General features: G+C 30.3%; 2 protein-coding genes and 1 long non-coding RNA gene across 5 annotated transcripts; 2 read left to right on the forward strand and 1 right to left on the reverse strand.

Annotated features, from left to right (window-relative positions):
* The first annotated feature begins 4,140 nt into the window (after window positions 1-4,140).
* LOC129971179 (CD109 antigen-like) lies at window positions 4,141-84,837 on the forward strand. 3 transcript variants are annotated; one of them, XM_056084716.1, is made up of 37 exons: window positions 4,141-4,290; window positions 19,831-19,886; window positions 46,967-47,042; window positions 64,332-64,394; window positions 66,138-66,331; window positions 66,440-66,465; window positions 67,373-67,523; window positions 67,876-67,949; window positions 68,810-68,861; window positions 68,953-69,026; window positions 69,457-69,496; window positions 69,599-69,683; window positions 69,768-69,873; window positions 70,196-70,417; window positions 70,976-71,329; window positions 71,436-71,630; window positions 72,354-72,503; window positions 72,895-73,014; window positions 73,700-73,754; window positions 73,933-74,086; window positions 74,474-74,591; window positions 74,735-74,848; window positions 75,452-75,550; window positions 75,666-75,794; window positions 75,924-76,068; window positions 76,684-76,860; window positions 77,260-77,341; window positions 77,545-77,701; window positions 78,982-79,044; window positions 79,134-79,308; window positions 79,670-79,860; window positions 80,850-81,002; window positions 81,086-81,148; window positions 81,257-81,369; window positions 82,413-82,575; window positions 83,046-83,148; window positions 83,509-84,837. In XM_056084716.1, exons 4-37 carry the CDS (start codon window positions 64,339-64,341, stop codon window positions 83,706-83,708), a joined length of 4,353 nt encoding a protein of 1,450 aa, XP_055940691.1. In that variant the 5' UTR covers window positions 4,141-4,290; window positions 19,831-19,886; window positions 46,967-47,042; window positions 64,332-64,338; the 3' UTR covers window positions 83,709-84,837. The 3 variants fall into 3 exon arrangements, with proteins under 3 accessions (XP_055940691.1, XP_055940692.1, XP_055940693.1); XM_056084717.1 differs by lacking the exon at window positions 4,141-4,290 and adding an exon at window positions 15,747-15,764; XM_056084718.1 differs by lacking the exons at window positions 4,141-4,290; window positions 19,831-19,886; window positions 46,967-47,042 and adding an exon at window positions 51,939-52,224.
* LOC129971724 (uncharacterized) lies at window positions 9,566-10,648 on the forward strand. The gene is made up of 2 exons (XM_056085701.1): window positions 9,566-10,201; window positions 10,415-10,648. Exons 1-2 carry the CDS (start codon window positions 9,566-9,568, stop codon window positions 10,646-10,648), a joined length of 870 nt encoding a protein of 289 aa, XP_055941676.1.
* LOC129971180 (uncharacterized) lies at window positions 84,834-102,614 on the reverse strand. The gene is made up of 3 exons (XR_008784773.1): window positions 102,490-102,614; window positions 95,850-95,997; window positions 84,834-85,191 (listed from the first exon to the last, which is right to left on the reverse strand). It is a non-coding gene; the product is annotated as an uncharacterized LOC129971180 (long non-coding RNA).
* Between the last annotated feature and the right edge of the window lie 5,293 nt (window positions 102,615-107,907).

Raw genomic sequence — 107,907 nt, forward strand, 5'->3', positions numbered from 1 at the left:
TTGTGAAGATACAGGGTGTTCATTAATTATTGTCGGGGTTTCCATGCCTCATAACTTTCGAATAAAAAATATTATGCAAAAACCGATTACGTATTCGTAAATTACAACTCAAAGAATTTTATTAATGATATTAAAGTGTAAAGCTTGCACAATTTGCACTTTGTAGACATTCAATTGAAGGCGATTATGTATTCGTAAATTACAACTCAAAGAATTATGAATACGTAAATTACAACTCAAAGAATTATGAATACGTAAATTACAACTCAAAGAATCGCCTTCAGCTGAATACCTACAAAGTGCAAATGGTGCAAGCTTTACACTTTAATATTATTAATAAAATTCTTTGAGTTGTAATTTATGAATACGTAATCGGTTTTTGCGTAATATTTTTTATTCGAAAGTTATGAGGTACGGAAACCCCGACAATAATTAATGAACACCCTGTATTTGAGATAGTATGTGGACGGATAATAAGGCAAATATAATTTTAAAAAATACGTTTTTCGAACACAAATAGGTCTAAAATGGGGAAAAATGGCCAATATATTGAGTTTAAATTTTTCGACAACTACAATATTTTCTCTTTATATATTTCATATACGAGGAAATAAAAAAGGATGAATAATTTTTTGGTTGTAATTTGAAGACTAGCTACTTTGTAAATAGCCCCCAATATTGTTTTTACGCCTTCCCTTCATGAAATTTGGTTACAAAAATTAGCATATACATACTAATGTCCCTTCCCCCTGTGGTATTTATATCTACTGTCCGGCGCGTTTAACCATCCTTTTAATCAATCACCTTCCCTCAGCGTAAAATCTACACACTATATTGAGTAAATTTTAATAACTCTTCCACTTTGAGGGAAAACGTGACCTTCCTCTTCTGATCCCCATAGAACTCACCAGGGGACAGAAAAGCCACTGGTGGATTCAACGTGCACTCGGCCACGTACACAATGGTCAGCGGGGAGTCTAGCCCATCACAAATCCGTGATCGCCAAGGATCTATTTTGAAAGAATTTTCAAGAGTTTATTTGCCAGAGACTTTTAAACGCAAAATTTGTAGACACATAAATCACTTTCTTCTGGTCTTGACATAGTAAATCCATGTGCCGTCCCTCTGGCTGTCTGGCCATCGATTTATTCCGAGTTTATCACCGTTTTTCATCCGATTTTCTTCACTTTAATACAATGTTATTGAAAAACTAAAGAGAAACGTCTCCTTGAATTTTTCTCGTAATACTACCTAATAAACGTCTGATTACCCCCCCCTAGCATAATTTTGGACCTTGTACTTTGAACTTAACCACGACTACACAGACTTTTATATTCAGAATAGTATATAAAAGCATTTTGCACTTCTTAATATTGTGAAAAAACAGAGTATATATATTTCGGATACCTTTTTTCGACCGAAATGAAATCAAAATTTGACCCAAAACTACAATTTTAAAAAACAAGATTATATAACGAATTTCATTTATCTAAATCAGTACATTTTTGAGTTGCCCCAATCACAGGCATGCAAAGTACAGACCGACAGACAATGAACAGACTTTTGACAGATTTAGCTCAACATTCGATAAAGTTTCTTCGCTTTAGATACTAAAGCTGCATTTCAAATTTCATATAACTCAAATCACTGCATTTTTAACCAGCAATCAAAAGTACCGATCAACAGACGGCCAGTTCTTTGATAAATTTAGTTCAAAATTTGATAATGTTCCACATATTAGATGTTAAAACTGTGCTACAAATTTAACCATCTAATTCTTTACATTTTATAATTATCGTATTCACCTGTGATCGGACAGACAAACAGACAATATTCAGGGAAATGGATTTCTTTCAAAATTTTATAGGGTTAGATCAAAGGTTACATACCAAATTCCATTTATCTAGCTCGAAGCATTCTTGAGTAATCGTGTTCATAGACAGACATAATTACAGAAATATGGTTTTCGAACACAAAGAGGTTCGAAACCTGGCGATTCGGCAAAATCTGGGAGTTCGAATTTTTTGACGATTTATTATATGCGAAAGTAAAAACGGAATTAAATACTCGAACTGTATTTCATTCCGATAACTAGTTTATAATCACTTAAATTTTGAAGGTTTTTTTTTTCACCTTTTTCAAATAAAATTTGAAGTTCATCATTAGCTGTTTTGCTACTAATTTATCAAGATATTGCTTTGAATCATGGCTATTTAAAATGTGAATTAAATACCCAAGTGACATAATTAAAACTTGCACCGTATCTTCTATTTTCAGAATCTATTAATTCTATTTTAAGCAAAATTATTTATGATAATGTATTTATATTTAAATGTTTCATTAAAATTTGCTGAAAAGTTGTTTGAAATTGAATTATTAAGAATTTGCTTTAATTTTTTACTCGCTTCCTAATTTGAAAATGAAGTTGAGATTGAAAAAAAGTTTTTAAAGCCTTGGCTAAAAAAAAATAAATAAAATAAAGGCTTTTTCAAACTAAGCTGAAATACAATCAGTTAAAAATGTTCAAAAGAGAATGATATTGAAGATAATAACTCAGTAATAATTTGAAAATTAATAATTGATTAATGAATTACATTTTCAAACTAATATTCATAAAATTGTTTAAAAACTCTCGAGTTTAACTATTGTTTTAAACTTTTCCTTATATTAATATCGATCGATGACATTTAATCTTGTAAGCTTTATTTTCCGTTGACAAACATTTTTTTTCTTGCAAACGATTTTATTAAATTTAAAACGAAGAAAATAATCAAAATATTTATTTCTAACAAAAATAACGAGGCAGAATTAAATACATTGTTAGGACATAGATTTTCAATTGCTGAATATTTTCGAAACTGAGCTAGAACAAATAATATTCAGAGATCATTATAAAATAATTTAGAAATAATATTAAAAGAACAATAAATATATTGCAAAGTATGAATAATTTGTAAATATAATTTAGCTCAAGCGAATTTTTATGTTAAGTTTATTAAACCGTTTCATTAGATAAAATAAACAAACTGTTGTTCCAAGATTTTAATAAATAGATAGAACAAATTTAAAACTAATTTATTATGTTCTGTGTTTCTTATCACCATCATTAAGGTTTTCACGAAAATGAAAAAATGCATTACATTATGGTTTTTATAGATACAATATTTTAATTCATTTAAATCCATAATTGAATTTAATAACTATATATAAAGAAACTAAATTTTGTCAAATGGGATAGGATAGGGGCTTCCAATCCAAATTCATACCATTTTTTATCACACACTAATTTTATTCCAAAATAATCATTAATATCCTATTATTTTCTAGTCTTGTTTATGATTTTATTGATGTTTTTGTTATCTGAAATAAAAAGCAAGAATCTCATGCAATAAAATCAAAATCTGCGAAGATTCGTTATATAAGCTTCACGTATTTGACCTTTTGAAATCCAAATCATAATTAGATGCATAATTATATGTTTAGGAGCTCAAACCCGTTCTTCAAATTCAGTACATTTGGAACATCTCTGGAAACATCTCAAGAGTACAAGACTCCTAAAAATGCAAGACAATTTTATCTGATTTTACAAAAAGAATATATACCACAGACCAAATGATGTGAAAAGGAATGACAGATAATAACTTCGCGAGATTTGTAAGATTTATAGGCGTTAGCATTTTATGATTAGTAAGTTTGTATATTTTTTCTTTATGAATATTAAATTCAGATTGTTAAAATGAACAGAAAAAAAAATCATGGTTATTTCTTTAGATTATAACTGCATTTTAGATCAAAAAAATATTTTTACTGTTCATATTTTTTTTGGACTATTAATATCAAATCTGATAATTTTTTTCTTTTCTTTCAATTCAACTTCATTTTATTCGAAAACATTTTTTTTTTTTTGAAATTCTATTCAAGACAATCAGAATGGAACATCTATTTCAAAAGCATGCGAAGATCCGCTTTGATTTCATTCGATCAAGAAATAACCACCCTTGGTTAAAAGGTGGAATATCCGATATAGGTCACTAATATTACACTTTCCGAGCAGTGCAGTAACCCTTACAGGGTCCCCTACGTCAGAGAGCTTCCTCATTCCGCCGCATAGCAGAGAGGTGGCGCTGCAAGTTGCAGATCCATTTCACGTGGGGGACAAGATTTTGCAGAACGATTTCATTCAGTGCACTGGTGTTTATCTGTCAAGATTCGAACGTGTCTTTTAGAACTATTGGAATTAAAATCGTGCGAGTTTTTTCTTCCTTAGTGTGGCATTTATCAGAAACCTAAGTAAGTGCTTGTTATATGAAGTTTTGATTTTGAGGAATATTTAAATTCAAATTTTTCACTGCCATAAGGTTTTAAGAATTTTAAATTATTTGCTACATTTTTAACAGGTATGTTCGGTTCTACTTTTGTGAGATTCTTCTTACCAACGTTAGTTACTGTTTCTCTCAATTACTGATATTGACTTTAGTTGATTAATTAATTATATTCTTATGCTTGAAGAATTTTTTTAAACGTTTTAATAATTATTATTATTTAAAACTTTATGAAATGTGAAATTCTTAAAACATTTATTTTTGGTTTGAATTCATTTTTTTTTTAATTTGAAGTTTTACTTTTGTTATTATGCAATATCTAATGGAGATTATTTTTTTTTGCTGTGTTTGATAATTCTGCATTTTAATGTTTTAAAATTAAAATGTAAATAAATTCTTAAATATTAGCCTAAAGTTGCTATAATAATGGAAAATTATTTCCATAAATATTCCGGCTATAATATTTGTAGAATTATGACTATCTTTTTAAGCTTGTATTGAATTCTAATTATTTACAATGATGTATAGTATCTTAAGAGATGGTTTAGGATTTGAGGGTAGTTTTATTTTTTACGCCTAATGGGTCTTATTTTCTGAATTTTTTAATATATTTGCCGTATTTTAGTTTAAAATGATTTATTATTTTATTCTTTAAAACATATTAATTTATAATATGGGCAACAGTTAAACAATTCTATCTCCGTTCTTCAATTTCTACTTACGTGATTTTAGAATTTTTCATGGATGATAGATGAGAAAATTGCCATATCGTTTATAATGGAGAAGATATGGAATATTTTCGTTTCATAATATTTTCGCTCATTTACTGTAGATGCCTTCCGTACTAGAAGGCATCCAAATTAAATGCCTTCATGGTTAGTACTTGTTGATTCATTGAAGGACGTTAGATTAAGAATACTATTCATAATGATTCATATTTAATTCTAAATTATCCTATAAAAAGAGAAGTAAAATGTTTCATTGTTCTTAATTTTAATTCCGGAATTTAAATGATATAGGGCGAATGATGAGAACGAAAATCCGGTGAGTTGTCAGTTACATTAGGCAATATTTTTAAAAACATATTATTCTAGAAATTGTGCTATGTAATGTAAATGCTAAATATGTAATGTGCGTATATGCCATGTTAATAAAAAATTCTCAACTATGTACCTTTAAAACTTTAAAGTGAATTGCAAAAACATACTCGGATTTATATTTGTAAATACAATAAATTAAACATTATACTTAGTTTCTGCTAGTTCCTTATAAATAATTAAAAGGAGAAACGTATAAGCAACGAGCGAGTGAATATTCTGTTAAGTACAGATTTTCTTAAGCGTTAACGAAATAATCCTTTGTCTTGTCAGAAGTTATTACGGATTATATTAGAATATTTGCAATTATTTGTGGTACATAATTTTAAAAAAACATAGCTTTTAGCAGTTATATTTAAAATAAAATTATTCACCACAAATAAATTAACTCTTATTTTTCACGGAAATCAGTTTGTTCATGTTCGAATTGTTCAATTTTTTGTATAGAAAACAAAACTCCATATAATATTGTAACATTTTTAAATAATGAAATGGCGTTTTTTTAGAATCTTGTATAAATGACTAATACTATATTAAATGCAACTTGTTACTCACAATTTATTTGAATAATTATCTCATCATCAGTGTGCATTTAACATTTATACTTGTAACATGGCATATTTAGTAACTATATATCGCGAAACTATTGCTTCATTAGAACCTCTTGACCCATCGTAGTTTATGGGCTACATACGCTCAAATTTACTCATCTTTATAACAAAGTGTGAATAACAGTCATCACAGAAAATGACTAACACTTTCTTTCCTCCTTTAAAAGTTACACATCTGGTGGGTAAATAAGCAGTCGTAAACTTCTCACTCACAAGCCTCGCCTACATACGGTTTTCACCTGTACCAAACTGAGTTTCCAATTCTGTCCGCATCGTTTATGTCCAGACCGAAGGCCTTTGTGAATCATGACACAGCGGGTGTAGAACCGGTATGTCTTGTTGCCTTCTATAGCTTTATAGGCGAATCCTATCTGGACATGACAAATCACTCGGTGACAAACTACTCCGTCCCCCATACTCCATCCGGAATAGGATTCTCTGATGGCACCTCCCATCAACTTCTTTTGAGGGGAGATCTTGACTTTTAATGGCATGTGATGGATGGTTGCTGACACGGGGCGGTTAATTTATTACGAAAAAAGAGGGGTTCTTTTTCTTTGGAAGTGCTGTTGTGTGTGTGGGGTTGTAGTTTCTGTTGTCAGTGAACATAATTGGCGGTTTTATGCTATGTTTTGGGTGGTTTTTAGATGTTGGGTTCAGGTACATAAGTGATGTTTTTGTTAGTACATTTCTTTACTTGTAGAATGCTTTGATGGATGACGAAAAATATAGAAATGATAGCGATGGAAAAGTTAAAACGAGTAGTTATTTTAGCGAAGAGCTGTACATGTTGTAGCGGAAGAAGGGCAAAGTTGGCTATTTAACTTATTTTTAGTATTGGATGTAAACATATATACTTTCTTGCAATTTTTAAAAAATCTAATAAAATATTTCATTTAATAAATGCCCAACTTCATGATAGCGAAATTTAAAATTCTGTACAATTGAAAGGAGGTATTAAGAATATTTAAGTAATTTGCCAGACTTGTTTTTAAGTTTAATACAATTCGTCTGTTGGAAATTGTTTTATAATTACAGTATTAGATACAGCATAATACAGTTTTATAATTACAGCATAGAAGTATTTAAACATGGAGTTGCATTAATTGTATGAAGCATAAATGACTTTAGATACCTTGAATTTATAAGATAATCACATATCTATATGATAAAGTAGTAGCAGTAGTTCAAATTTTATACTTTTGCATTCTAATTTTTAAATCTAATCTCTAATCTAAATCTTATTTTATAAATCGCGTCTCTAATTGGAACTTTTTGATAAAGGGAACCGAGAAATCTTAACTGGGAGATAGATCCCAATTCCGAGCTCAAAAACAATAGTTTGTACAATTTTCTTAAATATTTTAGAAGTAAAATTAAAAAAGATGCAAAACATTATCTTTCTATACGAATATATTGAATTAGATTTGTTCCCTATCGCTACTTAATCCTACTGTTTATTATTTTTTTTCATGCATATTTAGAACCATGAAAAATGTTCTTCCTTTTAAAACGGCTTTTTTTTTTTTTTTTTTTACGTACGTTAGTTGAAAAGTTAAATTTATGGCATATTAGAACTACCGCTTTTGTGCTAAGTTGGATTGCTACTTTTAATATCTAATTTTGTGAACTTATTCTTTAAATCTATTTTGAAATCGTTTCTGCTTTTACAAAAATGAAAGAATTGTCAATAATGGTACATAACTAGGTCCGTCTGGATTGGAATGAAATGATTGATCGCCTCTCTTTTCTACTCTATTGATTTTCGAGTCCGACGGGTGACATTGATAGTGTTAGGATGTCTGAGAAGTTTCAGACAACTTCTTATTTTCGCTTCCTCAAGATCGATTCGCATTTCTTTTGTTGCGTCTGGACGACAGCTGACCCGCATCCGTCTTCTAATGTCAATACATGCAGTGAGTCATGTCCATCTGATGACATCGGCAAAAGTTAGACGAATTTTTGTGGAAGCTTTTTGTTTTGTAATTTCCATATATAGCTGAGAAGCATTAGGTTTTGTCACTTGCATCTGCTTAGTTAATAAAGTTCTTTTCCCCCTTTACCAGTGGATTCTTAGAGGTCGGAAAATTAACATTACAAAATAAATAAAAAAATAAAAATGAAAATTTTAGTTAATCATTGTTTAACTTTTGATACTTAAAATCAGAATCTTTTAGACATAATTCTTGCTTGGTAATATCGGAAGCTCCAATCAAAAAGATTACGTTGTCATGATTTCTAGCTAATGTTTTGGCAACGAAATTCTAGAGGAATAAAGTATAATCTCTTGACTTCTATAGCTAGGATAGGGCTAGAACCAGCGAAGAGGTAAAATATTGAATTTATATTTCACTTTCGTCAGCCGAGTATGATAAAGGGACGATGAAAAATATGCATCTACCGTTATTTACCGCTGATGGGTAGATAATGTTTGGTTTAGAAGCTTTTGTTCTCTGAAAATTGGTTTTATAGTAACTATCAATTTGACTGATTTCTTTATTCATTTTAAACTATTCCCGTTGTTCTATTTTAAATTACAAATATATTTTGTCTTTCACAGTTGCATTAGATTTTGAAATTTTAATTTTCCCCCTTTTATTGAAATTTATTTCCAGAATTTATTAATTTAATCGAAAATAATTTTAATTAATGTAAATCTGGGATGTTAATATTTCAAAACTGGAGAATAACAGACGGCGCTTATTCTAATTTGAAAGTTTAAATCAGATAGGTGTTCTTGCATTTTAGCTATGTTTGTTCTAGCTGCTTTTATATATCCGAATTAAAATTATATTATATACTTTCTGATTATTCAATTCGTTTGAAAAATACCCCTCAGGGGCTCACCTACTATAGGTGAGTACGGGTGTCCCAATCCCGAGGTTCCCAGGGATCTTTACTCCCTTTATGTTTACTCTACACTGCGCCTTCTGCTGTCTCCTTTATTCTTCTTTCCCTCGAGGGTAGGCGAGGGAGCTCTCCATGAGAAGCTGTCGCCGCCCTGTTTGCTTCCTGCTTCTCATGGGCAGCAAATACCCCCACGTGTTTGCCGTGCGTGGCGACCCATTAGACGGGCGGTGCACTGTGGTCCCCGGTGTATCAATCGGCCGGTAGCTAGCAACCTGAGTTACTAGTCTGCTAGGGATCAAGCGAAGGGGTTACTCCTTGGGCTTGGCGTTAAGGGTGGTCACTGTCCCCGGGGGTAACTCCGAGCGTATAGGTTCCGGCTAGCGCTAGGGTAAGCGCCGAGGCTGGGAATGGCCAGAGCCGGTGGCTGCCTTCCCTTGTTGGACTCCATGGTGGGTGGTGCCGTCGGGGCCCGAAGCCCCATCAATATCGTATGGGCAAAAAAAACCGTTCTCCCTTCAGTGGGCGTCAAATGTTACCAAATCAAATCCAAACCATTTCACATTTTGACACATTTTTCATCATAAAAAGAGTTTCTGAATCTAAAGATACTTTTCACTCTGTATCACCATTTCTTGTGCAAAAAGCCATAGTAGCAACCGTCGGTGATGTTGCAGGTATACGCAAAATGCGTTCTGGTGACTTGCTCATAGAAGTTAATTCTAAGAAGCAAGCCCAGCAAGTAACCAAACTAAAAGCCTTAGCTACAATACCTGTTACTGTTTCCCCTCACTCTTCCTTAAATTACTCGAAAGGCGTCATAACCTGTGGAGAGCTGTACAATGTTTCTCTTGAAGAAATATCTAAAGGATTTCAGCAGCAAGGAGTAACTCATGTACGCCGCATAACCATTCGGCGGGATGGGCAACTCATTAATACGAAACACCTCATCCTCACATTTCATTCACCTAAACTGCCTGAATTTGTATATGCCGGCTACCTGAAATTACCTGTTCGAGCCTATATTCCTAATCCCTTGAGATGTTTCCAATGCCAACGTTTCGGTCACTCCAAAGCTAATTGCCGCGGGACAGTAACTTGTGCCCGATGTGCTGAAAAAGGTCATGAAAGCCAGGAGTGCACTGCGCCAGAAAAGTGCGTCAATTGTGGTGAAGATCATGCTTCCTATTCGAGACTTTGCAAACGTTGGACACTCGAGAAACAAATAACCACTCTCAAATTCAAAGAAAGTATAACTTATCCTGAAGCTAGACGTAAAATTCTAGCTCAAACACCTACGCCTGGTTTAACTTATGCTTCTGTGGTACAGAAACAGTTTTGTGTAAATTGTTCTTGTCCAAATTGTGTTAAATCTGTTACCCACACAAAAACACTTGAAAAGTCAAGTGATTCAGAAACAGAGCATTCCACAAACAATGAAATTGAATTATTGAAACCTGATAAACCTAAAATAAACAAATCAAAATCTGGAAAGCATTTAAAATTACAACTTTCAAAACGTGGTCTTTCTCCACAGGAAATTAGAACAAAACTCAGAAAATCAACCTTGCGCAATTCGGTTGCTTTGGGACTTGCAAATCAAGGTGCAGTCCACAAAGACCTAACATCCATTTTTGGTGGCACATCCAAAAGTGCTGACCTAATCGCACTTCATCCATCTGAAGAAGAGGATGAACTTAAAATGAGTTGCGATATTTCGCAACTTCCCAACACTGTTTCCAATCCTTCACTTGAAGCAAAAGTTTCGTAATGGGTACCTTCGTTTCATGGAATTGTCGTGGCCTTCGGTCCAAATTAAATGACATCAAGACCATCCTTAACAACTTTCATCCTATCTGTTTTGGTGTTCAGGAGACATTCTTGACACCTAGTATCCCCATCAAAATACGCGGTTATAACTGTACTCGTAAAGATGCAGAAACAGCATCTCATCCTTCTGGTGGAGTTTGTATTTTCACGTCGAATTTATATCCGAGCACACCTCTCCTATTACATACTTCTCTGCAGGCTGTGGCTGTTCAAGTTCATACTCGAATTTTGGTCACAGTCTGCTGCATTTACTTACCGCCTCATGATGTCATTCGTCAACAAGATCTTGATAAACTTGTGGACCAACTGCCTGCACCATTTATTATTTTTGGCGATTTTAACGGCCATAGTACGTTGTGGGGTTCGGAGAATACAAATTCTCGTGGGCAACAGATAGAACAGTTTATTTCTAATAATTGTCTCTGTTTGCTCAATAATGAAGAGAAGACGTACTTCCATGAACCCACACGTAGCTTCCATAGCCTTGATCTAGCCATGTGTTCTCCTGAACTTTTGCCGGTGTTGAACTTTGCAGTTAGCAAAGATTTACATAATAGTGATCATTTCCCTATTATTGTCTCCCATGCTGATAGCGGCGGTGCGACTCTCCGTCCTCCGCGTTTTCTATTCCAGCGGGCAGACTGGGATACTTTCACGCAATTGGCAGATATAACTGAGACCATGATCAGTACTTATGATATCACGGAAGCAATGCAACTTGTTATTGACGCCATATTAAACGCCGCAAATGCCACCATTCCAAAGACCTCCCCACGTCTCAGAAAATTTCGCAGGCCGTGGTGGAATGAGGCTTGTCGCGACAGCCACAAGCAGCAAAAAAAATTATGGAACATCTTTCGGAGGTACCCGACAACTGAAAATCTCATTGCTTTTAAAAGAGCCAAAGCGCTAGCTCGTCGCGTTCGTCGTCAGAGTCAGAGGGACTCCTGGATTAAATTTGTATCGTCCATTACATCATCGACCTCCAGCAAACAGTTGTGGAAAAAAGTAAAGGCTGCGAATGGTATTTATTGTGAATCTTCCATTCCTGTTTTAAATACAGGAAGTGGGATACATTCGGCTCCATTAGAAGTAGCCAATATCCTGGGCCAAGCATTTGCACAAGTTTCCGCAATAGAATCTTATAGTCCGGAGTTTCTGGCGATTAAGAATCCCGCGGAACAGTTGCCTCTGCTTTTTAATGACCATCGCAAGTATTCATATAACTGTAAATTTAAAATGTTTGAACTCGAAAAGGCCTTATCTAAATCTCATGACACCAGTCCAGGGCCAGATGGGATTACATACAATATGCTCCGTCATTTGAGTAACACTTCCCTTTCCAACCTGTTGTTGTTATTTAACAGAATCTGGATCGAGCAGAAGTACCCTTCTCAATGGCGCGAAGCTATTGTTATCCCAATCCTAAAACCTGGCAAAGAACCATCCAATACTCTGAACTACCGACCAATAGCTTTGACGAGCTGTCTCTGTAAAACCTTAGAACGTATGGTCAATTCTCGTCTGATTTTTGAATTAGAAAAACAAGGATGTATCTCTCAGTTACAGAGTGGTTTCCGTAGAGGACGGTCAACTGTTGACAACCTCGTCCTTCTGGAAACGCAAATCCGCAATGCATTTGTGAAGAGAAATCACCTTGTATCTATTTTTTTCGATATAGAGAAAGCGTACGACCGTACGTGGCGTCACGGCATACTCTCAACGCTTTTTAACTATGGCTTTAGAGGAAATTTACCGATATTTTTAAAAAACTTTTTATCTTGTCGAACGTTTAAAGTTCGCATGGGTAACGTCTATTCAAATGATTTTATTCAAACTGAAGGTGTCCCGCAGGGTAGCATTCTTAGTGTTACTCTTTTTATTGTCCATTTTAGCCAAATAATTAATGTTTTACCTCCATCTATTCAAGGCACATTATACGTGGATGATCTCCAGATCTCTTGCCAAGGGAGCAATATGCACCTGATAGAGCGACAACTGCAGGTTGCTGTAAACAAACTTGTAAATTGGTGCAATGAAAATGGACATACGATTTCTCCAGAGAAAAGTAGATGCGTCCATTTTTGTAGGAAACGGGGTATTCATTTAGATCCCAAAGTTCAGATTCGTAATGCTACCATCCCTGTGGTAAATGAAATAAAGTTTTTGGGGATAATATTTGACCGTAAGCTCACTTTCCTTCCGCATGTCCTACATTTGCGGAAGAGGTGTGATAGGTCATTAAATATTCTCAAGGTACTGTCCAGAACCACTTGGGGAGCAGATCGAACTTCTTTGCTCAGAATTTATCAGGCAGTGACTTTATCCCGTATAGATTACGGAAGTATGGTGTATGGCTCTGCTCGTCCTACGGTTTTACGTAGACTTGATACCATACATCATTCTGCTTTGAGAATTAGCTTAGGAGCATTTCGCACCTCGCCTGTGAATAGTCTGTATGTTCTCTGCCATCATCTACCACTAAGTTTACGGCGTGAAAAATTATCTGCCCAATATTATCTTCGAGCACTGTCTGTTCCGAAGCATCCGGTGTGTTCTTTGATATTTCCAGTTAGTCTTCGGAGACTTTATAATGCTCGTCGCTCTCACGCACTTCCATTCTGCGAGAGAGTTAAACTGCTCCTTCGTGATTATGGACTTCATGATAAGGTAATCCAGACTTCCGATCCATTTTCCTTTCCTCCCTGGAATATTCCTCAGTTTTCATTTTTAAATCCCTTCTCTGGTTTTGAGAAGCAGAGTACTGCCCCTATTGTCTACCAGAATCTGTTTCATTCTCATCGCTGTCAGTATTCAGATTATTTAAAAATATTTACGGATGGTTCGAAATCAGAAGGCCATGTTGGTTGCGGTATTGTTTTTGATACCGACATATTTAGTTACCGTCTAGATTCATCTCTATCTGTTTTATCTGCTGAATTATTAGCCATCTTTTATGCTCTTCAGAGGATTTCCCTTTCCTCTGATCGTAAATTTTGTATCTATACTGACAGCATGAGTTCATTGACAATGTTTTCCAACTGTAATAATCAGATTCACCCGGTTGCCCTGGAAATTCTTGATCTTCTAAGAACTTTAAAAAACAGGGAATTTAAGATATTATTTTGCTGGATTCCGAGTCATGTCGGAATCACTGGTAATGAGCAGGCGGATAACGCAGCAAAGAGTGCATCTTTGCTTGCACAGCGAGACATCCCGTTCTGTGATGCTAAAAATATTTTTCAACGTCGTCTGTACTCACTCTGGCAGGAATCATGGAATAATCATATCAATAACAAACTTTATGTCATAAAACCTATCATTTCATCCTGGCCTTGTTTACCAGTGCGAGAGCTAGACGTCAAATTGTCTAGACTCCGCATTGGTCATACTCGTTATACACATAAACACCTTTTATTCGGCGATCGAGCTCCTTTCTGCTCTAGATGCCAAGTGATTTTAACCGTTCTTCATCTTTTAATAGAGTGTCCTAATTTTAATCATCATCGTTTACGGTTTTTCTGTACTTCAACAGTGGACATGCAAATGCTCGTGGGGGAACGTCCCCACAAAAACCTTTTTAAATTTTTAAAAGAAATTGGCTTTTACAATTTTATTTGACATTTTAATTTGTTACCAATTTTTACAATGTTTGTAGATATGACCTTGCAATTTTTTAATCAGTTTTTAATTCTACAGAACCTTGCATAAAAACCACCTTATATATTTTAACCATACGACTGGCGCAGTATAGTCAAATTTGGCTCTTGCGCCACTAAATCCCACTATCCATCCATCCATCGTTTGAAAAATAGTGCTCAATATTTAATGAAATTCTTTCTTATTTCATTATTTAATATTAATTTTTGTTATTCTATGCTTTAATGTGAAAGTTCCCCGAAGATTCTGTATAATTGTGTAATCCTATCCTCTGTTAAATATTTTCATTATCCCCCCCCAAATATGATTAACTGAAATTACGCAAATTTTCGATAATTATAGAATTGAATCAATATGATCTTAATTACTTTCTTTAATTTTTTTTTAAATAAATGATCTGATGGGTGCTAGTTTCCTTTTTTTTTTTAACCCTAAATTCATGCTTTGGTGAGCGGAATCCACAATTTAAGAAGTTCTGATGTTCAGAATCAAGCAGCAAATTTTCTTCAAACAATTCTAAATCATATTTCATAAATCTTTTAATGATAGTTCTTGTACTTCAAATACAATTGACTGCATAACTGTTAAACCATTCTTAAATCTGAAGGACAAGTTTGTTTATTCAAAAGTATTTAATCAGTTATAATAACTATTTTTCCTATCTTCCATCATGAGAGATTTTTAATTTATATAGACACTTGAGAAATAAAATTGATGTTATCTGTATCCGAACAATGTGTCATTCAATCTCACACAAGCGAGTAATTAGAATTTCCCAACAGAAGAATACGTTTCTCCACCAGAGAAAACTGACCTTGCATTTCCAACTGTTATTTGAGCCGGCATTGTCTCTTGAAATTAGAGATGGAATGTGACGTTACGATAACGAAGTGTCAAAACATTCCAAACGTTCCCTCTTGTTGGAGAAAGAGCAATTTCTCCCTTTCCACATCTCAAGGGCAATTGGGAATACCCTTTTTCAGGAAATCAGCATTCTGTTTTAGCATGTGCGAACGAATTTCATTGATGATAATCATGTGACTTTAGGGGAAATATGTAGTTTCCTTCTTTTGATGATCCATTAGCCGATTTTGTAGTTTCCTGTGTGTCAAGCTGTGCTTATTTCCATGTGCGTCTGATTAGTTTCCACTTCCGATAGTTGGTGTTGGAATGTACCGGTCGTTAATTTAGGAAACAGCTATCGATGCAGCTGCGGAAGGCTTTACCTTGATTGATTGGCGCCATTAAGCGTGAATTATTTTGACAGTCCACTTAACCGTATTTCCGACTTGAGACTAATTTACTGGTAATAATTTACTTTGATTTTATCAGTGGCTCACTATATCGATTTATTGATCTGTTCGGTATCGATTAGTTCCCAATTATAATTATTTAAGGTATGTATCCACGTTTGGCATGAATTTTTCGAAAAATTCTATAAAATGTTTATGAATTTTTGTGTAAAATAGATTGAAAAAGAAATCCGTATGAAACAAAAATACCATGTGAAAAGCCAAAGGTGGTGTAAAAAAATTAAATGCTTTTCTTTCTTCCCCTAAAAAAGTATAAAATCCAAAACCTTCTAGCTTAGGATTTGTTTAAAATTTTGGAGAAATAAACTAAATAATTAAATATATTATTTAGCTTCTGAACTAAGAAGTTGACTGCATTTCTACCTTATATTTCTCTAAATATATATATATATATATATATATATATATATATATATATATATATATATATATATATATATATATATATATATACAGGGTGTTTATAAAGTCCCGGACCCATTTTGATGTTTAATAACTCATAAAATAATAAAGATATAAACACACTTATGACATTTATTGATGGAATAACTCATATATTTTCCTTTTCAAGTTTGAATATTTTTACTTTTGTAAATATCGTCTGCGCGTGTGGTTAATTTCAGATAATTTCATTTTCCAGTCTAAATATCTGTACTTTTCTAAATATTGTCTGCTTATTAATTGCATTTTTCTCTTTTGTTTTTATCAACTATTGCAATGTTATGTTTACTTTTGATGTGTTTGTTCTATGTAGTACTTTTGTATGTGATGTTTTATTCGAGCGGATATTAAGGAGAATGCATACACCACAAGAGAAAGCACAGATTTTATGGTGGTTCATAGAAATGAAATCGATAGTGCAAGCACAGAGAAATTTCAGAAGAATTTACCAAAAAGATCCTCCATCCAAAAACAGCATCTTGCGGTGGAAAAAGAATTTTCTAGAAATTGGAAGTATCGAAGATAAGAAACGTTCCAGACGTCCTTGCACAAGTGATTTTGATGTTGAGCGTGTCAGAGAGACATTTTTACACAATCCTAGAATATCTGTGAGATCAGCGGCAACAGAATTGGATATGCCAATTTCGACGGTGTACAAGGTTATTAAGAAAAAATTAAGACTGCATGCATACAAAGTTCAAATTGTTCAAGTTTTGGAACCGAACGATAGACCTAGGAGGATGGCCTTTGCAACAGATATGCTAAGGAGGATAGAAGATGCTGCTGATTTTCTGAAGAACATAATGTTCTCCGATGAAGCATCCTTTCATGTTTCTGGCATTGTTAAGCGCCATAATGTGCGCAAATGGCTCTGTGGATGCCGACATGCTTGTCGCTACCTGGCGTGAAATTGACTATCGACTTGATATTCTCCGTGCGACGAAGGGGGCACACGTGGAAGCTCATTGACAAGGGTCATGAAACTTTTTGAGTCTATTTAACCATTTATGTTATTAATTTAAATCTATCTTTATTATTTTATGAGTTATTAAACATCAAAATGGGTCCGGGACTTTATAAACACCCTGTATTTTTTTTTTCCTTGATAAGAATTGAAACAAAAAATCTTTTTAATTCAACAGTTAAGGAACTGCAGAAACAATATATAGGAAGGAATTATGCCATATTTGAAAGTTATATAAATTTGATTTTTAGGGTGTTTTGAGATTTAACAAAATTTTGAATTTTTGGAAATGGCAATTAACGATATAAAATAACATTAACGTCTAAGCTGTGCAAATATGTAAGTGAATGCTTCTTTATAAAAAATAACACAAACTAAATATAAATTAAAAAAACTGTTTAGAAGTTAAGAATATTAATTAAAAAATAATTCGATCTAATTAATTTTTTATCGCAGTCATATGTCTTACAATTAAATAACTTTAAATTTTAAAGTAATTATTCAGTGCTTCATTTATTGGTGTTTAAAAAAATGTTCCTTTATATATTTTTTTAAATGCATTTCTACCTTATTTATAACTATTTATCTGAATGTTACAATTTATATTGCAATAGCTTTCCACGTATTTGAAAGTTTATTCATTAAATCATCTTTGACCATTATTTTCATATTTTTCCTTTTCTTTCTGTGGTTAATTATTTTTGCTGTGAAAATTTTAAGATTTTTTTTTTTTTATTTAGTTCTTAACGTTATTGCTCTTGCAATGCAATTAAAATTGCCAGAAAAATGATTCTGATATAGGCAATAAATGGATAAATTTTAAAAGTTGGATTTTTTTTATTCTTTATTGATGACAGTTAAAATTTGTTGAACGGAAACATTGATTAATTTTTTTTGTATCGATATTAAGTGCTGTGTTTCACAAAAATAGTCTGTCCTTAAATATATTGATGCATTTTTTTGACTTCTTTATTTATGTAATCTTTTGTATAGAAGATGTTGAGACATGTGATATTATTAGTTTGAAATTTGCTGATTTAATTTTAAATTCATTGATTGTTTTTTAACCATTATAATTTTTTTTAAAATCCATAAGTTCTGGATTGAATTTCGAAATTATCACCTACCATTTTCGTATGTGATTGTCTCGTGAATAGAAAGATATTGCAAATAGTGTTTGCATTAACCTGGCAGTACTGCACTGTTATTTGAACGATTTTTTTTAACCGAATGTTTTTGTGTAAAGACGAAAATTGTTCTAAAAAAAATTTCTATTGTGTTCTAGAAAACAAAACAGCAATCATAAATGATAGAATTTGAACTGCTAAAAGACTACTAATTGAAACTGTATATTTTCTGAACCACTCGTGCATGAAATTTCTATTGACTGATCAAATTTCGAATGTGGAAAAAAGAATGAGCCTTATTGTTTTGACAGTTATTTCTTTCGCTGGCTTCTGGTAATTTTCAGTTTTCTTAAGAAATACATTGACCTGATTTACATGCAGACTGACACAAACACTGGTTGATTGTTCACCGCTCTACTTAAAGACCGTATTAGAATTATTCTCTTCTTTATTGGAAGAAAAAAATGGTATATGAATACTTTAACGGTTCTTTTGTGAACCGACTGCATAATTTGTTAGTAAAAACAGGAAAGATGTTTTCACCTGTTCGTTTAAGCCGTTGAAGGTGACCTTGATTGAATCGTGCTACTGTATAACCGTCGCGTGCAATTTTTTTTTTTCTTGGGAAGTTTTCGGGCGTGAAAATTTTGAATTTTTTCCCCATACTTGGTTTTCCGGTACCTAGGCGTCAACACAGCTTGTAAAATGAATTCGTGTTGAAAGTAATAGGCCATTCCTTCCCCCCCCCCCTCTCGACTTTATTCTTTTTTATTCATGGATATCGTCGTATTTCCTGCGTCGTATTAATTCGCAGGAATTACTATGTAAAGCTTTTGTTAGGGATTTTTAGGGACATCGATATACGTGAAATTAAAGAGAAGATGGATAATTTTATAAACATATCCCATAAAACATGTAGCTCATTCTTCGAATCAGATATTCGTAAATTGTCACCGATTTTTAATAGGTGACAATTTTTATTGATGCTTAAACCAAAAGATGATTTGATTAACATAGGATCCGAATAGTATGTTTATACTTATAAAATCAAACGCGAATCAAATTGAACCTTCAGCATAAACTATAATCGTAATGTTAAAGTCTTAATAGCTGGCTTGTTTATACGAATCGTGTACCGATAAAAACTGACAATTTCAAATTGTTTGGAGTTTTTTTAATATAGTATATAATTTAAAATGTCTACCATATATGCTATTACGCCATTTTTGGGATTTCCTTCGAAGAAACCGATAAGCGGAAAAACAGTTCTTAATTCAGCAGACGATTTTGTTGATTTAATTGTTTCTGAATAATTTAAGCAGTCGGTTTTGAGTGTAAAGCTGACGATTCTTAATGCAAAATAGTCTTCCAAATGTTTTAATTGTTCTTTTTGGAATTTGTGAGTTTGTAATGGACAGAATTTGTTTCCTTAAGAGGATTAATTCTAAATTAGTTTTCTCTTACGAATAAAAATTTAAGTACAAATAAATAAAAAAAACTTTTGCTTCTGTTTCCTTTATTTTTACTTTTTTATTTTATTTGCTTTATTAGAATTTTGTTTGTTGTATTTCACTTAAAAGAAAAACTTCAATTCTTATTGACTTTCATTTTATTTCAGATATCTATAAACACGCAGTGCGTCCCAAAGAAGCTACTCAGATCTTCGCATCACTGGTAAAAGATTTCTTCTACATTCTCTTGCATGTTCTCAATGCTCGTGTTAATTTCAATTCACGTGCGCTTTTGTGTACTCTCTTCTGAACGTTCAATATTTATTTTTCTTGAGCTTGCTGCAATTCCTGCTTTCTAAGCCGCTTCTAGATGCTAAAGAACTTGATTTGAATATTTATTATCCGTGTGTGTAAATGTTGAACTCGCGTGTTACGCATACCCTATGAAATATGCTTCGTTGTTTGATTTGTCAGGTCGTAAAGTATATAAAAGACTGTAAATTGATTGCTGGGATCTCGCTTTCGATGCGATGTTTGGAGGTTTTGCGCGATTACACCTGGGCTTGCGTGTTCGCGTAGGTTAGTTACTTTCTGTTTGTTATATGAAGAAGGCTGCATATGAATGGCTTAATTTCAAAATCATAGCTTATGTTTTGTATATACTAGCATTTGTATATTTGACATGTAACAAGTTTAAGCATAGTTATATTTCAGTGGGATTTTTTTCTTTTTTGTAATTTATGGAAAAAGTTATTTCTTTGTTAAATTTAATAGTCGGCTCTTACTCTTTATGGTTCGTGAAGTGCGTTGTACCAGCTTGATTCCAGAGTCCTCTGGAGAGAAGGACCCGACGACACAATGTGCAAGACTATTTGAAACATTAGATGATATGCAGAGTTACGTTTTTTTTTATGCCTCTGAGATCGTGAAGCAAATTAATTTGTGGGTATCTACTTAGATGCTGTTTATATTCAGCATCAGATGTTTAATGTAAATTAAACTTGTCAGTTTTCGATTTTTCGACCACATAGACCAAAACTGCGTCAATTTTGTTTTCTGGATCAATATTATCTTGATTTTTGATTCTTAAACCTACTTTGTCCTGATTTTTAATTATAAATAGTTAATATTGGGAAACTAAGATGTTTAATTAAATATAATTTTGAATTATGGATTTGAAAATCTACGTCTACCTCTGGAACATCACGTGTCCCCAATGGGACAATGGCAAATGGATGTCCCGATGAGACCCACAGGGGTCACGTGGTGTTCATGAGGTAGGCGTGGTCTTCTATTGCGCACAATAGTTGGCCTCGTGTGAACACTGCTTTAGATATATCCATCCCCTTAAAAAACATCAGACGATATCTACATCCCCTTGCCCCCATTTCACAATGCCATTGCCTGTAATTATTTGGAAAGTTCACTTCCACTTCATGTAGGTTTGTGCCAAAAGCATTGTAATTGGTGATTTGATTTGAATCGGTTGGATCAAGTTTTCCTCCCCCTTTCCCACCCTGAATATCCAGAGGGTTCCGGAAGAATCAGGTGCAGAAAATCTGATCTAATGGAGAAACAACGTGTTTAGTTTTTACTTTCTCCTGCATATAAAATACATGCATTGGGGCATGAAATAGATGCATGTTTTTCCCCCTTTAACATTGTGGATGGATTAAACGCACTTTAAAATCTGATTTACATTTCTGAGGTTCAGTGATTCAAAGGCGTTTTTTTTTTTTTTTTTTGTGGTGATTATTATAGAAAAGCAAGTATTGGCATTTATTATCCCTCTTATTACAACATAACTTTTTAAATAGTCGGTATTCAGATTGTAGGAAATGTTTTAAGTAATTTCGATTGAACGTAGTTATTTTTAATTTCCTCGCCTATATTGTGTCTTGTATCGAATTGCTGGATTTTGGCTATTAAGTTCCAAGGGCTGGAACATCTATAGCCTTCTTGCTTCTCGGTCGCTACACCACTAAATGCACAAAAGATAAATCATTACTTTAAAATATCTTACGTGCTCTGTATATTCTTTTATGGGCTGAAATATTGTCCCATTTGGAATGATCATCTAATTATGATTGAAATAAATTCATAGGTCAAGCCGTGAACCAGAAATTTTTAATGACTTAGAAATGACATAAAGCAGCAGGCAGCTGCCATGGTAAATGTGACAGACCAGAAATGTATATTAAATTCTTGCTATGTAATCCTCTTTGTCCTTTATTTTCTCAGAACGTAGAAAACAACTGCAAAATTTTACGCATGGCAAAAGAAGATTAAAGTAATACATAGAATGTTTTAATAGAGATCGAATATTATGTGGCCATCTCTTTTTGGCTTTCTGATGTGCAAAACTTATTCAGAAGTATGGTAATTTGTCAAATTACGCCTCGAGATCATGACTATGCTCTGCGTCTGATATTTCCCTGACAACAAGGGGTGGGCATGGGTTGAAGAATCGATTTCAAGACCAAACTCGGGTCTTCTGAATGCTAAACCAACACCTTTTTTTTTTTTTTTTGCTATGTCTTCACTGTAGTGGGAAAGTGGACTATATAAATAGAAACTAGATGTGAATCAGAGATGATAAACAGAATAGCTAATCAGTTAATGTCGCGTTTAGGGCATCTTTAAGTAAGCCCCTCTATGAAATTTCGAACATCTCATTGACTATATAATTTGTCATCGATTTCCATTTCGATGTGTACCGATATAATGATAAACATATTTACGTGGCGTATTTTATGTCATCAGGGGCGGATTTTCAACTAGGCAGCTGCCTAGAACCGCTAAGCTGTGAGGGAATTGCAAGCAGGTTGATTAAAAACTTTATTTTCCTTATTACTAAATCAATAAATCTATATAAGACACAATAGTATGAATGATAATAATAAGGCTACTTAATATAATTATTAACATAGCAATTGTAGTTACATAATTCAAATAGGTTTATTTTTTATATAACATATCAGCTATATTTAAGTATAATTGTATATTTTTCATTTATTTTATTTAACGATTAGAATATTTGTAAAACTGAATATCTGCTTCAATAATATTGTGTAGCAACTTGGTTACCAAGCAGTCTGGAGACGTAATAAAAGCAAAAATATATTCACAGAGTTAACGAAGAAGAAATATTAACCTCAAATCAATAACATATTTAAAATGTACTGAAATATGTAACTCAGTATACCATTCTATTTAAGAGTGGCTTCATAATATGCTGTCGTGGCTGGTTCGTGAGTGTTTTTAATAAATAGGCAAATAGAAAACTTAACAAATTTATTGCAGATTCGTTCGAGTTACTCTGCTCAGTAACTCCTTCTCCTCCAAGAGCAAACACTCGAATGACATCACTCTTTTTAATTACACTCGCGCTAGTTGCCTAGCGCCATCTATGAACGTTTATTTCCTAACGCTTCAAAATCCAATCACTACATATGCATTTCCTAATATCACAAAATATCTTAAATCCACCATTGTATATAATATCAGTGTTTACCATGAGACTTCGTGCAGCTATGTTATAACTCGATCGCCCCATCTATAAACTGTTTTCCAATTAAATTTAATTTTGATATTTTCATCAATAACTGAAATCAGATTTCTTTAATTCCCAGAATTACGCATCTGCATCTCATCTTCGGTTTTCTTATTCGGCTTTGCGTTTTTTAAACTTCACTCCTCAACCTCACCCACAGCTTTATTTGTCGACACTTGCCATCATTACAGAATGAAATATTCATTCACACGTGCACCCTCCGATGCGCTCGATCTCTGTGCCATGGGAAGCCGACTATTTTTATTACCACTGGGATGGGAAATGATTTTGAAATCCGAAACACCTCTTCGCGGAACTAGCAATGCGTCACGGGACACTGGCTCACCAAGTTAAACATAACATCATAATGCTCATCGAAGTCCCCCCCCCCTTTTGATTGCAGCTGTAACGGGATTCGCCGAAAAATTACCTGCTCGAAAGCCATCTTACGCCGGCAAATGAAAATAAGATTGAAAAATTGGTGAGAATCAGTCCGATGTTGGCGTTGCAGAATTCAGTGTTTTTTTTCTTTTCTTCAATTTGTAGTCAGAAAAATATTTCAAAATATTATTTCATAATATTTTCTGCCGCTTTATAATGTTTTAATATAAAAAGCGGCTCCAATGACATAGCAAAGAGTTGGTATATAGATACCCATTTGCGCTAGTCTTCAGGTGCTCCGCGGAAAGTTCTTATTTGTTACATTTTAATTCTCTTGTTTCTTACGAACCTATTAAGTTCTGGACCTCAAAACTCTAAAGTCATAATTCCTTTTTCAAATATCGATTGAATTTCCTTTCCTCTCCCCCCCCCCTCCAAAAAAGTACATCTCGAATCTTCAAGGGTTGGTTTTTAAAACTTGGCTATCAAGGAGGTTTGCGCTAGAGATTGGATTCAAATATTTTCTGAATTTTAAAACTTTTAGAGTAAAGCATTTCTTTTGAATCTTCAATATTGGGAGGTATTGTTTCCAAATGGAAAAAAAATATCTAAGTCCAGGGCATGGTTTTCAAATTAACAAAACTCGCGCTTCTGATACGAAAAAGAGTGAAAATTCAGCAGAAACATTCGGGCGGTTGCCGTAATTTACTTGAAAGTGTTTGTTTTACGTTTAGGCGTTTCAGTGTTGAAGGAATTATGACTAAATATAACAACGAGAGGGGGGCGAAAAATATTCCATCTCAAGTTTTATCATTAATTATAGAGGGCTATAAAAACTCGAGTCCTTGGCGCCGTTTACCTTTGCTATACGTCTAATGTTCCGCTGTATATATATATAATATGGCGCTTTTGTTTTTAGTTTCTTTCTGTAATGAATTGTGTGTACTTATTTTTTGGTTGATTGTTTGAAATTTGATGCATTTCTACACGTATATCAAGATCGTATACCAAATTTCACTCATGTACTCGTGTATCTTTTGCTGACTTTGAAATAACACACACACACACCTTACACTTTAGTAGATTATTCCAAAGCTTGATTAATATCTACATTTATTATTAAATCTTCGCATCGAATTCCGTTTGTTTAGCTTGTATTCTTAAGCGAAAATCTTCTGTTCCATACATTTTCAAATATTTTATAGTCTACAATTTTCGATATAAAAATATTAAATACATTCATATACTAAATTTTATTGCCTAGTTTATTGCAGTTTTAAATCGTCATCTTAGCAAGCTGATGGAGTCTCCCTTTATTTGGTTGCTTACTAAATTTACTCCTTGTTCCATTTTCGAGTGGACAATTTTGCATATAGACGAATGAATAGACAGCTGAAATTCCAAACGATTTTTCGACGATTTTGCATATAGACGAATGAATAGACAGCTGAAATTCCAAACGATTTTATGAAGTAGAGGTTTATGAATGAAATTTTTTTATAATAGTGATATTCGAAAATTGAATCGATTTTGTTCCAAAGGGAAGACAATTTATTGAGTTGAAACAAAAAACATACATTCTTTAGTTTTGCTCCTTTCCTAGATAATTCAGCTAATTAATTGTCAGGAATAACTTTAAATTGACCTTGAGAATTCCACCCAACTTTTTCATTCTTGGACACATACTTAAGGAAGTCTGTCTGACCGTGGCTGGAAAACCATTATAATTACGAATTTAATGGGCGGAAATTCTGAAACGTGTATTTAAGATAGACGCTACTTTGAAAATTTCTTGACGTTGTGTAACTATTCACTCAAAGCATGACGTGCATGTGTTAAAATGACAGTAGTGAGCTTGTAAAATAATCAGGTACATCTTATCAGAATGAGGCATATAAAAATTTGTAAATCCTATCGTACAGTTATTTAATGTTCTAGCCTGGCAAAATGAATGAATGAATGGATAATGGAAACAAATGGATTGTGTGGATTTATTTGGTTTTAAATTTGATGAACAGCAGATATTTCACACAGTAATTTAAAAAAACTGAATGAGTTATTTGGCGGTATTAATCAATTCCCATCGTATGTTTGGAATGTCTAATCACCAGATTAGATGAAATTTTTATATTTCAATTATAAAAATTTCATGTGTTAACATCGTTAGTTATAATATTTCAAATGTAATATTTATTATTTTTTTCCATATATTTGACTATAAATTACTGGTATACAAATGTGGCACTCATTCTGTCATTCTTCAAATACTATATACTGTTCGTTTCAGTATTCTGAGACGATCACTTTTCGACGATTCTATTTCGCTAAGGGGTGAGACACGGAAGGATGCACGCATTTCCGGAATTTATTTTATTGTTCACTGTAACATCTCTTCCTGTCATCTTTTCTCTCACCCCTTTTTTGTGGAATTAAACCCATCCTAACACATGCGCAAAAGCGCGGAGGGTTTTAGAATACGTTGGTAAACAATATTCAATTTCAAAAGTAAGCGATATAAATTTGAAATATTTCAATTTCCATTTTCAGCTTGACTTTGAGTGATATATGTGCACTGCCGCTATCATTTGATTTCTATTTATATGGTTCCTTTTCTGTTACTAAAATAGCAATAGAGAAAGAATAATTAGGAAGTTGGAATCATAGGTTTGAGTCATTGCAACGAATGCGTTAAAATTAAACTAGCCATTCACTATTTTTCTTTGAAGCAGCAAAAATTTTCTATTTTTGTGTTCTGCCAAACATTTTTTTATAGCTCAAAGAAACACTCAGCAGAACAGTCAGAATTTGTGCATTTGTTTTTAAACTCTTTTCTCGGTTTGCATATATTCAATCCTACTCTTTCTTCATTTATTTATTATTTTTTTTTGAATAAACTGAACAGTACAATAAATTAACGATAAACGTATAAATTGATCTTTTATTAATTACCAAGTGTTTGAGATAATTTGAGGAATTTTTGATTTATAAATCATTTAATAAAAATATCAATAGATAAATGTATTTTTTTAGGTTATACAATTTTAAATATGTTGTGAAACGCAGTTATGCTCGGGTTGAGCTTGTTCGTAAAATGTATTTCCAACTAATTCTTAAGTTGTCCTCTTTGCTCAATTTTACAAATAGAACGATTATTTAAGAATGCTCCTCTGTGTTTAAGAACAAAATTAGGCTTAAAAAATTATCGCCTTTGGATCTACGTTTTAAGAAAGCATTTCCCCCCTTAATCGTCACTAAGTCAAAACCAACGAAATGCCCATTTTCAAGGTCTCTAGGTCTTGCACCCCCAGGCGGGAGCCTCACCTCTTATCTTCCAATGGAATTGCCTTCCCCCTTGAATTATAGTGAGCGGCAGGCGTGTGGTGTCTTTTTGCTTACCAACTTCCTTATAATAAGTAGAGTACCGCTGAAGTCTGACGTCTTGGAGAGGATAGCCCTCGAGGACACACTACAAAATGAAGGTCACGAAAGGAGTGGGAGCGGGAACAAAGTGCCTTGATGGAACGATGAGTCCGCCCCAAAGAAAAGTAGGTCGGTTCTTTTTTTGACGGACCCCCCCCCCCTTTCAACTTAAAGAACCAGTAATTTTTTTGTACACTTTCCGAGCTTCACTGCACAAGTGGACTCTTGTGGAATATTTTTCAATAAAAACTGAATGGCTAATAGTCATGCTGAACGATGAAAATAAAGCCCAGTTTTATTGGTTTAGATTGGGTTTCTTTTGTGTAGTATTGCTTTAGTAACCGCCAGCGGAAACACAATATTTCGGGTTTTGATATCATTATATCCATTGCAATAGTCCTAAGTAAAATTCTAACGTGTTTAAAAATTATTTAAACAGAATGCAATTTTCATCATAACCAGTTAACTGTTTCGACTTCTTCGGAAAATGCGTATCTAAATTGTATCGCAAAAATATAGTGATGACGAGTATACACTTCAGATACAGAGTGTGTGTAATATGAAATTGTGTTGCAATGAAATGACTTTATTTTTTATTTCTATAATCTCATTTACTTAAACTAGCTTACATTTTTTTTGCATATGAGCGAAAAGAAACATAAAATTAATTTATTATTTTAATTTGCTGTTAGAGAATGGTATTGAGCTAAGCATGACACATCACATAATAATCTTTTATTTGTTCCTTTAATTCCAACTTGACCTCAAAATATTTTAAACATCTTGAAATTTACGAATAGGTTGGAGTTTTTACTAAAATTCTGATTCAAACTGCTAATTGTCACAGCTTATTACTCCTGACAAATAAACTCGTCATAACGCAAAATGTTGCACTTTTTCCATGACGAGTAAACTTGCCAAAAACAATTAACTGGTTAAATCGAAAGTAAATTCATAATTTTTAGTAAACCCGTCAAACGCATTGAAACGTGCATTAAATCAACCACCTTTTTTCTTAGTTTTTCCCTTTCTCTTATAAGAATTCAAAGACAGTATTATAACCGTCAAAAAATTCAAATTCGAGTTTTTAAAGTATCTGTTTGACCTTGAGTGCAAAAGACATTCTTTGAATTGTCTCTGTATAACTCAAAAATGCTTTGAGTTTTATTGAGTTGGAATTTTGTATACGAGTTGGAATTTTACTATGTATATACTTCTTATAAAAGATTAGAATAATAAACATTTTGTTAAATATTGGTCATAATTTTAGAATATTAACATTTTGTTAAATATTGGTCATTACATCGACTTTGCTATTACTACACTTATTAACACCTAGCATTTGCTTAAATCATAGCTATAGATGTGGAAGCCACGGAGCATAAATAACTAAACATATAATTTTACATTTACTGAAAATTAGAAAAATGTAAAATTAGTCATTAGTGTGTTAAGTCAAAAATGGGTTGATTTTTAAAAAATATTTAAACTATTGAAATTTTTATGCGTGCACTGAAATAATAAGTTAACCTAAAATAAGTCACTAATATGTTAAGTTAAAACTGTATTGAAACGTGAAATTAAATTGACGCTTTATTAAAAAAATGTTCTTCACAATATATATTGTCTAGTGTTACGAAATTACGAAATCCGCTTTTGGTTAAATGACGCGATGATGTGAAAATTGCAATAAATTTTCAAATTGTATTTAGTGACCTAAAAGTTGCCGATATTTCCACCCTAGAAATTAATGATTTAGCTGATACGAAAGCCAACTGAATTACTTTGTCTTTCTTGGTACTTTGTTGGAATATACTATATATGAATTATTTTCGATTTTTTTCAGTTCAGCGCACACGTCTGTTTTTTATTGAAGCTATTGGCGACTCGGGAATTCTGACCATCGCCAAATACCTAACCATTATTACTTTTTTACTTGAATGCCTCTTCCTTGGTCATTATCTGAAGCACTCGTGTGCACTGAATTGCCTGTTTATTCTAGATTCCTTGGCTTTATAGGAAAGTGATTTGCCTTCAGAAATTTTTTTTCTTTGCAAAATTATTTTTTTAATGCCTTGAGCGCTTCAAATTCCTATAAACACTCTTCCTTCCTTTATACAATGTGAAAGGACTTTAAGGTATTAGCAATTTTACGCTTGGTTGGAAGAAATTACAGCAGCTTAGCATAAAAAATAGAAGTCACCGTGTCAGATGGCTTAGTAGAAAGTGCAATATTTTTGCCGGTCTGCTTAAGGAAGAATTGACATTTGGGCATTCTGTGGTGTGTTCCAGTTTTTATCTTCTTAGTAGTTTACTGCCTTCTTTTATTGAAAGAATATTTCGAATTTTTTTTACAAATAATGTAATAAAACTCGTTTTCCCCTTTAAAATGTTATCATATGTTATTCATTTTAGTTTTTCCAGTTTATTTATTAAAATAGTAGTTTTCTGCCCTAAGAAATAAAATAAGTTCTGTTAACCGTACAGTGCATCGTGTTGCTATTTGACTACTCTTTAATATTTCCATTTTTAAGCTTCCCATGGCTATACGAAAGGGGCAATAAGTGGCCTGGTGGAAGGCTTCGAACCGGAGGGTTTCATGTTCGAGACCCGATTCCACCGAAGAACCGTCGTGTAAGCGTGTCTGGTTTACGTTAAATCCTTAGGGGCCAAACGTCCTCTCGCTGGTATGGTATGGAAGTTTGGAGAAAGGATGCCAGCTCAGATGTCGTCCTCGTCATCTGACTGCGGTTCCAAATGACGAGGTCCGTTCCAAAATAATCCTAGTGTTGCTTTAAAACGGGACGTTGATATAACTAAACTAAACAAGCAAACAAAGGGCAACTGCGACTGTTTAGAAATCTTTTTTTAAATGTTTTTTGATGAACATTTGTAGAAAGACTGGCATCAGCGGTACTAAAATTAGATTTAAACTGGAAACTTGGAAAAATGCAAAGATGGACGTTGAGTTATTTAGTTCTACCATTAAAAAAATATATTGTGGTGGCGGGAAATTTTCTTGTGATCTTCGGGACGACATCATTTTTATTTCATCAGAAATTCTTTTACATTGGGCGCCAATGTGGTGGTATGTAGATTATTATGATCCATGCAAGGAGCAACAGGACGAATGATTTTAGGAACATTTCTTTTAATAATCACATTCACACACTAAACAAGCACAGGCACAAAGACAAGACATTCACGCGCGCGGCTTCACAGTTCAGCATCACATCTCATTCTAATTACAATCGCAATGCACTATGGGATGGCCTAATAAGGCATCGCCATTTAGTATCCAAAAGAGAAGATAAGAGTAATGCAACTGCTACAATATATATTTTTTGTTTTGTAAAAAATATATTAGTAAAAAAGGACATATTTTTATTGCAAAATTATGTGTTGTGTGTCATTGGGACATTGTCTAATTCATAATAAGCCATTTGGCTCATTTTAATTTTTAAACATTTCACGAAAAAAATTAATTTTTTAAAATTTTCCTCAATTATATGCAGTTATTTAAAACATTTTAAAAAAATGTCGTGCATTCTAGGTTTAAAAAAAAGTTGGTTACATTTTGTCAGCAATTTTATTTTGTCAATGAATTCTCTTTATTTATAATATCTTACATTTCAAATAAAGCTGTATATTACATTTTTTTTTTTTTTAGCTGTATATCTTTCTGTGGATTAATTTTGTTTAGAATTTGAAAGATCAAATTTTAATGCGATAACCACTTACTAAATTTCATTAACTTAGCTCGCTGAGCAATTTTAAGTTACCGTATATAAACATGAATAATCATTGCATCCTTTTGATTTAGTTCCTAAATTTATTACAATTGTATAAATATAATTTTACCACTTTTGCCCCATCTCTTGCCGTTTGAGTATTTTATTCTCTTACATAGTGACAAAAAGTTAAGGGATCTAAATGGGTTTTTCCCATATCGTGGAAAATCATCGTGTAAGGGGGTGTCTGTTGCACGTTAAATCCGTCATGCCAAATGTCCTCCCACTCGTGTGGTGTGGAGAGGGGGGGGGTGCCAGCTCAGTTGTCGTCCTCGTCATCTGACTGCGGTTCAAAATCACGAGGTCCATCACAACAATAGCCCTAGTGTTGCTTTACAACGGGACGTTAATATTACTAAACCAAACTAAACCCATATCGGGGAAATTTAAAGTTCACACTGAGAATCTAGTGGGAGAATTTTTTAATGATATTTTCTTATATCATAGGCATCAGTTGGTCATGTTTGTCGTTCACTGCAGCTTATCCCATAAAAGGGCAAACCTGAATATACTATTCATTCACGGATTCGAAAAATCTCTGCGCTTTTGCGCATGCGTTAGGGTGCGTTTATTTTCTGGAAATAGGGGCGAAAGGAAAGATAAAAGGAGGATATGTTTACATTTAACGTTAGGGTGAACTGTGATTATCCACGGACTTGGGGGGGGGGGGCTAAAACCTTCAGATAATGTGTAATATTGTCGGAAAAAGTAGTATTTCATGATGAAACCCTTTAGACTAATTTTTATTTACTTTTATTTAGGGCCATAAATATTAAATTATGATAAGTAAATGTAAGACATCTGTTCTTAAAATTTGGTAATTCGCTTTTTATAAAATAATTTGTTAAACATTTTGCTAGCAGTAGGAACTCCCGGTCACATTTAATTATATTATATAAAATATTTTTCTTGTCGCTTCTCGAAGCTTTTTTTTTTTTCCCCTTTTGCCACTTGAACTAGCCATATAAGCAATCAGTACACAATTTTGAGTTAAAATAAAATAATACGGTCAGAAACGACACGACACTCGTATACATGTGGGGAAAAAATTGAACGAAAAGATATTCAATGGAGTAAAAATCTAAGTCGAAGAATTACGGAAGTGGGTTCATGCTTTCGTATCTCACACCTTAACGAAGTAGAATCATTGAAAAGGGGTAGTCTTGGGATACTGAAACTAAACAGCACATGTATCTGCACGCAAGAGAATTGGCAATCCTAAGATGCTACAAGTCAGACTTCTATTGACTTTTCAGATCTAGTCTGCAGTGCAATGTATGATAGGGCATCATTATCTAGAGCGCATAAATTAATTGTTGAGCATGCCACACCTACGCTTTTGAATATCACGACACAACCTTTTGAAAGTATTTCATAATATGCATCAATCCGTAGGAGTTTGATCTCGGCCATTTCAAGGAGAAAGCGCGTATATGCTGATGAGGTCAGGCGACTGTCACGGCCTATTTAAGATGGCCCGGCGGGTCGAGTTCAACAAGGTTTACAATGAATCCGCGATTCTGATTTTTGGCGTCGCGAACTTGCTTCAAGTCTACACACGCACGCGGTTTTATAACCAGCTATAAAAGTCTCTTGTGTAAATTTGAGACTATTGAGTTTTGGTTATTAAAATATTAATGTAATGAAATATAAACAAAAAATATTCCGAACAAGGCTTTCCTTTACGCTAATTAATTTCATCTTTATTTCTGTGTGTAAGTTTTTGCTGTGTAAGTATGCAAAGAGAAAGAATCGAGATTGCCAAAAATTCTGAACTTGAAATTTTGACGAATTTGATAAGTATATTTCGCCAATGAACATAACTCACAAAGGCTTTGAGCTATGTGGATGAAATGTGTAATGTAATCTTTGTACCACATCTAATGGTTTGTACTTTTACAAGCATATATAAAGGAGATAATACGAAACGCAATACTTAGATATTGGCTTGCGATTTTGTGGCTATAATTTTATTTCTATTTTGGTTTCGGTCGGAAAAAAATATATCCAAAATGTGCATTCGGTTTTCTGGTACTTTTGCAATATCACATACCAGCAATAAATCGCCAAAGTGAAAGAAAAAAAGCCAATGCTCACACGTTGATAGGCTTTTTCTAAATTGTTCGCTAATGACATATGGTTAATAATACAAATATTTTAAATAATTCGAAAAAATTTAGGGTAACCACTATAGGTGGTTGGTAATTATATCTTTAACTATTCTTGATAGAATATTAGAAATGTACATTTCCTATGTTTTTATTCGTTTACGTGTTTGTGCAACACTCCAGAAATCGAGAGGAGTAATGGGGTAGGGAGTCTTAGTATCGCCATTTTCATCTGTTAATTTGAGAAGTTCAGATGTTGTAAAACGTTTAAATGTTTCTTTAATGACCATGTGTTCAAAATACCATTGACTTTATCATTCGTTCTTGTCCCCTTTTCCCATCATTGTATAAAGATTGTCATTTGAACTGTTTTTGATAATCGAGTAATTCTAATTCTCAGTATTTGAAGTTACGCAAATGAAATGTAAAGTTTTTGTCTTCTAATAACATTAGATACTGGTGTATTAGAATAACACAATTATAAATACAAATAAGTAAAACTAAATGAATAGTGAAAATGGTGGATCTTGTTTCGCCAACAAAGTATAGTTTTCAACGGACGTTTAGTGATTTTTTTTTATATGGCACGATTCCACAAAAGTAGCTACATAGGTTTAAAAAGATAGTCACGAGATCCATTGTTGCTGAAAGATGGTTGAGTGAAGCAACCAGAGGGCATGGTAGGAGTATAAAAGAAAAACCCTGAGGCCGATTGTGTTGGACATCATAAATGCTAGTAAGTGCGTTTACTTTTTAATGCCAAAAATGTGAGGAATAGGAAAAATACCATTCTTGTTATCACTACGCCATTGTGAATTATAGAAGATTGGAACTTTGTTAAATATGTCTAATTTACCCGTTTATCTTTGAAATAATGTATATAACCATGAAAAAATAAAACGGGCTCTGTAATGAACGCATTAAAAGCCCTAATTGCGTTCCCACCTCATGCGGCTAGCCCTTATTCACAGATACGACTGGTCATCAGAGTGGAATTAGTAAAGCCCCGTTGCCTTTACGAATATGATCGTAAATCTGCCATCTGACCCATTGTAGGACCACCCTCGCCTATGGATGTCTGCTGCGATTTTCCGCAAACTAGCGGTCAAATGAACAGACATCAAATAGCACCGGATAACCGCAAATAAAGTGAATCAGGGCAAAATGCACCGGACTGAAGACGCTCACGGATTATGGGAACGGAGTTTTTAGACTCGCATCATCTTTGTACCCATCAAGGAAATGAGAACCGACCACCGTACCGGTAGCTTCTCCATGTATCCTAGATTCACCCCCACGGTAGGATAAATTATGCATTTAAGTTAGTATACTGGCTTAATGCATTTCAGCCTTCTTTCCTCGTGTTTCGGTTAGTGGCGTAGACAGAGTAATAAGCGAACGGGGCATGACATTTTTTCGCTGTTTCATGATATTATATTTCAAAAAAAATATCATTATTTTGTCTAAATAATGTGGATGTTTTTTGTCTAAATAATGTGGATGTTTTTTGTCTAAATAATGTGGATGTTTTTTGTCTAAATAATGTGGATGTTTTTTGTCTAAATAATGTGGATGTTTTTTTTTTGTCTAAATAATGTGGATGTTTTTTTTTTTGTCTAAATAATGTGGATGTTTTTTTTTTGTCTAAATAATGTGGATGTTTTTTTTCGTCTAAATAATGTGGATGTTTTTTTTCGTCTAAATAATGTGGATGTTTTTTTTCGTCTAAATAATGTGGATGTTTTTTTTCGTCTAAATAATGTGGATGTTTTTTTTCGTCTAAATAATGTGGATGTTTTTTTTCGTCTAAATAATGTGGATGTTTTTTTTCGTCTAAATAATGTGGATGTTTTTTTTCGTCTAAATAATGTGGATGTTTTTTTTCGTCTAAATAATGTGGATGTTTTTTTTCGTCTAAATAATGTGGATGTTTTTTTTCGTCTAAATAATGTGGATGTTTTTTTTCGTCTAAATTGGATTTTATTTTTATCTAAATAATGTGGTCGGAATATTGCGGATTTTTTGTTGGAATAATTGTGAATTTTCTTAAAGCTATCAATGTCGGTGAGATCTCGGATTCCGTTGCAATACGAGATCTGATTTCCTTTGAAGCGCAGGTCAGATTGATTGGTTAATGCGAAACTGGCTTTAGGGATGTCATTCCAGGGAAGATGAGTCAAAGAGAACAGCAGCTTCCTGTTCTGTATCAGAATACGGAACCGGATATTAAGTGGTCGGCCCCCACGCTCCCACCAAGGTGGGCCCGCGAAGGCACTCGTCTTTCGTGACCCATTTTCGCCGCTTTCCCCCCATTCGGGGGCATGAGTCAGCCTCCTCTGTTTCACGTCTTCATTTTTTCCTGTCTGCGAAAATAAACAAACACTCAGCACACTTATGGATACAAAATAGGCAGGCTGGGCTTAAAAATAGATGAGTTGTGAATGAAGCTAAGTGGGTGTTGGGGCGGCCAGGTCGTCCGCTGGTTGAAAAATGACGAGATTTAGCTTTCATTAAGGCGCTTGCTGTTTCGTAGTGAATTTCACTTATTGCCTTTGTCTTTTGCTGTTTCGTAGTGAATTTCACTTATTGCCTTTGTCTTTTGCTGTTTCGTAGTGAATTTCACTTATTGCCTTTGTCTTTTGCTGTTTCGTAGTGAATTTCACTTATTGCCTTTGTCTTTTGCTGTTTCGTAGTGAATTTCACTTATTGCCCTTGCTTTTTGCTGTTTCGTAGTGAATTTCACTTATTGCCCTTGCTTTTTGCTGTTCGTAGTGAATTTGCTGTTATTGACTGTGAGATACACAATAATTCACATGGTAAAGATAACTAATTCTGTTTTAAAATCTTTTTTAAACGTAGAGTGGATTTAACTGAATTATAACCAAAACTTTCGAATAAAATTCTGTGAGAAGGGACAAGTATTCATTCCTATCCAATCATTAAATATTGGAGTTAACTGATAAATAAACATGAAATATCCATTCTTTTTTTTATTTTGTACTTGGTACAAAATATATTGAGAAATTATGCCAAATTTGAATATATATACATAACATTTTCATGTATGAAATGCTTTGTAATTTGATTTTACAAAAATTAGAACTTATAAAACAAATAATATTAAAATGTAAATAATTCAAGTACAGAAGTCCGTATAGCTAGCTCCCCAAAGAATGAAGACATGAACAACATTAAATGTTTTCATTAAAAAAAAAAAAAAAAATACAGAGTTTAACGATATTTTTAGATCCGCCAAAGATTGACTTTTAGCGTAGTCTCCTGTTGTAACATACTTTTTGAATATTTAAGTTAATCTCTATTTTCGATAAAATTATATATAAAAAAAATCGTCATTACGCTTACGTATAGTTCCTTTCTAGGCAGTAACATCACGACAGTAACTTCAGCTACTGACGTCAGATACATATTAATATTTATATATTCATAAATGGTGACACAACAGTGATCAAAGTAATTGCTGTTAGCCCTGAAATTGCGAACTGTGTTGTACGTGCGAGGTATATAAAAACAATGAGAAACATATATGCTGATGACGCAACTTAGAAAGTTAAAGCTAAAAAAACACCCTGCATATTTCCGCGCTATGAACTTTTTGCTCTTGAACGTTGCCTGTATTTAGGGTTAAAAATATGAGCGAAAGAGAGGTTTGATATAAAAGTGATACGGGGTGGAGGGCAGGGACTTTTTAATATATAAATATTAAAAGGAGGGTGGCAGTGAAAAAAGAGCATTTTGGGAACTCCAACCTACCTCTTTTTTTCTTCTTCTTTGTCTTGTTTGGTTTTCCTGCTACATTAGGCCAGGTAATTGAGCCAGCTATGTTAACTCTATTTATAATTTCAGTTTTGAAGGTGGATTATCCCGTATATCGTAGAGGTCCAAACTATTTTGTAATAAAATTACGCATTTCCCGATGTAGTTTGCGGCTAGGAAATAGTTATATAAGAATTGATAAAAAGCAATTCTGACGTTAAAGTTGAAAATGAATAAACAAGTAAAATGAATAAAATAAAATAAGTGAAATTAATGAATAAAATAAAAATGAATGAGTGAAATAAATTGATGAAAAAAATAAAAGTGAAGGAGTGAAATAAATTGATGAAAAAAATAAAAGTGAATGAGTGAAATAAATTGATGAATAAAATAAAAATATCTGAGTGAAATAAATTGATGAATAAAATAAAAATATCTGAGTGAAATAAATTGATGAATAAAATAAAAATATCTGAGTGAAATAAATTGATGAAAAAAATAAAAACATCTCAGTGAAATAAATTGATGAATAAAATAAAAATATCTGAGTGAATAAAAATAAATGAAATGAAACAAAATGAATGAAATGAAAGAACAAGAAAACGGATGTAAAATTATGAACCTCCAGTGTTCTAAAAGAAGTCAAATTATGAAGCTAAGTTATGACTACCCATTTTAATAGCTATTTTCTAAATGCTACGAAATCTTAAACTAAACTTTATAAGAGCAAAAAACATCTTTTTTGTAATTTTGAAAATGGACATTAATTTACTTCCAATAATTCTTAGTTTGAGAATGTTATTCGAAACTTTTTGAATAGCAAAGAGGATGTTATTCAAAAAGTTATTTCGAAATTATTCTATGTAATGTAGATTTCAGTGTTTCAAACACTATTGGAAATTCCGCCCAACGCTGTTTGTAAATTAGAAAAAATATTTGAAAAGCAATATTAAAAGAAAAGACGTACCCCCCCCCCGTTTTCTAAAAGATTTGGAATTGCTTACATTATCAAAGTAATACATTTACTAATAGATTTTTTTTAAAAAAATACGTCTGGGTATTTTAAGGTGAAGTTTAATTGCAAAATAATATAGAACTTCAAATGTTTGTACAAAATAAGCGTTTTGCAATTGGACATACTTTATTTGAGAAATCGCTCTTAAATTCAAGTGAACTTATCTATTACACTCCTGCTGTATTGTTGCCTGCTTATTTGATTTTAGTAGTGAATCGTTGAAAATTCTCTTTCTTTAACCGTTTTCTTCTCACCCTGCTCGTGCGGAAACGGGCCTGTTTGCTCGAGTAACTGGGTCCAAAGATTTAACACAGGTGAGCAAATCTCTTAGTTCAAGGAATGGACCGGAAGTGTTCTGCATGGTGTGCTCAGGTGTGTGGGTTACTTTTCAGTTTTGTTTCGCAAAGTCAACTGAATAAAAATCCGTGGCTTTTCTTGGATTCATAATTCCTCTACGACTTCTCGAGAAAACCATGACAAAAACGAAATTAGTTCGGCGTAACGCAGATGTTTTTTTATCGTAAAATTGGCTTTAAATCCGTTTCAGGCTACGAAAATAAAGGAATATCATGGCAGTAGAATTTTCATATCAAAATCTTCCTGAATTATTCATAGTTCCGGTATTCTTAAAACTGAACAGAATTAATCAATTGAAGGTAGACATTCTTCACGCGGGAAATATTGTTGTAGTTCAGTCAAATTGTAAATAAGTATTCTTGTTGGATTTTTATTATTCTTTTTTTAAAAAAATAGGATATTTTTGAGGTGTTCTTGTTTGTCCAAATTTATATATTCTGATCAGATTATTTCGTGAATGTAGCACTTTGTGTTTGAAGCAATTTGATTCGTATTTGAAACTTTTTATCTGTGTTTTAGATTCGAATTTATCTTAATCTTTTAAGAAAGTTTAAATTGTAATCATTTTTAAGCCTGTCGAATTTCTTCCAAAAATATTATTCCGTGCCATATATAAAGTAACCAATCTAAAGTAAGAAAAAGTTTGAAATCGAAACAAAACAGTTTCGAAATCGCAACTAAAATTTATTACCTATTTAAACTAAAACCAAAAAAGAACTTCATAGTATTTAGAGAGTGCAATTGCAGCTACTTCTAAAACACAGATGAATTGATACAAAAGTATTAGAATCAAGTTAATAGGAAAAACAAAAAATCAAATAAAATTAAACTAAAAAAACTATAAAAAAAGAATCCGGCCTGAAGACTTTTTCAAGGGTCACCCTCAGGCAGGGATTCAAAGAAAGGGATTTTTTCTGTGAGGAAATACAGACATTTGTCTAATAATGATTCCTCGTGACCCGAAAATCCCCTGAAATTATGCTCAAGAGATATACCATTTTAACAGAAAGGAAATACAAAACAACAAATTAGAAGAAAATAACCACTACAAAGTAGAAATACAATAACAAAAATAACAATAAAAACAAAAAATAGCACTAAAATTAAAAACGAAAAGGCCAGAACATACCGTCAACAGTCAAGGAAACTTTAAACTATCGATTGTAGACAATCGGTTTTCTAATTGTTGTTGATTGCGGAATATAAATCATGTGAGAACATATTTTTCTGTCGGATTGATACCACGTGACTTTAAAAAACATACTGTTCTCACATAACTTGAAATTTGCAATAGAAGATTTCATTTTTTTTTTTTTTAAGCCAGACACTGACTCTTTATTACAGTTTCCTTGAGTAATATATTATTCATAAGTTGTTGCATAGCATGTGTGCAATTCTTGTATGGATAAGTAATTCATAGTGTTCCTTCACAACGGAGTCCCAGTATTGGCTTTATTTTGATTGTAATTTTCGAATAATTCAATATTTGTTTTCTTTAATAATAATAATATAAACAAAAGGAAACCTTGACAGAAAAAATCATTTAATTGTAAATGCTCATTATCAATCTTCATTGATTGAATTTTTATTAATGTATTTTCTGTATATACTTCGTATATGATGAAGTATTAATTTTAGTGCACTTAATTACTTTAAGATATAATTTTGAAAATATGTGACTTTGCATAATACCATATTTTTTATATGAAGTAATTGATAGAAATAAAATGTTGATTGGATGTCATTAAAATTCGAAAATTGTGTGAAATCAACATTTCAAATATCTTCTTATAATTCTGTAGTTAATTATGCCATGCAAGTTATTTCTGTAAATGAGTGTTTCGAAAAATAATCATAACTCTGGAAATTTTCGATTTTAAAAATGATACTCCTCAAATCTTTAAAAATCTTCGTCACTGCAGGGTTTGGCGCTCTTCGTCATGAAGCGCTTTCTACTGATCATTAGCACCAACCGTTTATAGTTTCATTGAATGCAGATTTGAAAAGATTTGGTAATAACTAACATTCCTTTCCGTTCGTCTCTGAAAGAAAATGATTGCTTCGCTTCAAACAACATTCCATCGAATTCTTTCTCTAAGAATTTCCCCATTTCTAATTAAAGCCTAAACAATTTACGAACTTAATGACTTTCTTTTTTGTATACTAACAGTTAAACTATTCCGTTCTGGATGAAGGTGTTTAATTCAAGTTTATTACGTTGAGTTGCGGGGAATTAAAAAAAAAAAGTATTGCAGAACATCTGGATTTTTGTCATAGAGATGAATTATTTTGCATTTGTTTTCAGACATTCTTCAACGGTTTTCGTTTGCTAGAAAAATTTTTATAAAGAAATTTTTCTTTATTTTCAAAATATATATTCGTAATAAAATTCAAATTAGAATTTATTTCAGATTGTAAAATTGAAAACGACTTTGTTTTGGCGTATTGTGAGAAATATCGTCTGCTTTGAATTACTTTAGTCGGCGTTAAAAAATTTCATTTCTTCTTTCTTAAAAATTATTCATTTAAAAATAGATTAAAGATGATGTTTAAATAAAGTTTAAAGAAATATCGTGGGAAAAATTGAGTTTACTTACTATTAATAATTTTTAAAGATATTTTTTAGATTTTAAAATATATTTTGGATTGCTTTCCGAATATTAAAATTAAAGGAATAAAAGAATTTTGTTCTTCGTTGGAAAAAAAAACAAAAAAAAAAAAAAAAAATAATAATAAACTGAGCTATATTCTAACTTCTAAAAAAACAAAGTATTTTTTTTCTAAAAAAACAAAGTATTTTTTTTTTGTGTTTTCACCGAAAGAAATGACGTGTCGCTCGCTTTCCGCTTAAGTTCTTCGACTTTTGATTTTTACTGTTCTTAAGAAAATTCATAAAACGATCATAACGAACTCTTAAAATAGCTCAGCTGCAACTCTGGAGTTCTAAGTTTAGTTCCCTTCTTTAAACACTCTTCCTAGGTCAACATCGTGAATGATTCTAGCTGTGAGAAGCGAAAATATTTTATATATTTAAAGAGAATTCATTGACCTGGAGAGATAAAGGACAGTGTTTTTCTCTGTTGGATCCGTGTATGCTATTAGAGATTTGCATGTGGTTCTTGGACAATAAAGAATTGAAATTGTTTTTAATGGTGGAGCAGGAAGATGGAAGTTACAGTAGGTAATTTTTTTAACGTGTTCCAATTCTTTTCTTCAATATTCCGCAATATGAACTTGTAACTCGATATGAAATCATTTTTATGGTAGAAAAAATCGTGATTTTAATTCTTCGTGTCTTTGTTCATTGATGTTTTGTTTGGCTTCTGATTTCCGTAGGAATGGTTCTTTTAAATTCAAAACACTGGAGTTTGTTAATAATAACCATAGTGGCGTGGCAAAGAAGTAATTACAATTTCTGGACAGTGGTTTGGTAAGATCTCAGCTTTGGAACTGGTAGTTTCTAGGCTCGAAACCCTATTCTACCTAAGGTCTGTCGTGTTTAGGCCTTGTACATGGCATCATGGATACGAAATAACCGTAAAGTTACTTCAAATGGAACATTAATATTAAACTCCGAAAACCGTTTTTAATGTTGAAAGCGTAGTTATATTTTTATTTTATACTGTTTCTGTTAGATTTTGAAAGTTTTTCTTTGAATGCAGTACCCATCCGGAAAAGTAGTTTTAATGAAACTGCTTTATCTGATGCTTTCAAGAAGGATTTCCGTAATAACTTAATGTCTTTACATACCTGCCTTGCCCTCTCCCATCTCTAGCAATCGGCTTCTTTAAATTATAAATAGAATCGCTCCAAGTCTAAGTAGCTTTGTTATGCATATGTCTAATGAGCGCTGTTAAGCAATAGAAATTAGAATTAGAGGAAAATGTCTTATAATTAACAACTGGAATGAAGTTTTGTTGACATAACCTTTCATTTTCTTTAAATATGTATGTATTTTATTCTTTGTTAAAACTTACTCAAACGCATTTTTTTGAGAAATTATGCACAGGTTTATTAAAGAATATAGAAGGCGAAACGAAATAACATTTAACATAATACAAATATATTGCTTAACACTATCATCTTACAATTAGAAATAAATTAACTTGTGTAATTTGTTAAATACATGAAATAAATAGCTAAATAGATTTTATGAAGAAATGTAGATAAGTAAATATTTTATTTAACATAAAATCATCATACAATAAATTTATTTTCTTGGAAACTCTGATTACATCAATAAAACATAATAAACTGAAGCAATTTTAAATAAAATTTCTTTGAAATCGAATTTCTCAAGCTTTATTTTTAATAAATTGATTGGTAAATAATTCTTTGTCTAATTTTCGTTAATTATCGCTTTTCATAGAAAATGTAGTGTAGAATTTGATAAGCGTGGAGCACGCGTGTGTTTAGTTTATCTTCTGGTTTAATCTCGTTGTTCACCATTTGAATCTGTGATTCACACATATAGAGATAATAAAGTAAGCATTTTCTTAGTGATCAGAATCAGACATGATTAATGGTAACGGATGTGTTGAGTATGTCATCGTCACCGTAGATATAATTTTCCGATTTGGGATTTTTTGAAAAAGGAGAGCCTGGTGCCATTTTAATTCGGCACCATCTTGTGTCTTGGGACTTGGCATGCGTTGTCTAGCCAGATTCTTAGTACAGATATCAAATGCCCCATTGACAATCGAATCACGTTGCTTCGCTACCATCTCCAATTGTTGCATTATTTATTTATTTATTATTTTTTTTTGAATAAAAATCAGATCTTTACGCATCGCCTCCAGCAGTCCATTTATGCCTTTCCATGCCTTTTGGCGTGTCCGAAGCGATTTTCGCTGGCAATCTCCAAACGACAGGAAGCGCCAATCTTTTGGGCTGCACCTGTGGCAGCAAGCAAGAAGAACCCAGGAATATTTCGCCCACGGGCAATGTTTTGCAACAAATGTAAACTCCCTTTTCTTCTGTGCAGACCTTGAAGACAGAAAGTGCCTCTTTCTTTGCAAACACAGCACCGCACGTGGGACGCCTTCTGCCTCCCTTTTCTTCACCATCTCCCCCCTCCCCGTTTTCCTTTTTGGAGTAGTTCTTCCTCGTTGGAGCCTGTGTATTAGGCCATGCCGGCAAAGTCGAGGACAATGAAGTCGTTTGAATTAATAAAAAACCCAAAAAATACCTCAAATGCCTTTTTATCTGTTTTCTTTCTCCCAGTGTCGCCTTTTAGTTAGCATGCAGCCACTTCGTTACTGTGCTGATATGCTTTTGTTGTACTGGCTCGCAGGTACGTTCGAGTTCATGAGGTACTTTCAAAGGCTTGATGGTCATTCATACAGCTGTCGCCACTTGTTTTTGATGTTTAGAATTGCTTTTGTAGCTTTTGAAAAAAAAAGTTTCACATCATAGCGTGCTTTGTATTACATCAAACAAGTTTGATTGTCTCGTGGTTTGCATCTTTCTTTAAAAAAATATTTTTTATGGAGTTGAGTTACGTTGTATATGCACATAAAATTCTCATTCTTTTTAGGTGTGTGTGGGTTAGTTGTAGTTTTTGCTTTAGGTTTCTTAGATCTGAATGGTGGAAAGACAGATTGAATCTTCTAATTTATAAACTTTTATGTAACATTTATTTCATGTTCACAATTATGGAATTTTATTGTGTTTTTAACCGCCTCGTTTTAACTATATTTTTGATGTTTTCTGTAATTGTATGTTCTCGGTGACAATATAATATTTTAGATACTTTCTAAATTTGATTACCCGTCAATCTAATTAAATTTTAGTTCTAAACACATGACGCCATTGGTTGAGAAATTTATTTCTGTGGCCCATATTTATAATAATGAATTATAAATTAAATAAAAACTAGAAAAATAATTTAAATAAAAAATGTACTTGTTATTATATCTTACTATTAGTAATATTTTAAAATTCTGTTACTAAAAATCATTTCAAATTTTAATATCTTAAGAATTAATTCAATGCTATTTTTTGAATTGAGAAGTTTGATAATATCGGTTAAATAGAATTTAATGGATTCATGAAAGGATGGGATATTTATCGGAAGATAATTTTTATTTTTTGGAATTCAAATGATTCTTTTTAGGTACTAACATAGCATATAGCATAGTTACTATCCAAATTTTTAAATCTAGAATTTCTCAGTTAATGCATAAATATTTGTCAGCATGTATAAAGAGCGAAATGAAGTTATTCATAAAATATGATAAACTTTAAACTAGTTTTAAAATTGTGTAAAATATGATGAAGCATCTTATATTCAAGCCAAAAATCTGTTTAAACAATGATGAAAGTCATTGCTATCGAGCATCAAATGATCCAATTTTTAATATTCTGTTGCCAAAAAATTTATCTTGTTCGAATATCAATGAAACTTAACTTTTGAGGCGACATCGTCAACTTGTTTTAAGTGGTTAACCTTCGTGAAACTTAAAACTGGAGTATTAGTTAATTTATTCGGTCTTTCTTTTTATATAACAACCTTTTTTCTTAGTGCGTTGGCTGAGTAATTTCTCCTTTATTTCTGTTTTAAAACATTTACTGGGGAGGAAAAACGTAAATAAGCAAACAAAATTTTAATATAATTGTACTAGTTTTAAATTTTTTTAATTGTGGTAAATGTTTGTCCGTTGTGCACGGGTTATTTTATTAAATAGATTTTTGTTGAATTGTAGACTTCCTTACTTTTATGGTTATAAGAATTTAGAATATATAAAATTTTAATCTGATTTCGAATAATTTTATCGTGGAATGAATGACTTTTTTTTGAAATTGAGGGGGGGGGGTGAAATTAAGTGTTTTCATTACCTAGTCCAGTTCATTTCAGTCCTAGTCCTAGTTCATTTCAGTCCTAGTTCGTACTTTTTTTAATAAATTAGTATGATAGAAATGAAATCAGTAAAGATTAAAACATATTTTGGATTTTTACATTGCTTTAGTTAATACAAAAACCAGTTAAAAGAAGCGACCGCAAGCAGGTCGATTAAAAAAAACTATTTTCCTAGTTATCAAATAAAAGATAGTAAAAAATGCAAATCTTATGACGGATGAAAATATCAGGATAAATGTTAAAAAAAAATTATGAATGATAAAATATTAGGATAAATGTTAAGATAGTTAAGAGAGTAAATTAAGAGGGTAAAAAAAAAAAAATACACATTTTATGAATGGTGAAATATTAGGATATTAAGTTGTTATTAAATATAATTGGCGATGTTTTTGTTTCATTACGTTCGCTTAATTATTAGAATATCTATGAAATCGAAAGTCTGCTTCGGTAATATTGTATAGAAATTTATTGCAGTGTCGATTGGAGGCATAATAGTTTTAAATACATATTTTTGTAATGTTAAAAAATATTAACTTAACCGTTACTCAATAAATCGTTAACATATTAAAAATGTACTAATGTGTGAAGTTAAATTGATAAGCATATTAAGAGGGTTCTCATAATATACACAGCCTAGGACAGCAAAATATTTAAATTCATCTTCCACTTTATATGATTTTAAACTGGTATGAATGCTTTGAATGTTAAATCATATCGAAATCATTTTCCACTCACTAAAAATTAAATTCAGAGATTCTCATTTTATGATTTTTTTTTTCTGTTACACTTTTGGAGCATTTTCATTTATTTAAATTGCGCATTTTTTAAGCGAACGTGATGGCTTTTTAGCTCCCAATGGCCTTGAATTCTGTTTCAATTCTAATTTTTATCCTAAGTATTCGCATAAGTGTTTTATTAACAAATACAACAATTACATTCTACATAAACTTAAATTTGTTGTATAATTACGCATTTATATATAATCCTCAAAAAGTCAAATTTCCTAAGTGTCTTGTCATAAGATAAAGTTTAAATTTTCATAACAGAAGTGTGAAGAACAAAAATGCTCCTACCCTTCCAAGCGAATTCCAACTTCGTCCAAACAAGACATTTCTTTAATAGAATGGGAGGGATAGAATACAGAAACGCAAAATAAACCTCCTCCCCCCACTAAATGAAATGGTGCTTCAAAACCGGTTCCGTATTGCATTGCTGATTTCCCTGTTTAATGCTGATCATGTCTTCTGACTTCAATTTATTTTAATCTTTGTTATTTTTGTAGATCGATTCGGTAAATATTTGTTTCCTCTGTTTTCTGAATCTGCTATTGTTTACATTTGAATTGTGTGTTCATCTTGATATATTGCTTTTCAATGATCATACAATTTATAGCGATGGATGTGGGAAAAAAATGCTGATTGCATGATTTTCGATCACGAAATACTGTTTGGGAAGAAAAAAAGATTTTAAAGTATCTGGGATATTTACATATACGTATATATAGTCCTTCCGTTTTATTTACTGAAAGTTCAACCACAACAGTAAATTTTGAAACTTTTTGTTGAAAATGATATATTCTGATAATGTTATGGAATGGAACGTTTGTGTGAAATAAATATAACTGGTCCTTTTCCTTCTCAATTTGATGTTTTAGTTGTTCGTAACATTTTTACTTCTTAAAATTTTATGTTTGACTGCCCTGAATTTAAGTGTAATAATACTATTGTTTTGTCTTTATTGCTGAAATTGTGCATTTGTTTGCTATATTCTTAGGATTGCTAACGTATACAAATGTAATTATTTTAAATTTTATGTAATGTTTCTATCTATTGAAATTGTATTTTAATTTTTTTTTCTAGAAACTAGGCCTAATTCATCTTTTTCAATTTCATTATTTAACGTTTATATAATAATATAAAATAAACGTAAATAAAATAGTGACAACATAATTTGCATAACATATTACATATTGAGACACAAGAGATTTTATTTCTCATTACTTTCCTTATTTTATTCTTCGTCTTATTTGTTTTTATTTATTTCAGGTAAAAATCAAGTTCTCAGTTTCATAATTAAGTTCTGGCCCATTAGATTTTCAACCTGCTGAAGGCCGTTGTATTGGTAAGATATTTTTTTTTAAATTCATAAAGGATTTGCTACTGAAAAGGAAATTTCAACAATAAATATATGTAAAATTGCGATTAATATTTATTTTTTGAAATTAAAAAGCATCTAATAATATTACGAAATTTTATTAATACTCTTTAGTTTCACCACTTTTTTTAAATTTAAAATTTAGCCCAAATATTAAATATATGTTCCATATTGAGCCTGTTTTTTAACAAGTGATGTTACATGGCCGCATGCGAATGATGTATTATAATTTCATGTAGTCACAAATGAAAGGGTTAATTAACCAAAGAATTAATGATATTGAATGGCTTGATAAAAAAAAATATGTAAAGGAAATTCCAAATTTTTACGAAATTTGAAGAATAAATTTTTTTTTTTTAAAATCCTGATCATAATATAGCCAATAGATTATTCTTTTCCGAACATTTTTAGATAGTTTTAAAATATTTCGTAATTTTAATAAAATTGTATATGTATTGCCTATTCTCAAATAAGAAAACATTTTGCGCATGCACTAGTAGGCTTTGATTTCAACAAAATAGAAGGGCTATTTACTTTTAATTAGTTCGCAAAACAGTTATTCACAAACTAACCAGTTATAATAAATGCATACTTTTCGAATTAAAATAAAGTAGTACAGTGCTCAAAAAGAACGTATCATCCATCCCTCTAGCAAATCTTGACACTTTTGTTTATAACTGTAGCATTAATCGTACATTTGTAGTAAAACTAAAAGATGAAATTTAAAAATCGACGAAGACAATAACATGGAAGCATGGCTTTTCATCAATTGATTCTGAAATAAATTCGATGTTCGCCAGAACAATTTTTTGTTCTTTCTGGAAGAGTATTTTCAGTTTTCCTGATGGTAATTCAATTCTAACGTCAATCAAATGGAAACCGTGAGAAGTTTCCAGATTTTGCAAATAGTTTATTGATTTTCACTTCAATTCGGCGAGCTGTCGCAAATCCTCGGAATAAAATTTTCGATTTAGAGAATGGTTCAGCGCCCACCTGTGTTTTTATGTAGGGCAGTATGTTGTATACTGGAAAATGGAATTTCCTAGTTTTATTCTGTTGAACCTATTCTTAATCGATTTTTCCCCATCATGAATTGAGTAATTCATGTTTTTCCAATTGTTTCCGCCAATGCCATTTGTATGATTTCAAACAAATGTGTCGTATTGAATCGATGATTGTTCTTTATTTTGAAAACGATTGTTGAAGAGTTTTGATACAACTTTGAAACTGGTCACAAGTATTTGGAAAAACTGTCTAGGATTATAGAAATCTGTTCCAATTTGTATTGTTATAATGGATCAGAGAGGAAAAAGTTCTGTAACTTGCACATTTTTTTCTTAAATTCTAAATTTTTAAAAATGTTATGTTACAGATCTCTTGTCTTATAACGATTTTGAAATTACTCGAAAATGGATTTTTCATATTTGATACAAACCTTTAAAAATATTTTGAATTAATTTAGAAATCTATTTATTCTCATTATTATTCAGTGTTTTTTTTTAAACTGCTTCTAGTTTTAAAATTTAATCATATGTTTTCTTCTTGCCTTTTTAATTAAAAAATTTTTTTTATATTTAAAGAGTTGAGATCTGAAAAAATATTCAGGATGTATTATTTCAGTTCATTAAAATCTTAGAAAAAAATTGTTTTATATCTGTCCCAGTAAAAGAGGATGTTTTACGGAATATTATGTTTTTTTCTTCAATTGAGTTAGTAATCAGACTAATTAGAATATAAATTCGTACTGAATTTATAATTATTATATTAGTCATGGTATTTTTAAAAATATCTGTTCCGGTAGGTGTCTTTTTTTTTTTTTTTTTTTTTTTTTTTTGAGATGCATTGTACTCCCGAACGTTCTGTGTCATAGCTGTCTGCATATGAAGTTATTTTTTCTTTTAACTTTCCAAGTTTGCATCAAAAATGAATTTTATGACATAAGATCTCCTCAAGTTAAGATAGTTAATTAATCAATTAATCAATCTTCAAAAAGTTTGGAATTTTGTTGCTAAAATTTTATTTGATAAATATATGATGAAATGAAAATTAAAGAACTTATCCGAGGCAAGAACAGAGCATCACAAATCAAATTTTGAAAAGGAAGTCGCAGAATTTCTCTTATTTTAAATGCTTACATTTCTAAATTAAATGTGTTCTTGTATTGATGTTCGTTCGTACAAAATTATAATCAACAAGAAGTATCAAAGATTTATACTTTAATTTTGATTTCCAAGGCACGAGAACCCTAAAAAAATGTATCCTAGATACGAACAGCGTAGCATAAATCAAATTTGAAAAATGGAATCGTAGAATTCCACTTATTTTAAACTCTTACATTTCCTAATTTAAACAACTATGTTCTTGTATTGAGTTCGTATAAAAATAAGAGTTATAAACAATTTGTTTTAATTTTGAAGCTTAATTTTTATGTTAAATAATAAGATATCAAAAACGTAATAAAATTCGTAAGAACTTAAAACTATGTTTCGCCATTTGCAAATTAATGATTTTCCCTTTTTATGTCGAATCTACTAATGATCCAAGCTTCCCGAATTTTTAACTATAAACTTAAATATGTTCCAAACCGAACGCCCATCACGCAACAAATGCCTGCCATCTGTGACAGTAATTGTTCTTAATCCATTTCTTCCCATGACAACTAAGGGAAGCACGCGAGATGGGAACTCATTTAATCTTGGCATTATGTTAACATAGTAACCGAGTTCGTAACATCTCCATTAACCTTGACTTTTCAAATGAATCCTTTCCTTTGTTTCCGATAACCATCGATGGAAGGATCACGAAATGCGATGCGCGAGGCATGTTTGTCTTGGCAAAGGGTTTAATTTTTAAGAACTTCCCACCAAGATTTTTTCACAGCTCTGTACCTGTCGCTGTCTAATTGTTTGGAAAAGCGTCAGTTGCAAAATACTCGTTCCAAGACCGAGCTGGCATGAGAGAGAATGAATGCGGAATTCTAATCTGGATATCTTTTTGTTTGATTGACTACTTTTGTTCTATCATAGGTTGTGTGACTTGGATCGTAACAGGTTGTGTATATCTACAATTCAATGTGTAGATGTTTTTGTCGATGCATTGTTGATAATAGATTTTCCCGGTTTGGGTTTTGTCCGAACTTCCGCTTTCGTACATGAATGAACCAGCTTAAAATAGAAAACGTATTGTTGATGTAATTCTTGTAATTTTCATATTCAGATATCGAATTTGGAATAACTTTTAAAGGAAAGTTAGTGGGGGAAAATATTCTATTATAATTTTGCTTTAAATAAACCTTTTCATTTGTTAGTGTGCATTTTGGTTGGGTCGAGAAATGATATTTAACCCTTTGACTACAGTTATTTGATTTTCATTTTTATTTTTATTTTTTTCATTTTTTTAAATTCATTTCTTATTATTCAGAATATATACTACGTGATATTGAGATAACTTAAGCTAATTAGAATTACAAAAAAAAAAAAAAAAACATAAATTTAAATGCGGAACATTCTGATACGTCAAATGTACCCAACGGGTTAAAGACAAAATTGAAATTAATCATTTTTATATATATATATATATAACCGTTTTATATTTAGTTTTGCGAACTAAATGCTAATTTGGTACATAATAAATTGACGAATGTGAGCTTAAACTATTAAATGTTTTGAGTGTTTAACAGCGGATAAATATTCTCTTCGTATTGTTTTTCTGTTTTTAATTTACGGCTGTAGAAAATTTATTATGAATGTAAATATAAATTTCATGTGTAACAAGTCAGATGTTTATTACTGGAATCCAAATGATGTAAATTATGTAAATACCTTTGTTTTATCAAAGCTCATGTATTTATACATTTAAGCAGTAGCGGATTTTTATTTTGCGTCTATAGGCAATGCACATTAATTTTTGTTTCATATTTTAATACACTTTCTTAATCAAAATATTAATAGTTTATTTCAGATTAGTATCATTTTTTAAAATGTTAATAACTTTGGGAAAATATATATGTATTTGTTTGACTCTTAACCATGACATTCATTTTGTACACTATATTTACAAAAATGCTTTATCTTTTAAAGTACTACCATAACTGAAGATAATGAAACAGATAGGAATCTAAGTTATTATTCTTGGAAAAGTATTATTATCCTAATATGTTTCATAATTTTTTTTACAAATTTATTACATCTGTATTTTGACTTGTTTCGAAATCGATTCCTTTAGCCCCCCCCCCCCCCCCGGCAGCTGCGTAGTCGGAAAATATTGCTGCACTTAATATCCTTTGTAAATAATGATTCATAAAATTAAATCCGTTTGTATGTTTATCTTGCGTTTTAATATCATATGTTGTATTGTAATAATGAAAGAAAAAAAAGTCAGTTTTTGTTTTATTCATTTTTAAAAGGAAATTTTTTTTGTAAGTATTAAATTTTTGGCTGTTATCGTCTTTTATCTTTCGGCATTTTGTTTATCTTGTAGCATGCCAGAAATATTCTATAAAAGCACAGAGAATTGTCATCAATTCTTTAAATTATTTTATTATGTAAAAGTTTTGGAATTCCTTCATTCCTTCAAAAAAAAAAAAGTAAGTCATTCGGAACATTCTGATAACAATTCCCGATATCTTCATTTCAACACGACTCGAGGATAATAAGCAGCTGGACTTGCTACTTCTTGGCAATAGCTCAAAATTCGAGGAAAGAATTCTAGTTGCTCTTGAATATTTCAATGATGAGTTCAGCTTGTTGCCATGTTTTTAATACCATTTAAAGGGAAACGTTGATTATTGGATGACTAACAGATGACTGGCTAGTAATACTCGTCGAACATCATGTCCATAAACGCTGTAAATTTTTATTTTCATTCATAAGGATTTAAAAATTGTTTTGTTATCGAATGAGTGAATGACTACTCGTTGCTTACTGAAGTGTGTCGCGCGCATTTCTTGGACCGTGAAATCGAACTGCTGATATGATAAAAGGGCGGAATTTCCAGTATGCGATTTTGAGGATATTGGATGTTGATCTTGTGAGACAACTGGCGTGGGCGTTGACTTGAGTGACTCAGTTAGTCGTCTTCAGTTTGTCACTATCAGAGTTTGACTTAAGTGTTGTTGGAGGCGTTATTGGAGTAACAAGGAAGTTAAAAGGTAGGCAAATTTTAATTTAATCCAAGTTGACTCGAGGCTGCGATTTATTGCGAGTATTTATATTTGCAAATCTATCGAAGAAATCGATAAAATTTGTTTTGGAATTATAAATTATTTTTGACACGTGGTGTTAAGAAAGCTTGCAATGTATTGATGTTAATTTACTGAACTCTAGTAAGTGTTTTTCTTAATATTTGTGAATAATTTTCCGAGAAGTGCTGGCACATTCTGATTTTTTTTTTTTTTAATTTCAAAATCTGGAAATCTTTTTTCTTTAATGATTTGCTCATAATTGTTTCTTTTAAATTATTTCTATTAGTAATTTTAGAATTTTTAAATAATTTTACTCCAATATTTCTGAGCTGTTTAAATCATATGAATAGGGGGAAAAAAAAAACTTGAACCAAGATAATGCTTTGTTATTAATAAACTTAACTTGAACCAAGATAATGCTTTGTTATTAATAAACTTAACTTGAACCAAGATAATGCTTTGTTATTAATAAACTTAACTTGAACCAAGATAATGCTTTGTTATTAATGTAAACTTGTGTATTACTTAATTTGTATCGTATGTAACAAATGTGCATTGTGCTTCATTAATAATCAATTTTCTTTCTTGTAATTAATCTATTTTATTATAACAATTTATTACAATATGTATTTCAGGATATTAAATCGGATTTACTTTTTTATACGTATAATTAGTCTAGCATTGTTGGTAGATGTGCTTTGCAACATTTTGTTTTGAATAATTTTTATTGCAAATTTTCTTGAATAACAGAATTGAAGACAGATAAAACTTTTAGCTATATAGGGCAAAAAACTTATTTTAAAAAAGCATTTTGCAAGTACTAGTTCTTGCATTTCTACATAGATTCATATTACAAGCGGCTTTTTTTTTTCCGGGTAAATTTAATCTTTCATATATATTATCCTTGTTCTTTTGTGACTCAGAAATCGTCATATGATTAAATAGTTTTGTAGTAGACATCCTAGAAGTATCCAGCATATTTTATTCGAAAATTCCAAATTTATCGATGACATGGATGGCGCCAGCTTCTGCTATCACGACGATTCAATCATGACGTTTGATGACAAAATAAGAGGCATTTAGCGAATCAGCATGAATGGTGGTCATTTGATTTGTGCCATTAGTTGTCACCTACGAATAACTTGACGCCGATTTTATTTTGTGAACAAATTTGTGATACATTTGTATGCGACAGTGTTAATAATTGTAACAGCGAAAGTGTTAATTTTTTGACAAACTTCAAATTTTGAAAACGTAAGTATTTTTTTATGGAGTGTTGTTTAGAATTATGTCCAGCCAAGGCAGTTAAATTACCAATTTTTCGACACAATTATTTTTCTTATTGTATTTTTTTAATGTGTGCATTCGTTTATTTTGAATGCGATTTCAACGCTTCTTTTTTCTTTTTTATCTTCCGATTTGTTTCGAATCAGAATTGTTCTGTTCTGAACGTTCTCCAACTCAGAATTAATGTCGTTTTTAATTTTTATTCTAACAATTGTGCTAGACACATTTACTAAATAATTAAGTTTGAATTTTTCATTTTCATTTAAAATATTAATATGAATTAATATGTATATATTTAAATAATTTTTTAAGACATAAAATATTTGTTAAACAATTCGATCTTCCATATACTTTTTATATTTGACCTTTCATTTAAATTTATTGAATCAACCAGAATTCTTACTGCAATTGAAAGAAAAATAGGCTCATTGTGATCTGTTTATTGGAAATTTATATCCAACCGGCGTGACTAATAAAATTCGAATGAAATCGCTGGAATATGCAGCCGGCCCACTGACCCAAACGCCAACCTTTACAAACCTGCACGCCAGATTGATCCTCACGGTGGTCGTACCATTAAAACCGGATTATCTCCGGATTGTCCTTTTCCTTAAACGTCTCCATGCATCCTTTCTACGGTCACGGCCAAGTGGATTTTCAATCTTACTTTTGTTGATGCCTTCGTCTTGAATTATGGATTGTGTGTCAGTGCCCTATATAATTGAGCTTGGTAAAAATGTCTTCCATTGTCTGTCTCGCTACGATTCGGCTGGAAATGCCCCGTGCTGATTGCCTCTGTACCTGATTGTTTGTGGTCTGCTGAAGATAATAGTATTTGTTTGGATTTCCAGGGAAATGGCAATTACGCATGCAGGCACCAGCTGCTCCTAGGATTATTCTTCGCTTGTCTGGATTTTGGAATTGACACGTCAAGAATTTTACTGTCATTATCCTATTATCGTCGATTAATGATAGTTTTTAAATGGCTGTAGATTATCTTAATGACTCTTTTTTCAACTATTAGGATCTTGAGTCGAGGTAATGTTTTATGTATATTCTGTGTTGTTTATTCCATGTTCTCCTGGAAGGGCGTGGAATCAAATTCCATCAAATTCAATTTGATTGTTCGTTTTGAATACCTAACTTTAGAACTTATCAGTTTTTTTTCTTCTTATTAGTTTTGATTAGTTTACACAAGTGTAAAATTTTAAATTTATGCAAGCTTTTTGCCCTTGGTAATCTCTTTTAAATTCTCAATTATACATTTTCTGAACGAATTTCTAATGTTTCAAAATTGCTCGATTGTTTACGAAGCGTTGAAGACGAAATCATTATTCTTTAAGTAATGTATGCTTAAATTTCTATCTTATATTCTCCATAAATATGCTTTAAAGTTTTTGAAATTCCAAAAGTTGTTTAATTTTTGTTACGAAAGTAAATGCTTTTACTGGATTGATATTACAAGACTCAGAACTACCATAGCTTGTTCCTTTTTTCTGAAGCTACTTAGATGGGCTGCATTTTATTCAGATGCAAATTCCGGAAAATTCAGATGATTAAATTTCACTCATTGCATGTCATGTCCCTAAAATTTCTATAAAAGGAAAGAAAAAAAAACCCGCATGTAATATAAATTTCAAATGTCTATATTATTATGAAATTCATAAGCTCTGTTAACTGTGGAAGATTTTAAAAAGCAGGATTTCAAGATCATGTTCATTTAAAATTCAAATTCCTTTTCGCAGTTTGAACATAACACATGTCGTGAAATTTACTACTCATTCAAAATACAGAATTTACCATTTTGAAGCTGAGTCATGCTTTGATGAGCATCAAATTGAATCTTTACAATCATTATCAAATTCGTTTCGGGAAATCCGCTGTGATTTACTCCACTTGGAAAGTTTCTTACTCGAGTGTTGAAGTTTTTTCAGTTCTTGATTTCAGTTGTAGACATAAAGGTTCAATACCTTTTTAAACTGTGTTTTAGTGATATTTTGCTGGAAAATTAATTTGTTCGTGATGGCAAATTTTAAAAGTTCTGCAAATTTCAGGATAATTTTTTAAAAAGTATTTTATATCGAAAAATGGATTAATCTGCATGTCTAAATGAGTGACATCATAAATACAGTTAATTCAGAAGAAATCAAATAAAAATATTGGCTAAGCGAAATTCAATTTTAACTTGAAAGGAAAACCTTTTAAGGATTATTCATGAAAAACAGTTGTAATATAAAATAACTGTCATGAGGTCATTGCTTGTTGTTTTTGAGTTAGATAATTATTCGAATGAGTGTAAATTTTTAGATTTTAATTTTGTTTGAAAAATTGATTTTAGTTTGATTTTAACAATGGAAATCCACCTAAAATGCATCTCGAATATGAATGATTTGGCAACTCTTATAATAAGAATGTTTTTTGAGGGGAAAGGATGTTATAATGTATTTTTATTGAAATACATACCATTTTTTTTTAAATGTGTTCTTTCAAATATTTAGTAATGGGAATTTTTTTGTCGATTTAACAGAACGAAATCCAAGAACTCCAAATATTGGAGAAATATTTCTGATTTGTATTTATCAGTGTGCCGTGGATTATGAATTCAAATGTTTTCATCTCTAGACAGTGCTAATGTTGGGAGAAAATGGCATTGTTACTTACTAAGCTTGGACATGTATAAAATCCTCTTAATTAACTTAATATTCTGTATTTTAGTTTTATGAAAAGATAGATTAAAGAGAAGATATAAATGCATGTAGAGAATTAATATTTTCCATTAAGTTTGTATATTGACAGATATTTTCATATTTATATCGTTTTAATATTACTTTCAAATTAATGTAAGTTTTAACAAATATGAAATTCTTAATAAGATTTAAATTATTCATTCGAAACCGGACCAAGGTAAATAGTCCGCTATTATAATTTGATGGTGAATCTTTCCTGTTTTTGGCTCGCATAGATTGCCGAGATTTCAAATGGGTCAATTTTATTTTATTATCTTGTGGACTGTCGAGATCAACAAATATCATTATTTACTTCATTTTTAAAAAAAAATTCTGCATTCTGCTCATTGTATTCAACGATAACATTTATCCTTTGGAATGACAAACAGGAAACTATTTTAATTAAGTGCATGGAACCAGATCTAGGAATTGCCGGATATAAGGTCGGATAAATACAGGAAGCGGCTTGTTGCGAGTGACAAATATTTTGCATTTTATGAATGAGGAATGTTTTTCCTTTCTGCTTCACTAGCTAAAACTGGCATGTGATTAAAATGGGATAAACTGTAGTATTCTTCAATGGGATCTTTCATTGGTCATTGACGATGATTGAAGATTCAAAAATGGAAGCCTGCAATTGACCATTTTTATCTAACAAATTTGCTTTCAATTATGGTCGTGTGTTGTTTGGAAGATAGGCAGAAGGTGGATATTTATTACTGAGTTTTCGAAAGTTTGCAAATGTGAAAGAAAATGGATTTTGCAGTGTGCTGAAACGATTATTTCAGTCGAAATATTTCCATATTATCTCAACAATTCATTTTTAGTGGTTTATATATTGCACCAATTGTATTAATTAAAAATTATGCTTTTTATTCTCAGCGTATAAAATTTATTACTTTGCAATTTAATATGGACTGACTTTCACTTCGAAAAATTTGAATTTTTATCCTCCAATTGAATTTTTCCTTTCATTGTATAAATTTTACGATTATTTATTTTAAGTATTTGGTTTTCAGCTGCTGTTTGATTTTAATGTTTTTTATAATCGTTTGCCTAACGATTTCTGAATTCATGTTGTGAAACCTCAAATTTATTTTTCTTAAACGAATGACAACAATCCTTTAAAGGTTGGTAACATTTTTAGTTTTAAATATTATGCAATTTCTGAAAGTTTTTATGGAAAGGATTTTTTTTCAACAAAGCCCGCAAAATTATGGTAGATTAAATATTACCACTGTTGTAGAACAAAAGGAGGATGCGACTTGCTTTAGTAGATAGTTTTAAAACTCTTCTTCGCAGTTGTCTGTTTTCTCCACGTACATAATTAAGCACTAAAAACGGGAACCCTATTGTTATGTAGAAATGCTATTTGAATATCTTTTGTTTATTACAACGCCAAGAGGCGGAGTTTTCCCTACTGTACTAGAACGCTGTATCTTGTGGATGCACTTTAGCCGTAACCAGTGAACTCAAGCTATGAAGCAAAACTTGTTTTTCTTTAAAAGGGGCCTCCTTCCGTTTACCAGCCGACCGTACCTTTTTATTTCTTCTAGAAATTATTTTAATTGACGCTTCTAGAACTATTGTTTCGCTTATTTCTCCCATTGTCTCTGTTCGAAGAACTCGATTTGTTCGTAGTATAACAATGAAGTCAAGTTCTTGTCCCATTGAAAGAGCAGTGCCCACTGCTGGGAATAATCATTTTAAAAATGATTATTAAGTAGTTAGCATTATACTTAAAAATTAGGTTAATAAAATAAGTTTTAACAATATAACTGTAAATATTCGAAACTAGTTATTAAAATGTTTTTATTTATCTTCCTTGTCATTGATTTCGCTTCAATTTGCATTGTTTTAGTTTAATTATTTGTATAAACACATACTCATTTCTTGTTTTACTTCTCTTGAGGTAGATTTGATAAATTTCGTTCCGTCGGTTCGTAGAATGGGCAGATTATTTGATATTCCATAATTTAACCACGAATGAAATTGGTGAACACAGTCCGATTCGAAGTCCCTGTTCTTCCCCTCATTAATTTAAAATGGAATATTAATATAACTAAATAAATACCTCGTCTGATTAAAATTTGAGTATGAAGAATCGAAATTAATATTTGACAAAAAAATACTGACGATAAAATTGAGATATTCAATGTCCCCCCATTTTAATGCTTTAGGAACAAAGATTATTCTTGTTCGTTCATCATTTTTATCAAACAGAACTCTTATTTGAAATAGAAAATTTAAAATAACTCTCTTGTATTATGAAAAAAAAATATTTTTATCGTGCATTTCTTTGTAGTAAAAACCATTTAAAATATCGATTAGTTTGTAAATTACCGAGTATACCGCTGTAGCTTTTTAAAGATTATTTACCATACTCTTTTCTTCGAGTTCTTTGATCTCACAGCAGAGAATAGAAATTACCTGAAAGGCAGAATGTTATCATGGTGAAGACAAATTGAAAAAATTATGTGATGGGTAATAAAATAAATCTTTAGACAAGCGCTCTGTCATTAATGATTTTTACCAGAAACGGCCCAGAATTTTTCTTATAGAGCATAGTTATCATTTTATTGTCTTGTAATTCTGATACTCCGCTTTTCCACGTTTATCAAAATACACAATCCACTGATTTTGTGCACGGATTTATGTCTTAATCTATGGTCTGTTTTAATGTTGTTGAGCTTTTAGTGAATGTTTATCACCGTTTGTTTTATTCTTTGTTTTTTTTTTAATGTTATTAAGAGTGGTATCTAAGGTATTTTTAGCTTGAATCGTAATTTAAATTGAATTGGTCATGATTCGTTGTGTACAAGCATCTAATGTCATTAAATTATCTACCGTAACGTAAAATATCGCTTGTAAATTGTGAAGAATTCTCTGGAAAAATTCCACGTTTGCTGATATATTTCAGCTTTCTCAATCTTCTATTGTAAATGGTTTAAAATATAATTTAAACGAACTTGTACAACCATATCGAGTTTAGAAATTAGACCTTTGTTTGCTGATTATTAATCTGTTAATCAGAAACCTCTGAAAATAAGTTAATACAAATGAGTTATTTCAGTGGTTAGATGTCGCAAAGCATGTACAATTGCGTTTATTTAACTTTTGGTTGTCTTACGCTATGATATGATCCTTTGAAGAAGCGTCGTAAATTTCAAAATTTAATCGGCGTGGCACATTTAACGTGTCGCGTAAATGTCAGTCGATTTATTTTCGATTTTTATACTTGATATATGAAGTAGAATATATACACAGATGATAAAGCGGACATCTTTCTTCCATTGTTTTACCATTCTTTCTTAATTTGCTAGTGTTCGAAATTTATTTAAAAGTGAAGAATGTGTAAAATACGGTTGATAAATGCATTCAATCTGTCAATTTGCATAGTATATCAAATAATGTATGTGTACTAATTTGAATCGTAAGGACACTTTCACCATGCTTTTATTTCTAAAATAAAAAGATAAGATTTTTCTCTTCTAAACTTTCTTGCTTGTTCTATCCAAATTTCTTTAGGTTTAAAAAATATACTTCGTATGTGTGATAAGTTTAAAGAATTCTGTTCTGTGTTTGTTCTAAATGATATGTTTTTTTAATTTCTTAAGATAACTATCAAACATATAAATGTAAATTTACTGAAAGGTTTAATATTTTGTTCTGTTTGAGGTTTTGTCTTAAAAAAAATTTTATATTGTTTTTGTGGCAATAGATGCTAGTTAAAATTTGATCTCTAAATTAATATAACATCAGTATAAAGCAGTCACGAATATTGCTTTATTAGCGATAAGTTATTCTTTCCATCTTTTTAAAATTATCTAAAGAAAAATGTTCAATTATTAGTCTTTTATTTAATGTATGAATATACCTACTGTTAATCTGACCTTTTTGGGATAATGATGCATTGGTACGAAAATAAAATTTTAATTCTTTCATTCTTTGTTAGTGAAACAGGCTTTTGAATAGTACATTTTTATGTAAACACATTTTTAAGATTCTTTTACCATAGTAATTTCAAAAACACAACGCCGTGTTTTGGCATTCCTTGTTCCGAATCATTTCTTTTCAATTCTGTTCTTTCTTTCTGACATCAAACCATTTTTCTGGTTTTGTTTTGTTCAGAAACGTACACCTTTTGTACGAACGTGCCCTTGCTTGAAGTTGGCGCATCGTTAATTTTTGGTGAACATTCCTCTTGCGATTGTCATTTTCTTGAAACAGTGGACAAGACAGTGTCTTTTTGTGTGACCGACTTCTGTTGTCGGTAGAATTTATTGTGGATTGTTTTTCACAACCCGCCATTTTGAATCACGAATTCTGCTATTCGAATGTTTTTGTCCTTAAAATTCCTTCTTTTTTCTCTCTCGTTACATCTGTCATTTTTTTTTTTTTCTTCTTTTTTTACGTTTAAGATTGTAATGCTTTTTCTTTACCTTAGATTTTACTTGTAGGTTTTGTCATGTTTTAAACTACGTTTAGTATTTCAAATCACCCAACATGGCGTTTGTGAAAGTTCATGGATTAGCATCTTTATCTTGTTCCATCTGGTTGAATAGAATTGCAAGGATTTTCTATTCGTCTTGTAATGTGCAAGTTTTAAAAAAATGTCACTAGTAAATACATAGTTTATTGTGAAATCGTGGACGTTTCTCAATTTTAGTTTTTAAAATAATGCTTTATTATGTTATATTTTTGTGGTTGCTTCTGACATTAAAACTTACATAGTTGAAGTTAAGGCTCCATTTTTCTTGCATTTATGTATTATCTTGTCTTAGTTTTTGATTGTTTTGTATAGGTATGACATTTAATTTCTGGAATACCTTATTCGTGGTAACTTGTGTGTGGTATTTGTGGAACATTATATATTATGGTACTTTAGATAGTTCATGGTATTTGAATAACATGACCGGATATTTTTAACAAAAGGATTTTTGAGGCATATATATTCTGCAATTATTAAATTCAAAGATTATTCTAATAAGAAAAAATGCAACTTCCCTTTAAATAATTATGTGTTAATCACAACTAAATACAAGTTTCGAAGGAAATATCTATATATTTCTTAATTTTCAATCTTGATGTTGAATAAAACTAATATAAAGTTGGCAGTATCCCGATTTCGTAGTTCAGAAGCTGCGAATTTTAATGGGGATTTAACGACGATTTCAATGATATTGAAGAGTAAAGTGCCCCCCCCCCCTTTTTGTGTATATCAGTGAATATATTGTATTAAAGTTTTATTAATTTTAATGTTTTTAAAAAATTTCCAAAAATTAGGCTTTCTGTTATCAATGCCAATGAATCAGCGATGCAAAAATTAACAAAAGCACTAACAATGTATTTATACTTCTTTTATTCCCTATTTCTTAACATTTTTAAACTTAAAAAAATATTTTCTATTTTATTATAAGCAAGTCTCCTGGTTTGATATACGAAAATCTGGTCTTTTTATGTACGAAAGAATGATTAGCTCCTTTGTTGGGTTGACGTAAAATTTTGCCTGCGATACATGTTGGCTTAAGAATGAACTAAAATTTAAAAAACAGCTTGAATATGCACCCATTGCCCCTGACTTGCTGCGCTGGTAGTGGACTTGGTTGTTGTACCAGTATTAAATTAATGCCTTGGCTATAAAGTGAAATGACCAGCCACATTCGCGCATTTTTGATAATTAATATGGATTTAAATTACATAAATAGCAGCTATTTAAAAAGTCAAATATAAGTTGTACCTGCTGAAATACCCTACGTATCCTTTGTGCTCCAGGTATTCATCAAATATAATAGAATGAATGCTTTTTTATGAATTGTATCTTACTACAAGCACTACTTTAAATAAAATTCGAACACACATTCGGATTGGTTAGCAATGCATAAAAATTGGCGAAATTGGCCCTAAATGAGGTTCTACCAAAAATTTATTGTGCAATTTATTACGAAATAGTAAGACATTGGGGTAAAACTATTGATGACGTCTTAGGCTTTCATGAGATTTTTCGAATTCGGAACACCGGTTATGGCTGCGGATCTCCGAGGCTGGTTTCTTTTATTCGGCCTTAGAAATGGATGATAGTGAAAGGCAAAGTTCATAACGTTTTCTAGAGATCATGCACTTTCATATAAAATACAAATTAATTATATTGACCCACTGATTAGGGCTGAGATGCTGGTAATTTTAAATATATATTAGAAATGTTAGTAACTTGAGTTGCGTTTGTTTTGCAACTGAAATTACTACATTCAATTTGAGTTACAAAAACGTACATGCTTAGGTGGTTCAGTATAATACTTGGCAACTCCGAAATATTTTTTATGGTATTTTTTTTAAAAACATAAATGACATTTGTACATAGGAATCTCTTGGAACTCGGTATCAAATCACTCTTGTAAACTGGTTGGAAAACGTGTGAAGATTTGTAGAAGAAATATTTACACGATTGATCTCCCTAAAGGTACATTCTTCACTGAACAACTTATACCCCATTCTATTTGCCACCGATCAGCCAACGATGGGAAGAATGTGATGTCCACGAGCCTTGTGGCCAAAAGTTCACGCATGCTTCTGCCAACATTGCTGGAGATTTTTTCACCGACAAAGAAAAACGTGATTAACCGGCCTTCGAGGAGACATTCACACGTGACACGCTGCGGGGGAAAAATTAATTTCTTTTTTTTAGTTGGTGGCCTTAAGGGCCACGTGTTTGTGTTTTCACTACGTCCTGAAGTTTGCGCTCGTGAGGATGGGTACTGAAAACATTAAGCAATAAGCGTAGGTCGTTGACATAAGTTAATTTTGCCTTTTTGCTGTATCGTTATTACACATGCAATCTTAATAATGGTTATGTCGAAATCGGTGATTAAATCCTCATTGTTTGTGTCATTAATCGAAATTATGACACTGCCTTTACTTTTGGTTTTCGTTCTTTAATCTGCTGTGATTTTTCTTTTTATGAAGCACAGTTACAATGCGAAGGGTTTGGATGCCAGAATGTGGGTTCTGTTGGAATGAGGATTCTGATTTATGCAGACGATGCGAATAAGAGAATAATACAATTGCAAATGCAAAGAAAACCCTTCAATTTGTTTAAGTACTAATTAAGCTGCTAAGTAACATTTATTTTGTATTGTTATGTTTTCCATTGCGTCCTGCCGTGAAGTTAAGAATTTCAAAGTTCAAGAACTCCCATAGCCCACAGCATATCAGCAAGTAATTGCAATCGGTTATCTTTTTGGCATTTAAATTTCAATGAAACTTTTATGTTTTATAATACAAAATTGTTAAATTCTTTTTATTTGTTTTATAAAAGTGAAATAGTATTAAAATTTTCGATCCTAGTATGTATTAATAAGTTTTTTAGTTTTAAAAATATAGGAAAAATTAAGGATTTTTTTTTTTTGGTTGTTTCTTGACGGAATTTTAACCTTTTCTGTTATTTAAATATGTGTATGAAATTAAGAATTTAAAATTCAGCTTGGTTATTGTATTTAATATGCAATTTCGGTTATCGATTTCAATCTGCCAGTAAGATTTTGGAACTTCTTTTAAGAAGTTATTAAATGTGATAATTATTTCAATATTTGATTTTTAAAAAAATATTCGTTTGTGAATTTTGGGTGTTTGTTTCATCTTTTTTGATATTACTAATGTTAAATTTGGCATCTTTCATCTATTTCATTATAGACCTTCCCCCCCCCCCCCCAATTTTATTTCTACCTTTTGAAACGTCTGGCTTCCCGTATGCACGAAATTTGTTTTTTCACTTCATTTCAGTCGATAAATATAGGGAAAGTAGGTGGGCGGATGTTAAACACTGTTAACATTAGATATGTTACTCATGTGGTGTGAAAATTTCAATAATGGGGTGCTGAATTTTAGTGGTGCTTTTTTAATAATTGACAGGATCTCCAAATAGCTTATTGATATTTTCAAATACATTATTGATGAAGAAAGCTAATGAATGTATATAATTATTTTGCTTCGAATATTTTTAAGCATTTATGGAAAAAATATGCACAATTCTTTATTTATTAATACCCATTTTTTATTTTATAGGTGAAAGATGTTATTGGAAATATGGGCATTTTGTGCCCTAATTTCGGTTGCCATTGGGCAGAGGTATGTATGAATATATATAAAATTTTCTTTCATAATTGTTTTTTTTAAATGCTTTGGTTTTCTTTGTTTATTAAATTTTCTGCCGAATTAATGATTACATCATTGAATTTTAATTTGCTGTAAAATCTCTTCTAACGTTTTCCTAATCTACTGTTATCGAAATAACTTCTGGAAATTTAATTGAATTTCATTATGTTGAATATAAGAAAGTAGCTGGGGGGGAGAGAGGGGTGAAAAGATAAATGCTCTATTAATATAAAGGCACATAAAATAATATTTGATATATCGATTATGTCAGAGTGGAAATGAAATTTCTTTGTTTAAGCAATGGACTTTCATCAATAATATATGGACAATATTATTCTCCTTTAAGCAATGGACTTTCATTGCTTAAAGTAGAATTCAGTGAACACAGGAGTTTATAGTTATAAAATCAGACTTAAATCTGCTGCAATTTGCTTCTTATAGGATTGTTATATTGGAACTTTACTGACACCGTTTATTAAATAAATATTCTTAGTTTTTTTTTTTTTTTTTTTTTTTTCCCAAGGTGTTTGCAAGAAGCTTCTGCCTCAATTATCTAATGCAACCGAAGTCATATATATATATATATAATATAGAATTTAGAAACATCCTTTTTGCTATGTCTACAAACATCACCATGAGTAAATTAGCTATAAATTTTGAAAATGTATGAAAAATTTACGGTCAGAATTTTGGAAAACTTTTTGGTTGCTCATATTGTATTTCATGGACATGATTAAAAGCAAATTTTAAGAGTCCCTGACCTCCAAGCCTGAATCACTTGGCAGAGAACTAGCATATTGTTACGAAATTTCCGGGGTTTGTTTGGATAGTGGGAGTTATATGGTGTGGAGAACGCTCAATCAGCAGGTGGCAGTAGAAAATAAAACAACGACGATTATTTACACGAAGACACACAGGGCAGCACAAAGACGACAACTATATACAGCACAGGAGACAATTATCTTCAGCCGAGACGTGCAGCATACAAGTCTCTACTGCAGACAGTAGTGTACAGCTTAGTTCAGCACTAGCTTCACTCCGCTTACTCTGGAAGGCCAGTTCTTTATCGTCGATCCCGACTACTCTTCGACTCCACTGGTCCACGACGACGCGGCAGCTGCAGGCTACTCCTTTTATAGGTCTCAGGAGGCGGGGCTAGAAGCCTCTAAACCAATCAGGAACGTTCAAGGCGTATCTCAGTTCCTACTGGACGGACCGGGCAAAATTCTCGATGTTTCGGGTATAATCTATTTTGGCGCCAAACTCACCAAATTCGTTGCCAAATCGCCAAATGGTCGCCAAGTTTGTCGCCAAACTCTGGGATCTCCTATGCAACCTACTATTCTGGGAAGCCGCATCAAGGATTCGTAACAATATGCAACTTTCTCTTTCCCACATACTTCTCTAAAAATCCGTCTCTGCCTACATTAAATCCGTCGGGGCCAAATGCCCTCCCGTTTGTGTGGAAGTTTGAAATGAGGAGGTGCCAGCTCAGGTGTCGTCTGTTCAAAATTATGAGGTGCGTCCCAAAAATAGCCTTAATGGGACGTTAATATAACTAAACTAAGCACACATGATATCCCGCGTTCTTCCCCACACCCGTAGGTGGATATAATTAAATTTGAAGAAACATCATTTCTATGTATTTAGTTCACATTTATCGTATGTTACTTTATATTTTTGTGCCCACGGTTTTATTTATTTTTAATTACGCAGCACTACAGTTTCACCCGATTCATCTGCCGTATATACTGTGATAGCACCAGCCAAACTAAGACCTAATATTCCTTTTCATGTGAGTGCATCTGCTCACAATCTACAAGACCCTCTGGATATGAAAATCGGTATTGAAGGTCCAGCAGATAATGGACAATACAATAGCATCGGGAAACAAATTACCTTAAATTCTGGTAATTATTTTTTTTTCAAATTTTTTTTAAACTTTTTAAAAATATTTTATTAAGTTTTTTAAATTACTTTATTATTTACAAAGCTAATTTCTGTTTTATTACTTGCAGGTGAAACTCAAATATTGAATTTTGAGGTATGTATCATAAGTTTCTTTTGGATTTCATTTTACTTAATCTGTTTGATTAGAGTAATATTGCAAAGAAATTATGGTGATAAAACATGTAAACATTTTACGGTCCAATGCAACTCATATTTTGAGGTTCCTTTTTAATAATTTTAATCTAAAAAATAAAAAACTGAATTTCAAATTTTTATATCATTTTATTTAATTAATATTTTACTTTTTCTTATGTAATGTAAAGAAAATATAGTTATCATCAAAAAAAGTTGAATTCGAAATCTTGGTGAATCTCCAAGTTTTAAACCTTCCTAATTATTCTGTACTTGTGTATTAATCGCAAGCCATTAACGAAATTGTGGCTTGACAGCATGCGTTTGGCGAGCGTGCTCAATAGGCTAACATGTTGTCTTCGTCGTTTTTTTTTTACTATTAATCGCTGGCAAGTAGCACCTTAATAGTTGGTACTTGTCAGTTGTAACAGCGATCAAAAAACGCCAAGAAAAAAAATCTCGCCAATCTGGCGAATATTTTTATAATTTTAGCATATATTGAGTATTTAAATATTTTTATAATTTGACGAAATTTTTTCATTGCTCTTTTTGGTTGCCGTTAAAACTGAAATGTACGAAATAGTATAATAAATTTCAAAAGTAAGGGGAAATATTATGGCATAGATTTACTGTTTATTTTATAGTGACACTCATTTGCAGTATTAATAAATATCTAGCATTTCTAATAGCAGTTAAGATTATATAATTTAAATAAAATCTAATTTTCAAATTGTTGCACAATTCTTTTAGCCTTACATGCAAGCTTTTACACTTATGTAAATTTATCTAAAATCTTTTATTTTATTGAAAATTTCTTTGTATTTTAAATTGTTAGTGTTAATACTGAGTGTTATTTTAAATTATTTTAGATTGGCGAATGGAGTTCTGGAAATTATAGCCTCATTGTGTCGGGCGAAGGTGGCATGACATTTGAAAATCAAACAATTTTAACTTATGAGCATAAAAGCTATTCTGTGTTTATACAGACAGACAAGGCAATTTACAAGCCTGGGGACCTAGGTAATTTTAAATTTATTTTTTAAAATTAAGAACAATGGTATTTATTCATTAAAGAAATTTCCTGATTTTTGAGATTGATGCAAAAGTCTAATTTTTCAATCATAATTATTATTATTATTATTATTATTATTATTATTTTTTTTTTTTTTTTTTGCTTGTTTAAGCTTAGAATTTTTTTATGAGTAATTCAGATTGTTAGTATTTTTTCTTTTGATGTATGTGTTATTATTCAAATGTATGATTTAGTTATTTGAGAGGAAAACTAATCTTTACTTGCAAAATAAAGATTTTCATATTTTGTTGCTAACATATATATATCATTTTTATCTTAACATTCTTGTGTGCTTTACAGTTCAATTCAGAGTACTTGTGGTCAATCCTCATCTTTTACCATCTGTTACTGGAGCAATTAATATGTATATTACTGTAAGTACACTATATATTCTTTTTATTGTAAACTTGCTTGAAAATAAATCTTGAATTATCTGGAATTGCGTTTATGTAATAAATTGTCTTTCTCTGTGAGAAAGATAATAAATATATATCTATTATCAACTAATGATTTTTATTTCTGGTAATGCCATGTTCATAGTATTGTTTTCAATCATGATACCACATACTTCACATTCTGAATTATTTAAAATCCATACAATTGTGCTACAATTGATTTCATATGGAATTTAAAATATATGCATCTGACTTTGTTGTATCAAATGTAAATCTATGAATTTCCAGATGGATACTTATAATTGTAAAATGAATGTTTAAATTCAAAAACTGAAATGTAATATTCAGAAATTTTTCTCGTGAAAGGGTAAAAATATGAACCTTTTAAATAGAAAATTCAGTCTTTTTTTACTTAATTTTTGAAGTAGAAATGCTAGATTCAGACATATCATTCCAATTACTGATTGATTGCAAATCTCAGAATAAGAAGATAAATTTTTTACATTTACATCAACATTTAAATCATTTTGAATATCTCCTTATTTTTTGTAAAAACTGCTCTTAATCTGCCTTTAAAATATTTTTTAAATTTAGTTTTAATGATTATTCATCATTCTTAACTTCAAACAATTTCTCATTTTTTAAAAAATAGATTTAAATTTCTGTAGAACAGATTAAACTGTAACTAACAACAAATTTTAAATAATTGGTAAACTTCTTTATATTCTAAATATTATGTTGTATAAAATGTGACATTATGTTGACATAAAAAACACTTTATAAGAGGAAAATTTTATGTTGAGAATTGTAAGCAATACTTATGTAAATTATCTTTCTAGGATTCAAGTGGGAATCGAATCAAACAATGGGGCAAAGTTTTCACTCAAAAAGGTATGTTAATTGAAATAATGAAAGGGGGAAAAAAACATTCAAGTTATTAGATTTTGCTAAGATTTGAGATTTCTATATTTTTTCTTATTAGGTATTGCTTCTGCTGACTTGCTCTTGTCTGACCAACCAGTCCTTGGAGATTGGACAATTAATGTAGATATTTTGGTAAGTGTTTGCTTTTATATAATTTTCAATACTACTAGTAAATATTATTTTTCATATTTTTATATTAAAATATTACGAGTTTATTATTTTTATACATTTATAACTTGATTTGTGTCATGTTTTGTTAAAAACGATATTTTGTAATTGATTTTGTGCTTACTTTCTTTTGTACTAAATTTTTGGAGATTTTTCATTTATGTTCTTGATGAAAATTTATTTCTTTAGTTTTTTTTAAAAAATTATTAGCTAATTGATTTATTGAATTTTGATTGCATGTGAAAAATGGTTCTTGGTAGTGAATTCGAGAAGTCATTTCAAGACTCCATAATATTAATATTTATAATGAAAGTTTAAAAAGTAGAAAATAACATAAATCTATTTTTTAAAAGTTTTTGCTAGTGTACTCAAGTATACTTTTCTTTTTTTTTAGGGCCAAATGTTCAAAAAGACCTTTACTGTTGCTGAATATGGTATGATTTGTTGTTGATTATTCTGTTTTAATTATTTTTAACATTTAAAATGATTTATGCAAGAGAAGTAACTAATTAACTGAAAATATTTTTTGTTCATAGTTCTCCCAAATTTTGAAGTGCAACTATCATTACCACCATATGTCACTTATAGCAAACCAGATTTTGTTGCAACTGTTACAGCAAAGTAAGTTTCGTTTCTATATTATTTTAAGCAAAGACAAATTATTTTTTAAATGTATTATTACATTTCCTTTTGTTTATATTTTAGATACACTTATGGTAAACCAGTTAAAGGCCATGTGAAGTTGATGGTTAAACCATCCTTAAGATTTGGTTACTTGTCAAATGAAAAGCCATCTGTTACTGAAGCTGAGGTATATCTTTCAGTTACATATATATATATATTCTGTTACAAAATAGAGGAAAAAAAATCATTTAGCTTTTTAAAGATTTATTGTATAAATATGTATAAACTTTTATTATATAAATTTTTACATTTTCTAAAATTTCATTATAAATAAAATTTTATATTTTTCCAGCATTCAGATTAATATTTTAAATTCCTTTATTAAAAGCGCATATTTTCAATGCTATAATCTTTACCTTTTCTTACTAAAGGTTTGAAACTATCAAATTCATCTGATGTTATTCAAATGTTGGTTTTAAATTTCACATTTTCATAAATTTTTTTGACAGATTGATGGGTCCATTGACATACCAATGAATTTAGTTCGCGATTTGAATCTTAAGGAAGAAACATTAACTTTGGAAATCGATGTAGTTGCCGAGGTCGAAGAATATCTAACCAAAAGAAAATACAATACTTCTAGTGTGATTAAAATGTATGACAGAGATATTAAAGTTGAGCTGGTGAAATCATCTGAATCTTATAAACCTGGATTGAAGTATACTGCTCATGTGAGTATATATCATAAAATTCTGTGGTATTGTTTTCTAATACAATAAAATGAATAAAGTGAAAGATTTATTAATGACAATTTTTGTTCTAATAGATTTTTTCTTCTAGTAGATCTTCTTTGTTCTAGTAGATCTTCTATAATTGTTATAGTTTTATTAAAATTTAAATCTCTTATTCAGACTCAGATAAAGTCAGTTTTGAAAGATTCTTTTTAATAAATTTATAGAAATTTTGTTCTTAAAATAATTTTAAAATATATTCTGCTGTAATATTTTAAGGGCTCGTTATCTGGACATGTCCCACCATAATTTTTTTGTTTTGCTTTAAAAATTTATGTAGATGACATACTTTCTTTTACTAAACTTTATTGTTATTCTCTTTATTTTCTTTTCCAATATTCTAAGATTTTTTGTCATATGGTATTTTAACTTTTTACATTTCTATTTACCTTCATAAATTTGATTGTAAATTTTTATATTTCCTATATTTCTTACTTAGATATATCTATATTACTTATTCAGATTTCTTTCAATATTTAAAAACATATTTAATTTTAGCTGAAAGTCTGTTATCAAGATGGCACACCTGTTGTTGTAACTAATGGAGATCAAATTGTCTTGAAATATGGCTACACTTATGATGATCGTGAATGGGAGTCGCGTCGAATTGCTGTTCCAAGCAATGGCTTAGTGAATGTGGACTTTTATCCCCCAGTAAATGCAAATGCTTCCGCCTTGAGTATGAGTGCTGAATTCCGAGGCTTTGAGTACCATTTAGAAAATATTGAAACAGCTATGTCCCCCAGCAATAGTTTTGTCCAAGTTTTGTTAAGAACCGAGAATCCAACAGTTGATAAAGAAATAGAGCTTGAAATCAATGCTACTGAACCTCTTTCTCATCTAGTCTATGAGGTAAGTTTACATTTTGGAATAACATTTTAATTATGAATGCTTGATGTTGAAATTATTTTGAAAATATTTTTAAAAAATAAATCAAATTTGAACTTTCATATTTTAGGTTTTGGGACGTGGCGATATTGTGCTTGCTAATGCTATAGCAGTTCCCAATGTTAAAACATACAGATTTTCAATTCCTGTCACCTACAAAATGGCTCCCAAAGCTAGAGTTATAGTATTTTATGTTAGACCAGAAAACAATGAGATTGTGGCTGATTCAGTAAATTTTGATGTTGCTGGAGTATTTAGGACTCCAGTAAGTATCATTTTTTAAAACTCCATGTGGAAGCAACTCTTAGCATTATAATTAATCTTACATTAATATAAACATATGTATTTGTAGATATGGATACATCAAGAAGTAATCTATTTAATTAAACATTATGCTATTTTTTAATCTACATACAAGATTCAATAATTTAACTGAATGCCCACGTTTTTATAGAAATAACAATTTTTATCATTAACTGTACATTTAGAAAGTTTAAAATCCAGTTATAAGTATTTGATATTAAGTATTTTTTTACTTGTATTCTATTAAGCATTTTCTTTTTTACCCTTATAACTATTAACCATTTTTAACACTATTATAATATTCAGAATTTTTTTACTTGCATTATCAATTAGTATATTTTTACAAACTGCTATATATTTTTGGTCATTGGAATAGCTAATTTTATGTAGGTGTACTTTTAATTTATATTAATCTTTCTTGCCAATGTCTTTGTGTATCACTTATTTGCCAACCTTTTAATCTTATTGATTTTTAAGATTTCAGTTTTTAATTTGGTAACAATTTTTAATGACTAAATTTTTTTTTTTTTTTTTTTTTTTTTTTTTGCAATTGCATCATATAATAAGCAATTTCAATTGATGCTTAATATTCGAATTTTTGTGAACATAGTCTGTATTTCATTTTTATTTACTTTACAATTATTATTTTTTAATTTTGAAACTTACAATGAAACTTATTTTATAGGTAAGTGTTACCACCAATGTAAAAGAAACGAAGCCAGGTGCCCCTGTTAATGTAACTGTATTCACCAGACCAAATGCCTTAGTTGGCCTTCTTGGAATTGATCAAAGTGTATTGTTATTGAAGACTGGAAATGACATAACTAAAAATGATGTATGTAGTAATTTGTACATTGATTGTCATTTCTTTATTTTGCTTAGCAATCAAATTTCAGTTTTATTTTTTTTTTAAATTAAATATTTATTGCTTATGTAATATGTTCCTATTTTGAAGTGTTTTGTGTTAAATTTTTTTAATGAAATTTGACAAAAAAAAAAAAAAAAAGTGATACATTGGGGTATTTTTTTAATAATTAGCAACTAAATATGAAATGTTAAAGCCAATTTAAATAAACTTAATGCAGACTTTTCTTTCTGTTGGATTATATAAAAGGATTCACAATACTTTGAAACTCATCAATTTAAATGTAAGAGTCAACATAGTCTATGTGAAAAGAATGCAGTGTGTATTTAATGTAAATATATAATTTTAAACTACTTTGTAGGTGACTACTGAACTTGAAACTTATGATGGAGGCAAAAAGAAGATGCGATACCATCCATTTTATCGCAAGAAGCGTTCTCTCTGGTGGCCTGGATCAGCTACTGCATATGAAGTCTTTGATGTAAGAATTTTTCTTATGTGTAAAATCTTATTTGTTCTCTTATCTCTCTTTATTATTCTCTTATTTATTTCTTATGTGTAAATGTGTATGTGTAAACTATGTATTTAATTTTTTAAAAAAAATTTATAATTGTTTTGTAACAATCAAATTTTATTTGAATTATTAGACATGTGTATAAGCGGATTTTCTCAAGTTTTTGAGTATTTTTATAGTGAATCATTCATGTAAATCAAATCCCACAACGGCTTGAAAATGAATAAAATACAAAAAGTAATTATTATATAATAAAAATTTTAAAAACATTATAAACTAGAAATGACCAATGTTTTTAACTTCAGTTTATCATCTTTAATGTAAATGAAATAACCCAGTGTCCTATTATGTCTAGCTTGAATTAAAAATACTTATTGTTAATGCATAACACTTAATTGCCAAGGTATGTTGGATAAATCACTATTCAAAAATTTTATATGTAAAAAGTAATATTTTGGAATGACTAAATATGGAATTACTTTTTTTTTAAATGCAAATATAATAAGGAAACTACAAAGTAAATTAAACTATAATTCATCTTGTACAATTGGTTCTCTGGATCTATGGTGGATTTTTAAATGAAGCCAATACATTGCTATGAAATTATGAAATGACCAACTTTTTTTTTATATTTATCATTGTTTTATTTTAGGATGCTGGTGTTGTTGTGCTGACTAATGGATTTGTTTATAGATACATTCAACTAAGTAAGTATTCTAATTTTTCTTTCGTTTAGTTTGATTTCATGTAGAAAAATATTCATTGATAATATTTCATTTTACACCTGTCAGGAGATGCAATTCTGAGGTGTTAGTATCTTTTTCTTGCATTCTATTCTTTGTCTTGGTTGTAGTTGAGATATTAATTATATTGAATTTATTCCAGTCAGCTATAGGTCTCATGATCCTTGGGAAACTTTTGATGATGAATTAAATGCTGTTGACACAATGATGTACAATCATGGAAATGGTAAAGGATCTAAACCTCTTGTTCGTAAACACTTCCCTGAAACATGGATCTGGGATCTGGCACCAGCAGGGTAATTATTTTTGTTATATTTCATTTAAAAATTAAGCATATTAGAATATATTTATTCTTTAAATCATCAAGCCATGTGCATGTGGTTATCGTAAGAGTAAATTTTTTTGATAATTGTTTAGTGCTTTTGTCTTTCATTTTGCAGTATTGGATTCCAAATAATCTTTGGATATTTGTCTTGAATAAATGAGTATAAAAGTCGATCTTATTTATATTTTTAGTGCAACTTGTGCATCTCCTTTGAAATTGTATATAGATTTCATTCATTTGATAGAAGTGTAAGAGCAAAGATAATAAACTGAAATTTGGTAGCATTTATATAAATTTGTATTCATTGTGGGAATGTTCCTTGTCTTATTTTTTAAAACATAAAATTCACTTATTTCAGAAATGATGGCAAGCTGGCTTTATCAAAAACTGTACCAGATACTATCACATCTTGGATCATCAGTGCATTTGCAATGGATCCAGTAAATGGTTTGGGAATAGCTTCAGAGACATCAAAGGTGAGAAGATGCTGAAGAAGAGATAAATAATTAATAGATGAGAACAATATTTATTGTTGGTTTTTCTAACTTCAAACTAATGTTAACTCTTGATAGTTACTACCAATTAGTTATCAATTCTAAATATATTTCTGTTCTTTTAGGTCACAGTGTTTAGGCCATTCTTTGTGAAGCTGAATCTTCCATATGCTATAATTAGAGGAGAATCCTTATATCTAGAAGTTATTGTATTTAATTATCTCAAGAAACCATTAAAGGTAATTTTTGTTATTTCTTTAATGTTATACATTAAAATACTAAATTTAATATTAAAAATGTTTTCTCTATTTAGTCAAATGATATGAATATAACTTTGCTATTAAATATTTCAGACATGACACATTTTTGTGGAAATGTGGCTTTCAGTGGTTTCATAATCAAATTTGTCATTCTTAAGAAATTAGTTTTATATAATACAATATTTTTAATATCTCAAATACTTTTTGAACAAATTTATTTATTTTAATATTCTGTTACTTCCTGATTTTTATTTTGGCAAAATTTATTATTTTATAAAGTTTTTTTTTTTTATTATTATTCCAAGCTTGTGTTATGTCTGATGTTTATTAATTTGAAATGTGTATACACTCTTTTTGTGTGTAATATGTTTAAAAAAAATGCTTATTTTCTGTTAGAAAAATTTTATTCTTAAAATATTCATTTTGTTAAAACATTGCAGTTATTGCCATCATTTAGCTTGCAGGAGTAGCATTTTAAGATCTTAATAAATGAATTCTTTTTATTTTTCTATAAATTTTGAAGTGTTTTTGAAGTTTTGAGGATTGTAAGAAATTTTATTTAATGATTACTTTTTATTGCAGGCTGATGTTACCTTAGAAAACAAGAATAGAGATTTTGAATTTACTGTTGCTGGAGACAAGAAAGCTGTTTCACAAGATCAGATGACAAAGTCTGTCGAGGTTAGTTTTGAATTGTTCAGTATCTTTTCTAAAGTGATAGAAGTTTTCTTTAATTAAGAACTAAATTTAGTAATGTTAAGAACATGCAAAATAGTACATTAATGTTCTATTCTAGGTACCAGCTGAAGATGGCATTTCTGTTCTTTTCTTGATTACTCCAAAGACATTAGGTTATATAGATTTGAAAGTTTCTGCTGTGGCTGATATAGCTGGTGATGCAGTCGTCAAAAAACTTTTGGTTAAGGTATGCGATTTAATAAGTATGACAATGCACTAAATATATTTATGAAATTAAAATAAGTATTTGGAACTATTTACAATTGCTGAATGTTGCTTTAATTATATTCACTATGCAATCATTCTTTTCTTGTAGCCTGAAGGAACTCCAAAATACTTCAACAAAGCTCTTTTAGTTGACTTAAGAGATTCAAACTCAAAAGTTATGGATAAAACTGTGCAAATAAGTGTTCCTAATGATGCAGTTCCAGGTTCTACAACTGTGACCTTATCTGCTATTGGTAAGTATATAAATTCTTCTAAGAGTTTAAATGTATATCTTATGTTTTGAACATATATAGAATATGGAACTCTTTTAGTATTTATTTAAATTAAGTGAATAGATTGACTCCTATAAATGAAAAGGAATAAAGAATTCCATGAAAATTTGTCTACAGATATCCATGTGTTTGGGAAAGAAATTAGTATGTAAATTCTATATATTAAATGAGCATTTATAAATTTTTAATTGTATATTTACAAGTTTTAGTCACTGTAATTTTTATAGTCATGAAAAATATGTTCCAGGTTTTTTTATGCTAGTGACATTTTACTGAACCATATAACACATATATTTACTGTAAACTTTATTCTGAAATTTACTTTATTATATTTATTATTCTTTTATAATAATGAATATACATTTTATATGGAATAATACCTATTTTAGTATTACTACTTTTCCTTGCTGTCAAGATTTTGAGTTAGAAATTGCTTACTGTTTCTGTAGATAATAAAAACATTTTTTAAACATTTTAAGCTAAACCAAATTGAAAAGTCCATATTATATTCTTTAAAATTCCTAAATAATGTATGCATTTCACTTTCAAACGATTCTAAACATATCTCTCTTAAAGGTGATTTGTTGGGACCTACCGTGAATAATTTGGACAAACTACTTAGGATGCCCCAAGGATGTGGAGAACAAAATATGTTGAACTTTGTGCCAAATATTGTCATCACCAAGTACTTAAAACGGGTGAACAGGCTGACGCCTACAATACAAAAGAAAGCAATGAATTTCATGGAAAGTGGTATGTTTAAATTGTGCATTTCATAGAATTCAGTGAATTACAATTTAATGTACAAAATCTGACATTTTTTAACAAGAATCAATCTGATAATTATCGAATATTCTTTTTTTTTCAAATTATTTCTAACTATTGAAACAGGCAAACTTATTATTCTTATGTTTAGAATAAAATTTCAGTATATTTTAGGTTAAAGAATAAAATCAATAGCAATATAGATTTATTTATTGCTGTAATATTTCTTCTGAAGTTAAACACCTAATTGATATACTTGACTTTTGATATGAAATATATATATATATATATATATATATATATATATATATATATATACACTATTTCTAGGATACAACAAATTTTATTAGTACCTCTTACTTAAAATTCTGATTTTATTTCTGTTAGGTTATCAGAGAGAATTAACTTATCGAAGAAATGATGGATCATTCAGTGCTTTTGGAAATAATGACAAAAATGGAAGTACATGGTTAGTTTCATGTGAAATATTTCTTACTATTTTTCTTATATATTAATAAAATGGAATAATTCTCATTTAAAACGTTTTTGTTAATATTTACAATATAACTTCTGTCAAATGGATTTACAGTTACAATCCTTAAAAATTCAAGCTTGCATAATGCATTAAAAAATATTTTTATTGTATAATTTGACATTCATTTTATTTCGCAGGTTAACTGCTTTTGTCGTGCGTTCTTTCCATCAAGCCAAAGAATTCATGGAAATAGATGAAAATGTAATGAATGGAGCTTTGGAATGGTTGGCAAGACAACAGAAAGCTGATGGTTCTTTTGGTGAACCTGGAGAAATTCATCATAAGGCTATGCAAGTAAGTATATACAACTTATACAATCAGTATTATACTCATAATTTGATATTAACATAACTGATTTTTTTCCCTTTTCTTTTTAATCAATTCATAATTTAAAAAAAATGTTCTCTTTGTTTAAAGAATTTTCTAACAAGTTTTGTCGCTAAAAACTTGAAGATAAATTTTTCAGATCAAATTATCAACTCTTTGTGAAGTTAAATTCAACCAAATTTAATTTAATCTCCATCATTTCTCCTATTCCATGTTTTCTATAAACTGAAACAGAATAATATTACTATAAATTTATAATAATATTACTATAAATTTAAAAGTATTATGTGAAGGAAAGCCTGTGAACAAATGGCTTTTTCCTTTTTCCACTATACATTCTAGATAATGTATACATTTTTGGTTTGTTACAATGGCAAATAGCAATTAATAAATTTCTGTTGAGAAAAATACAGTACAGTAGACTCCCGGTTATCCGCGCCTGCCGCACAAAGTTTTTTTTTTTTTTTTTGGACTGATTTTTTCAAAAAGGTGCAATTTTACAGTTATGCTTTTGTAATTACATAATGCATTACAGTATTAAAACAGTACATATGTATTCATTTTTCTGTGTATCCTTGACGCCTCTCATAAATACAAAGCATTTTTCTGTTTTCACTAACAAAATGCATTTTAGGTCAGTTTTGAGTGATATACTAAAATATTAAGCGTTAATTAAACATTTCCTGCTGTTTATTTTACGTTTCATTGTACATAAAACGATTTTTCAAAGTTGGAACGACTATTTTCTTTTTTGCTATACCCGTTTTTAGCTTTTTTCGGATTATCCGCGATTTTTGTTATCCGCGGCGGACATGCCACCCAATTCCGCGGATAATCGGGAGTGTACTGTATTTGTGTAATAACTGCATGACATTGTTAAATTGTAGGATTAACCAAGTCATTTAGAAACAATCAATAGACTAACATGACTTCTTTGGATATTTTTTTTGGGGTGGGGGAGTGAGAAGATTAATCACTATATTGTTATTAATGCTCAAGTATCTAAAATACCTTTTTTAAACATTTTTTCCTAAATCACTTTGTGATATTTTAATTGATGCCAAATAATTAAAATATTAATTAAATTTTGATAATGTCCCCATTTTTAATAAACTGCAGGTATTGGGATACTGTTTAGTGCAAAAATATATTTTAACTAATGTATGTGCAATTATATTAATTTGTGTATTGATGTGATCTTATAATTTTATTGTGAGTGTATTAATTATGATTTTAAAATATTTTAGGGTGGATCTGGTGCTAAAAATGCTTTGACAGCCTATGTTCTTTTGGCTTTCTTAGAAAATCAGGTATGTAAATAAGCTAGCTACTTGGCAATATCAAGAATAAGATTATTTTTATTTCAATAGCATTCAATAAATTTCTATATGTTTAACAGGCACAGAAAACATTTGGCCAAGAAATGGACAAGGCAGCTAAATTCTTGTCTCGAGAATTAAAGAATTCCCAAGATCCATACTTTGTTTCAATTGTAACTTATGCATTCCACTTAGCTGAGCACAGCGAGAAAGATGTGGCTTTACAGAAACTTCTTAGTCTGTCAACTAGAGGTGGTAAGTGGAGTGATTTATAGTATAGTTATTTTAATCTTATAGCTATGCTTAAAACCCAAAAGGTGTAATTTTCAGGCCTCGGGTACTTATTTAATGGACAGGAAAATTGCTATATTGTTAAAGGGTTTATATCTTGATATATATATTTTTTTAAAGCAAGATTTCTTCTTTTCTAAAATCAAAATGTATGTGAAATATTAACAGATGTCGTACTACATTCAATTTTTGTTTGCATAAAAATTGTATTACTGAAAATTAATGTATCACAAACTGAGAACCCCCAATTTAAAATATTTTATCATACTCTTGATTATAGATATTACTTGATTTATTTTTTAAATGGTTTCTCTTTTTCTTTCAGTTGATACTATTAATTGGCAGAAACCTGAAGAAAAATCTGGATCCTATTATATGCCACAATCCCAGGATGTTGAAATGACAGCTTATGCCCTTCTCACATACACTGTTAGAGGTGATGTTGCTGGATCTTTACCTATTCTAAGGTGGCTCATTTCTCAACAGAATGAAAACGGTGGATATTCATCTACTCAAGTAATTAGACAGATCCCATTCCTCTTTTAAAACAATTTTTTAGCTTTTTGTATAATGTTGATGTTTTGTCTTTTTTAAAAAAATATTGGTACATATTAGATCAAAGTAAATTTACATTTATTAAGCTGTGGAATCTTGTTCATATTATCAGTTTTATTTAAATACTAGCTGGTACACAGCGCATTGCTGCCACAGATGAAATAGTTTTGTAAATATTTAAAATTTAGAAATAGCTATCTTGTTTAATCGGAAAAGAATGACTTTTTTTGTCAACAATGTATACATTTATTAAAATTGAATGTTATATAAAGGAGAAGTATAAGTCATATTTATTATTATTATTATTCAAGTATACTTTAGGACAGACATTATTTTTTGTTTTTCCATGTTCTGCAAAAACAAATTTCTCGACTGTTCGACTCGAGTATCCAGCAGACAACTGGCCATGTGAAAAACTGATTTTCTAAGTTCAAAGCAATGGCAAAATTTTTTCGCAATAAGTTGAATAGTACGGCAGTGCATAAAATATAAGCAACAGATTCATTTTAACATATTAGATTGTGTAATTTATCTGATTTTAAATGGTAATTTTAATTTTTGAATGCATTTGAAATATTAACCTTTAGAAAGAGAAATTTATTTAAATAGTTGTTAAAAGGTATATAGGTCTTGATGTTTTTAACTCGAATGTTAACTTGGAATATTTATGATACAACTTATCAAAACATTTTGAGTAAAATTAAGTAACAAATTGTTTAACTTTTTAAGCTTCATTACAGAAAATAATTATAATATTAAAAAATTATTTGTGTTTAATCTTCTAATATGATTCTACATTTTCTTGAAATGGTCATCAGTCAGCCTTTAAATATAGATGCTTATTTACTTTGTTTTAAAAAAATGCTTTTTCATTTATGGGAAAAAATTAAATTCCCTGAATAAATTACCCTTAATTACATGTTCAGTAATTACTGTCTTGTATTCCATAGGATACTGTTGTTGGAATTCAAGCTTTAGCTGCTTTAGGAATGAGACTGGCTTCAACCTCCATCTCCATTAACATCACTTACAGCTTCAACGACATGATGAGGAAGACTTTATCCATCAATTCAGATAATGCCATGGTTCTACAAAAAGTTATTGTAAGATCCCCATTTATCTCTTAATTTATTTTAATAATGTAATGTATTAAATAATTTGTAACCAATTATAATAATTATTTTAGCTCCCATCTGATACAAAATCTGTTAGCTTTCAAGCTGAAGGATTTGGTGTTGCAATTGTCCAGGTAAATGACTTCATATATCTTTTAATACAACACCAATTTTTTCACTATTATGCATCATGGTACTTCTCTCTCTATAATTTTTTAAAAATAAAAATGTTTCTTATGTAGGTAACATGGTCTTATAATCTTGAGTCATCAGAAAAGGCTCCTGCCTTTTCCCTGAAACCAGTTTTAGGCAAAGCTTCCACAGATGATTACATGGAACTTGATATTTGTACTCGGTACGTATTTAGAAATATTTTCATTCTAGAAATCTATTTAGAATCAAAACATGATGTGTGAATGAAATAGTTTGATTTTAAGGGTATTGTACAAGTAATGTGGGCAATAAACCCTGACATAAGTTCATTTTTGGATATAAATTATATATGTTTTAACTTGCTCTCAAAACAATTTTTAATGGTATTAATAGATCATGAATAATAAATTTTCAGGAAGATGGTTTTATCTTTAAGATTGCACCATCTTTCTGAGAGCTTATTGTTCATAATTTATTCAAACGTTTTAGCAAATACAAATCGCTGTATTTGTGTTAAAACTTTTTAAAAAAATTTCCACAATTTTTACTTTCTTGTAAACATGTTTAATAAATTGTACATAAGACAATTTTAATTTAAGAATTATACATAATTATGCATTAAAAGAATAGCAGAAAGTAAATTATACATTACATTATCTAATTTTGTTAGAATAAAGTTGATTATTTGAATTAGAGAGCAATTTAATATGGTAATTTTTGATCAATTCTATTTAAAAGAATCATAATTTAAAATAAAAATCAAATTCTATTGAAGATGGAAATGTCTTTTTGCTTAAAAAAATTGTCACAGCTTAAATTAGTCACTAGGTGTTGCTTACAAGCTGTTATATAAGCCAATTGGCCTAGTCCCTTTTTCATTGATATATTATTAACCTTAGATTATTACTTGAATTATAGATGATGGTAGAATGAAACTTCTTGAACATTCCTTGGCTTTGAATGAATTTGGAATGAGACCAAATGAATAATTTTAAGTTTATTAGAGTCATGGGCCATTAACTTAAAAATGCCCTTAATGCAAATAAAAAAAAAAAAAAATCTAATCCAAAATAAATAGTAAGTCTACATTCAGTGAGCATTTTTGATGAGCATCCGAGTTGCATTGGTTTACAAATTTGGTTGCTTGTTCTTGTGATTATAAGATTTTAACAAAGTAAATTTTCAAATGTTGCAAATTCTTGATGTATTTTGCATTAGTAATAAATATAATTGTTTTAATTTCAGTTACAAAGAAGATGGCTCCAGTAACATGGCTGTAATGGAAGTTGGTTTGCCATCTGGTTTTCAAGCCGATACAGAAACCCTCCCAATGATCAAGAAGTTGCAGAAGATCAAGCGAGTTGAAACACAAGACGGTGATACTAATGTTGTCATCTACTTTGACAGAGTAAGAATCTTTGTTTTGTTAATGAATTTTTGTATCTTTGTCATTATAATAATGATGATTACAGATTTAAATACATATTTTGAAGCGTTAATAATTCATACAATTTTTCTAATATCTTGCAAATTAGTCTTTACATACTTGTCTATTCTTTCTCCTTCCCCCCTATTTATAGCACTGTGTTAAATTGGATTTTATCAATATATATTGATAAATTACAATACTTATATTCTGCTTTATTCAGTTTTTGGTAGCTTATTATTATTGAAATTGGCATATTTTTTCACGTTTCATTATTAATAATTAAGTGCATTAAATTAACTGAAATTGGAATTTTTTAATGAAAGTAAATTTTTCCTTTAGTTATTAAAAAAATATTATTTTTAAGTATACACCATTTTTTTTAATTCTGTATTTCACATGTAAGTATACATGTGTTATTATTTCTTTTAACACTCAAACTTTTTTTATAGATTGGAGGTGAAGAACTATGTGTTAATGTCCCTGCATACAGGAATCACAAAGTTGCTAATCAGAAACCAGTGCCAGTGAAAGTTTATGATTATTATGATTTGTGTAAGTATTTTAATTTTATATATTTGTAAAAAAATAAATAATAATTAAAAAAACGGAAAGGGCACCTTGTTTAGATGCTTCAATTAATCAAGTGAAATAAATCTTAGTTGCATTTGTTTTAGATCATAGCAATTTTTCTAAACTATTCTGTAAGGAACCTTTATTTATACAATATAAAAGTTTGGATCATTTTAATTTTTTTAATAAAATTTTTTTTTTCATGTTGTAATCATTAAGATGGCTAATATTTGCCATTTAATGAGCAAAGTGAAGTTGTAATGATCAAGACAATTTTTTATATGAATATCAATTATATTAAATATGTAAAATCAATTAAAAAAAATTCTTTTATATTTATAGCCAAGAGTGCGAGAATGTTCTATGAACCTAAAGCCATCAGTCTTTGTAATGTCTGTGAAGGTCAGGATTGTGGCAGCGGCTGCAATGAGCTTCCTGATGGTGTGAATTCTTCCCCATCCCTTATGTTCAACATGTGTGCAATGTTAATATCGCTCAGCGCTATATATTTCATGAGAGTGGCCCATTTAGTAGCTTATTAAAAACCTCTAGTGATGGAAAAACTCTGCCACCCTGCTATCATTACATCATGGCAAGTTTGGTATTTTTAAGTGGGTCGATATCAATAGATTTGATGAAGTGATATTTTGTACAGTTAAGTAACGACAATGCCTACCGAAGAACTTGCATGATGCATCTTGAATTTTAAGTTTTATTCATTTCAGTGTTAATTGCTGAAGATGAGACTAGTAGTGAAATATCACTGAACTTTATTTCATGACCATAATGTGTACCATACTGTCCATGAATATTTTTCTTTTGTAAATTATTTTACATAGAAGCTTTGATAACATTCCATAATTTTTTTTTTCTGTGTGGAATCTTAAAACTATCTTCATGTGTTTGTGTCCAACTTAATGCTATCTTTTCATGTATAATTTTTAAATAGATTTTATGTTAAGTTCTTTTTTCCAAGTTGGTGCTTGTAAGTTTGTACTAATCATCCGAGATAAAATGAAAAAGTTAAGCATCTTAAATAGAATTTTTAAAAGAAGAGATGGCATTTAAAGATTTGATATTTAATTAATTAATATGAGCCTCTTTCTTTTGGCTTTTGGGATCCTTTGGGTTTCTCTAGTCATTTCCAGGATTCCAATGCCAGATTGTACTTTTAAGATGCTTAATTTTTTAATGTAATTCTGTGTTTTTATTTTTCAAACTGAGAATTCAGGAATCAAGGTTTTAAACATGGATTAAATTTAATTCTAAAATCAAAAACGCTGAATATTAAACATATCTTGTTGAATCACTTATTAGAATATAAAATGTTAAGGCAGCTGTGTCAAATTATGCACCGATTTTTAAATGCAGTTAAGTGTGCTGGCATATCATGAGCAGAAGTTAAGGATGAAATTTATTATGTTTCATCTACTGTGATAAAATATTTTAAAAAAATGTTCTTATTTTTCATACATTAAAAACATCAGTAATCTAAATACAATTATCATTTTTTAAAAAACAAGTGTTTATTTAAAAATGACCTTAGCCATCATTTTATATATATTGGATATTAAATTCATGTTCTTGATTCATTAATGTATTTTTGTTTTAGGAAGTTAATGATATGATTGTAGATTATAAATTTTTTTCAATAAAATATTTTAAAATTCATTTGAATTATTTTTTATTAATAAATCTTTGCTCTTACATAAAATATATAAAACATGAAAAGGCCAACAAGTTTGAAAAGTTACATCGGATATGCAATAATTGAAGTTTCAGTTTAATTGCCATACATTTTATAAGGCCAAAGTTCAATTTTGAATCTGATAATTTGTTCAGATAATTTAAGATTCTTCAAATATACATTTATTGTATATTCTTAATTCAATTTACTGAATCTTCATATTTTCTGCATTACTTGTACAATGCTAGGTGTTGTAGCTTTCTTTGTTTATGATGGTTAGGTTGATTGTGCCCAGTTAAACACTTCTTTCATTATCATTTTTCTTGCAATATGTAAACCTAATAAAAAAGAACATTCAGTTAGTAAATTTCTGAAATTAGAAGTTTATATATATTCACACCTTACTGATATTTTAAGTATTAAATTTGTGCAACAAATTTTTGGAATTAAAATACAAATTCTTGTTAGTTATTCTTGTTTTGCAATTTTAACACAATTTTATAATAATGGCTGTCTTTTTAACTGCAACCTCTTGTCAACAAATCCTCATTTTACAATAGAATATTGTATGAAATCAGATTTTTACAGTTAAGTAATTTGTCAATATGCAACTACAGCTTTCTTTGAGAATAAATTTAGTAAACAATTCAAGCAGGTCAGTTTTAATTTAAACAAAAACGAATTACACTACACATAAAAAATGACAGCAATTAAAAAATATTGGTGATCTTTTTTCATTACTGAAAAACAATTTTGGCTTTTTAAAAAAATGGGAAACTAACAACTTGCAAGTTTAGAAATCTATTTATTAAATCATTCATTTACTTTAACTAATCCAAAACATTTGATTTGCATCCCTTTTTTTTAAATCACTTTTGTGAAGTATTAGCTTAAAAAAAACTAATCATAAAAGTAATAAGAAATTAACTATTTTGTTCTTTACTATTCAATTCTGTGCAATCTTAATAGATAATTATTGTGTGGACTTTTTCTTCTATATTTCAACCATTCCTTGTAACATACCCCATTACGATTTACTATATATGAAGCCTTTCCTAGTGCAATACAGAGTTTAAAATACTCTTCCAATTAGGAAATATAATTTTTTTTTTTTTCAATAGTTGTTAGAGCCAGCAGATACATTCCTGGAAAAAATAAATTCTATAATTGATCCTTTTAATAAAATACTATTTTTAATACATTAAAATATGACAGTTCCAAAATTTTTATATATCAATGTCAACTTCAAGTAATGAGCAATGATTCGTAGATGTTGAAGACAAATATTAAAATCTACAACAGTAGGTAACACACTGACATACATTCTCTTATTTTTGTACTACAATATTTTCTGAAATTTAATTTTGTTCAAAAGTAAAAAATAGTTTTCAGCATTACACACTTAATGATTTTTTATTTATTTTTTTTTGATTATTACACTGATTTGCAACCATATATTAAATTTTTGCCCTGGAATTATAATTTTCATTTTTTTTTCCACTATTGAAACCTGAAGAAGGATTCGATTAAATTTGTATAATTTACAATATAAAAAAAAATGAGGATACTCAATTAATAAACCAATAAATCCCAGTTATGACCAACCTTCCTTAATGATCCTAAATAATTATAAACTAAAATTTTTTCTTTAAAATAATGCTATCGTATCTTCAGTTGCAAATTGTCAATTAAGACAGGAAATGAATGGGTTGCATTTATGATGAGACTTCTCAAATAGATTCAGGGTGTTTATCGTTTCATCTATTGCAATTTCCTTGACATTTTTCAGATGTTTCTCATATTCAGAATGATGCTTTATTTTATTCTCTTTAATTATTACACAATATATCTTAATTTTATTTGAAAAATTGTTCTACTCTTTTAACTAAAATCAATGTAAAATAAAATTTAATTCTCAGAAAAAAAACTTTCACTTGCTGAACTTTCAATAAGTTTCAATCATGTGAAACCCTTCCCCTTTTTTTGCAAATATATTAACCAACATCAGAACATATATGCTTATCCAGATTGATTTTTAGCCCACCAGTCATACCTTAAAACTGTTTGTTAAATTTGCTCATAAAAATGCAGTACAAAAATATATGCACATTGGTGGAGTGCTTAAAAAATTTCCTTTCACTTGGTAAAACGGTATGACCGAAAATCAACACACCAATCGGAACTGAAAAATAATTTTACAAACAGAGAAAAAAAAATCACAAATAAAAAGTGAAACCTTAGCATCAATATGAGAATTTTTTCAATGAAATGAAAATTGCAAGCATGCTGGCTCAATGCTTAATCTGTAAAATAGAGAAAAGTGTGAAAAATTTGTCTTTATCAATTTTTTTTCTTTATTGCACAAAAAGAAAAATGTTTTAGAAGTATAAGTTTCAAAAAAGATAGTATGAATGAATTTTCGTAAATTTTTGTGGCGGTTTCATATACAACAAGCCATTAAAAAAGAAATGAAAAAATAATAAGCATGTATGCTTGTAATGTATGAAACAAATTTTTCGTGTTTAATATTATTTTAAAATTATAGAGCATATTGTTGAATGTAGTGAATTTTAAACACAAAATTAAAAAAAAATATTAGCAATAATATCCATTTCGTATCGTTCATAACATCCATTCTTACAAAGAATTTAGTAATCCCTGTTCATAATGTTTAAAAATAAACAAAAAATTTTTTTACGAAACTAACAGCAATAGCGTCCGACAATTCATAACTGAACAAAAAGATTTCCGAGGAAAAGTAAAAAAATAATTAATGTAAAATACTTATTTAATTAAAAATAAATTGTTATGGAATTATAATAATGGTTTAATATTTTACAATCAGTTTTGAATATTAACCTAAAATTCATACTTTCGCTGTCGTAACACGTGGTATGATCGATAGGACGTTCGAAAGAAGAATAGGATGGGGGGAGGGAGAGGAGAGAATAGTTTAGGGGGATTGTGATGAGCGAAGGATGTTTGGTGCGTGACTTAACACGCATTGCCAAATTTACTTTAAATGAGAGTATTAAAACATTTTTACTTAATGAAAACTGCCAGCCATGTAAATAACAAAAATAAATTTTAATTGCAAATTAAATTAACAAATATAGAACACTAGCCGCCTTTGGCGACCAGCCGGTTCGCCAATCTTAATGCTCGTTAAAATTTTAATAGTTAAATATTTTAAGTAATTCCTACTTCAATAGCTTCTTCATTAAAATACTTCAAAATTTCAATTCACTCAAAATATTATAAAGACCTTCAGTCATAACGTAATCTGTATCTCTCTAATTTTCTGTTAGCTCCCGTAGAATTTATGCTTTACATTAAATTAAAGTGTAAATGATTAATCTGCAATTAATATAATAATATTTTTTACTGAAACAAAGCATTTTTTTTAATAATATGATTACTGATAATAGAGTCACTGAGCTTTAAACTTTATGGGCACTAAAGAATATCTTTCTTAATTTATGTACAGTAGACTCCCGATTATCCGTGGGCGGGTTATCCGCGGTGCAGATTATCCGCGCCTGCCGCACAAAGTTTTTTTTTTTTTTTTTTTTTTTTTGAGTGATTTTTTCAAAAAGGTGCAGTTTTACAGTTATGCTTTTGTAATTACATAATACATTACAGTATTAAAACAGTACATATGTATTAATTTTTCTGTGTATCCTTGACGCCTTCCGTAAATACAAAGCACTTTTCTGTTTTCATTAACAAAATGCCTTTTAGGTTAGTTTTGAGTGATATACTAAAATATTAAGCGTTAGTTAAACATTTTCTGCTGTTTATTTTACGTTTTATTGTACATAAAACGATTTTTCAAAGTTGGAATGACTGTTTTCTTTTTTGCTATACCCGTTTTTAGCTTTTTTCGGATTATCCGCGAATTTTGTTATCCGCGGCGGCCGCGCCACTTAATTCCGCGGATAATCGGGAGTGTACTGTATTATCTCAAGAATTTGTCAACAAAATTTTCTCAGATTCATCATGAACAGATCGATTCATTAACAATGTTTCATTTTAAATGCATCAAACACTAAGAAAATAAAATGAATCGTTTAAAATAATCGGCCGAAAACAGGTTTAAAAAAACTACTTAAAAAACGATGTACTTAAAACTATAAGCATATACAAAATATATATAACTAACATAAATACAATTTACTTACAAAAGCATGCAACTAACCTAAAAATAATTTAAATCATTGAAAACAGGTTAAAAAAAACTGCTTAAAAAACGATGTACTTAAAACTATAAGCATATACAAAATATATATAACTAACATAAATACAATTTACTTACAAAAGCATGCAACTAACCGCAAAATAATTTAAATCGTCCGTTGATAATGGTTGTCATGGTAACAATCGGAACAGAATGCGCATGCGTGAATTTTCTTCGCCAATTACGGTAACGCAAATGCGCGAATTTTTCTACGCCAGTTGGGGTAACGCTATGCAGATTATACATTTTTAATTTCCTTTATTCTGTGTTATTTTAATTCAAAAGTACTTCAGAATGAATCTGAAACATGGATTAATTAACAATGCTTAATTTTAAATGCATAAAACATTAAGAAAATAAACAGAATCGATTGAAATAATCCGCCGAAAAACGTTAGCCCTAGCCTTATTTCTGTTGGGAGAAAAAAAAAAAAAAAAAAAACGGAAGCCTTTCTCATTTGGCGAAAAAGTTGGCGGTGGAGAAAATGGAAGATATTTTTGGCGGGAAAGTTAGTTTTTAATTAATAATTAAAATTCTAATAAAAATTTCAAAAAAAGAGACCCCAGGTGCACATTCCCGACCTCTAAGGAATACATGTACCAAATTTGGTAGCTGTATGTCAAATGACCTGGCCTGTAGAGCGCCAACACACACACACACACATTGAGCTTTATTATAAGTATAGATGATACATTGGCCGTAATTCCATCGACCAGCACGAGGCAGAAGTTCGGAGCAAGCCGGCGAAGGCAGGAAGTGAGTCACTCGTATTCGTTGGAGAGCAAAGTTCATCTCCATAGGTATGCAATCATACCTATGGAGATGAACTTATCGCCAGTTGGCGAAACAAATAGTCATTTATCACCTGCTTGGCCGCTGCAGATGTATTAACTGTTGATTCTAATGCGCCTGTACCCATTTGAGTAGCGCCAAGCGTTATGGCGAGGGTGAGTGGTTGCTGATGCTGTTTGCTGCGTCAAGTGAGTCTGACGACTTTGTTTTGCTGTGGGTAGATGGCGCCACTACAGCTGTACTTATATGCTATTCACCACAATAGCTCCATCTATATCTTTTCAAATAAAAGAGACTCATTAATGCTCAAAATCATTACAGTAACAGGAGCTGGGCTTTGTTATTATGGCTGCCATTTCCCATAGTACCCAAAACTATTTTTGTTAATTATGCCAATCACTTGTTCCGGGGAAAAAAAAGCAAACAAAACTTTCGACTAAAATATTATATATTTATACATATATGCAATAAATTAGATATGGTGGTTAATCTTTCTTTTTCACAGTCTGTTTTAGACTATCAGTAAAAGTTTGGTTTTCATTAATTGCCAACAATGTTTCATTCTACTTATGAAAAAATATCCGCGAATTATCAAGTTCAATGAAAAATTACCGTTTTATAAAAAAATGTCCAGTTACATAATAAATTTCCCCGGAATTTTCTGACGATTACCGGTCGGCTGGCCACCCTGAGATAGCTTTTATTTTCATTCTCTTGCTTAAAAAAAAAAAAAAAAAAAAAAAAAAAAAGTTGATTACTGTTGATTTAAGTTTAATGGAATAACTGTGGATGTTGGAACAAAGGCAAGTAGTAGGTGATAATCAATGACATACATTAATTCACTTTTTAAAGCAAAATTTAGTCACGGTAGTAAAAAATGGTGCGACATTTTCTATTGGTCAAAGCAAGATAATGGCAAAGAGTAGGCCTTTCTAATGGTGAAACTATGGCATATATATTAATCAAAAATGTCTCGGAACACTTAAATAAGAAATCTATCTTAGCTGTAATAAATGGAAGCAGATTGCCTTATTGAAGGATTTTCTAAGGATACTGGCCCAAATTTGTGTTTCATTGGGAAGAAAATTTCTCGTCTTTTCCATCCCATTTAAGCCACTTCCTGACTTAAAACTAGTAATCTTCAATATTATATTGTTCTGAAGTTTTGGTAAATAGAGAAATAAAGAAAAAAAAAGTATAATGTTTATGAAAGCAAAGGTTTAAAAGGAATACAAATTCTTGAATCTTTTGAATTAGTCATATAAGGCTTACACTATCAGAAGGAAAAAAATAGTCAACGATTTTATTTCACAGTCTCATTTTAGCAGCAATTGATTGTGTTATCGTGAAAATCGCAAGGCTAAAATAGAGACAATTTCTGCTTCTATGTTTCAGTAAGGATGGGGGGAAATAACTTATTACCACCAGATTGATCCCTAAAATATTACTAAATGAAATTTATTATTATATTTTATCGTCCACAACAGTCTGTAATGCTGAGTATAGATTTAAAATATTCCTCGCCCATCTGGTTTGCATTATTATCAGAAAGCAAAATCTCAAACCACAAAAATATCCTTTCTTTGCCCTTTTGTTTGGCAGCTAGGAAATGAGGCGGGCTTTATTTTTTTAAGTGTTTAAAAATTGGCCGATTTTTCGGTGCGCGAATAAAATTACGCATAAATAAAAATGAGTTACAAATCATAAACTTCACATTTTTTTTTTTTTTTTTTTTTTGTTAAATTGTAGCAAAGGTTGATGAGTTGAGGTCTGAAACTTTTTAAATTTAATATTCAAACCGTTTTCAGTACTTAGTTCGATTTGATTGATTGGTTGTGAACATTATGGCTAGAGAAGATTCCATTAAAAGGAAACAAAACTTTTAATGTAGTTATAAAAACATTTAAAGTCTACGACAAATAATTTTTTTATAAATTTCTTAAGCAGTCTGTCAATATGCATGATATTTTTTACTATGACTTTCGTAACAATCAGATCCTAAATATAGTTAACAGCATAACTAATACAGACAGGTACATCTTCTAGTGTTAAAAAAAAATATACTTTCGGTTTCTGTGAATAACATCTGTGCAATAATCACGTCGACCAGATGCGATAAGTTCACTTACTTCATGCATGTAGGAAAACACTTTAAAAAGAATGCTTTTTATGAATGATAAGAGTGCTCCAATGAATGATAAGAGTCTAAGAGATCTCTTAGACTCTAGATTTTACGCTATTGTTTGTCATTCTACCGTGTTTTTGTTCGGCTAGCAGTTCCGAGATAAAATGGTTTCGTTTCTCTTACGAGACTACGATAAAGACTAGTACTTATTACAATTTTATGATAATATCATCTTCAGAAATGTGATAATTTTTGTTTTGAAAGAATTTCTTTAAACGTTGCTTCCGTTTAATGCATTCCTATGAAGAATAAACAAAACTTAGTCAAATTCTATTAACTGCACTATCTTAGAAACTACCAAGAGAAGTCTCTCCGAAACTTTCTCGCTTACTATCTAATAAATGTTCTTACACAGCGAGCAATAATAGATGAATCTATTATAGCATGCGGTTTTTTGGCGATTAATCGATAGGGTGCAATTAATACAAAAATATTGAGCACCAACGCTTAACTAGTATAATTCGTTCCCAAATCACACCCGTAATGTGAAATAGTTAGTCCGATAGGAAACCATGTAATAGGAAAATGCGATCCATGCCGAGAACAAGTACTCAAACAATTTATAATTATGTAATTGACTATTTATAATGCATCAGTTTGTTACAAGAAAGTAGTCTAAAGAAATTTTTCTTTAGATAGGCTTTAAAATTAGGCAAAGTTTAAACACAGCATTGTCTTAAAATGAGTTTGCAGCGTGCATAGCTACTGTTTTATCAGGGCGATGTTTTTGAATATATGATACAATGATTTCCAATGCTTTCCGTTATTTCACTGGAAGGTTGTTGCTTTGTTGCGTCTATTATTTCTTCCTCTTCAGACTAAATCTCCTCCGCAGCTTTTTTGCTGTGAAATAGAATGCAGTTTCTTCAGCTAGGAAGTTTTTCGGTAAATTTTGGCTACATAATTTCATGAACTCGTCGATGTCATTGCTATGCCCCGTAGTCTTCCGAAGTCTTAGCAATAAATGCGGCAGTCGAATATTGAGAGGAGCTGGAGGACTGGCATAGTTGTCAAGATTTTCAGACTCTATGTGCTTCAAGCAATACAATCCATGAACACCAAAAATAATAAAACATGGAAAATGAAAGAAAACTTGAGAAAGGTTACAGACCAAATGGATTAAGGCTCACATCGGAATATGCGGAAACGAAACTTTGAACTTTTGTTGGTCATTGTCCTCTAATGCAAAAGTTGGATAGTTAATGAGCATAGCAGCCAGTACAATAATCGATATTTATAAGATTTAGTTCTGTGGTAACGGGACGACTGGCTGCAATTAAAAAAAAAAAAAAAAAAAAAAGGGCCCCGTAGCCTTGGCCAGAGACACAATTCCGTCGATTAAGGCTTCACAGGCGTTTACTCAAATCCCTCAGAGTTCAATAACGCTATCCGGCAAAAAAAAAAAAAAAAATTCCATGTAAATATAAGGGTTCTCTTCAAACAAGCGCTGAACACAAACTGGTACAGTTCAATCCAGGATGTGATATTACGGTTTTCCCTCGCTACTAATTCTGCGAACATCGCTCGTTATCACTCGATAAGCGAGGTTTCACAGTACTAACAAAATCCGAATATGTATTTAGGACGTTTTTTTTTTTTTTTCTTCTTCCTAACGAATGACACTAAAGTTTGACATAGAACTACAATAGTACTCACAAAAATCACAAACCAGATTTCATTTATTTAAATCATTGCGGTTTGGTGTTATCGCATGCTTCTGAAAACATAGACCGACAGACGTTCAACTCTTTGTTGGATTCGATTTAAAATTTCATAAATTTCTACAATATAGATATTAAATCTGTGTACAGAATTTTATTAATCCAGCTCTCTCCGTTTTGTGGTTACCATGTTAAAACGTATATTCGAACAAGAAAGAGTTCCACTGAAAAGATTTTGTCTACAATTTGCTCAAAGCATTTTTGACTTATATTTGTCACAGACAGACATCTCAGGGCTATCAAGATGTGGAGATTCTTCGAAATCTTGGTGTGTGTGTGTGTGTGTGTGTGTGTGAGAGAGAGAGAGAGAGAGAGAGAAAGAGAGAGAAAGAGAAAGAGAGAGAAAGAGAAAGAGAGAGAAAGAGAAATTTTATACTAAAATTCTTGTATATTATATATATATTAGTGTATCTCGGTAACGGCTCTAACGATTTGGATGAAATTTTATTAAGTTTTGCTTTTTGAGTTTGTATATCTTTATAGGGATCTTACCTGAAAAACGCGGTGTTACACACACAAAGAAACATTTTATTATAACTAAATATTGACATGTGGCTATACATGACCTGCGTACGCGTATCAGAGATGGAGTAGTGGTTAGGGCTTCGGACTCCATGCATTTTTCTCTTGTTCGATCCCGCGCTGGCAATTCATTTAGATTTCGCTTATAACTTAAAACCAACCATTGGATAGGATTTCAATTACGATTTTACAAAAATTGCAGAGCGAAGCTCTGTTCCCCAGGTATTAATGAATAAATAAACAGTAAAATTAAGAAAATAATAAAATAATTATTAAGAAAATTTTTATAATTATAATGAACTTCATCAACTTTTTTAAAAATTAAGAAGTTAAAAATTTTTGTTGTCTTTTCTTTAATCGAGTATATTGAATAAATAAGTGCGCCTAAAAATTAAGGACATTAAAAAATTATTCTTCATTTATTGTGGTCAAAAAATACGGTCATAATTAACTACGAAAATAAATGAGAAATTTAAAAAAAATTAATTATATTTATAGGTTTGACTTTAAACTAAACAAAATAAATTAATCTTGCAGACGATATTTTATACATTTTCTTTCATATATTTTTCTGTAATAAGAAATTCAAGGGGCCAGATGAAAAAATTCTAACAGTCGAAGAGTTAGAATTGAAAACGTTCAAATCAGCCAAGTAGCCCATTTCGGCCGTAAATATATTTTTGTCCGTCTACTTCGAATCCCTTTTTCACAAATATTGCAAATTGGAGGCATAATTTAATTACAAGCAGTTGCTGATAGATCATTTTATCAGTTTATCTGATGACAAGAGGGTTTCTTTATACAAAGACAGTAGGGATTCCCTCAGGATGTGTGTGTGTGTGAGAGAGAGAGAGAGAGAGAGAGAGAGAGAGAGAGAGAGAGAAAGAAAGAAAGAAGCTCCTGCAACGAACTATTAGAACTTTCTGTTCTTTTCTCAAACAAGTAAGAAATTATTTATAAATTTTACACGTTACAAATAAGCAAAATCTTCTAAGCACGGCCATTTCGAAAGAACAATTTAATTTTTTTTTGTGGTTACTGAGGGTAACGGCGAAACAGAAGTGGAACTATCCCTCTATTTGCAAGTAACGATGGCTCACGTAAGAAGTGCCTACACAATGGGCTTTTTACCTTGTCTTTGTACTTTTTTACATTTTCGTCAAAGCATCAACTATAAGGAAAAAAGAATCACTTAGGTCAGCAAATAAATTTTAAATTAAAAAAATCCTAAATTTGATTATCTAAAAATAAACTGACACTTGATTTAGTTTTGAATAAATTAATTTTATCAATTTGACGCGGAACCCAGTTAGAAGATATTGATAAAGGTCGGTCCTGCCATCTCCAATTATTTTTTAAAGAACCCATAGATTATCTACGTATTAAAAAGAGATTTCTAATATTGATTTAATAAATATTGAAGTCTCTCGAAGATGACAGCATTTTAAGTCAAAATGACACATTTAAAAGAGAAGAATTTTACTTTTCTTCGAAATTTGTTACTAAAACAAATGTCGACAAAGAATGGATATAAAATACCTTCATCAAGCGATTTTCTACACTTCTTTCAACATCATCATCGTTTTCCTCATTCGAAAGACACAGGCAGTGAGACTGGGAATTTTCCCGCCAAAACCACTTCTCTAAAAAACTCATGGCACTTCAACAAAGTTTACACATTGCATTCCTAAGGAAAAAAGGAAATATACACACATATGAAATATACTCAATTTATAATATCTATTTATAAAAATGAGTGTCTGTATGCCTTTTGCATAATTTCTTTTTTCGTATTGACAGGCCACAGTATTTGCTCCTGGATCTCGAACTGAATAAGAGAGGTGAGGGAAGATGGGAAGTTCTAACAGAGATTTTTGGCTTTTAAATAAAATGCTATTAATCTGTGAGGAAAAATTTAAACTAGAAAGTTATATGTTTAAAAAAGACCTATAAAACGAGTTCTCGAAGTTAAAGACAACTTAAAAATAGCAAGAGTAAATTTAAGAAAAAGCTCAACTTCGAAAAAATGTCTCATTATATATATATATATATATATATATATATATGCGTGTGCTACAAGAAAAAGAAATGTTTTATAAAAATTACAGATGGATATCTGCATTATTTTTTGAAATAACGTAGTGGGGAGAAAAAAAAAGTCGTCGAAACATACCTGTAAGTACTATCATATTTGCCCGAATTTGAAAACACGGAAAAAAAACGATTAAAAATAAAAATGAGATTTATTTAATCATAAAATATCGATGGAATTATCGAGTTCCATAATGGTTATAATTCTGATAACATCTCCTTCACTTTCGGTTTCTGAGAAATCTAAAGTACAGATTTAAAAAAAAAAAAAAAAAAAAAAAATCAAATTCTGATTTTTTTTAATGATTATAAAACCTTTTATTTCTATAGTGCTAGAAAAAAAAAGTGAAGCTTATTATATTTAAGCATTACAGACCAATGCTTACAAGTGCTATTCTTCATAAAATCATAAAAGAAAAAAAATTATTTATGAAGAGATATCCAGAAAGATTCAGGATCAAATTATCGCCGCGCCAATAAAAAAAGAAAATGCTCGTTTCAGTAAGATTTATTATGACTCATTTTGTATGGTCACGTTTTGGATGAACTGTTAACAATGATATTTATTATCCGAAAATTGACTGAGTCACAAATTCAACTTCAAATATTTTTGTTCAACAACAAAAGATTTTGGAACATTTTAATTATTTTTTATCATTATCACGATATAAAAACCAAAACGTTATATTAATTATTCGAAATTCTGAAATTTAGCGGGCGTTTTTGATCTGTTTAGAAAAACGATAATCCCACAGATGCCAGTCTTATTGCAATATATCATATACAGTACACTCCCGATTATCCGCGGAATTGGGTGGCGCGGCCGCCGCGGATAACAAAAATCGCGGATAATCCGAATAAAGCTAAAAACGCGTATAGCAAAAAAGAAAACAGTCATTCCAACTTTGAAAAATCGTTTTATGTACAATAAAACGTAAAATAAACAGCAGGAACTGTTTAACTAACGCTTAATGTTTTAGTATATCACTCAAAACTAACCTAAAATGTATTTTGTTAATGAAAACAAAAAAGTGCTTTGTATTTACGAGAGGCGTCAAGGATACACAGAAAAATGAATACATATGTACTGTTTTAATACTGTAATGTATTATGTAAATACAAAAGCATAAGTGTAAAATTGCACCTTTTTGAAAAAAATCAGTCAAAAAAAAAAAAAAAAAACTTCGTGCGGCAGGCGCGGATAATCGGGAGTCTACTGTATCTAAATAAATTAAAAGGAAAGTATTTTCGAAATTTTATCGCATACTCCTTAAAAAAGTGTTTTCCCCAACCCTACCGACGCACACATAACACACACACACAAAAAGTGAACATGGAGGAGGGAGGAGAAAGCTAAGAATGTTCAGATTTCGGAATACGGATTCGGGCGTTCTGAGCTAGGTACTTTAGTTATGAAAACAGAATATGGATTTTAAATGCCCTTTTTCAACTGAAACTAAAATCTGACAAAGAACTACAACTTGAGTTACAAAATCGCATACAAATTTTCATTTTTGTGCGATTTTGAAATATCGCACCGATATGCATGGTACGGAACGATAGACCCGTTAACGGATTTGGTTCAAAATTCGATACGAATCTACAATTAACCCTTATCGTGGCAAGATTGCTTTTTTGAAGAAAAGCAAAAAAAAAAAAAAAAAAAAAAAAAAAAAAAAAAGATGTATATAGGTAGCTTATTTTATATATATATATATTTTTATATTTTTATTTTATAGTGGTAGTATATTTTTATAAAGTTGTATGTATGGTATACTATACAAAATTTCACAGTTCAGTGAGGTTTTGATTCATCATATTATCAAATCTTTATCTTCATTTATTATATAATAGTTAATAATTATTGTGATATCGTTATCAAACAGACATAATTGGGCTTGGAGAGTTCTTAAATGCGGCAATTTGTTAAAATCTCGGATTCCTTTTTTTTGTTGATTAAAATACTTTCTTCTTGCACTCGAGAAAGCGGAAAGTGAAATTTGTATTACATATGATTGTTGGCATTTTACAGGCTAGACATTTTGGCTTATAGCTATCGAATTCAGCAGAACTGTATTTTTGGAAGGTGAAAACGCGCATCTGGGAGTAATGTTTTTGAAATTTTAATTGATTAACAGTAGAGTTAAAATTTCAAAGGTTTCTTCTTCTCGGCCATACATCTGCTAAAATATCATCACACACACAAACACATTTTAACAGTGCAAGGCCGAAAAATGGCATTTTTGAAATTTTAACTGATTTATTTTATCCAGGAATGCATAATTTGTACAGATAAAACAGCGATAAGAGATGCATCAGTCTACATCGCGACATATGAGTTTAAAAGAAGCAAATTTGTCCTTTCCTTGATTTTATTATGAGATTCTGATAGGGATTTCTTTGTATGTGTCGATTTAACGCAAGGGGATCTTGGATATATTTAAAGGGATATTATAAGCATTAGCGTATTTTTATCCTTTCGCTCTGAGTATCGGAAATGTGAAAGTCATCAGTTTTTTGAAGCGCGTGTAGAATTAATTAAATAAATAAGAGAAAATTTTAGAATGAAATTAATATGGCCTAATTTAAGATAAAAAGTAGAATTTAAGAAAAAATAATATAAGAATAAAAGAAGAACTGAGATATTATTACACATATATGTTACTAATGATACATGACATTATATTTGATGACAATTTTAAATAAAAGATTTATACGAATGCGAAAATGCCGTTCTTTCTATTCTTTTAATATTTTCTGTTCATAAATATGTTACCCGCTTTTTTGCCTCTTTCTCCTAAATTGTCGCCATTACTGGCAGTAGCTAATTGCTTATTATAGCTATGAGGTGATTACTTTCCTTAAAATTTAAACAGTGAACTTTGGATGAGAGATCCCTTTCCTGTTTGAACTTTCTGCTAAATATTATTTTAGTTCAAGAAAATATACAGCTTTTAAAAAAAATTTGTATGGTTGAAATTTATTGAATTAGATTTTTAAAAAAAAGAGAGAGAAAAAAAAAGACTAATGCAAATTTTGGTTCAAAAGGAGAGATAAATATAACATGTTTTCGAGAACGCGATAAAATTTTTAGTGCCTTTCAATTCATTACATCTTTGTAAAACAAGATTTTAATTGTTATGTTTTTTATTCAATTAATTTTTCTGCTCATTAAAAATAAATCTACAACAAGGCTGTGACTTAAATATGCGTACTGCTTAACATGAAGATAAACTTCGGCATATCACAACTCTTCACAACAAAGCATGGTCATTTGTCGTATTAATGAATAAAATTACCTAAAAATCCGCTATTATATATTATTACCCACTATTTATTAGAAAATATATTTTATTATAGTGCAAAGGTTTTTCTAAAAGCTTATACTTGATTTATATGTTTAATTTGTTTTATTCTTTGACTATAAATACTTCATTTAAGATGTATTGATATTTAATTTGTGGAATAGTAAAATGTAGAGTTTCATAAAATCACGATCGAAATTTTCTATTAGAATCATGTGCATGCACTAAAGTGAGAAATATTGACTATTACCAAAATCATGAAAATTTATGCAGTTCGAAAAAAATATATTTTTTAAAATATATATATATTTTATAATAAAATATTATTTGACATTCTTCGATGATAAAGCAGATATATTAACAAATACAATTACATTTCAAAATTAAAATTTTATTAGAGTTCGAAAAGTTTTATATTTATTAATCAATGCTTTAATTTTTAATTAAAGATTAACAAAACCAAAACACAATAATTGCTTTTTACATATAAACTGAATTATTTTTATGTATAAATTAGTTGAATCTTTCATCTTGAATAAAACTTTCCAAAATAACCAATCTATTACAAAATAGGAAATAACTCGAATTTATTACCTTTGTATTTGGAATACAATTTTTTTTTAAAATCGTAACTTTATGATTTAAAGTTCTTTAATAAGTTCATTCATAATAAGTGATCATTAAATCTTAATAAATTATTTTTGCATTACGCAGAAATTCCACTACTTATAAATTTAACAACTTATATTTTAAAAAATAAATAATATTTAAAAGAAATCATTATGAAAACATTTTGCACACCAGATATAAAAAACTTTTAAGTTTAAATGGATGCAGGCATTTTATTAAAAGCCTAATAAATCAGGAAAAAATATTTTGTTTGAAAAGCTGCTTAAAGTGAGTAAACATGATTCATAAAGTAAGTGAATTATAGCAAATAAACCTGACAAAATATATCTTTATTTAACTTGTATTTTTCATGTTTCTAAAAATTCATTGACGATTTTTCATGCGTTCTGAAGTACTCAAGTTTTCGAATTTTGAGCATTAGTAGGTTGTTGATGACAAAGGATTTTAATAATTTGAGAACTCAATTATCAGTTAATTCAACTGAATTTTGATTCCAAATAAAAGAAACCGTCTAGTATTTAAACTGAGGGAAAAAAATGATTTAAAGAAACGAAAGAATAATGGATAAATTAAAAAAAACTAAAAAATAGAGGGAAAGAAACGAAACAAAATTTAAAAAAATATTTTTACTATGCTACAAAAATGTATTTTTAAAAAGTGTTTTTATTAAGTTAACTATTCCCCATTTAAAAAAAAAATCTATATGCAAAAATTTAATTCGATTAAGTTACATAGCAATATAAAATAGAATACTTATAAAGTAATTCATAAGAATCTAATTAAAATATACGAAAACGTATTTTATTTCAGTTAATAATGATTAAGAAACAAGATAAATAAAAATATATATCTTTTATGGAAATGCTGTGTTTCAATATAAAAAAAGTTCAAAATATAATTAAATAATAATTACAAATGTGAAAAATGAATTAATATTACAATGAATTTCATTTAATTTTAATAAAATCTTTAATTAATCTACATGTAAGAAAGTAAATAGTACTTCTATGATATCACATAGCGAAATAATAGAGAAATATTTAACTATTAGTTTTGTCCTTGTATCATAATTTCGTAACATAAAGTTATTCATACGAAAGGTAGATTATACACAATTGTTTACAACTATTATATCAATAGAAATAAATGACTGAAACAGAAAGAATCTTAAATAACTGTGTAGCGCATATGAATTAATTTATGACTATGTATTTATAAAACAATAAAATTATCAGAAAGAGAATTATAGAAAATAACATTTTTCCTATAAATCAGCGAACATTATAATGCAAAACATAACAAGAAATAACATGAAAACTATTTCGTTTTAATATAAAACAGTTCATTTATTTCAAAATTCTTATGCTTTTTTTTAAAAAAAAGTTCCTATTTATTAGTAAACAGGAATTCGTAAGTAAAATATAAAAAATTGGACAGATATTTGCTGGATAGAGCTATCCAAAATTCATTCAGAAACTTCCAAATTCTTATTCGATTCATTCCTTTTTCACAAATATATTTCGAGATGAAAATACCTCTTCTGAATACTATTTTTAAAGCATTATTTTGAATTTTAATTATGTAACATCACGAGTGTGATTCGTGCATCGAATAACCATATTTTTCAAGCAATAAGCTAAAATTAAACCATTCACAGACGCTGTAAATCGATACACACATAGAATTTAGTATAAATATTTCAAGTGTTCCAAAGATTCTTATTTGAATGAATAAGACTTTATCTTTCCAAGCCGAAAGACGTCATTTAATTACACAGTTAAAGAGTTAATAAGCATCACGTTAGTTAAACTATAATTCCAAAAATGCTAAATGCATGCATAGATTTAGATAAACCTCAAAATTGTTGGTGCTTATGGTAAACATTAAAAAAATACATTAATTTATTAAAAATTAATTAAAAATATATTACTAAGACAATACTACCTAACAAACAACTTAATAAAATAATATAAAATGCAAATTTTGGAAGACTATTTACACACTTTTTTTTTCAAAATTTCGAACTTATATTAACTGCTATTTTGAATCAAATTGATATACAAATTAAACACTTCAAAAAACAATATCATTCGGAATATATACAGCTTGAGTTGTGAAAAGAAGCTAATTTATACATAATAATTAACTAATACCTGGAAAATCGGAGCGTAACTCCCAAAAATACGTTGCATCCACCTAACGAGGATTAGAAAAATAACTAAAACAATGACGAAATCCGTTGGCGAATTGCCGGCACTCTTTGGCTTCTTTCTAGTAGAAAGGGGATTCCCCTTTTCTCTGCTAGAGTGAACTGACATGGGTTCAAAGAGCATCTTACATTTTTTATGGACAAGTTAAGAGAATATAGACTTTTCCTTATTAGATGGGATAGTCCGATGTTTAATTGTTTGTCTCAATTTTAATTAAAAGTGCCAGATTATCCACATTTTTTTTCCTGGTCAGCGAAAGGATTATAAGCTTTAATTTTGCAAAATTATTTTCTAAAAAATTCTACTTTTTAATTTTTATATTACGTTAAATATCTTCGGTTTTTGACTAAGATTATTCGAAATTAATCCCGAATTTCGATTATTTATCCCGGATTCGAATTATATTTTCGGATTTTACTTTAAGCCAATATTCTAATATAAAAAAAAATATTTAATATTTAAAAAATTTGTTCAAATATTTGATTTTAAATAAAAGTTAAATGAATTCTCTGTTCCGGCTTTTTTATACAAAGAGTATACAGTGGTTATACATATTATTAGTATATTATAGACTGACATTTCGAATTAACTGGTACAATTTCAATTTTCGATTAAAACTAGATAAATAGTTCCGAATAGGAAAAAGTGTTCGTATTTCTGTTAAATAGCTTTACTTTTTTCGCTTCATCTTTATCTTAATGGATCATACCACGAAATTTAACACGTTTTAATTTTTTTTAAAGGTAGCTTATGGAAAAAAAAATCTTTTTAACTTAATCTGAAAGGGATAATAATAAAAAAAAGAAAGAGTAAAATAAGATAGATATTATAATTCTTTCTGTTCTTTTTTGAAATTTTTAAAATCTAGTATTTTATTGTTTCTGATACTATTTATTTATTATTTTATCCTAGACATTTTTTTTTCTTCTTATCTTCAAGATCATCCTTTACAAAAAAAAAAAAAAAAAAAAAAAAGCAGCTTATGTTAAAAATAATTTGGGCTAAAATAGTTTGGTACCTCATCTGAACCGAACTAAAAATCAGCTCTTATAGTGAATCGGAAAGAATAATTAATTGTCAAAATAAGATTTTCTTTAATATAGTGCTGTATTGTTTGATTAAAAAATAATCTGATGATGCAACGTGAAATATTACTTGTATTCATAAAGTAAGTTATTTCAATTACTTAGATTGCAATTTTTTCAGTATGAATACTAGACTGATTTACATATTTGTGAAACATTAAAAAGAAAAAAGTCGATGATTGCCTAGTTAAATCCATAATTATATGTTTAATATTAAATATTTAAAATTATAATTAAGTACATTTTATAGTTCGAAATTAAAATAAAATCAGTTCGTAAATTACTAGGCGCACCTGAAACAGTAGATTATAATCCATTGGATAAAACAACCCTAATGTCCCGTATTGTGAGCTCTAGTTCTACAGTGTCCCAAATTGAAAATTAGAAAATCTGGTTATTTTTAGATAACTAGTGTGACTACATTTGTTTAACCTACCGATTTTGTGTGTGTATGTCCTACAATTAGACATCTTCTAATGGATCTTTCTGGTTCATATATTAAAAATGCTTTTTTTTGTAAGTATTTGAATTTACGAAATGCTTTTATAATGAGATTTATAGAATAATCTATCATGTTTTAAAAATACCCTTTCTTCATTAAAAAGCTTAAAAATGAAACTACTATATAATAAATATTTAAACATAAAAAGTTCAGAAAACAAACCGCCATGTTTGAAAAAGTTAAACGGATTCTTTCAAACCTCAAATTAAGAATATATGAAAAAGAAAAGATAACTGAGATTTAGTAAGTTAATAAATGTTAGAAATTAATATAACTGAAAGTTGCAAATTTTGACTCTTAAAAACACATTTCAAATGAAATGTAAATTATTTTTATTTAGTACACTCAAGTCTGAATGGATTTTTGATTCTTTCACCAATTTCTACAATGATCTTAAATTGTAGAGTTGAATTTAGAATAAAGGTAATCGATCTTCTGCGCCAGCGATGACTTGCATTTTCTGACTTGCATGAAAATGACCATCATCCATTTCGGAGATTTTCATTCAAACACAAGCGATCAAAATAGGACACATCTTGAAATTGTCCCTGCTCTCCCTTCATAATTTTCCCTACTTAAAACAGATAGCTTAAAGAAACAAAAAGTAATGGAAAATCGCCTAAGACGCAATAAAAAATCATCATAGCGAGCATTTCATTTGAGATTGTTCGATTAAATACTGGTATCTTCGCCTTTTGCACTCAAGGTTACATCATACGAAAAGTTGTCGCCCGAGCTGGCCTTTCATAATTTTCCCAGTATGCTAGCGACTTAAGATTTCAAGTGTACTTGTCCAAAGTCGGAGTCGCGTTCGACAACGCTATCCGAACAAAGCTTCTTCCATGCATCTAAATATATACTCTTCAAACAAGCGCTCAAGTTAGACTGGTACCTGAGATATAAGCCAACTCTATATGCGATGTCACGATATCCCCTCGTCACTCGTTCCGCAAAATATCGTTCGTTAAGAGAGTAATTTTTGCGTAAACAGCAAGAAAGATGAAAACTGATATGCTGCCTTTATACCTGTATCGAATTTTGTATAATATCGGTCAGCGGGAAGTCCGCCCGACCGTTTTTGTGCATGTGAAGAGGAAGATTCAAAAGCGCTACGTGGCAAATGAATGAAATTTGATAAGTGATTTCTGTATCAAAATTGTAGCTCTGTATTAAATTTAGGGAGAAAAAATCAGCCAAAGAATGGATTATCCATATGTTAATACGTATGCGTGTTTTGGCGAACTTTTGTACTCAGAACCGAGCTAACTTTTTAAAATTTGAAGATGATAATGGATCTAAACTTGCAACGTGAAATTTTTAGTTATTGTTTCTGTAATGTGGAAATTAATGTATTCAAACATATTAAATTTGAATTCAATATAGCATATGTTGAATGAAATTAATTGTTAGTTCAAACATTAAAGCGTGTGGAACAAAGAAATGTTCACATGTTAATGTACAAAAATAATTCATAAATAAATAAATGGTAGAAAAAAAATCTATTGGAAAATGCAAATTTCAACTTTCTCGCTGAAATGCCTTAGAGAATTCACATATTGGAAATAATTTCTTTACAAAGAGACAAAAAATAAATAAATAAAAATAAAACTACATTAGCAGACGATAGATAATGGAAAAACTATACTGTAAAAGCCGACTCCAAAATAAACCTACATTAGCAAACGATAGATATTTCAAAAGCTATAATGTGAAAGCCGGCCATCAAAATATAAAAGGGATAAATCGCCAATTTGTGGCCTACGCATTTCGAGGTTTCAACAATTTGTTGCCTTCAAAAACTTCAAGCCAAAACAATATCAATCCGAAATCAATTTTTGTTCCGAAAAAATTAGTCACTGAGTATTGATTACTTTAATATATCTCTTTATATCGCCAACGATTCCACGTCGACAACATTGGTAAAACAAAAAGTTGACTGTAAAGACTAACAATGCAATGAAGTAACCACTAAGCTAAACTAATTTGCTTCAATGTTTGAATTATCTTATGGATAACAAATTCAAGAAGCACATTAAAATAAATTTCAAACTATTTATTAATTTAATGCAAATTCTATGAATCGAGCGAAATTCATTTTGACTTCTAACCTGTTATGTATTCGATCTCAAATAAAAGCTTTTTATCTATATAAATTTCCAAAATTTATTTATGTAAGTACATCTGTTAAATATATACATTTAAAAAAAGCAAGAATGTCCCAGTCAGCTATATTATATTCATATAAAAGTCAATAAATAGTGTCATTCAACGGTTTACAACTAGATAGTTTTGTTCGTAGAGAAAAGATGTATTTGATATTGTTTAAAATGTTAATGTGCCAACAATAAGTTACTAAATATGACAAATAAGATCGGAAACTATATAAAAATATATGATGCAAGCAGACAGGATATGTCATTATCTGAGGCTTGCAAAGATTCATGTAAACACAAACACATCTTCATATACTTGTTGTAGCAGCAAAAAGCTTTGTCACATATCTCCCATGTTTGAAAAGAACTGCCTGCTAACACACAGTTCTTATGCTAATTAAAAATGATAATAAAGCATTTACTTAAGAGAAACGTTATTTTTATTAGAAAGTAAAAATGATAATTTAGCACTTTTACTATCTTGTATATGAAATGGAAAGATAAAATTTTTATAACTTCGAAATATTTAATCTTCAGATTTCGACGATCCCCCCCCCCCAAAGAGGTAGAAAAAAACAATTTTGGAATTAGATCTATCTGTTAACACAATAACTCAAAAACACTTTGAGTTAGACAGATGAAATTCATTATGTGGTCTTGGGATCAACTTAATAGATTCCAGTCAAATTTCAAACAAAATTCATGAACAAGTAGTTTATCAATTCGAATGTAAAGAAATAGATTGAAAAAAGTTATCACAATGTTTAAGCTTCTACGACGTATTGTTAAGCTTGTTGTTACATTGTTAACCTTCATATGAAATGTTGGACTAAATCTAATAAAAGGTTGACAGTCTGTAAATCTCTAGCTTTCCATATATGTAAACAAGATAAATTAAAAACGAAACGACTTACATAAATGAAATTAGGTATGTGATCTTGTGATTAAAATTGTAATTCTATGTCAAATTTTTTCTTTCAGTCGGTCAAAGACGCTTTCTTTCTTTACTATACTACAAAGCATAAAACTCTCACAAGCAGGAATTGACCAAGGCCTACAATTTTTTCCGACAGGAGAAGAGGTAAATCTTTATTAGTGAATTTATTCAGACCAATCATCTGAATAAATTTTAGGAAAACCACTCCTATTGGTTTGCCAGCATGATGCGCATGAATAAAGTGCTTCAAACTAAGTTTACAGGTGAGCAAATGGAAACAGGTAATGAATTTCTATGCTTTTATTTATTTATTATGACTCATGACTGTAAACCATCCAGGTTTGTAACACAATATTATTTAAGCAGTAGCTCGATATTTATAAATATTGGAACAATTTAGAGAATGCAACAAAATAAAATGAAATCTGAACAATTACGTTTGGTAAAGTAATAATGTTAACCATACAATTTTATAATACACAGAATTTATATACTTGATTGAAATTTATTTATTTGACAAATGAGCTAATAATGGTTTTATATTGCACCTACCTATGTCTCCACCCCTTAGCCAAGCAGCCTTTAGGCAGCTTCCTAGTAGAAAATCTACCAACGAATAAATATTAATAAAAATATTATTATAGGAATTATAATATAGAGTAAAGGTAATTCTGACATTTTATT

Source organism: Argiope bruennichi, chromosome 6 (genome assembly GCF_947563725.1).
Source record: "Argiope bruennichi chromosome 6, qqArgBrue1.1, whole genome shotgun sequence".
Classification (NCBI taxonomy): Eukaryota; Metazoa; Arthropoda; class Arachnida; order Araneae; family Araneidae; genus Argiope; species Argiope bruennichi.

Excerpts from the sequence above, each read along its gene's own strand:
- LOC129971724 (XM_056085701.1), top strand. The coding sequence starts at position 9,566 with ATGCGTTCTGGTGACTTGCTCATAGAAGTTAATTCTAAGAAGCAAGCC. Across the intron at positions 10,202-10,414 it reads GTTTAACTTATGCTTCTGTG|GAAATTAGAACAAAACTCAG; the intron begins GTACAGAAACAG and ends CTTTCTCCACAG.
- LOC129971179 (XM_056084716.1), top strand. The coding sequence starts at position 64,339 with ATGTTATTGGAAATATGGGCATTTTGTGCCCTAATTTCGGTTGCCATT. Across the intron at positions 74,592-74,734 it reads TAGCTTCAGAGACATCAAAG|GTCACAGTGTTTAGGCCATT; the intron begins GTGAGAAGATGC and ends CTGTTCTTTTAG. Across the intron at positions 81,003-81,085 it reads TGGTTCTACAAAAAGTTATT|CTCCCATCTGATACAAAATC; the intron begins GTAAGATCCCCA and ends TAATTATTTTAG.